The 142,148-nt window shown below is 46.7% G+C and overlaps 5 protein-coding genes and 2 long non-coding RNA genes across 14 annotated transcripts; 3 read left to right on the plus strand and 4 right to left on the minus strand.

Moving 5' to 3' along the window:
• Positions 1–330: 330 nt before the first annotated feature.
• LOC130533232 (zinc finger protein 236-like) lies at positions 331–22,101 on the plus strand. Its single transcript, XM_057046502.1, has 32 exons — positions 331–444; positions 2,380–2,504; positions 3,287–3,451; positions 3,542–3,720; positions 3,849–3,979; positions 4,547–4,719; positions 6,173–6,295; positions 6,549–6,722; positions 6,806–6,983; positions 7,071–7,343; positions 7,463–7,666; positions 7,747–7,873; positions 7,964–8,224; positions 8,302–8,531; positions 8,682–8,783; positions 10,265–10,407; positions 11,107–11,210; positions 11,571–11,722; positions 11,809–11,985; positions 12,077–12,383; positions 12,712–12,815; positions 12,928–13,362; positions 13,769–13,917; positions 14,459–14,687; positions 14,776–14,949; positions 15,624–15,782; positions 17,019–17,173; positions 17,246–17,371; positions 17,449–17,643; positions 18,582–18,711; positions 19,173–19,346; positions 21,128–22,101. The coding sequence occupies exons 1-32, from the start codon at positions 393–395 to the stop codon at positions 21,244–21,246; spliced, it is 5,529 nt and encodes a 1,842-aa protein (XP_056902482.1). The 5' UTR covers positions 331–392; the 3' UTR covers positions 21,247–22,101.
• A 1,005-nt stretch (positions 22,102–23,106) lies between these two features.
• LOC130533238 (myelin basic protein-like) lies at positions 23,107–31,923 on the minus strand. Of its 6 annotated transcripts, XM_057046509.1 has the most exons (7): positions 31,536–31,923; positions 27,243–27,347; positions 27,109–27,135; positions 26,810–26,839; positions 26,067–26,150; positions 25,952–25,970; positions 23,107–24,224 (listed from the first exon to the last, which is right to left on the minus strand). In XM_057046509.1, exons 1-6 carry the CDS (start codon positions 31,653–31,655, stop codon positions 25,968–25,970), a joined length of 369 nt encoding a protein of 122 aa, XP_056902489.1. In that variant the 5' UTR covers positions 31,656–31,923; the 3' UTR covers positions 23,107–24,224; positions 25,952–25,967. The 6 variants fall into 6 exon arrangements, with proteins under 6 accessions (XP_056902489.1, XP_056902493.1, XP_056902488.1 ...); XM_057046513.1 differs by lacking the exon at positions 26,810–26,839; XM_057046508.1 differs by lacking the exon at positions 25,952–25,970.
• On the minus strand, positions 31,674–53,436 carry LOC130533235 (myelin basic protein-like). 2 transcript variants are annotated; one of them, XM_057046506.1, is made up of 4 exons: positions 53,100–53,352; positions 46,624–46,670; positions 42,302–42,371; positions 31,674–32,074 (listed from the first exon to the last, which is right to left on the minus strand). In XM_057046506.1, the coding sequence occupies exons 2-4, from the start codon at positions 46,654–46,656 to the stop codon at positions 31,776–31,778; spliced, it is 402 nt and encodes a 133-aa protein (XP_056902486.1). In that variant the 5' UTR covers positions 46,657–46,670; positions 53,100–53,352; the 3' UTR covers positions 31,674–31,775. The 2 variants fall into 2 exon arrangements, with proteins under 2 accessions (XP_056902486.1, XP_056902487.1); XM_057046507.1 differs by lacking the exon at positions 42,302–42,371 and having other exon boundaries at positions 31,847–32,074; positions 53,100–53,436.
• LOC130533239 (uncharacterized) lies at positions 52,583–54,367 on the plus strand. Its single transcript, XR_008952510.1, has 2 exons — positions 52,583–53,034; positions 54,124–54,367. It is a non-coding gene; the product is annotated as an uncharacterized LOC130533239 (long non-coding RNA).
• Positions 54,368–59,188: 4,821 nt separating this feature from the next.
• Positions 59,189–67,102, plus strand: galr1a (galanin receptor 1a). Its single transcript, XM_057046505.1, has 3 exons — positions 59,189–60,183; positions 60,263–60,328; positions 64,600–67,102. The coding sequence occupies exons 1-3, from the start codon at positions 59,518–59,520 to the stop codon at positions 64,918–64,920; spliced, it is 1,053 nt and encodes a 350-aa protein (XP_056902485.1). The 5' UTR covers positions 59,189–59,517; the 3' UTR covers positions 64,921–67,102.
• Positions 67,103–69,601: 2,499 nt separating this feature from the next.
• Positions 69,602–74,934, minus strand: depdc1b (DEP domain containing 1B). Of its 2 annotated transcripts, none has more exons than XM_057046503.1 (11): positions 74,760–74,934; positions 73,474–73,739; positions 73,060–73,204; positions 72,452–72,579; positions 72,248–72,378; positions 72,131–72,178; positions 71,911–72,051; positions 71,653–71,819; positions 71,391–71,567; positions 70,966–71,148; positions 69,602–70,837 (listed from the first exon to the last, which is right to left on the minus strand). In XM_057046503.1, exons 1-11 carry the CDS (start codon positions 74,805–74,807, stop codon positions 70,673–70,675), a joined length of 1,599 nt encoding a protein of 532 aa, XP_056902483.1. In that variant the 5' UTR covers positions 74,808–74,934; the 3' UTR covers positions 69,602–70,672. The 2 variants fall into 2 exon arrangements, with proteins under 2 accessions (XP_056902483.1, XP_056902484.1); XM_057046504.1 differs by having other exon boundaries at positions 73,474–73,765; positions 74,760–74,908.
• A 59,468-nt stretch (positions 74,935–134,402) lies between these two features.
• LOC130533100 (uncharacterized) lies at positions 134,403–140,013 on the minus strand. The gene is made up of 2 exons (XR_008952480.1): positions 136,111–140,013; positions 134,403–135,213 (listed from the first exon to the last, which is right to left on the minus strand). It is a non-coding gene; the product is annotated as an uncharacterized LOC130533100 (long non-coding RNA).
• Between the last annotated feature and the right edge of the window lie 2,135 nt (positions 140,014–142,148).

Here is a 142,148-nt window from a genome sequence, read left to right on the forward strand (position 1 = left end):
TTATGTACTTTATCATGCTCACATTCAATCCTGCAAAAAAGTGATCTTTGATGTTTATTGCATTGATTCATATGGAATCTGTATCGAAAGATAATCAAATGCAGTGATGAGAAAGTGTCACGCTTTAATTTTTTTTTTTGCTTGTTCGGTTTCTGCAAAGTGCTACAATGTTGATTATATCAGACACTATATAAATAAAAGTGGTCTCATACATGAATAAAAGTGTGTTATCCGAGTGAATGGGTGCGATCCTCGTTCTGGCCGCCAGAGGTCGCCCCAGTCCAGGCGGCCGTGTGTGTGTTCGCGGGTACGACGCTGCCGTCTCCCGATGAGCGAGTCGCCATTTTGAAAAGCAAATCGTTCACAGCACACCCACTCCGAGTACTGGAACTATGCCGCGGGGCCGGCCTCGCAAACTGAGAGTTCAAAGCAACGACGAAACAGGTAACAAGCACCAAAATGCAAAGAATAAAAAATACAGATTGTCGGCTATCCAAATAACCCGGCGACCTTTTTGCAAACGCCTCAGGGTCTTTAATAATAACACTTCAATGTGATGTATATAGTCCCCGGATATAGTATTGCGACGGGCTTTGCTTTGTGCGGCGAAGGAGTGATCGAGGCGGAATGATATTAATAACATCTCGGTGCCTCTTCTTATTGGCTTCCAGTGTAATTTGGTGTCCGCGAGAGCGAGGAGCGCGGATCCGTGGGTCGTTAGTCCGTCGTAGTTTTCGCACTTTATCTCCGTCTAACCTCCTTTTCGCCGTTAGCTCCACCTCGCTAACTAGCGCGCCTCGCTACCATTAGCCCCGCTGCTAAGTGGCGGCCGTTGGCCATTGTTATTTAGCCCGGTGATGCGCCGCAGCGGGACCGTCCAGCCCGACGCGGGTCAGCCGTGCGCGGTTTGAATAAGTGCGGTAACGTTGTTGACGCTCCCGGGGTGACGGCGCTCTCACGACGCGCCTGGAAGTCGCGCTTATTTACTTCGTTGGCCTCTTGTGGGTTTATTTCACTTAGGTTCACTCGGTCCTGTGAAAAACTTAAACCTGCGCCCCAACTCTGGACTGATGTGGCTGATAACGTCTACCTGAGGATTATCCAGATGTTGACGAATGGATTTACTTGATCCACCCGAGTCTCACGCAGATCCCACAGCAGCTCACCGTGGATGCTAGCGCCATCAAAAGTGTCATCAATGAAATAAAAGTCAACATTCTAAACATATGTTTAATTAAAATACCTTTTTAAGCACGTATCAGCCCTCTTACTTTGTGAGAATACATTAAAATAGATCAATACACCTCAAAGTGACAAGATCAAAAAGATATTTTATTACTAATTGTGTGTCCATAATGTTAGTTTCATTGTAATGTGGGGTCATGGCATGTGTTGGAAATGGACTTTTATTGCTCCCCAATGGCGAGTTAAACCGGGTTAATCACCAGATGAATCAGATTCATTCTTTCATTTATATAAGAAAATTGGATGAGTTCAGCACGGGTAGCGACTGCAATCATTGCAAGCCGACATTGCAGTCAAAATGATAAAGATAGAATCAACTTCAATGAAAGACTGTTCTCAAATTCCTTCTGAGGTCCAAGTCTGTGTTTGTGCTTGGCTGCAGGATCATAAATATCTACAGGACAGACCGGGTGTTCAGATTCGAGCCTTCACACCTTGTAAATTTTCACCTGCATAACTTTGCTAGCAGCATATCTAAAATCACCTGGCATTCATCCTCCTGGCACCAAATTGCCCTTTTATGATAAATGTGCAGTCAGGAGGTTATTTCAACCAGGTGTCCACAAATGCAGCCATCATCATCTGTATTTTGACAGTTTCCTGATGACCTTGGCTGATGGAGCGTGTTATTTTCTTTTATAAATATAACACAGGCATTTCTATAGTGCATGACATTAGCCAATTCATTCCTATGTTTACATTCACTTGAGTGGTGTTTATGTAAATGCACTCTATCTGTGCGTTGCTCCTCCATCGTCCCTCAACAACAAGCAACGGATGAATGACCCTCGAAAAAGGACCACTAGCATTTATTACTGCTATTATTTGTGCCTAATTTGTTTTTACATGATTCTCTTAACTGGAATTGCAGTCTGGAGGGTGGAGGTTTACAACAGACAATCTGTTCTTGAAGTCTGTGTTCTCACCAAAATCTCCCACACATGACCTTTAGCTGGTTGATAGGCTATTAAACATGACATTTCATAAATTAGAAAGCAAGAATGAATCCATTTAGAATATGCTTAGAAGCTCTGTCGGGTTCAATTTAGCGATTCTCTTGAAGCTAAGTCACACCTGCCTGTAGCCTGTTGCCATCCGGAGGTGGCCTGTTGACCTCTCTCTGACTCCATGCAGATCCCACGGATGGCAAAGTGGACGGATACAGCGATGGGGAGAAGAAATGCTCAATATGTTCCCAGGTCTTTACCACTGACAGCCAGCGGCAGAAGCATCTCCGCGAGCACGAGAGCAACGATAAGGTAACTACAGCCGCTCGTGGCTGCAGCGGGACGGTAGCGGGAGTGTGTGAGACGCTCCATCTGTCCTCTGGGACCAGACCGCACGTTGTCCTGCAGCGGTCGGCACTGAAGCTGATTCATGTGTAGTAACCGAAGAGTCATTGGACAGTTAGCAGTTTAGCTTCAGCCAAGTTTTTTAAAGATCCTTTTAGGGGGCCAAAACTTCCATCTCCTGTTCTTTCATTGAGTTCAGCGAGTGGAGGAACACGTGGACTGTTGTCATGTCCTCCTACATGATTAGACCGTGCACTCGCCTCAATCTAAATTGGTTCTCCAATGGCACAAGTGTTTAGACTAGTGTTTACTCGGGACGTATTTGAAGCTGCAGCCTCCAGTCTCCTTTGATCTGATGCCACGGTGCTGTCGGTGAACAACCATTTAAGGTCCGTCCAGAGTTTTTAATTGGACTCAAATCAATAGTTGACTCTGGGCCTCTCACCGAGTTGTTCCTCAGCCACTCCTGCGTCCTCTTGGCTCTGATTTTGGAATCATTGGTTAGTTGGAATATGAACTTTTAGCCCAGTCTGAGGTCCTGAGTCTGATCTGACAGCCAGTTCAGGTTGTTTCAAACTCAGGGAGGCCTCCTGTGTTTGTGGAACCCTGCAGTGCTGCGGGGTTTAAGTTGTCTCCACGATCCTCTTTCTCTGAAACCTGCTTTGTCCTTGTGAGGTATCGAATGTGTTTATTTAGCATAATGACGCCACCTGAGAAAATGTTTGAAATGCCTCATCTCTGCTCGGCAGCCTCACAGATGTGACCACTGCCCGCAGACGTTTAACGTGGAGTTCAACCTCACGCTCCACAAGTCCACGCACACAACATCCGACTTCACCTGCCCGGTCTGCAACAAAAGGTTCTCCCGCATCGCCAGTCTCAAATCTCACATCATGCTGCACGAGAAGGAGGAGGTCGGTCACAAATCGGCGAATCGTAAAAACCCATGCTGCCGATCCTTCCGGAGACGTGACGTTCCCGTTTTCTCCTCTCTCCCCTTGCAGAATCTGATCTGTCCAGAGTGCGGCGATGAGTTTGTCCTGCAGAGCCAGCTCTCCCTTCACCTGGAGGAGCATCGCAAAGAGCTGTCGGGCGTCCGAGTCTACGCCTGCAAGACCTGCGAAAAAGAGTTCAAGACGGCGGCGCACCTCAAAGAGCACATGAAGAGTCACGCCAAGATGAGGTCGGTCAGGATGGAGGCTTTTAAAAGCTGCATCCGTCATTTGTGTCACACCTGATGCTCACCATCCCTAAATAAATGTATTTTACAGATTTACCGGCAGCTTAACGCGTTGCTTGCTCCCCCCACAGGCCCCTCACTTCTAGTTCCAGAAACTACAAGAAAAACATCGACCGCAGTGGCTTCACCAACAGCTGCCATCATTGCGGAAAGACCTTCAAAAAGCCCAGCCAGCTCGTTCGGCACATCCGGATACACACAGGTGAGTGGGAGGAGGTGCCCGGGAGCGCCTGGCGTGGCAGCTGAGGGGATGTGGGTGGCCGCTGCCGCCAGGTTTCCTGGACTGGTCTAACAGAGGCACCGTGAACACAGCAGCTGGCAGCTTTGCTTTGTTGGGAGGCTTCAAAACACCGTTAAATCGAATTCCTGGCTGAAGCACCAGCAGCTGCACGCCTCAGCCCAGTTCATCGCTGCTGTCATGCCAGGACGCGGCGTGGTTAGAATTATGAGCCGCACTTCTAATCCGAGTGTTGCTGTGTGGAGGCTGGGGTTGTTCAGGCTGGGAAGGGTTCAAGTGAGGCCCTCGCCTACATGTTTACTTATAATCTGCATCCTAATTAGTTTGGCTGGCCTCTGGGAGGTCTGGGAGTAGATGGAGTAGATTCCAGACGCCTCTTAAGATGACGCATTATTCTGGAAGGCAAAAGAGAGAGAAAGTGATGTTTTGCCTTCTCATGAGTGAGAAAATGAAGGAGGGAACAGCAGAAGGATGTAAAGATAGATGGTGATGTTAAAAAAGTTTTAATAAACTTGGCTTTTTTCCCTCTAGGGGAGAGGCCCTTTAAATGCAGCCACTGCGGGAAGGCTTTCAACCAGAAGGTGGTGCTGCAGACCCACATGGCGAGGCACACTGGAGAGAAGCCTCACCTGTGCATGTTCTGCCCCGCATCGTTCTCCCAGAGGGGGAACCTGCACTCCCACGTCAAGAGGGTTCATTCTGAGGTGAGAACGCAGCGCTGTGAGGACGTCGTTAGTAAAGGCTGAAATAGCCCAAACCATCTTGTGGAAATCAAAGTCTTCTTTTTCGTGCTCCTCTTTTGTTACACCTTCGTTCTAGCTTTTGTTTTTTTTCTCCTTTCTTTTTTTTTTTTTTTTTTTACCATTTTCCAACATACAATAGCTCCTGTTTGTATCCCCAGCCCTCCCTCCCTCCCACTGTTGCTGCAGCAGACACTTTTCACTCTTGTTTGTCTGCTGAAAATGGAGTTTGGTGAATTTGCAGTTGTCTTTTATGAGCAGCTCAGACTGACCAATCTTCAAGGGCTTCAGTGTGTCCCAGGTCGACCGGGTCAAGCTGGGCTCCAACCGTGCAAACTGGAGGCTAATATATTCTGTTACATGCCTGTGTGGCTTTAGTAGGGGTTCTGGGAAAAACCCATTAATTCCGACGATCTGTTCCAATAATGGCTCCGATCGGGACTGGGCGAGCATCCTGGCAGGCTGCTGGCAAAGCAACAAGGTGCAAAGTGCTCATTAAAAGATGCCATCCTGACAGTATGAAATATGCTTTGTTGGAAATTAGTTTGGTTTGGAAGTCACAGAACTTACCAAAGTACCAAAATTCTGGAGAATGTCAGACTAAAACCCGCCTTTTTCCTGAGAATGAACTGAGGCTAATATATCAGCGCTCTCGTGGATCTTGGTTTTGTTCCCTGGTCCTTTGTTTCCCTGCATTATCTCTCGTTTCTGTACATTGTTTGATAATCTCCATAAGACGTCCAGTTGGTTCCTATTCCTGCACTTTTTCCTACCAGAGACTTTAGAAAATGAGATTATTGATTTTTTTCCCTCTCCTACTCCTCATGAGTGTTTTGTATCCCATCCTCAAATTTTCGGGGGGGCTGCTTGATTGAATTACAGCTGGAAAACCAAAGAGCAGCACGACTTGAGTAATGCATCTAATCTTCACAAGTGTTCTCCAGCGTTCCTGTTCCACATTGTTTGCACTGGGCCAACTTTTCTGAATAGATAATCTCCTGGCAATGAGACGCATGGACGATGCATGAGGATGAGCCACATGAGCTAAAGCATCACGGGTACAGAGAAGGAAATGTGGGACGCGTGTCTTCTCAGGTCGTAACACTGTCTCATCAGGCGCTCAGGAGAATTTCTAAGGTTCTGTGAGCATCACAACTCCTCCATCCTCGCTGGAACCCTTCAGGGATGACTTCTAGTCCCCCTGTGGTTTCCTGCCTCTGTGAATTCAATCCTAGACACAGAGAAAATGCTGATAGAAATGCCAAATAAAGGTGAAATTCCCATGGATAGTCGGGCTTTTACCGGCTAAAGATACTCAAAACTTTTTTTTTTAGATGTTTGACCACCTGGAGCTGAGCATGGACAACAGAGACATACGCATAGAAAGCAGGACTAATAGCTTCTTGTCCTCCTTCAGAATAAAGGCGTGCCACTCTTCCAGTGCATGGACTGCAGCTGCTCTTTCAAGAAACTGGGCAGCCTCAACGCCCACATTAGCAAGATGCATATCTCTGTGATGGAGGTGCCCTCCAGCACCACGGTAAGAGAGGGAAACACTGCCTGAGTAGACAGACCTCATCTGTCTAATGACCTCTTTGCTATTTATTCATCCTTTTGACCTTTTTGAATAAAATGTCAGCAGGCTGGGGTTCTTGACATGAATGGGATTCGGATTCATAAATGAAGTCCGTGGCTGCGTTTTATGTAGTTCTGATACTTTAAATTAGCATCTGTCAGGAGCGTGTATGTCCTTCGTCACACTGCTCCTCATCACCGTTCTTCTGCTGTCCTAGGAGGCAGAGGCAGTGGGCCAGGCTCCCGGAGGCTCCGAGGGTGGGGAAGGGGTGACAGATGTCATCCAGCAACTTCTGGAGCTGTCTGAACAAGTCAGCGGAGACTCAGCTCAGCCACAGCCTCCAGGACCAGCCATCGCCATGGATGCGGCTATAAACCAGGACATCTTACAGGTGAGTGAGGATAGTAGAGTATCAAAGATAGTTTCCTCTAAAAGGAGGCAGAAAAAGCAACAGTTTTTTGTTTTCTTCGGTAGCAAGCTCTGGAGAACAGTGGGCTGAGTGTGGTCCAGCCACAGGGTGACACTGCATCCAGGGAGCCGCAGAACCAGACAAGTGATGGTTCTACGCTGGAAAGCAAGAAAGTGCAAGGACATGAGAAACCACTGAGGGAGAAGAAAAGAAGCATTTTCAAGAAACCTATACAAATGCCAGGTAGCGATTAGCTATTTGATCATTTAAAATGGGCGCTTAACAATTAAGAAGGATAAAGCGTCAGCTTTGATCTTCTGTCTCCTTCAGGCTTGATCCGGGAAGAGAACGGCATTCGCTGGCACGGCTGTCTGTACTGCTCCAAGGAGTTCAAGAAGCCCAGCGATCTTGTCCGGCACATCCGCATCCACACCCACGAAAAGCCTTTCAAGTGCAAACAGTGCTTCAGAGCTTTTGCTGTCAAGAGCACCCTCACAGCACACATGAAAACGCACACGGGTATCAAGGCCTTCGAGTGCCAGTGCTGCCTTAAGTGCTTCTCCACGTCAGGCAGCATGAAAGTGCACATGCGTCTCCACACAGGTGAGGGCTGGCTGTGTTCCACAGAAGGCTCTGTTTAACATCAAGCTTCAAGCACTTCTGTCATCAAGAGCGTGGGGCGAATTAAGCCGGTTGTGCTGGGTTTTGTTTTCATCCCCCAGGTGTCCGTCCGTTCCCCTGCCCCCACTGTGACAAGATCTTTCGCACATCGGGCCACAGGAAAACACACATTGCTTCTCACTTTAAAGGCCCGCAGCAGAAGAAACACAAGTTCGCCCGCAAGACCAACAAAGCCAAAGTGTCCAAGAGTAACCTACCTCTGCCCGACATCCCTCTGCAGGAGCCCATCCTCATCACCGACTACGGTAAAAACATCCTCAGGTCTTGTTTTTTTTAATTGTTTCTTCTTCTCTGCTTCTCACATTGAGGTCATATTGCCCCCCAGGCCTGATCCCGTCTCAGAACCCCCGCCTCGCTTTTCAGCAGTACCTGGAGGGCAACGATCGTCCGTACAAGTGCCAGTACTGCAGCAAAGCTTACAAGAAATCCAGCCATCTGAAACAGCACGTCAGGTGAGGGTGATGGGTGGCGTGATGGGAAGAGTTCGTAGCGGGAGTTAGGCTATATTTTTACTTTTATTTTTGGGGGTTTTCCCTCCCCAGGTCTCACACGGGAGAAAGGCCCTTCAAGTGTGTGCAGTGCAGCAGGGGCTTCGCCTCTTCAGGCGTCCTCAAGGCTCACATCAGGACCCACTCCGGCCTGAAGGCCTATAAGTGCCTGATGTGCGACACCACTTTCACCACTAGCGGCAGCCTGCGGCGCCACATGACCACCCACAGCGACCTGCGACCCTACATGTGCCCCTACTGCCAGAAGACCTTCAAGTCATCCCCAAACTGCAGGAAGCACATGAAGACACACAGGTTTGGGGGTCCCGTCTTGTGGTTTCTGCACATTTACAAGCCTGTTGAAGATGAGACTCAGCGTCTCTTGTTGTCAGGTATGAACTAGCGCAGCAGCTGCAGCCCCAGCCGGCAGAAGACCCCTTAGGTGCAGCCGCAGTGGCCCACGACATGCAGGTGGAAATAGAGGGAGATCCCCTTCCTCAACCACCCACGTCCTCGGCGGACCAGCAGAGCATGCTGGGACTGGGCCAGACGGAGGTGGTGAATGGAAGCCAGCAGGTGACGCTGGAGGCCCCTCTGACTGACAAGCAGCTCGTACAAGAAGGTGAACAACCGTCAGAGTCGTGTTTGTCCTCTGGTCCGTCGGAGGAAGCTCATTATTTTAAATGTGCTAATCTTAAATTGGCCTCAGCAGTTTATATAACAGAGATCAGCAAATATTCAGAGCTTTTTCTCTCTTTCTTCCTGGTAACAGACTCGTTTGTGAATACCCAGCATGCTTTGCCTCAGAACATCACCCAGTTTGAGACACCAGCACTTTCTCAGCCTCCGTTTGACCAGCAAACACTAACACAAGGTACAAAACTTTACCTGCTGTCAGTATGAGTCTAAACTTTAGCCTTCATTTTATTTAATAGAATTTGAAACATTCTCAACTGTCATAATTGCTGAAGTTGCTGAAGTTGTCACGTTGCAGCAGTTCATTTTGCTTTTTGTCATTTTATTCTTTATTCATGAACCGCTAACAAAGTTAAACCAAAGCAAATATAAAAAGTTTGAATAATGGATAACAGGAAATTGTTTTTTTGACAACAAACAGATCAATTGTTGAAAGCATTTAAACGTCAGAATCTGAAGCCGGTCTCGTTGCCAGTGTTTCGGCTCGGATCATCTTTATTGTTTAGCTTCTAACAGCCTCATGTTGCTATTTTCCTCCACCAAACTGGAGGGTTGCTGTGATGACTGAGCCTTGACAGGCTGCACGGTGGCGGTTTGGCATCTGCTGCTGGCAGAAGCTCACACTCATCTTGAATATCCGCCCCACAGATCAGGCTTTCACAGTCCCTCCAGAGGCAGAAGCTCCAAACTTTCTCTTGTGTTCGTAACGCAAGTGAAATGTAACCTTTTTGAAACTGGAAACTGTCGAAGGCTAAAGCAACTTGTCATTTGCTCGGCGTCAGATAGTGGGCGGGAGAAAGGCGGAAGGACCTCAGGGTGTCATGAGTCCCAGCGGAGGCCTGATGGTTCTCTCGTTCCATGGAGAGCTGAGGCTGTTCTTGATGTCCGGAAGTTCCTCCATAACCATTAAACCACTTAATAAGTGTTTCATTATTTTGCGAAATGTAAACGTGTCAAAGCATCATTCTTCGTACAGCCCTTTGTGACCTGGACCTTCACTTCAGTGTGTAACCAGTAACCATTGTGACAGTAATGACTGGGCTTTTGTCAAATTTTATCTTTGTCCTGTTATAATTCACTCTCACAATTCTTTGACCTAAGCTTAAAACCAAGTCTTTAACCTTTCAAACCACAGACAATACAATGGTCCTCAATATGCCACATGTGCAAGAACACACACACACACACGCCACTTTGTTGTTTTAGTTTTGCAACTTCAGCAATTTCACACAATAACCGTGCTCGTGCTCGTGCTGTGGGCCCAGCTTATTGTCAGCCATCTGCAGTTTCAGTAAACTGCAGATGGCTGTTTTTCCCTCAAAGTTCAGTAAAATCAATTACACCCCCATACCCCATGCCCCCACCCCCCCCTTATCGCTGAATTTGAGCCTGCTATTTTTGCTGTGTTGTGCAGCAGGCGAGCCAGATATTTTATATTCAATGGAGAAAATGTTGTTGGAGACGTTGTGAGTTTGAGGCTTATTGAACCGGCAGCGGAGTTCTTTCTGGTTATTAATCTAGGTGTTTTCCTGTGCTATCTCGTCTGCCAGCCTTTGTCATATGCAACAGAGGAGTTAATACAACAGAGATTTTGAGTGATAATTGCATTGAAGCGCAGGTGTTGCAGTGTGGTTATTCTGTTACCCCCCCCTCCTCCAGGCTTCAGTATGACTGAGTCCAGCTACAGTCAGCCCCAGTTCTCCAGCGTCCAGCAGCTGCAGGATTCCAGCACCCTGGAGTCGCAGGCCCTGTCGTCCAGCTACCACCAGCCCAATCTGCTGCACGTTTCCACTGCTGAGGTGGTGAGTGGATGAGCTGTCTGTGGGAAACACACTCTTAGTTTCCACATTATTGTTCAGGAAATCTCCCGAACCATTAGATCACCATACAGAGGTCAGGGTTATCCCCAGATGTGTATGTTTTCAGCATCTAGCAGTAATTTAACATCAAAAGACTGGTGCTGGAGGGATTCGAGGGTACAAAAGCCTCTCTTTTAATGGAAACAAGATCCACTTCGATAACAGCCTCTGCTAACCTTGTTATTCATGTTTTACCTTGCATTACCTTTTTCAATAGTAGTTTTATTATGGAGTAGTAGAATCAAGGATATTTAACAAGACACACATTTATCCAGTGGCTTCTAAATACAAATGAGTAGGTTATTAATTGGTTTTCAATGACAGGCTTAACTAAGCTTTTAATTCTGTAGTCAAAGGATGTTTAAACGTGGTTGAATTGCTTAAATTCTAGTAGCAAAACCTCCATTTCATCAAAATCAAGCGAAACTGAAAGCCAACAAAGCTGTTCAGCACAGGATCTTCTGGGGATGAACATTAAGAGTATCATAGTCTAGATTTACACAGAGCCACCAATAAATCTGCTCAATTATCCAAACCTTAAAAATCTGATGTTAGAAAAGCGTGATTGAGTCAAACCAGGAAGACGAACCTGATAACGCCACTGTGAAATCCCCATCTGTGTTTTTGTCCTTTGTTATTTAGACCAACGGGCTCCTCCAGCAGAACAGCCAGAGAGAACTTCAGTTAACCACAGAAACGCAAGACTATCAGGACGACAGCGAGGACAACAGCAAGAGAGCCCACAGGTTAGTTTTCATTCAGACTCTTTTCCCAAATGACCTCTGCCTATTCCCGGCACAATTTGGTCTCATCACTCTGCAGCTCTCAGGCGCTTTCCAACCGTCTGATAGGTTTTCCATCACCGATTTATGGTCAGATTTCACGTTAAGGACAAGCGCGTGTGAGGAAAAGAGATGAGTGTGTTGGAAGTGGAATAATCAGCAATAATCGTCACCTGAGGAGGAGAGCGAGACAAAGCTCCTGCTAACCTAAAATGTTTTGAACAACGGAGATTCAGCCTGTTTAATCCAACAAGTTTAGTCTAAAATCTGCTATTTTGCTTTAAATAATTCAGGTTTTTCTTCACAACTGTTCTCTGTTTTCAGGTGCAACTGGTGTAATAAAGGATTTAAAAAGTCGAGCCATCTGAAGCAGCACATGCGCTCCCACACTGGGGAAAAACCGTACACGTGTCAGCTGTGCGGACGAGCCTTTGTTTCAGCCGGCGTGCTGAAGTCCCACCTCAACACACATACAGGCCAGTTTTTATGATCTCTGGAAATGTCGAAATAATAAATGACCAAAAATGCTCTTCCACCTCACCTCCGACTGTGTCACCAACAGGAATGAAGCCATTTAAGTGTAACATTTGTCACGCCTCGTTCACCACCAACGGCAGCCTCAACCGTCACATGATCAGCCACATGAAGTCCTACAAATGCACCATATGTGACGAGAGCTTCAGGACCAACCTGCTGCGCAAAAAGCACATGAGGAAGGAGCACGACGTGGAGGAGCAAAGTAAGACAGCAGGAGTTTGTGTTTGACAAAACCCCCTCTTTAAGTTATTTGGGTTTAGCTTCAAGCAATATCCGCTGCAATTCTTTTGCAGTTATCGGCCTGGACAGTCAAGATGGTGGGGAAGAGGTAGAGGATGAGGAAGATGAAGCTGGGCAAAAGACCTCCAAGCGGAAGAGCCTGGAAATCATCACCTTCACGGAGGAGCAGACGGCCGAGCTCGCAAAGGATCCCGGAGAGGAGGCCTCGTTGTCGGAGCGAATCCTCTCCCAGTCAGCGGCAGAGAGGGATCGGATCAGCGAAATCAAGGACAAGGCCGTGGAGCTGGAAACAGAACCCAAGTTTGCCAACTGCTGCAGTTTCTGCCCAAAGAGCTTCAAGAAGCCCAGCGACCTCGTCAGGTGAAGATCTCAACTGTCTCAACTGGAAAAGATACAGCAGAGTTGGATCTTTAGTGATGGATTATGTGCATCCATAAATGAAAGGAAATGCTTTTTAATCCTGATGATCAGCCGCTGGGTACTGCTCCTGTTTCAGATTCAGGTTAATCCCAACCACAGACAGCAGCAACGAAAAAAGCAATAGATTTGCTGCTATGTAGATAAGATTTGTTTCCGTCAAATCCCTTTCAGGTGCAGGTTCCTCTGCACTACCCTCTCATCAAACCTCGATATCTGCTCTGTTTACTTTCCATTATGAGCTAAAACAGTCCTGTCTGTCCAATTCTAGACACATTCGGATCCATACGGGAGAGAGACCCTACAAATGTGATGAATGCGGGAAGACTTTTACAGTCAAATCTACCCTGGACTGCCACGTGAAGACTCACACAGGTCAGAGCTATGAAAGGGGTTAAAATTAGGTTGAATTTACGACTCCTAATGTACAAATACCAACAACTAAGCTAACATCCTTCTGAAAATGGGTAAATTGTCTTCCCCCCAGGTCAAAAACTGTTTAGTTGCCACATGTGCAACACCTCATTCTCAACAAAAGGCAGCTTGAAGGTCCACATGCGCCTTCACACCGGCTCCAAGCCCTTCAAATGCCCCTACTGTGACCTCCGGTTCAGAACCTCAGGCCACCGCAAAACCCACATCCAGTTCCACTTCCGAGCGAGCAGCGAAAGACACAAATCCAAGAGGTTCAGCTCGTCCGCCTGCCAGTCTAGTCAGGGTGAGCCGGGGCAGGCTGTGACAGGAGGACAGGGCCAGTCGCCAGCAGCTCCAGATGCCCTTCAGCCCATGGGTCTCCTCCAGACGTCCAGCTCGGACCCCAACATTTACCTCCCGACCAACCAGGTTCTGACAGGCCAGTTTGACCAGAATCTCCTCCAGCCGGGGCTGGTGGGACAGACCATCCTGCCCGCCTCCATGTCAGGTAGATCAATCATCATTGATCAGGTGCCGCACTCGGATCAGCTCCAGTTCTGAGACCACTTGCAGCAAGTTGTCAGCTGCTAAATTAAATCACATATTCACATGCTGTCACCTACAGGCTTGAGTGCATTTTACTTTTGTTCAATATCACTTTATCATTCTCCGAGTCCTCTCTCCAGATTGAAAACCTTTTTTGCGAGAGATTGCTTCAAAATTACAGAAATGAAATCTTACTTAAAAGAAAGCGCTAGAAAATCCATATTTACTCAATGGAGATACTTTAACATATTGATCAAGGAATAAAGGAAGAAGAGTGAATTGCATCTAAAAAACACCAACTGTGAGCTGGCTGCTCAACATCTTCTCTGGTCTCTGAAGAATCCGTTGCTCTCGTCCCTCTGCTGCAGGAGACCTGACCGTCTCTCTCCCAGATGGACTGACCACCCTGGACGGCATCCAGCTACAGCTGACGCCCACCAACCTGGTGTGTCCCAATGTCCAGATCTCTGGAATCGACCCCAGCAACATCGGCAACATCAACAACATCACGCTACAGGTAACGCCCCCGTTCGTACAGGGCGGGGGATGTGATGAGAATAACGCTGGGTTCTTAGAACAGGGCAGACCGAAGATGGGTCATTTTGCTTTACTTGGACAAGTGAAAGACAGCATGTCCTCGGCAGCAGCAGATTACAGCGGCGCCTGTGTTGTTCTACGGCCCTGGCGGGACGCTTCACTTGCCTGTTTTATCCATTATTCCCAGCAGCGTTCTGTCTGCCGTGAATGTCACATTTTTTCGTGTTGTTTAAACACAGGAAAAATTTGCATAACTCTGTTTAGAACCTCTATGATTTACTGCAGTGCAGCGTCTGTCTGAAGCCTTTGATTGGTTTTTTCCTTCTGTTGTGCAGATTTAGCATCATCAGACAGTATTTTTGCTTTATTTCAGTTCGGATTGAGTAATTAAAATGTCTTTTGATGCTGGTGGCTTTCATCTCTCTAGAGGACCCTAATCGCATGTAGCCTGGAGATGTTTCCTTATGCCATCTCTGTGTTCTCCTCTTCATCTCCAGCACTTGTACTTATCTCTCTTGCAGATCGACCCCGCCCTCCTCCAGCAGACTTTACAACAGGGGGGGCTCCTCTCTCAGCCCCTGAGCGTCGACACCGGCCTCGTCTCCCACCCTGGCGGCCAGCTCACCTCCACCGCTGACCCCTCCGTGTCTGCCAACGTGGTCATCCACCCTCTAACCAGCCTGGCTCTGCAGTCCTCCATCACACCTGCTCAGGTCACCATGGCAACCCTCTCTGAGCAGGATGCCACAGGTGGGAGGAATAGCCCAGAAAATCGCTACACGAGGACCTCTGGTTACGAGCTCTGTAACTGAGCAGTGCTTCCACGTGGTCTCTGCAGGTTCGCAAGATCTCAGCCACGTCATTGGCGGCTCCGGACTCCTATCTGGAAACACCGGCGGTCAGGAGATCACGCTGACCATCAACAATTCCAGCCTGACACAAGCACTTGCATCAGCTTCTTGCTCCGCTGCTGCAGCAGGAAACCCACAAGAAATCACCCTCACCCTATCAGGTATGAATCCCCTTATCAGATCAAGCTGCATCCAATGGAACAGCACAGGTCGACGGTGGCGACGCGCTGCATGTGTGTCCGTACAGCTACTTTCAATAACAGGAAAAATCACAACAGTCCCCAGGGATCATCACACATTTATCTGAAATATGAGGGAGAAGAAAAAAACCCTCCATCTAGCCAGATTAAGAGCTTCCCCTGTTAGCAGTCATGAGCGATGCACCTGCTTTACAAAGCATTTTACCTCCACACATCAGCAGTACATCAGCTGGGGAAACATGTTGCATCCACTTTGTGGAGCTGAGTTACAACGGTTGTCTGCCTGCAGTAAAGGAGCAGCAAGCCCGATACAACGAAGAGCGTTACAAATGAGCCCCTCAGACCGAGCTAATATCACTGTAAACGATTGTTTACGCTGCCGCGACAGTTGCTCTTCACAGTTTATTTACTGGAGATGAAAGTGGCTCCAGTCGGTTGCATTTCTGCAGAGGTGGGTATAAAAGGTGCATTATATGTTTTTACACTTTCATTTAAATTTAGGACATAAGAGTGTTTGCTTTTGATCGTATGTCCTGGTTCTATTAAGCTGCATGCTCTCTGTAGCTTAAAATAGTCCAATTATGCTTCTGCAGTTCCAGCCTTTAGATAAAAAGGTGTTTTCTACATGTTTGCAGGTCAGGATCTGCTCACCCAGCACAGCAGCGCTAATGGTGGCGAGATGAACGGCAGCATCCGCCTGGCATCGCCACTCGGCGGCCAGCCCCCCGGCGCCACTCTGACCATCAGCAATGAACACCTCCTACCTCAGAGCCCTGCTAACACTGCAATGGCAGGTCAGGCCCGGCGACACTCACTGCATTGGGTTTCTAGTGGAATACAGAGGACTGGAACCGGGAATCTAATGCACAACACATTCTTTCCAGGGATCATCTACATAAATGTCCAGTATTGACGAGTAAACAACGCTCTGCCGCCTCCAGCCCCGTTTAGTTCGTTCGGTCTTTTGGTTGACACCAATTTGTTATGAAACCTTGCAAAAGTCGTGTCTGACCTTCAGCGCGCGGTGGCCAGCGACCCCGCCACACTCAGCCAAGACTCCACTTAACTCGGCCTCTTTTTCCAGCCAGTCGCTGACAGTTAATTATGTCAGGCTTGCTTTTCCACAGATTTCTTCACATCAACCCACTCGAGCAGAACTGATTAAACCGCCACCCCATTTCACGGAGAAATCTTGACTATTTAATATCAGCCTTTGTCCCGCTCTCTCCCAGTATATGGGAATGAAGCACCTTTGAATTCTGTGGTGATTCGAGGGGGGTTGGAATTCACGGGGTCAGGTTTAGGCTGATCTTTAATGGGACGTGCAGGTTCATGTTTGCTGCAGGCAAATATGATTTAAGATGAGGCTCTTTTTTTTTTTAGCCTAATTAAATCCCCGATCACACCTTCATCTGTTCACTGCTCTCCCATTTTGGCTCAAGTGGAAATAACCCCCCCCCCCCCCCCCCCCCCCTTCCCTGAGTGGTGTTATTGTGTATGCAGAAGAATTCCCCACAATCCACCTGTCACTCTATTAAACCGGGCTGCAGGTCCTATTGAACCATCAAATATTAAGGTTCTTTAACACGAAATAGCCATTTTCAGTGTGAAGCAGTAAAAAAAAAAAATTTTCTGCCACATTGGAAGGTTGAACATTTTACTCTTTAGCGGTCCAGGAAGCAGCCGGACCCTAAAACTCTTCACTGCAGTTTAACTTGCTGTGAGTCAGGCATGCGCGGTGCGCTGGTTACCTCCGTTTCTCAGGAAGCCAACTATACCTGCAGGCTCACTTTATGGAGCGAGCAGCGGGGTTCGATCAGACGCGGCGGTAACCCTGCTGAGAAGCTGAAGCTGCGCTGCCGCCAGCTGTTGCTGCTCATGTATCGCCACGGGAGAGGACCAACATTCACAGAGGCTCATGTAGCTTGTCTGGGGCCCCCGCAGATGTAGAGCACAGCAGACAACGTCAACATTACAGAGGAGCAGGTCAAGCAGATGTGCTTTAAAACCCTCCACTGTCTGCCTTTCAGTCTCCAGCCTGCCCAGCACCACCCTGTCGCACACTGTAGCCTCCCAGAGCTTGGTGATGTCACCAGGGGGCGTGGCCAGCGACAACAGCGTGACGCTGACCCTGGCGGACACCCACGGCATGCTAGACGGTGTCACTCTCAACCTCAACACACAGGTAAACACCACCTGTCCGCCGTATGAATCAGCTTAAACAGACTTGGAAAGAAAACACGTTTTTTCCCCTCAGGGCCAAACTTTTCCCGCCTTGCTCACCGACTCCGGTCTGTCAGGGCAGACGAGCTCAGGCCAACAGGTCATACTGGTCAGTCACCACTCCCAGTCCACCACCAGAGCGTCTGATAACGGATACAACGTGAGTGTGTTCCCCTCATCTGTGTCGGAGGATGGCGAATGTTTGGCTCTCACCACGGCATCTTTGTGTGTGAGCAGATCGCTGACGACGGCCATAAGGGAGGGAAAGACGGCCAGCTGGAAGCTGCTAATCGTTACCAATGTTACGACTGCAATCAGGTGTGCCAGAACGCCAACGCGCTGCGGCGGCACTGCCGACAGGCCCACGGGAAGGACCGCTGCCACATCTGTCCTGTCTGTGACAAGGCCTTTAAGAGAGCCACTCACCTCAAGGTAGGAACCTGCAGAAAACAGCTGATGGTGAAACTACTGATGTCTGCTTGCCCTTAAAACCTTCCCTTATCTAATGTCCATGCAAGGAGCATTTATCAACTATGGGTTAAAGATGATAAAGAGCCCAGTTTTGTGTAGGAATGAATAAAATGTTGATATTAAAACCATAAATCCCAGGGTCTCCCAGCACAAATCTTATTTTTAGCACCTCCGTAGATGGGCTCTTTTGGGCCGTCGCCCTCGACAACAAAACTCTTAAGCCGAGGGGAGGTTTGCAGCAGACTTCTGATGAGATGTGCGTGTGCTTCTCCTCGCTCACCATCCTCTTCATGAGGTTCAGACACTCCAGCACGTAAAGGATCAGGATAATAAGAGGAGGAGGAGATTATGCATCTCTCGGTGTTACAGTCAGGAGTGAAGCCCATTGTGTTACAGGCCTTCTCTTTGTCTTCATAATACAGTCTCCATGGTCTCATTATTCCGCCCTGCTCCAACCCGGCTGTCGGTTTTGTAAGTTAAAGAGGTCGTGTTTTTATTGTTTGTCTGAATCTAACGTGCGAGAGGGTGTGTGCCCTTTGATTGTAAAGAATAAAAACAGGATTGAAAATAAAAAGGTTGAGTTAAAGATGGGCAAAATAGATGTTTTCCGATTGGTACCATCGCAAATACAATAATATTAATGAACTTTCTAAGCTGTTTGAAAAATCCTCCAAGAATATAAAATTTGTTTTTAGAAGATCAAAGCACAAGAGCAGAAATAAAGGGAACATACACACACACACACACTTATTGTCTGTCTTTTTGATGTCACCATGGAACTTTTCTTTTGCCTCTGGAAATTCAAACTCTGCTAGTCGGACGTTTTTCTGAAGACAAGACATCTGACGTCTATGAACTCGCAGATGCTATAAGCTAGAACTTTTTGGTTCTGCCCCCAGGAACACGAGAAACTGCACCAGCCAGGCCCGTCCCCCAGCTCCCAGAAGCCCCGAGTCTTCAACTGCTCCTCCTGCGTGAAAGCCTTCGCCAAACGCAGCCAGCTGGAGAGGCACAACCGCACACACACAGGTGCCAGGGAAATGGTTAAATGCCCATACTAATCAATTGTCTTGCATAAATAAGAAGAAAAAGTTTAATTACCTGTTCTTTCTTCCTGTTTTTTCCACATCGTTGATGCATTTCAGCAGTCGGGTTAATGACTTATTCAAACAAAAGGATCTACGTCACGTTTGTGCTTCACATCTTCCTGCTGTTGTGCATAGACTTCATTACCCACAATTCTATTGTACGATCCAGAAATTAGCCTGTAACATGGCTTCAATGCTGCAACCTGAATAAGTTAAGGCCTAAATTAATGGAGATAAAATGTAATTATGAATTTTACAGTTTTTCAAGTATTTTATGTAAATATAGACACTTACATTATGCAGCACAAATCTGAGAGGGTGATGATGCAAAGTGAAAATACTGATTGCGGCAACGTTTAATTAAAAACCCATCTGTCGTGTCTGTCATACGTGTTTGTGCAGGCGAGCGTCCCTTCAAGTGCACTCAGTGCGACAAGGCCTTCAATCAGAAGAGCGCTCTGCAGGTCCATATGGTCAAACACACGGGGAAGAAGCCCTTCAAGTGCGAGCTGTGCTGCATCCGTTTCACACAGAAGAGTAATATGAAGCACCACATGAAGAGGTCCCATGGCTACGGTGAGCTGGTGACTGGGGGAGGGGAGAGACTCGGAGACTCATTTATGGTTTTGGCTTATCTGAGTCTGGGGTGGGTGGATCCCTCTAGACCCTGGGGGCCACACCTTCAGCTTCCTCCCTCACACACACACTCATCCTTGTACTTCTATCTTTGTGAGGACTTCTATGGATATAATGCATCCCCCAGCTCCTCAACCTAACCCCAACTTCAACATCCAGTGGACCACACAGCTGCCGGTACAAGCCACGGCGATCTCCCGCGGCGACCATGACGGTGCCCTTCTAACGGGTGCGCCGATGTGAATGGTGAAGCCAGTTCAGATGGTCCAGAATGGTCCAACCAGAGCAGGCCCGTGTCACCCTACTGTCTACCTGTAGCTTCCCACATTAAGTTCAAGTCACTTATGCTGAACCTGCAGAGGACTGGCTGGATCTGCTCCCTCTTACTTCAGCAATCTTGCACGAGCCCATGCTGCACCTCGTCCACCGCACACATGCACATGCCCTGAGCTCTTTCATGGCAGGGGTGACCCTCTCTTCTTCTTGAACAAAAGCTCTTGAACACAGCTCTTCCCGAGAGCACCCGCTCTCCTAACATCACTTATCGTCTCCTATCTCCTCTGTCTCTACTCGCCTCCTCTCTCCTGTTTATGTCCCTCTCCACTTCCTCTCCATAGTTCTGCACTGTAGTTGCACTTGGACCTGGTACTTTAGGACTGTAAGGTAGTATTTTATTCACCTATAGTATCGCTTATTTGCATGATGGCACAAGATGTTAAAATGTGCACAACTAACAATGTGTAGCAAATACAACAACATAGGCATCCTCCTATTTCTCCCTTTGTGCTGACATCACACACACACTCACACACACACACACACACACACAGCATTAAAACCTTTGTCTTTTTCAGGAAGAAGCACTAAATTTACCACTAAGAGAGAAAAGACACGCTTGAACTGTCTTCAAACATCACTAACTCTGTCTAATTCTCACTCAGTCGTCAGTCTTATCAATTGATTTTACTTTGCTATGAAGGTAATTTGATTAACAAATACTGATGCCATGGCAACGCAACCGTCAGACTTTGCAGGGCGAAAGATCAGGACGGCAGCTTCCTGTCTTTAACTTCCTCCATACATACCAGCTCCACTAAAACGCTCCCAGTCAGGCCTCTGACGGCTGGACAAAGTCACTAAATATGCAGAAAATCCAACTCCACATCCCTCACATTCACCCACAAAAACACACACACACTCAGGCGCTTTCAAAGCATCCGTTTCCCTGGAAACGGAGCAGCCTTCTGGCTCCACAGGAAGCTTCTTGGGGTTCAAAGCATGAAAAATCAAAATGAATTCTTAATATTTGTTTGGAATGTCTGAGGGAATTGTCTGTCGTGGGGGCTTTTTCTCCCCCCGGGAAGAAGCCGTGACACGCACGCCTACGCTCACGGCTTAATGAGTGTATTTGTGAAGTGTCTCAAATGTGGAGGGGGATAATTAAACGACTCCAACTGTAAAACTCATTTCAGCGCTCGGCCCGCAGCCACAGATGTGTTTCAGCCTGTGAAATGGAAGACTTAATCTTCCTCTGTGCTGCAGGTACTTTGGCTTAAAAGTCCTCATTTCCAGGCCTGTTTTTGCGGTTAAAGATGGAGATCTTAAACGCTGGCGGCGAGGAGGGGCGTCATAATGGACCCATTGCTGTTCCAGCAAAGGCTGAGCTGCAGGTGCCGCTTCTCTCCCTCGTTCTTCACCTTCCGTCTCTTTTCTCTCTCCAGGTCAGATCCAAGAAGTTCCCCTGAGCCAAAAAGAGCCGTCCCCCCAGGTGGAGGTGACGCCAGAGCTGGACCTGGAGGTGGTCCCCGAGTCGTCCACCGACTGGCATGTCTTCCACTGACGGCAGCGAGAAGCCAGTGAATGCTGGGACGGTCCCGGAAGCACTTTATTCCTCCTCTTCTGATGAAGATGTTCTGCGACAGCAAGATTGAAGAGGGTGGAGATGTGCTCCGCCGTCCACGGAGGGCTTTTAGCCTCGCAGCAGCCTCCTGCCGTTGGTCCAAATTAGCTGTGCAGTAAAGGGAGCCTGGTTCTGTGCGCCTGGCTTTAATAGGCTTTGTCTGTTTGGTTCCCGTCTGATTGTCATCACAATGATGACCTCCGGAGAGCTCCGGCTTAATAAACACGGACAGGCTGATCTTCCCGTTCCCCTCCTGTCGATCCTGCTGGAAGTACGACCTTCTTATCGGAGCTGTCGCTAATCCAACACAACAGTTTTTTTCCTCTTTTCCCCCTTTTTATATATTTATACTGTACATATTTCATATCAGGATGTGTTTTTAGTCCCTTGTTGGGAAGTGGTGCCAAACTACACCAGAAACCCGCCAGCAGTGAGTGTCCTGTTGGTGTCTCATCTTCTCAGACACATCAGTCAGCTGATTCTGTAAATATTGTAGCTATATTGCAAATATTTTCTGATGAATTGTTGAACAATGATTGTTGGAACTGTAATTTGAGCCCATTATTGTGTTTGTTACGAACCAAAGCCGATGTACAGAAGGAAGGCTGTTTTTTTTTTCTATTGTTCATAATAAGTTAAGATTAAAATAATTTTTCTACTAATTTATACTTGTGGTTCTAACTATAAATCACTATATGATTTTTACATGGCTGATAAACTAAGATTTTTTTATTAAATGTATTTGTGGACGCCCTTGGAGCAGCGTTGGAGAAATAAAGATACATTTAAATAAAAGGAGTGAAAGTCAACCATACATCAGCACTAATGATCAGCAAATGTTTATTCATGGTTAATAAATAAGATGATCCGTTCAGAAAAACGGATCGATCCATTATTGCAACAAAAACACGAGAAATGTGACAAACACGCAGCTGTTAATAGCGCCGAAACATTTATTGACAGTTAAACAGTATTTATGTATAAACTGACTATATTGCACTAGACAAATACTAATTTCTCTGGTTACCTTTGGATTAATTATGAGTGTAACCCTTAAAATGGCCATTCCATAATGTAAACGTGACTGAGACAAATAATATGAATTAATCGGTTTAAGAAAAGATTACTCGACAGATTAGCATTTAAAGTTCTCTGCACTATTTGCTACAGTAAACAACCACATGCGTTCAGTAATTCGGTTCTATTCAGGTCGTCTATACGGCACCAAATTAAAACCCGGATTCCGGCGTCCAGGCCTGGGTTTGGGCATCGCGTCGACGATTGAACGCTAAAACCGCGATATTAATGGCGCACTAAAAAACGAAGAGCGGCTAACTCCTCTACTGTATATATATTTATTTCACGAGGAACATCTAGAGTCAGGTTTAGCTTAGCATGGCAGTTAAATGTTTAGCCTAGCAAAATATGCTTTTGTAACTTAAGAATATGTAATATGTGTTGTTTTCCACTCAGAAGAGAGTCACACTTGTTATTTTCCACCTGTTACAGACGCCGCAGCTCCAAATCTTAATGGCTGCAGAGCTTCAGTGGGAACAATTTCATCTTGTCTCAGCAGGAGGGGAAACGAGCGTCTCCCAAAACAGACTGGTTTCTTGTACAAGCAGCAATCAGGGATCTGGTTTTCTCTCCTCCTCCGCAGGGTTCCATCCTGAATCCGAATATCGCTGCTAGCAAATAGGCCACTGATTTGACAAATACATGTAGAAATATTTTAAATGATGTAACAACTGTGATGCACAACTACTGAGAACAAAAAAAACTCGCCATGGGAGGAAGGAATGAGGCTTTATTTTCACTTTTATTTCTTTGTTCTAAGTTAAGTGGCAGCTCGTGTTTTATGGCACAACATCGAAACATTCGGATCCATTCAGGGAAAACAACACCAGGCGAATCCCGGGAGGCCCCGAGGACACACAATCGGCCAAGCGGACAGGTGATGCAGATTTGTTTTGGCGGCTGAACCCTCGTCTGAGTTGGGCCGTGCCGCCCCTGGAAACAAACCTCCAGGGAGTTAATTAGAGCACCTTTATGAATCTGTGTCTGAATCTGTGTCACTCAGAAGAAAGGAACGGGGAAGGGGGGGCGGTTATATTTACAGTGCTTATAATTATGAGGCGAGACGGTACAGAAGCAAAGGTGGATGCTAATCCGCCTCAGAAAAACAACAGACTGTGGCGTCACAGATCTCGACATGGCCGAGAAGATTAGCACTCCACAATCCCAAAACTCCGAAGGTTAAAGCTGGCGACACGTACAGCTAGCGTCAACACAGAACGACGACACGACATTGACATTGAAGAGATGAGGGCTGAGATAAAGGCGCCACGGCCGTCCCGGGGCGCTTTTAGTGGACGAGGACAGTTTGACAGCACACAAAAAAAGACAACTCCTCTTCCCAAGGACGGGCGAGTCGGATGGACTCCAACCGTGTCTGGTCTCCTCCAGGTTGCCCTTTTTTTATCGTTAAACTAATAAATACTTTAGCAGAAGCACAGGAAGCGTGCAGACAGCGATTGTGTGTGTGGGTGTTTGTGTGTATGTGTGAGTGTGTGTGTTGGGGGGGGGGTGAGTTTGGCTTCAAACGTGAGCGGTTTCAGGTTTTACATCAACATTTCACACGGCAATTGGATCCGAGCTAAGCTAGCCTGACATACGCGCGGCAACAGATTGTGTCGCTTGCTACCAGCCAGTGAAGTGGGGGGGGGGGGGGAGGGATTTAGCGTAGATTAGAGTGTTATCAGAGGTGCAATGAAAGGTGAATGACAGGTCCTCCTCCTTGTCTTTCTTTTCTTCCCCCAGTGTTCATCCGTCCCCGGCTGTCTGTTGGGGTCAAGGGGCTGGTGGTGGTGGTGGTGGGGGGGGTCTCAGCGTCTGGAGGGAGACGCACTCCTGCTGCCCTGAAAAACACGTAAAGACACACGTTAGCGAGCCGCCAGGGGCCAAAAGATCATTAGCTCACGCTCAGCACATCTACATCTAGCCGGGTTGTTTGTGCGCAGCAACGCTGGGACTCGTTAATAAAGATGGACAAAGATGGATGCTGACTGGTACATTTTAGTGGATCGTCAGCAAATAATATAAAAACAAACTTGGCTGATCAGCACACATCCGGTGTTTCAAGGAAAAACTTTGGTCGTAACTTTAAAAAGGTAATTAGTCGCAGTTTTTAAGAGCCATTTACTGTAGAACTACAGAAGCTGGCAAAAGAAAAAAAGCTGAATGATGCAAATATAAAGAAATATTGACAAATATATGGCATTCTGAGCCAGAATACTTAAAAAATAACCTCAGTTCCAACACCTGCATTTGTGGGTGAGTCAGCTAGCCTAGCTTAGCATATGTAGATCTATGGGGAGGTTTGATGCCTTAAATATTAAAAATGAATTCCGGGTTAAATGATTCTTTTATGCGAGTCATCACCGAGTCCCAAAAACTGCCAGGAAACAGGCTTCGGAATGACGGATTCCAGCTCACATTATGCAAATGTGTTTTCCTCGGGGCATTCCATCATTTCAGAAGCAAAACATCTCAAATTCGTTTTGGTTTTTTTTTCGTCCCTGGGATTTCTTAGATAACATGTGTTTATCGCAAAGCTGCCTCCGAGACTATATAATTCCCATCATCCCACAGTGTCGCCTCAGCCTGGAAAATAATTGTGAAAGGCGGACAGATTATACGAATGAGACAAACCTTTATGGACTGCTCACACAGATAATCTACGGCGTGGGTAAAAGCTTTTGTTCTCATCTATTTTGGATGGAATTCATTATGAGCAAGAAAAAAGGATCCTCAACACCAGCAACAACACAAACGTGTGAGCGGCTAATTAAAAGCTAAGATGATTTAGTTCCCTCGCTGTGGAGACCACACGAGCGACGGCGTGATGAGCCAGTTGTGCAACCGGTCATGATGTCGCCGCTACAGATGATGCTGCTGCCCAGGGGAGGGTTTTCTTGATTCCCCTTGACTCTCAGTAAATCATAAGCAGAGCTTGAAGGCAGCTGAGTGGGTCTAAGCTAGTTCATCAGCACGGCAGCTTGCTAAAACTGTCAAACTCAAGCTAACAGATGGCGTTGAGGCTAAAATCTGCATTGTCTAAAACTGGCTAAATGTCAGAGTATTCCCATGCAAAGTTATGCTAATCTGCCTCAAAAATATCTCATTAGCTTTTAGCCAGATTAGCATCACTTTGTCACCATTTATTGAATATCTGCCGCTTGCCTCTCACTTGCATATGCTAAGTAGTTATTCAGCGCTGAAAAATGCAGCTAACATCTGCTGAGACACTGTGCAGAGGCCAGAGTCGGGAAAACTGCGATCAGATCTGATTTGCTTCGCTAATGCCACAAAAGAAGAGAAAAAGCAAATGAGAGAATCAAATCTCTAAGTTTCTCTGGATTCTTCAAAAACAGAAGCCTTTCCTTCCCTGTAAGGCCGGTATGAGTGTTAGCATTAGCCCTGCGTAACCATGGTTATAGCAGCACTGACATAAATCCTGTCCTTGAAAGCCTCTCAGATTGTTCCGCTGCAGCAGTAATGAGATTAGGTTCTTCTTCTGCGCATATCAAATAAAGGCGAAGCGACTGAAGCTCAAGTACCCATCCATTAAGTATCGGTTACTCACTCTGCTGCCGATATCATCACTGAGGCGGGGAAGGAGAAAAACAGCAGCCAGTATTAGCAATGGTCCGAATTTTGTAGTTTCCAAGAAAGTGAGAGAAGAAGCGGTGGAATGTTACCATTTTGAAGATCCTGGTCAGGGTCCCTTTGCTGTCTCCCGCTGCAGCCTTCTTGGCTTTGGCCGACTGGGACTTCTGGTCACCCTGGAAGATAATAATGAGCGTTTGAATATCTAAAAATGGTCCCAGTTCCATTGTGAGTGAGCTGTGGACGACTTAGACAAGCAGAGTGAAATGCTCCTTTCTGTTAATGGTGCAGCAGCAGACAAGCCGAGAAGATGCTGGTGAAAACTCCTGGACGAGAATCAGCACCAGGAAAACAGTAGTGGGAATCAATCTTCTATAACCGGGAGCAAAGCTCCTGTTGCTATGGGCGACGCTGTCAGAGGTGTTTAAGAACGCAAATCGCACCGCCGCCTTTTTATTTGGTAGCTTCAGTGGGTTTACCGAGAGCTGAGGAGGGCTGACGCCAGATCAAAGCCATCCGTCCGTCTGTCCTTTGATCCTCACGTCCTCCGGAACCTCCAGCTGAGTGCTAAGACCCCCCCCCCCCCCCTCCAATATACATAAACGGCCATGGCATGCACGAGTCCGGCTGCAGAAATGGGGATGAAAATGGAGCGAAGTCGGTAGGAAATGAGGCCGTTAGCGCTGATGCGCCGGCAGATTACAGCTGCTAAAGTGTTTGATGGAGACCAAATGGAAGCAGGTGTCGCTCCCCCAGGCCGGTTCAGATGGTGACCTCGCAGACCCGGGGGGGTTAATAAGGCATGAGACCAAAAAAATAACCCAACAACACCTACCAGGCTCATCTTGGCTGCTATCTCTCTCCACTGGACGAGCAGAGAAACAAAGAGGCAAGGACACAGAGGGAGAAGGGAGGACGGTCAGTGCAACGGCATGATGGGAAGGGATGGGGGGGGTCCAGCCGTGTGGTGGGGAGTCAGGGACATTTGTCAGCAACAGAACAGAGGAGAGTGTTGGAAATCATCAATATTCAAGAATTCTGGGATTTAGTTTTGTTACTGAGACAACAATTAGTTCCAGTGAGCGAGAAAAGGTGGAATATTTAACGTTTCTGAGCCAGACATGAGGGACTCACCCTGGACTTTGGAGGGGCGGGGGTCACCTGAGGAGGAGTTAATCACAGGACAGTGAGAAGCGTGAAACAGGAGCAGAGAACACGGTGGGAGCGCCGCGGCGAGGGGACGGCGAGTGGCTTTTTACGCTACTCACGATCGTGCGGAAGAAGTGGACCACGGCGTTCTCCGTCCCGCGCTTCCGAGGGGACGTGGCGGAGGCTTTCTGAGGGCCTGGGGAGAGGGCGCCTCGGAGCGATCCCTGAGGAAGACGAGGAGGAGGAGAGTCAGACGTGTGCTAAAGGCAGAGAAGACGTCATTTACAAAGTTTTGACAGCAGAGTTTGGTGAACGCTGTCAAAAATAAAGTCCCTCTGTCGTCAAGGAGACCTTGAACTGGGGGAGAAAAGGAACACCCCTGGGTTGAATTGATCCCCTAAAAACCCTACGTTTGAGTCTTGGCTCAACAGCTGGAGGTCTGAGAACAATCCGCCTCCAAACCTCAGGATCCTTCTCCTCGCTGATCTGTTGCAGGTAGCAGAGAGTCGGGTTTCACTCGAGTGAAGCAGCCAAACGTCGCCGACATCTTCTCCCTAATTAACCCCTTTCACAGCGCCACAAAACCCTTCAGCCGCGGGTCATTAAACCCAAAGTAAAACGGCCACAGACGCCTTTTTCCTGCCAATGGCTTCATCTCGACAGTAGGCAGCGTCAGGTGAGGTGGGGAAGGCTGCCTCATTACAAACTACCTCCCTCAGCTGTTCTTTTGCTACCTATTATAAAGGCACCTTATCTGGTTTTGGCTGCGCAGGAAGCTGATGAGTCACATCCAGTTTCCTCCAGTTGAACGCTTCACTGAGAGAAACTGTCAGAAGATTCTGAAGAGCCAGAAATGGCGCCGGATGATGGAGAGACAGAAGCAGAACGCCCTCGTGCGCACCTCCGATCAGGAAGAGCAGTAGCTGCGCTTGTGCTACATCCCATCGCCGCCGTGACCCCAGTGGCCCCATAATGAGGTCCGGCTGCATTCAGGTGCTCGTGTGTGTCGTGCTGCACTTCTGCCGTGACGCCCACGATGGAACATAGAAGAGACAACAGAGCCTGAGCCTTTTGTTTGGGCGGGACGGAAGAAGAGATTGGAAAGGAAATGGGAGATCAAATAACGTCGGAAGGATTCTGCAGGTCTCGCTTGTCTCTTTGAAGTCGCTCTCTCCTTCTTTGTTGCTGCTGCTCTGGGCCGCCGCCGCCGAGGTTCCATCAATCTTCAGCGTGTGAGGAGGCGCTGGTGTTGTCAGAACAAAGGTGCAGAGACCAGAAAAGCTCTTCCTACTGACGACAAATGGTTGGCCCATCATTGTCCTGACTCCTTTCCTGTTAATAGAGTTTGAATTTCTCCCCCTTTGGTCTCCCTGTTGGCAGAACCCCCCCACCCCCACCCCGGACAGGTGACCACCGTGCTCCTATTTCAGTGTAAGAAAACCTACACTTTCTCTCCATCCTGGGGTCAAACAAGGTTACTTAATATGCAGAATATTAAAACACCATGGTGGGAACAGACGTTTCCTCTGGAGCAGAACTCAGGAGATTCACAGCTAAAATTATTAGCTCCGTTACAGGATTAGTGCCTCTACAGTGAATAAGTAGCAACGCTGATAAGTCCATTACAATCGATTCTGAGCTTTTTGGTATCCTTCCGTCCTCCTCTGGTTTTCCGGGCCTGGAGTGCAGGAGCAGAACCAGCACCCACACTCGGCTGACAGGGCTCCTTGTTCTTCAACGGCTCTGAACAAACATGTTTTTGGATGCCGGTTTTACAGCCTTGCTAAAAGGCCGACGGCAGCTGCGTATTTAACGGTGCTCGATGTGGCAAAGTGCTTTGTGTGTCGCTGCTGGGTTATCGCCTCGAGCTTAATTAGCTCCGAGAGAGGAATTCATCCTCTGACTGAGAGAAAACAAGTGAAACGGTTCAGGCTCTAAACCCTAAACAAACCAGCCCCTTGGCTGGGGTGGCGCCTTCGTTCCACATGTGAAACCTCTGCTTCTAGCAGATGTGTCTCCTCTCGCAGAGCGTACGAGGATCCTGTGGGGTCAGCGTGCTAATTAGGCAATTATCTGTTCCAAAAATGGTGAAAATAAGCAGGAAAATGCAAAAGACTCTTGGAATTGGGTTTAAGTGGAGTTGCTTCATCTGCTGAATTATGGCCACCTAGAGCCCTCCTGGCCCGGTAAGGTCTCAGAACCACCTTCAGGTTTAAACGTGGCGACGCTTGAGAGCAGGGAGGAATGAATTCCGGCTCGCTTATGTCCCTGAGAAACGAGACAATTAGCCCGAGCCGATGGCGACGCCGTGCACGTTTGGCAGCGTGTGAACGGGAGGCTTGAAAAGGTGCTTCCGTCTCTCTTCCTGCCTCTTAATCTTGAGGCTCACACAAACAAGTCAACCCAGCCATCCATTACGGAAAACTCAGATAAACAGCGGCTCGACTTTCCATTAAAGCTTTCTGCGGCGCTCTTGTTTACGAGATTGCATTTATTCATCGAGCTGATCACTGCAAACTGCAGAGGAGCATCAAACTCCCAGGGGCTACGGGTTTTCGACATCGGGGGGACTTTCTTTGCCGCCCAAAGGGCTAAACAGTGCTAGCAGGCAAAAAGACAAATATAAAAGCAGGGGGTGTTGTTAAAGAGTTTTAATCAAGCAGTAATCCAAAAATAAAACAGCTTAGTACAGGATCAAGTTAGCAAGAGGTCAACAGTCATGGCACAGAGGTTTCCACCGCAGAGTTGAAGGCGTGATGCTCAGAGATCAGCTGCTGGTTAGACTCAAAGACGAGAACCTGAGGTGAGAGAAGTGATGGGAGGGGGCGTCAGAGGACCACCCCCCTTCATCCAAGACACTAGGGTTAGAGTACAGGGAGGGCAGTCTGGGTTGGATACAAACATCTGTGGTTAAGGTGGAGATTTAGACTGAAACGTGCTCTTAAACCTAATTCCAGGTATTTCTTTACTTGATTAAAGACGTTTTGGCATTCCGGAGCAGATTTTCTGCTGTCAATTCATATCCTGAGATTGGAGATTTGGGTCATCTCATACCTTAATACTCCTTAAAACGCCAATTATGCAAACAAGACTTTTTCAAAAATCCTGCAAAATGTTTAATACATTTAGTGAAATGGGCACATTAACTCAAGATGCAACAGAAAACAGGTCAACGCAGCGTTACCCTGCTAATACTGCAGCCGGGAGACAGCAGGTCATTTTCAAAATAGCCTGAATCTGCACATGCAAACCAGGAGATAAGAAACCAGGGGAGAGGAAGAAATTAGTCCAGCTTAATTCTTTTGTTCTTGAGATGACATGTTTGAAGGCCGACTGGAAATGATCGAATAGAATTCATACAAGGACAGAAAAAGCAGAAAATAGGCCACAATGTGGAAGGAAAGCTTTAAAAATTGTTCCTTTGACAATTTACCTGAACATTTTGACATTTGTCGAAACAAAAATCTCATCCTCAGAACAGGCCAACACCTTTTTTTGAAACATTTAGAGTCATTTTTAACCCGTCATGACACGGTTGAAGCAACAGAGCCGATCCTTGTTTCTAAGCTCTGCACGCGGAGCTTCGGGTTAACCAGAAAAACCAAGCAAATCAAAAGCCACGTAAAGAGCAGAAGTTTGAACTCCTCTTCCTGACAGAGTTTTGAGGCAACATTTTTGTGGATCGATCTAAAGTTATTCCAGCACAAGCCTACAGGGGGCACAGCTGAGCACAGAGAAGAGCTGATTCAGAATTGTGCACTTTTAAGCATTTACATGATAACTTATATGATTCTATGCAGAGGACACAAAGCTATTAACACTCTCCCAACATACTGTCTATATATTCTAAAGCGATTGTTTAAATATACTCTTTTATATAAACCGTTATACATTTTAGATCACCTTGTTCTGTAGTATAATCTGCGAGTCAGCGAGAGGTCCATCCAAATGGACCCAGAAGAGAAATAAAATCAAACAGATCTGCTACAAAAGAACCTAAATGTTTACATGTGAATGACACGGGCCCGGGTCGCCTCGTCATCCTCACGTAAACGTACCTGAACAGAAACAGGGCTGTTCTGGCTTCATCTGACAAACGTCCCAATAACCGAGAGCGATTCTGCCGACTCACATCTACAACCTGCTTTTCATTTGGGGAGAGGCTACTAAAGTCACCCAGAAAACAAAAAAAACACAACTGAGTATAAAAACACATCCAGTAATGATTTAAAATCAGCCTGTCGGCTGTAAAAAAAAAAAAAAACAGAAAAGAAGAAAGAAAACAGCCAGGATCCAGTGATTGGTTGAGTCTAAACTCAGAAGTGTTTGGAAACCAAAACATAGAGCGAATGTGTCTCAGATCAGCACAATGATGGGATGGAAGGTCTCCTACACTCTCTCTGCTTCCTCACCTTGCCCTTCCTCTTCTTGTCTCCTCCAAAGAACTTTCCAATCTGGTCCAGGAGGCCGGGGTTCTTCTTCCTGCGACCCAGCCCGAAGGCAGCCTGTCCAGAGCCGCTCGTAGACGCCATCTTTGTTCTGGAGGTTGGGTTGTGTTTGTCAAACGTGGGCAGTTGCTCTCTTAATTGAGAGGCAATATAACAGAGGGGGGAAGAGAGAAAAGAAAAGGAGGGAGTGGGGAAAAAAAAAGCCTAATCTAGTTCCTCGTCGGGATTCTCCGACCCGCAATCTGAACCCGCTCCGCTGTGCTCCTGGATGGTCTGCAGCTCGTCCGACTCGGAGGGTCGCTCTTTGAAGGTGTTGTCCTCTCGTCCCGGGGCATCTCGGGAGAAGAGGCGGGCCAGGTGGGGGCGTGGCGTGGCTTCGTCAGGGTCAGCTGTGCTGGCCGGGGTCCAAGGCTGGCGGGGGCCCTCAGCGCCCGTGGAGTCAGTCACCGCCGGCATCTGCGAGACGCTGCCATTGTTCTGGTTTGTGTCTGCCTCACCCAGGCCTGCGCAGAAACAACAAGGGTCACCACACACCCCAGCAGCACAATGGGCCCCTCTCACCAGGGCCCACCCACTCCTGCCACGCCGGAGGCCAGGAGATAAGATCTGACTCCTGAAGTGGAATCAACCACACCGAGATTCAATGTTTTCAAGAAAGTGATTAATTTGCTGGGCAAAAGAGAACTCTGGAATCTCGATTCTGTACTTGATCAGCACTAACTGAGATGAGGCTCGTTAGACAGCTGGACCTCAAACCTCTGCAGCTCCAGTTCTCACCAGATCACAGCAGATCTTTCCTCCGGCTTCGGGTCAGCAGGGAAGGGATTTCAAAGTTATGCTGCTGGGCTACAAATCACTGAAAGGTTTAGCTCCAGACTACAATAATGACAGTGATGTGATTTATAAGCCCAGCGGGGCTGCAGATCCGAGTCAGACCGGACTAAATATGGTGAAACAGAATTTTGCTGCACATAAATGGAACAGGCTGCCAACAGAAGGGTAAATCCAGGTTCTGGACCACAGCTTTTGTCTTTTTACTTGCAGTGTATCTTCTGGTAATACATTTAAATCAGCAATTTCATGCGATACGCTTTTGAAAGGAGCAGTTGATGCAATAGAATTCCCAAGGTTGGTTCCACTAAGGCTAAAATATCCCACTGAGCTTTATTACTGAATTGTAAAAACACTTTTACAGAAAAAAAATGTGAGCCAGCGTTAACGGCTCAGTCACAATGTGCATAAAACTGCCCCACGCAGAGCAGGAATTTTAGCCCCGCAGGCTAATAATGGGGAGCAGCGGCTTTAAAAAACAGACACTTTAACACAGTTAATGCTAATAATAAGATGGAATCACGGCGGCATCCACGCTGACAGTTATCAGTTAAATTAGGCTGCTCCCACAGCAGAGGACATCCAACCCATTCTCAACCCCCCCAACACTGTCCACAGTGTACTGGTTGTAATGGTGCAGCGCCCCATCAGAAAATGTGCACGCTAACACTGGCTGAGACAAAGGCCTTCTGTCAGAGCTGCGTAGTTATGACTCCAGTGATGACAAAGACTCCAGTGTCACTAAAATAACTCCTATAAGTATGGATTCACAAGCCGGAGCACCGCGACACTTATCTGATTTGGACTGAGATGCTCCACAGGGCAACTGTCTCCAGCAGCTAACTCCGGGATTGATGGGGACCGCAAACGACCCCTAAGTATTGGCATAATTGCCGGAACAATCTTGCTGTATTCTCAGCTCCTTCTGGCTGGTTCAAAAGCGACAAATTATGCCTAAATGTGCAAAGATTAGCGGGTTGGGGAGAAAAGACAGCTGCATTTTGTTGTAACCCCGGAGGAGAACCTTTGCCGCTCCCACCATGACGTGTCAAAATGGTGTTTACAGCCACAGGTGTTTATCCTGGGGGTGAGTAAATGCACCTGACAGCTACCATATGCACACCTGCAGATTTCCACAAAAGGAAACTAAGAGTTTAGCACGCGTGCCTGCATGCATGGCTGCGTTCCTGTTTATCTCATCAGTGGCTTCACACCAAAATCAGCTGCACACCTCAAACACACACACACACACACACACACGGGCCTTTAAGTATATTTAGTTGAAGACTCTCACTGACACGTTGCCCTGCCAGCCCCTTACTACATGTGTAGCCATCATAAAATCAAGAGCCATCAACACTTTAGCTAAACTTAAGGTGTGAGATCCAGCCAAAACGCCCTACCACCTGTAGTCGGGTCCTAACTATGTCTCATATACAGGAACACACACTCAGCTATTAAAAGGTGGCTGGCACTAATAAGGTCACAGGGTTGTTTCTGACCCACCGAGCACTGAGACAGGTGCCAACGTTCCCGTCTAATTCCCAGTTCCTCCACAAAGCACAAGGCTTCAAGGTGAATCAATAATCACCTTCGGCTCCTTTTCAGTCCCCTGCTGGCCAAGTCTGATGGATGTTCGGAGTGTTTCCCAAAAACTAAACACAAGTGTTGGCAGAGTTATTAATTTTCCAGGAGTTGCAATCTTGGCTCAGCCCACACAGATTACTCAAATTTGTATAGAAGAAGAATAAATTATTAACGTTGGCCATCAATCAGCATGTCTGGCAACGGAAATAGACAAAACACCAGAAAGTTAAAAAAAAAAAAAAGTCCACTGACTATAAAAGTGAAAAGAAGTTTGGACTAAAAAGAGCCAAAGTTGCTCAGGATATCTCAGCTACTGCCTCAGAGTGTTCACATTTAACGACACCTTTTCATGGGACAGCATCCTTGAGCCGGACAGAACTACAACTATCAAAGATGAGGAGACAGCTGGACAACAAGAGCCAGGAGGAAAACAGCGTCTGCTCCTGTGAGGCTCATGTCTCCAGGACGGACTATTAAATTCAGCTCTCTGGAAAATCAGCCTGACAGAATCTTTCAAACGCATCGTTTGGCGTGACCACAGCTGTGATAGGCGTGTAACAATGGATATTTCCTCATTCTCTTCTCCTTTTACAGCATATAAAAGTGATGGCAGCCCGAGTAAGTCGCCCTTTAACGACTGCACCTGAGCGTGACGTCCTCGGGTGTACCCAACACATTTCAACTTCCATTCTTTCGGGACAGGAGTCCAGAAGTTTTTCAAGGATAGCTAGTAGCCTCATCTTGTCTCTTTTCCTTGATGCCTGTCAATGCAACAGAAAGTCCGACCCTTCATTGATGGGTGAGGCCAATGATTTGGATGAATTTGACCTCTATCGAGCCGACTCAGCGATGCCCTTGAGGGTGAAGACAGGACAAAAAGACAGCGGTGCCTAAAGGCTCTTAAGACTGATAGGTACGAGCAAAAGAAAGCATTAACCAGTAGCGTAGGCCTTTTAAAATTCATTTAAAGTGACTGTCAGGGACCAGTTTCTGCAGGTTCAGAACACAGTAGTCGGACACAAGGGGGGCACAGACCAATGAGAGCATGTAGCAAACATAGTGTGAATAACAACGCATTAGACTGTTTGCTTTAGCGCGCCCGAGGGAACAACTACACAAGCAGAATGGCTTCATCTGTCTCTCCCACTGTCCTTCAACCTCGAGTGGCCCTTTTTTCGTGACCTTTCTCTCCGTTAGGGTGCCATGAAGCTCTGCAGGTACTCCTCTGTGCTGGTGACTCAGGAGGAGCTGCTGAAATGTGAATGTGTGCCGAGTTACTGCTACGGATAGAACCCCAGGCCCTTTGATGTGAGAAACACCAATGAGATTCATCGAAGGAAAAAGATCAAAGAACATACTGAAATAACCAAGAACTAATTCTTTGCACTTTCTTCGACTAAAAATTAGAGGAATAGTTTACTATTTCTGATAGCGTTATTCCGTTTGCATTAAACATAATGCACAATTATCTCTTTGATATCTGCTGATCAAAGCATACTCATATAGAAAGCTGCCCTGGGGTGAGTTTGTTTTACAGAAATTGCCCTGTTAGCACACAACAAACACACAATTGATACTGAATCCAAATGCACCGGATTACAACGGGAGTGGAAAAGACAGTCTACTATGGGATGGAGACAGGACAGGACTTTTCTGAAGTGATCTGTGGTAAATTACGCCACACAAAGGAAGCACGGCTTGTAAACATCCCTAAGGGTCAATTAGCTTGGAGTCTAATGGATAACACTGCAGAGACAGGTCTATTGCCCTGACTCTGTGGAACTCTTCCATAAAAGAACTTATTCATGTGCTGAAATCCTGAGATGATAGTTTCTCAGGCCTTTGATCTGCCGTAATCCTTAAGAACCTAGAAGACACAGCCATGAGGCCTAAAACTTCAAATTCTACTCATAAAGGAGCAGGGGACCCTACTGTCCCAGCCAGCAGAACAACCTACCAACGGTCTGGAGACAAAGCAACAAGATGGGCTGGTAAATAAAGGGGCTTTTTCTGGGGCTTTTTTTGTGTTGGGAACAATCGCCTGCAGCCCGTTTTCTCAGTTCAAACATTCAGAAAGTCAAAGATCTGCATCTGGAGGGCACCAAGTATGCAGCGAGTGGGTCTCAATCTCCTCATTTTTCCTCCTCTGCCTCGCCGTGAAGCGGATGTGTACAGCCGAGCTCCTGGAACATCCGGGGACGGTGGTGGGACAGAGGCACGGCAAGTATTCCTGCCCAGGCGTCCCACCCAGGGGAAAAACTATTCTGCTGCCGCATTCATCTACAGCACCCACAAGAAGGAAAAAAGGACCCTCTGTGCTTTCTAAAATCCAATCTGGCATTCAAAGATCCCCCAGAGATCAGACCAGATAGGAACCTCAGCAGAACCATACGGTCCACTCCCTTCTTACGGCCCAGACAACGTGATCATCTTTAACCTGCTGCCTGATTTCTGACCATAAATACGCAAACGTTGCACAAAGAGCTGGTCCACTGTCTTCAGTGGAGACGATGACCTTTGATTCCTCCTGCTGGCACACGAAGGTTCTCACCTGAAGAGCTCAAGGTTCCGAAGGAGAAACACTTGACTTCATCCAATTACCTGATCAAGAGGACCCAAGTATGATCAGAATAATGGAAGAGAATCAGAATAATGGAATAGAATCAGAATAAGGGAAGAGAATCAGAATAATGGAAGAGAATCAGAATAATGGAAGAGAATCAGAATAATGGAATAGAATGACAAGGAGTGTGGAGGAAGAATGTACTGAAATTAGGAACAGATTGAAGGATTGAAGTGAACCCAATACACAACACCTGATGGATAATAATCTTGTTCCACCTGTGGACAGTCTTCTCCTGGATTAATCATGATGTCTAAATAAAGGCCTTCGGGTGTCTTATTCAAATGAAACCTCTTGATTTTCCTCAGAAGAACACGGACTCCGGCTCATCCTGTCCAACATATGGGCTGCAGTAGCTAGCGTAGCACTCTTGTCCTACCCATAATCCCCCCTCACTGAACTCTTGTAGCCACGGCACCTATGGGCCGGGATGCAAGACCGCAGGACACGTTTGATATAAGTTCGTAAAGTCCGCACGCACGTGAGCAGAATTTCAGGTCAGAGGCAGAAACGTGAGGGCAGCGGTGACAGAGACAAGAGTGTGAACAATGGTGTCAGAGTGAAGAGCGCCGCTCCAGCGACGGATGGCGATAACAATCGCAGCTTTTGACTGAGACGGAGAGGAGGCAGTGCCAGGACCAGTGCCGGCCCGTGTCAGCCTCCGCTACAGAGACAAATAAGTGAGCTGCTGCGCTGCGAGGCGAGCACAAGTGAGGGCTGCGCAGCGCTGCTACGCTCAGATGTGTCTCCTGTTGTGCTGTTAGCACAGTTAGCAATACTGGGTACCAGTAAAGAGAACCGGTGCCTCACTGGAAATGCATCTATGTGTGTCTCCAAAGTTCAGACGTTTAAATCTGCCCATGCAAATGTGGTTTGGACACAAAGGTAGAGAAAAGGAAATAGGATATCGTTTCTGTACAGGTTTAGTAACAAGCCAGCAGCTCCGACCAGATCGATGCGCTCTGAGGGAGCCCATTTATAAAGTGTTGCCCGTACTGAAGCTCCATAAAGAAATTATAGGAAAAAGATGAGTGATAAATGTCACAGATTTTATTGAATTTGACTGATAGAAGCTCGACTGTGGCCGTGAAAAGGGATAAAACTCTAACCGGGTTGGCCAGCAGAGGGAAATCAGCAGGATATACTTAACATTTAGCTTCATCCCATCACTGATATTAAGTTAAGGAGCGTTTGTTGGCGGAAGATCAATTATTTTTACCGTTTCTTAGCATTAGCTCCATTTTCCAACACTGTCATTACGAATCAATAAAAGCTATATGATATATCTGCTGTCCGTCTCTGTGCGATGACACTGAAGCTAAACGAGGTCGATGCAGGACCCTGGCTGGACATTAGAGACAATAAAAAGTGCATGTGTGTCATGTGCTGGATGAGCAGTGGCGCTGACGGACGACTGAGATGTGAATGAGCTAAACGTCCTGTCACATTAGCAGTTGACGACACCGAGGGTCTAAAAAAGAAGCCGTGTTTCAAAGGGGCCGGCGTTACGGGGGCAACAATGGGGAGATTCTTTTTGTTTTCTGCAAGGTAGAAAATGTTTTAAGCAGCAGAGATTTCAAAAGCGTCTTTTATTGAAGAATAGAGACTATGATTACAGCATCTCATGAAAGGGAGAGGAGCAGACTAATTGAAGATGATTCAGCAGAGAACAGATGAGGAACTAATGTTGTTTTTTTCCTGAGGTGAAACTTAAACTACAAACTTAAAAACATCCGGAAATGATCCAGAGCCGCTGCTCCCCCTAACCAGAGCAGGCAGGGGGCCTCGGGCCCAGATTATCTGACGGGGGCCCCAAAAATTAAGCTTAATGAAAAATGTAGTGATAATTGTTAGTTAACTGTACTAAACTGTAGAACTTAATTATGAACAGGAGCACGATTGTGTTCAAACTGTCTCGCCCATCTTTCAATTCTAGCAAATCATTTGCAAAACTACATGTCAAACACATGTAATGTCCCAACAACAATATCAAGATCAACACAGCAATATCATTCAGTCAGTTTTTAGTGGTCCAAATCAGCGTTTGAAAGTGGGTAATGTGCTATATAACGATCACTTTAGTGTCTGGGTTGGGGGAGGGGGGCAGTTGGGGGGGGCAGAGGCACACAGTGACAACTGCTGTGGAATTTTCTAATTGCTATTGAAATACTTAATACATTTCCATTAAGTATTAATATGAATAGAAAAAGGTTGAGTGGAGGTTTTATGGGTTTGTTAGGGTGGTGGGGGCTTCCAAAAGCCTAGCAGTGGCCCTGTTCTGATCTGGTCCAACTGCCAGAATAAAGAATGTTCCAGCGCTGCAACACTTCCTGTGACGTGTGGAGCAGCTCAGCTAACTTAGCTAACAGCTGAGAGGCAGCCCGGACAAAGGCACCGTTCAGGGAGGACAGAGACCTCCAGAGGTAACAGGTCATCAATGTACAAGCTCACCACCTGATGGTCGACGCTGGAACTACACAAACATTCAGACCTGATGGGTGCATTTGTGTTGTTACATTAACCTCGTGATGTAAATAAAAAGAGCTGATTGTTTTTGTATGCGGGGTGCGTCGCAGTAACAAGAAGCTGCAGCCAGGAATCAAGGAGGCAGCGGATACGGTCAATAACAGCTGAGGCGACTAAAATTGATCCAGTCTTGATGAGTGCAGGTGGAGAAAGAGAATAAGGACACAAAAACAAACTAATAGGCAATACTCAGCAGAGAAAGAAGCCCCTCCAAACCCTCTTTTATGCCTCCATCCTCTCCTGCTTTTACCTGCCTCAAGGGTGTTACGAGCCGTGTTTATGAGGCTGAAACTGACACAGGATCTGATCTGTGTCTGTCAGAAAGCATTCGCTCCCTTCAGAGTGGGTTGTTTAATGGCCTGCTGAGAGCTAAAAGCTGAGTTTCTTTTGTCATACTAATGCTATCCAAGGAACCGTTTTAGTCCTCTGACCATTGTGGTTGTTTTTAACATCAATAATACCAAAAACTCCCCTCTGTAGAGCTCACGCTCACCTTGAGAAACATTCAGTATTGTTACCTCGGCTAATAAAGACCCGCTTGCTTCAACCCTATATTATCCATAATGGTTATTAGAAAATTGCTCATGCAACATCTGTTCTGCTCTTTAGAATAATTGAGCATTGAAAGTGACCCACATGGCCCTTTACCCCCCCAACCTTACATAACAGATGCCCAGACAAAGTGCATGCCTTTTATTTCTGTCTCTAGAGCTCAGGTCCTCCTCACCCCCCGTCAGGATGAAGGAACAGTGACCCAGACAGAGAGGAATATAGAGGGCGTCTGCTCTTCTGGGGGGGGGGATGCTGCTGCTGGCCGGGGCAGGTAATGGAGCTGTAATGGGCTTTTAACGGTTGCGTAGCTGACGGTTCGTGTTTGCCCTTCGGGTGGAAAATCAGTGCAAACAGGAAGTGCCGTACGGAGACGTCTCCAGACATCGGATGGGCCGAGATGAGTCTTGACGCCTGCTGATGACAACGGTGCCAAAACAATCTCAATAAAGCTCAGAAACCCCTCCCTGTCATAAACCGCTCGCTTTGGAGGAACTTCTTTGATCTGCGCCTGGAATCAAGCTAATGGGGCAAAATTAGTTCAACCTAGGTGCACCGCTCGGAGGACGGCACTAAATGTGTCCTAACAGCCGTCTCCCCACAGTAACAGATACAAACTGATAAGAAAATGGGATTTTTACACACGGGCCTGCTGACCGAGGGGTTAAACATTAAGCATCAAAGCAATCTATGCCACGGTGTTCCAGAGGAGCGTTGATAGAGCTCTAACACTTCCACTTCACAGATTTCCACTTATCGTTCCGGCAGAGCTTTAATGAAGAGCAAGTGCTCTTTAGGCTGTGTCCGTAACCCATCTGAGGAGTCTTTGATTGATCCACGCCCAAGCTAATTATTTCTTCTCAGCTAAATTCAGCTCACTATCGGCCTCGAAACGTAGCGAAGGAACCCGCAGATGAGGCAGCTCGGAGGCTGTGAAGTAACCCAGGTGGCAGCAGGTGAGGGGCCGGAAAAAAGTGGAACCCTGGGTAATAATTCAAGACCTGACAGGATATTGGTTTTCCCACAAGCCGCCGGGCAAACATCCCATTCGCCAGTTCACAATCACCTCTTGGAACTTAACGATGAAATATTAACGCACACATTCGTTAAGGCCCCACAGAAAACCGCATCAATCTAAATAATCTCTTCTCAGTTCTGATGAAGAGACAGAGATGAGATATTGATTGCACTCAGATTTAAATGACTCTGTCCGGGATGTGCCCTGTTCTTCCAGTTTCTGCTGATTATATAACAATGAGGATGTGATTGAAAGAGAACGCCAGATGAAAATGTTATTTGCTCCGCAATCTGACCCTGGCCGGCCGGCCGGCAGCGGGGAGCTGCCATATTTCAGAATTTCGTTTTCGCAAATCTGAGAACGCCAAATCCGAAACCTCAATCCAACAAATCAATCCAATCCAACAAAACCTCTGGGAGGTTTGAGCTTCCCGCAGAAGTGCCGACGGTCGCGCCAAAATTAGCATTTGCGTCCATATAACCGTTATGATTAACCGTTAGAATAAGCCACAATATTTCACAATGGCGACTGAGCAGAATGTCTTAGCAATAATTATTCCAAACAGTAACGATGCTGCGTGGGTTGTCCTTTTAGGATGAAGTTGTTACCATAGTAACCACTCTTCTTCCTCAGAGCTCATTCAAATTTAAAGGCTTGAAATCAGTCGAACGACAAAAAGATTGCGCGTCGCGCCTCAGAGGATTCTGCTGCTTGAAGCAGAAAGACTCTGGAAACCAGAAAACTGTCATTTTCAAATCAATAAAGAAAACGATGAAAGAAGCGACACATTCTGACGGCGGCTGACCGAGCCTGAAATTCAGAGTGAGCCATTATCTCTTCAGCCCTCCTGTCACCTCTGGCGCCCTCTGATAACAATGGAGGCTGACACGCAGGCAGGAAAACAGGCCACACTCAGTTTGAAGGTCTGACTTCTCCCCTGAAACTATTCCTCTCTTATTCTGTGCAACCAATTTGAAGGTGTGGTTGCACAGATAGGGCGTTTCATTCCATCCCATTTTCTATTCAAAAGAGAATTATTTCTCCACTCTACAGTGAAATCTGAACCATTAAAGGCAGAAATGGTTTAATTTCCGGTTTAAATATCAATACACCGGCTAGCTTGAGCTGTTGAAGGACTTTTCTCAGAAAAAAAACCCACGTAGCTACTGCCAATGCCATCATCTGCTCATCTGTGGTATTACAAAGACTCTTTAAAACATCACAAGAAACTTGGAACAGCAGACGTACGGCAATAAAATGACAGGAGCGTAGCGTAGTAAAAGAAGAATCTACATTTTGATCAATAATAGATTTGATCCACCAGAGGAAAATGGCCGTAGGTGATCTTGGGCAGGAAAAACTCAATGTTCCAGAAAGATATTTTACCTTCAGCACTTTTCATTGGTAGGTTTTTAACGTCTGAATGTCCATAAATGCAACGCTGCGTGAAGCTAATGCAAATCAAGTGTGACTTAAATGCACCACGGAGTGCCTGAGAGCAATGAACCTCCTTTCCTTTGCTCATATGAAGTGCCACAGACACTGGGAGCACGTGCACTAACATATAGCGCACGTCCACCGATGTAGCTTCCTTACCAAAGACTTCGTCGTGCGATTCCTGCTCGGTTACTGTCGTCTGCGGCGCCTTTGTCTGAGGTGAAGGAGCCTTGAAAGAGAAAACAAGAACAGATTGGTTGGATATGAGGAGCCGTGGCGCCATGGCAACAGAGCAAAAACAGACACCAATGGAGAGACTCGGAGAGGGGTCGTGATCGTTGGCTTCCTAATTGCAGCCAGATTACCGATTTTGCGTTTATCATTCAAAAGCCGACGCTGATAGAGGGAGAATACCGAGGTTAGCTCTGCTGCGTCGTCTTTGTTACCTCACAGGCTCCTGCTGCTTTGAGACGCTACGAAATATATTATTACAGCTTCCAGGGTACAGAAAATCACCTGTGCACGAGGAGCCACGTTTGAGCTCCCCTCCCTGCTTTTACCCTCCATCCATCAATACACCATGTGCGATGCGCGTGTGATGAGTGTGCACGATTCAGCCGAGCGATGGCCGACCTCGCTCCAGCTGAGCCAAACTACACGTACGAGCGCGTGTATGATCCGACCTGCACTTCCTGATTGCCTGTAGTGTGACTAACAAGCCCCCGGAGTCAGCTGGGAGAAGAGCTTTGGATCTGCCCTCGGACCGGCTAATTTGATTTGGATCCTGATGCATATTACGTGATTTAATCAAAGGGTTGGAGGCCGTCATCCGTCCGAGTTCTCGCTACGGTGCCACGTGCGCCAATGAATTGGCAGTTTTCATCCCTTTTTAATATTTATGAAACAAGACTTTCACTAAACGTTGCAACCAAGTAACGCCACCGCAGCTCCACCGCCCCCTGTTGGTCGACTCCAGCACAGCATCTAATAATCAGCTTCAGAACATTCAAGCCGCTGCAGAAAAGCTTCTCTCCCTGTTTGCTGCAAGCAAATAATTCACCATATTTCCAAAACTGGCTGGTACTAATTTTTCTAATTTAATTTACATGCTGGGAGAAAACAAACGAGCATAAACCCAACTCCGACTGTGACGCGTTCATCAAAACGGATGGGCAACAGGCTGAAAAACCAATTATATGTAGGAACTTGAGATATTGGACTGATTTACAGATTTAATAAGAGCTGATGGAGAAAAACATGTTTTCAATCTTTGAAGACCTTTATAATAATAATAATAATATAAAAAAATCCCCTGTGCACACACTCGCTGACATTAACCTTCGAGTGTGTGCTTGAAAATACAGACGCATGTTTTACGTTCCAAAGAGTTTGCTGATGAAGTTACAAAAAGGCAGGCTTATTTTCTTTGGAGCTAAAACAGAGGCAAGCGTGTGGAGAGTTCAGTCGTGTCCCCGCAGCAGCGAGTGTGACTTCACACTCGATCCTCATCAACACTTATTAAGCTCTCGTCTCGCTGCTCCTGGAGACACGTGATGCTGCATCAGCCTCTGGAACATGCAGAGGAGAGACGAGCAGCTCGCAGACAGGCTTTACCTCCACTCCACAAAAAAGCTGATGTGTTTCTGGACTGATGGAGAACACTGACGCACGACAAAAAGGAAAATTTTAAAAATTAAAAATCAAATAATAAAGGAAACACGGCGGCTCGGCCGACATGGAGGCTTTAGGTCTTTACAGGAACAAGGCTGGCTGCTTCTAATGGCTCAGCCTTTCAGGATTACAGCAACAAAGAGCACATTTCAGAGCTTAACAAGTTTTTTGCATCAATTTTTTAAAATCAAATCAAAGCTGAAATCCACTTTTTTTCCTTCCAGTTTGAACACTGTTCACTTCTTTTGCAAACAAGAGGCCAGATTTGCTTCTCCTCCATCTTAAAACAAGAACTATTTCACATTTATGTATCATAAACAAGACCCAGATTGTGTATTTCTCCACTTTTGAGGTCCTGCTGTCAGCAACAGCAGTGTTCCACCTGTTCCACCTGACAACAATAAAATGAGCTGGGGAGTCTCTGGGGAGCCCCATTCCAAAATGTCACCATCTCAAGGTAATATTGTTGATCAAATTTCAACAAGAGGATCAATGTTCAGAGAAGCCTCGGCTGGTTCATTTTATCTGCTGCAGGTTTATAAAAGAAAAACAACTTCAACACGGCGTCACTTCAAAAGTTTAAGACGAGGAATGACTGAATTCCCGGCTCAGAAAGATATTTGGGACATATTGTCAGCAACAGTTGTGCATTATTCAGAGATGAGCCTGCTGGGAAAGACAGAACTGAGACCCTCTAAGTGGCTGCGGAGAGACAGATGACAGTTGGAGGTCTGCTCAGACCCTCAAGCTCCCTCGGCTGCAGACTTCAGCTTTCATATCAGTTACGACATCCCGATGAGACGCGTGTCCGGAATTTCAAATCGGGACTGTGGAGTATAAACCGTGCATTATATGCAGCAGAATTCAGCTCCAATTAGCAGAGAAGACTGCTCCAAAGGCTCTGGAACAAGAGCTGGAGGAGCTGCTTCCGGATGCATGAGGTGGAGATGAGCCCCCTCATCAGATGGATTCAGGAAACGAGCGGCGTATTAGCATCGGAATGACTGAATGACTTCAGAGATGAGCTCGTTATCGTGTGTCATTCAGAGAGCTGAACAGCTGTGTAGCTGGTGAGCTTCATCGCTATAGATATTCAGGAACGGTTTGGGGGAGGGGGTACGTTTTGACCTCCGAGCATGGCGAGGGTCTCGGGAAGATGTCAGGACAACAACTTCTAAACACCGTCTACCTGCCTCTGTCATGCTCTGACTGTCACCATGACAACTGCTGGCTTCTGCCAGCCCTTCAAATTGCCTTTAATGCCATACTCATCGATGCAGAATGGGGGGGTGAAGTGGGCAGGGCGTACACGATGATTGCAGAGCACAAAAAGACTCCAGTGCACAGCGGTGAACCGACGCCGTAAATGAATCCCTTCTCCTGCTGCTGATCCCATCGCTCGTTCCGGAGAGACGGGATCAGCCTTCCAGGTCGAGCCATCAGCCCCCCCTCCGTGGCGCTGGGCCTCCATCTACGCCTGCCTCATTGCAGCATCCATTATAGACCAGAGAAGCTGCCCGTGAGCCAGAACCTGCTGCTGCTGCCGCCGCCCCCAGAGACTACTTTTATTCTCCAGGTTTATTCCCCAGCACACCAACATGGCAGGTTATTGAGTTTCTGCAGATATGCAGGCGCCACGTTTGGGTTGGAATTAATTGGGGAAAAGGACAATTCTTTTATGTATTGGCTCTGCTTAATGACACTCCTATTTCCTGAAATTTAACTGCTCCAACTCCCACTAATAAAACTCAATCACGGCACAAATCAGGTGTTTTTAGAAGCCAGCGCTGCTCATATGTGACGCTTTTGAGTGCAACAACCACAAAGAAAAACCTCAAATGGCTGCAAACGCCACCCAGATGAAAATATTCTAACCCCCGTCTCTGCTCGTGTGAAACAAGCTTCAACGTCCAGCGTGTGTTGCGTTCGGGTGCGCCCGGCAGGCAGAAAAACCCGCTCCAGAGTCAACAACCGGAGTCAGGCAGCTCCCGCTCTCCGATGTCCAGTTTGTATATCACTAAGGTGTCACGCTGGCGTGACGACGTCGGCGTCTGACATCGGTCCCGGGGCTACTGGAGGACGCAGAGGAGAACCTGGGGGGGTTCTGGGTCGGCCTGGCTGCACACAATCATCTGACTATTCCCTCTGTTTCAAACTCCTCCTGGAGCACTGCTGTGGGGAGGCTCTTGAGTTCCGGGGGTCGTTTCAGGGTGACGCACAGACTCGCTTCGGGTGTTGCCATGACAACAGGGCAGAGCGTCGTCGGCGTGCGAAACATTATCAGATGTTCCGACCTGACCCCATAGGTGACAAGAGCACGTTGGAGACTGTAATTAATTTGACTGTTTCTGTGGCAGACTCATCAACGGGGCATCGAAACCATCATCCTTCTGCACTGTTTGCAGCGAAACTCCGGTTGGCATGACGACGGCGCATGCGCAGCTTCACGGTGCATTGAACAGCCCAGCGTTGCCCGCGGTAGCGAGGTGGCCACACAAGCAACAACAACTAAGCTACACACTCCGGCACGTGAGCCTAAACACACGTGCACAGCTCAGGACTGTGCACAATCCTGCATAAACACGGCAACCTTTAGCCGGAGATTTAGACCAACTCCGCCGACGGCACGACTGCGCATGAGTGCCATAAATCTGAGTTTGGAGGAGGCTGACGGCCGCAGCGCTCGGTCCAAAGTCTGTCTGATAAAGCCGCCGCCGCGCCGATAAGGCCGGGTGGAAATTCTTCAGCACCTGCTTTGCTCTCAGGGTGAAAGAAGATAAAACAGCCAACAGGCAGTGACGCCGCCTCACCTTGCTGTCCGTCTTTGCTTGATTCTGGCCCATGCTGCCGACAGAGACTGGAGGAAGAAAACAGGAAAAGTCGTTAGCAGCATATTACATAAAGATCGCACGCTGATCTTATCCGAGCAACAACTCCTTCGCGAGTCGTGTGTGAAAACTACCGCTGCTCACACACACAAGCATGGATTCGATAGGACAGAACGCTTTTTATGCATCACACTCTACAAACTGCTAAGGAAATCTTATTTTTAAAGAGTGCATAGCAATGTCAATCTTAATTGTTTTAGCATTAGGCAAAGAGACTACTCAATAAGTCAGATAATTCCGGCATTTCTTGTTTTCTACCAGCTCTAATGTTTGGGGAAAAAAGGCTCTATTTTTCCTCCATCACACACCAGCGCTGTTTTTAAGTCCTGCATATTATAAATAAGATCTGTTTGGCCCTGCAGCACCAACACTCCTCCAGACATCATTAGCATTAACATGTTAGCGTGTGATAGAGATAGCAGCTGATGTAGCTTTTTAAAAACGGCTCATGGAGCGCTGCAGGGTGCAACGCATGAGCCTGAGCCTCGCTGTGATCCGCAGCGCCGCTGAACGTGCACCGGGATGGACGCGGCAGCAATATAAATGCTTCTTCCTCACATGAATGATGCTCAGTTGCTTTGAATTTAACAGGTCTGCGTCCTGGAGGAACATTTCAAACACACCAAACTCGAGCTGACGATTTCTCTTAAAACTTTAATAGTTGTAAAATTGCATAAATCAAAACCAGAAAGCCTCAAAGTAAGAGTCTGAAGAGCTGCAGTCCTCGCTCCTCTTCACATAATCACAGCGTGCATTTGTGGGCTTTTAGGCCAGTTTTCAAGCTATCAAAAGGAAGCTTTCATCATCTTGGCCGCCATTTCTTTTTTCTACCCTTTCTTCCTCTCAATGAATGCTGTACACTGCTGCCACAAGAATGTTTACAGGTTTAAAAGTTTACAAAGGACACCACAGCGGTACTTTACAAATCTGTAATAACAACAGTCCCTTCAGAGATATAGGAGGGACCAGGGAACCATGCAATAAATAACATTTTATTTATTTTCACAATGCAGAACTTCAGGTCGCCTGTCTGCGGCGGCTCGATGATGCCTGTAATGGTTTTATTATTCTGGATAACACAATAAACACAAAGAAGCGGACACAAAGAGTGATAAAGTAGCGAGAAAACGGCTGCAACAAGGGAAAAACAGATTACAAACTTACCTTTTAACATTCAGGAAATTGCAAAACACGTGGAAACTCTTATTAAAATTGATTTTCTTAAGCCCCTCTGGGGAGAGGAGCAGCCATTTCTGGAAAGGACTTTCTTATTGAAATTTAACAACCCAGAACCTCCTGTTGCTAGACTGTAATTACTAAACCCTCGTGGGGTTATTGCGTGAATTACTCGGGGTGGAAGCTTAACCGACAAGTCGAGCGGGTAGCTAACAGCAGCGAGCAAGCCGGGTTAGCTGGCTATGTTAACACCTGCGCTAATGAGAAAATGAGAAAAAAATAAATAAATCAAAGATGCTTTTCAAGATGCCAAAAAAAGCCACATAAACAATGGGTACGTAGATAAAGTTTATATAAAAATGTCTGAAAAGGGGCTTTTCTCCAGGGGCTACGTGAGCGTGCAAGTATGGCAACGTCGGGAGCAATCACTGAGACCTCGCAGCAAGTTTTACTATGGGATGTTACGTAATCAGAGCTGAAATCCTGTGAGGATGCGGGGAAAAAAATCATGGCACAACAGCCTGTGCGTGTGGGGACCAGCATGCAAGAAACAAGGACCTTTTAATACATAAGGACATTTTTGTTGGTCCTACAACTATGAGGGTTGAGGTAAAAGCAGGAAGTCTGCACCAAGATAGAACAACAAACGTGTGTGTGTGTGTGTTTGGGAGATCAGGGACTGCAATTAAACCTCCTGCGCTACTTCATATAAAAATAAACTTGTTTATTTTCCATGTACACAAACACACACCCTAATGTCAAAAAGCCCTCTTTTGCACTTCCTGACAGAGTTGCGTCATTAATTGGGAGAGATGTTTAAGTACGTCGTCATACATTTGCCTTTGGTCGTCAAGTAGGTCAGGCTCGTAATAATCTGTGTGTCTCAGGCGGCCATTACCAGAGACATTTCATTCCCAAACCAAGACATTTTTAGACGTTTATGGAGGAGAAGTAGGCCACTACCAACTTGAAACTGTGCAACTACCTCGTGTTGTTAGTTTAAATTGCTAAGTATTCAGACGCTAATTAAATGGATCATCTTTGGCTAAAGTCCACACATGCCTCTTCACATGGTGACACCCTCCCAAGAGGGTCAGGATGGAGTCAGACCCAGTTTTATGGAGAATTTGTGGTTTGGTATTTCACTCAAGGATACTTTCACATAAACGGCGGGGAGGGGGCGTCTGAACAACAGCGCGACACAGACTGGCAGCAGCCGCCTCACAAACAAACACCGCTCGTGAAATAGGCGGAGCGGGAGAGAGGAGGGAAAACTGTTTTGATCCCCTGCGAAGGCTGTTTATCAAAGTGTTCCGTCTGGTGAAGAGAATCCAGCCGTCCATCTTTAGGCATCCACCCATTTCCCAACTGCATTTTCTGAAGAAGAGTTTCACATCAACTTTCCCACAGCTGGAGATGGAAAACAACCTTCTGGGATTGAAACTGACTTTAGCTTCGTTTTGGGATTAAAAATGGGTCAGAGGTCAATAGGTCCACAGAGGCAGCTGTCAATCAAGAACCAGAGGAATAATAACCCATTCACAGATCCATCGTTATTCCATCTCATCTTGGAGGGAGGGGGGGGGGGGGGGGCACAGTCATGAGGTCGTTTTTCTGTGCACTTTTGGGAATTTTCATCCTTTCCGGGCCCTCTTTCTCATGGGGTCCTGCAGAGCTCTAATTTTGGACCTTTTCTCTCTGCACCTGCTGCCATTGGGGCAGAACGTGTACTTGGTCCACCTGGGCTATTTTCTGTCATTCAAGGATCAGCAAAGAATTCCAGCATCCAGCAACAGGAAGTTGAGAGACATGTACTGAAGATAATGTACAGTCGCCTCAGCATGTGTTGGACTGGATAAGCGGGCTGTACTGCCGCACAACGTGCTGACAAACACATTCTTCAGTCGACCACTTAGGCTCTAAACAGCTGGAGTGTGTTTGCGCAGCTCGGTCCCGTCGTCTCAGGGAGCTCGTCACAAGAGCTCCTTTACCGGCTGCTCCCTCCGTCTAACCCAGCGACATGGCTCTGCTCAGCAGGAACAGCAACTCAGGCCTGAGGGGGCAATCTGTTGCTGGCATGAGAGCCCAGGTCAAAGGCCAACATCTGTCCCGGAGCGAAGGCATCTGTCCAGTGATGAGGGTGAGCTGGTGCAACCAGCCTTCTCCACATTCTGATGCTGCTCCTCTCATCTCAACGAAGGTTTCTTTTCACAAAAATCAGAACTTTTTACGGGCCAGCGGACGAAAAGAAATATCTGTTCTGGGCACGGTCGCACGACTCAGCCCGCTGTGGTTGCTAGCCTTGCAGCTGCGCGCGGGCGGACGCTCACGGGAGTCACTGTTGTTTTATTCAAACAAAACGAAGAAATAAATGAAGCCATTTCAGTTTCTCTGGACGCCTTTCGTGTCTGCTCAGGGTTAACCTCACATCATCAGCAGAGCAAACGAGAGAGCCGCTCCCCCTCCCCCGTACAGTACGGTCGGCCTGTTGAGCAGCCGTGCCTGTGCAATCTGAAGTGCTGAACAAATCTTTTCTCATGCTCTAATAATTAATCAGCCGCACTCGGGGGTCATTGATTAACCCTCTAAGCTCAATACTGTAGGCGCGCATGGTTGCACGTGAAGCCTACAATTATTTTACTAAGAGCAGAAAGATCATTTCCATTTTGTCAACCTAAACAAGAGGTAAACACACAGGTAACCAATCACTTAGACCATTACCAGTGATCTTAAAACAGGGGTTTACCCAGATCACAGGTTCAAAACAAACAACGTGCAGCCACATTAAAAACAAACGACGACAACTGGGGTTTGTTCGACAGCAGCGATGCAGAGTTCAGCTGTTAACACCAGGCTGCAGCGTTTGGCGTCCCTCTGGGCCAGATGGGGGCCGCGCTGGGCGACACGTCACAAACTATCAGTCCGAGGATCAAAGCCGTGACTCAATCGTCGGAACTGTGCTCCGACGAGTGAGGCCGGACTCTTGGCAGCTCGGCGGCTCGGTCCCACGGGGAAGCATCTTTCGCCTGCGGGCACCAACTGCCCATCTGAATCATCGGGGTCGCCGCGTTCAGAGCTTCCTCCCGAAAAAAAGAAATGCAACCGCGTGAAACGTCAGAGCGTTTTTGCAGGCTCACAGTTGTTACCTGGCACAACTTTCTTTGAAATTCACTCCCAGGCTTCCCTCCTAAAAGTGCACATATGGCTCTCAGGGAAAAATAACACTCATGGAAGCAAGTATGCAAGCTTTTGCTGCTCTTGATGCACGCGCACGCCCTGCTCTCGCCCCAGGGGGGCCCTCGCAGCCCAGAGTGACAAAGCATAAACCCAATTAACCTTAATGAAGATGCACAAGCAATGCCCACCTGGAGATAGTAGTAATTGATGTTTAACTGTTCTCTCACCCTGGAGGCAACATAATTACAACTAGTGGAGAGAAACAGATTCATCGCGTTTGTTTGCACAGGAAACCTTCCAAAGTGACGACAAGCCCAGGCCCCCTGCAAATATTGGTATGAAAGTCCCACACCTTGATGACGGGTGGCACCACACCCACGGCGGCACTCTCACGCAGTCACCAGGTTTGTTAGCAGGTGGTTACTCATCACGCCTGGCAGGAACTGACAGAACTTACAGACCCGAGGGGAAGTGAGAAACGACAGGAAGTTTGTGAGCGCAACAGCAAGGAAGTGAGCTAACCTCAACTTTATCACCTGAGTGTTGCAGACGGAGGGGGCGGACGCAGCGTTGGCCAAGTGAGACGGAACATTTCCAAATCCTGGCACGAGGAAATTTTTAATTAGTGACGCATTTGGGGATGATTGACGCTTGAAAGTGAACTCGTGCGGTCCCAGAGAAACGCAGGGCTTTGCTAGTCCCTGCACAGGTAGTCCCAGGCAATTGGAATCTCCCAGAGAGGCGACGTAAAGGTTGAGCTGTTGGAATTCCAGCTATGGAATCTGGTATGAGCATAAATACAGGGAGCAGTTTGCTGGATGCTCACGCACAAACCCCCCATTCAATGACGTTATTCCATAATGTAGAGCCGACACAGAGGATGAAACTCATCTCATATCTGGTGAAGGGAAAGCCAGGGTTTGGTTGGGTCAGGTCCAGAGGCCAGAGGCCAGAGCCGTGTTAAAGTGACACGGTGACGGGATGTGCTCTCACGTCTCCGCACAAATGTAACATGTATGTAGGAAAGGGAGCACACACCTATGCTAAATACCTGGGCTGCACAGTCTATTCAACAAATGAGTTCCTATTTTAATCTTTATGAATCAAAACAGCGTGGCAGCAAAGAGCTGCGGCATTTGCATAAACTGTCACATTGCAACAGGTTGGAGCCTCCGTTTACGGGGCCTGTTGGGGACTGTGAGGATACCGGTCTAAAGAAAGTGCTTGGAACACACAAACCATTTGAGTAAATGTAAATCACCCATGAGCCAGCATTGCTAACACGATGCATTTTCATTTACAAGACCGTTCATGGCAACAGGCGAGTGGGCAAGACTCCAAATTAAAGCTGAGCTTGTGCCATGCCTCCCACAACTTGTGTTTAGGCTAGAAATGAGATTTTAATGCCTCCTAATGAGATCGGAAGCTTCATTACATTGATAATACCTCCGCAATCCTCGTGTTCCTGCTGATCCCTGGCCCCTTCTGCTATGCTTCGACGTGGCGGCCATGACTAATTGCTCGATTTCACAATAATATCCCCTCGTATGGCTGCCAGTGTGCACGCCGATTGAAGGGCGGGTGTGCAGTGAGTCAAACCGAACACGGTGTCTCCGTGGACCGGGTTGTGGGAGCGAGGAAAGCGTAAACGAACCCTGAAATGCTTGAAAAGTTAACCGAGTACGCGTCGGAGAGCTGGTTCTGGTTGTTGTGGTGGGGGAGGTGGAGGGGGAGGGGGCGCTGCTGTCACTACACATGACAAATCTGCTGACAGTCAGCTGGAAGCAGAGCTTATTTACCTACAGTAAAAACGAGGTTCTGGGTAGTTCGGCACAGTTCCGGGGGGGGATAAAGCGTATGTCTTTAGCACGCCGCTCGCGCGGGTTGCGAAACGTCGCGTTGGCACCGTAAACAAATCGCAGCGCTTCTTATTTCGGCTACTATCGCGACTGAAAATGGGACAGTCGAGCGATATGAAAGGTAAAAAACACACTGCCCCCCTCCCTCAAGGTGAGTGTTCTGTTTACGGGGGCTTGCGCACGTACCCTTCTCCGTCTCGTCCCCGTCAATCGCATCCACAGCCGAGCGTCGAGCTGGATGGACCCGAGCGTCGTCTTCGGTCGGCGAAGGTCGTCAACAGCATCGGCAATCGTCGCCCCCTGTGCTCCCCCCGTGCGTGTGCGCAGCGGGGTCTCCGCGCCCTCAGAACCCGAATATAAGGAGGAAAGGGAACGAAAACGACGCGTCTCGGCGCTTCCTGATTCGGGCTCAGCGGTGATGGTGATGATTGTGAGGGGTGGGGCGGAATGCGGCTCTCGCGTCGCCGAGAAATGCGGGCTAAAAGGGCAGGTTGGTGCTCGTCCGTGCATGTGCACGGCGAGTAAGTGGGAACATGCATGCAAACCGCATGGAGATGTTTTTTTCGTAAGAGATAATCCCTAAAGGTTTCAATTCTGCCTTGTGCATTTACTGCTAGAAGAGTTCGCCTTGACTTAATTTCCTGTCTTATTCTCCGGAGCTGCGGGGATTCGCCCCCACTGACAGCTGATGATTATGTTTTTCATCACCGCTCTTATTAGAAACCACAGGTCCGATCTCTGAAATATTGTTGACGATGGCGGACGCAGCGACCCCCCCCAACGCCCGTATTGAAACCCTAAATGAAGTTGTTGTTAGCAAACGGCGCCTCTGATGGTGCCACAGTGAGACATCTCAGCTGTTTCTACTTCCTGTTTAGAGTCCAGCACCAGACCATTCAGGCCACATAAACATTTTCTTCCATGTAAACATTTTCCACGTGGCCCTGATTTCGGAGCCTGTTTTGGTCGCACATTTCTCCCCATCTTATGTCTGACCCGTGCGCTGCTCGGTCCAGTGTTCCTCTGCCCTCCGCTGCTTCTGGTCCAAGCTCTGTCTGCTAAAGTATGTGCAAACACGCGTGAGCCTGGTTTAGCATATCAGGAAGTACAGACGTATGTAGATTACGTAATAGCCGTAGCTACTGACAGCACCGCACACTCCGTGGCCACAGGCCTGGTTCCAAACGATGCTTTTGGCTTCCTTCCACAGCGCTCCAGATGGGCTCCTGCGTCTACGCTGCTGCTTTTGCTTCTCCCTGTGAGTGGCACTCAGCGTGTCTTTTCGACCTGCTAACGATGTTCTGGCATCTGTTCCAACCAGCCAAGCAAGGATCTCTCATTTGCAACCGGCCGTGTGTTTCCTGTCACCGGGGGCCGACTGAACCGTAATCTCTCAGTTGCTGCACTGGAATAAAATCAAATAAATTTGTGAGCGATAACACCGACAAACATTGCACATGCTTGTTGTTTTTTCCTGTGTGATAAAGCCGCGAGCTTCTCATCTGAACATCAGAGAAAACAGCCTTCATAAGGCTTCATAAGGACGGAATCTGATTTTAAAACATTCCCGTTTTCAAGAAGGACCCTTGCCTTATATTAAACTCCAACACATCCCATAAGGGGTGAACCGGCTGCATCTGTGAGCTGTGTGGTCACATTAAATGAGGCTGTTTGCTGATGAAAAATTGCTCAAGAGCCTCGGAAACCTTCTGTTTTCATCCCAGAACAACAAAATACTTAACTGAAATCACCCTGACGCAGGTCCATGAATCAAAGGTTCCATCCACACCAAAACGTCCATCACAGCCTCTGCATAACCTCGATGGTAACAGGTGATTTATAAATAAAGTTCAATTGCTCATATAACTGTAACACACACACCCCCTCACCCGCAACGCCCGTGTTAGCATGCTAGCATTGTCAAATCTGCATTCGGTGAGCCAGCAAAGATTAAATGCCTGTAAAAACTATTATTGATGGACTGGTGACCGGTCGTGCTGACTCCTCCTGGGCTCTCACCAATCCTCCCCAATCATGACTCAACAGTCCTCGGTAACAACGATCACGTCTGATGATGTAACGTGATGATGTGGTTAGAAATCAAATCAGCGCTGATCATCCATCCTTAGGGCCCGGGTTCAATCCAGAGCCCCTGACGCTGTTGGTGGGGGTCACGGGGGAGCAGCGGCGGTGCCAATCATCCCAGAACAGAGCGCCACTATAAAAATGACTTTGGAATAATTTGTGATATGATACTAACCAATTATTTTTGAGCCTGGGCTGATTTTGGCAAACAGGTTGTCATGGAAATGGGTCTGAACTGAGGTAATGGGCCTAAAACACCAGAGACCAGTACGATGGGGGAGGGGGGAATTGCTCGCCTATGTTTGGGGTGTCAGAGGGTCATATTTCCCTCAAAACAAGAAGTTGCTCTCATCATCGCACATTAACTGGAAACAGACGCAGACGGGAGACAGATGGCAAATTATCCACCCGAAGCGGTCGCATCCTCGTAATTTCATGTTTTTATGTATTGCTTCCGTGCTTTGGTGGGGTGACTCCCTGGAAATAAATCCAGGTGTCTCGCTCTCATCCCTATTTGTCTGGAACATAATTAGCTTGATTGAAAGCACTCAAGCGGGATTGACTCGCCGAGGGGAGGCGGCTTCATTTAGATGCAGATTGAAGATCTTCCACTTCTGCGTCATCAAGACTTCTGGTCAACTCCTGCACGAACCCGCAAGGGGCAAATGGCATCTTGGATTTGCTCAGGTTCAATTTGAAAAGTCTGCGATTTGAAAAGTGCCTGTGAAGCTTATTTAGAGATATCCACCTTTCTTAGGTGCCGAGCGCTGTTGTTAAGCTGCAAAGCTTTCCAGATTCCTTTGTTTTTGTCTCCTTAACTGAATCTTTTTGGAGCCTGGCAGTTACCGGTATTTCTTTGTCTGATAAAGGTTCATTTATTCACATCGCTTCTGTTATTTTACATCTTCTATCAAGGTTTGATGTTTATAACTATCAGGAGAACGATGCTAAAGTCCAAAAAAGAAGAAAGATTAGAGGAGTATCACGCTCGGCATGAATCACTGGTGAGATTTGTGATGCGGTAGATGAAAAAGAATTACTAATCAATGCAGCTGTCAGAGAGGAAGCGTCCCGTTGAAGCATCTTTATTGATATTCCTACTTTTCATCTATTATCAGGCTGAATCTCAGAATTTTGCTCTGACAACCTTCAGCAAACAGTCTGCAAAGTCCCTGCACCAGACATCAGGCCGCGGAGCACTTCAGCCGGTAGTTACGGCCACGACCGTGAAATTAGCAGATGTTAATGACCCTGGGAGAAGGAGGGGGTAACCTCCTGGGTCCTCACAAGCAGAGTTCAGAAGCTAAACGTGGAGGCAGCTGGAAGTCATAATTCAGCTGTTTCATTTTTCATGATGCACAAATTCATCTTCACTGCGACGGCTAGCTTTTGTGTTGCTGCGACCGGCGCATTTGCAACATTTTGGATGCATTTTAACACAACTCCTAACGCTGCGTGTAGCCTACGCACGCACAATCAGTGCCGAAATGGAAGAGCTAAAAAGATGGATTTACATCACAAAATGTTACGTAAAGCCTCGGAGAAATAGCTGCTAGTACCACCAACAGTGGCCCCGCATGTGAGAGGTTCACATATAAGCGTCTGTATTCATGAGCTGCCTCAGATATTACAAACGCTGACGTTTAAATCCAAATGGAAGGTTCAGGGTTAAAGAAAAGACGGTTTGAAGTGTGACCCCTGTCCCTGAGGACGTTTTCAAAACAACTGTCCGTCTGCTGAAAAGATAGAATGTTTGCCTGGAATAAAGTGTCTCCAAACATGGGACCGATGATCCAGAAAGAGTGATGCATATTGAACATCACCTGCTTTCACCTCTAATCACAACTCAACAGAAGGATGAGTGAGACTCCCCTCACACGGAGGATAAGCCTCACCCCAAACGGCTTGTGTGTGAATGTAGGGATCCACTATTCCCAATTCTAATTATCCGATTTTAGACAAAATGGCCACCGTCGGTTAAAGGTCCAGCTGGAGTTTCTGCCGTTCCTCGTTGTCTTTTGCTGACAAATGGAAGCAATCAAAAGACTTTATTACACCGTGTTTCCATTTCAGCTACATGGTAAAGCATAATCGCTTTATATTGACCCGCTTTATCTCCGAAACAGAGGATTTGTGCCGATCCAACAACGGGATGTTCGTAAACTGACATTCCTGATTTATGTATTCTTTAATCTGGTTGAAAGAAATCCATACAAGCTGCTGCAGCAAAGTGAACTAGTAAATAAACTCCCGGTTCAGGCATGCTCCCCATCTGTTCATGCGTCCCAGAGCTTAACCTTTGTGGGCTTTGCTAAATCACATCAGCCAGCAGTGAGTTTTCATTATTTCCACCAAACATGCCGGTGGAATTAGCACCACAGTCAGCGGTGATTTAGCAGGGCTGTTGGCAACGAACTGATAATCAATAACAGCCCAGTCTAAAGAGAAGTCATGGAGAACTGGGGAGAACCTACGTGGATGTCGGGGATCCAAGCCCTAAATGGTACTTTCTTGGTTGTAGCTATTTTTTAGAAATTAGACAGTTAAATGTCGCTTTATAAAGCTTTGAAGCATTATGGCAGTTGATGTCTCCACTGTTAAATGTTCATCAACTGGACCTCAGACTCTTATTCCATAAACATCCGTTTCTAGGCTACTGTTCTCCGATCACTATCGCTGATTTATCCGATCGGACTTGCGTCAGTGTCACACTCATCTGGCTCCTGGTTAAAGTAGGTGGGTGGAGCCAAACCACCAAAACCCAATGTGGCCCCTTTTGTCACATGACCGATATCCAGTCCTGTTACTGGTTCTTGTAATCACCCCTCAATATCATGATATGCTGGAACATGTCAGGTCATTTTCCAAAATGTGACGAAATCACGACTGAAAATACAGTTTCAGAGTCAAAGCAGCATCTGTGTCCAGGTGAGAGATGCCCACAGGTCAAGAGGTCAGCAGCAGTACAGGAGATACCGTGCGTTGGTAATGGAAGCTCCACGCGCTGCTGTAATCACCAGCTCTGCTTCTCTTCCTCCGGTCTGGTATCGATCGCCGCTGTGTGTCTGACCTTTGAATAACATTTATATCAATCATGGCGCGGTTACATTTAATCCGATCAGGTCCAGATGGATAGATGTTTGCGGTGATGAACGTGCTCTCCACTCTTCTGTCTGGCCCTGTCATTCATCCCAGTCATCTCTGGATGGTGAATTGTTCCCTCCTGCATTCTCGTCCATACTTTTCACCACCTCTGCAGCTCCAAGAAGATAACGTTCATTTCTACCACAGCTGAAGCTAATGGGACACAAACTAAAGCAAAATATGAACACTGAAGGAGGCGGAGCTGCTAACATGAAGGAGATGACTTTTCTCCCAGAAGAGTAATTCCCCCAGAGATTAATGTGATGCAGACAACCCAAATGCCTCCGAATTCCAGAAAGTTTAAAACCACATGATCCAAAAACATTAAGAAAAACACTAAAGATATGGTGAATATAGTTTAAATCGCAGCAAATGTGACCATAAAGATCTTTTAAGATCTCCCAAGATGCAGAAATTCAGTCTTGTATCAATAATTCAGTAGTTTAAATGACAAAATAAAGACATAAACGGAGAAGTGTTCGGGTTCTTTACGAATATATAAAGATAATCGGAAAACAACGTCAAAAACAACCTGAGACTAGATATTTTCTCTGCAGCTTGGTTATCTGAGTCTTCATGCTTCGGGAGATATACCTGTCGGTGTAATCACTGGAAAGATCACCTCAGATGGCCTCTCATTAAGAGCTGGAAGACTTATTTCTCCTGGGTGAGAGGGTGACAGATCATGCGGGGACACATCTGTATTTTGTTAGATGTTAGAATTACTGTGTTTAAAACGTAATAAGAACCCTGGATCAACTCTAGGGTCTGACTTTTTTGCAGTTTCTGTTTCTTAAAGTGCTGAGAAAACAAGTAACTGTTGTTTGGTGACAGGAAATAAGCAAAATAAGCTATAACCCTTGGGGCATATTTCATTTTCATTGTAATCTCCTTCAATATATGTATTTTAAAGCTGTGACGGAGAAACCGACCACCAAGAGCTCACCTTGCGGTTACAGGCTCTGTTTCCCCCCATTTTAATGGGAGGTGGTATACTTGTGCTGACGTGACCGGCACAAGCCAGCCCCCCCTTTATAACGTGAGGGGAGAGATCCAGGCGCAGCGAGAAGCTGGGAAGTGGAGCGGCGCGTTCGGTGCGCAGATGTATCAGGTGCGCACAGGGAGACGCGGCAGGTGCGCAGCGAGTGCGGCACGGAGGCGCGCGCGGAGGATTCACCTCATCACTCTTGTGACGTTTATGAATAAAGTGTTGGATTCCCCAACTATAATCAGGCATGAAGACGCGTGAAAGGAATGTAGGGATCACAGGAGCGTCACAAAGCTGTGCCAGGAAGCTTGAGCCGCGGGGGACGGAGCTGCCATAGGTCGGTCTGTCAAAGTTTGAGGCTCATCTGACGCGGAAAATACAGCAGATATGAACTTGACAGAGAACGTGTGGCTCATGGAAGAGCCGTGGAACCTCAGCAGGGCGGAGGAAGAGGGGCAGAAACTTTTATTCGGGATCGGCACGGATAATTTCATCACGCTGCTGGTGTTCGGACTGATCTTTACGCTGGGAGTGCTGGGAAACTCCATGGTGATCACGGTGCTGGCCCGGAACAAGCCGGGCAAACCGCGGAGCACCACCAATATATTCATCCTCAACCTGAGCATCGCGGACCTCTCCTACCTGCTCTTCTGCATCCCTTTCCAGTCGACCATCTACATGATGCCGACCTGGGTTCTGGGCGCCTTCATCTGCAAATTTATCCACTATTTCTTCACGGTGTCTATGCTGGTGAGTATCTTCACCCTGTCTGCCATGTCCGTGGACCGGTACATCGCCATCGTGCATTCCAGAAAGTCCTCCTCCATCCGGGTGGCCAGGCACGCGTTGATCGGGGTGTTGGTGATCTGGGTGCTCTCTCTGGCCATGGCCTCTCCCATCATGTACTACCAGAACATTTTCCACACGCTGGATAACCACACCTTTTGCTGGGAAGTGTGGCCAGACCAGAACCAGAAGAAAGTCTATGTGGTGTGCACATTTGTGTTTGGATACGTGTTGCCCCTGCTGCTCATCACATTCTGTTATGCAAAGGTGAGGCATGACTTTATTAATTAATAATCCTGAAAAAAAAAACGTTTTTCATTCCGTTTTAATTGTATTTTTGTTACAGGTTTTAAACCACTTGCACAAAAAATTGCGAAATATGTCCAAAAAGTCAGAGGCTTCGAAGAAAAAGGTACGTAAACCTGCTTGATTGTGTGTGTGAGATGATGCCACATGTTTGCCAAATAGCCTGTTATTAGTAACACAAGCAGAATAAGCACCTGCTTCATTTTAGGTCTCTGATTAATGGAAAACATGCAGGAACAATAATCCAGCCAGGTTTATATGCCCTTACAATAAACAATATTAATGCATCAACGATCACCAGACCCTATCAGGCTGTTTCTGTCTTTTGGCTGCGCGACCTGGTCGTCCAGAAGAGCGTGCACATTACAGACATGTCATCATTTCTCCCGGTCCGCTGAACTCTGCTGAGGCAGCTGCGTGATATAGAGACACCCTCTAATACATAAATTACCCTGGCAGGGTATTTGTTGTTAAAGAATAACTAATGTCCACACAGGCTGTTTGTGCATGCTTATAAATCTCAGCAACAGCTACAAGTGATGAGAAATATCAGTCAGTTCAGCTCTCAGGCACACGGCACCGGAACGTGTCTCTGCTTTTGTTTTATTTTTTTCCCCCTCTTGGAACTTTACAGGAAGAGACTGAAAATGTGAACTAATCGGCTGATGACTCAATCAGTGGAATGAAGGAACTTGTGATTTTATAATGGCTCATTTCCTCGCCGGGTTTTTGAATGCTGACGTGTCTCTTTGAGAACCCTTTTATTTCTTAGCACAGATCTTTTAATCATCCCGTTTTGAACCTATTGATTTGTTAAACTTTGAGTTACTCAAAAAAGTCTTGGATGCTTCAATATAATAAAGGAAAAAATGACAATACGGTGGTAGATCCTGATGGAATCAGCGTCAGGACACCGGCATATGCAAAGTTCCTCACATCAGTGAAAAACTTCAGGATGGTGTAATCTGTATGCAGTAGAGGTGGCATTATCTTGGATACAGCATGTTTGGAGGCAGTGATGTGGGTGAGAGGGTCTGTATGCACCAAAGATTACTGTAGATGGAGCAGGAGACTGACAGAAAGGACACATTGTTGCTGCTGTCCAACCTGACACTTCAGAAGATGTGAGGGAAGTCGTCAGGATGGAGCTTACATCTATATTTAAGCCAGCGTGATGTGATTCATGAACTGCAGAGGAACAAGCACATAACCCTGAGGAACTCCTGGGAGCTGCAGTTCATTTTGATGACTGTTCTTCTGTAAAGCTGTGATCTCGGCCAGCAGGGGCAGAATTCCAAGTGGTAAAGGGAACTGGATGGCTTGGGTTGTCAGAGAGAGAGAGAGAGAGAGGACTTGGACTCTTGTTGGTGAGTTTGAGAACCTTTAAAGGAGCCGCAAGAAAGATTTCACTTGAGTTCCTGAATTCCCGCTGAATCAAGGAAGATGCTGGGGTTAATTTCAGGTCTTTACAGAACAGAGTAAACAGCTAAAATAAGGGCTGGAGATGCTAAATTATGGTGTGTGCGTCTTACCTGCTGCTTTGTGTTGGCAGTTGATTCTGCTGTCACATGAGCAACACTGAATGCTGCATGTTCTACTGATGCAATCAACCCGGTTATCAATACGCACGCTAACCAGGCCTCCTGTGTTGTTCACACAGTCACACACTGCAGCGACAAAGCAACCCACCATAAATCACCGTGAACACGCTTGTAAAGAGCTGTTCATGTGAGACGGATATTTCTTTCCATACGTTAGCTGCACTGACCATTGTGAAACTGGCCACGTGCCCACGTTGAGAACTGAAGGCCACTAGAGTGTGACAATCCAGCAAAGGAACTCGAGTGTGCTTGGTGGAAATCAGGTGGAAATTGGTTCAGATGAAGTATGAAATGGCCAAACTGTGTGTGTGTGTGTGTGTGTGTGTGTGTGTGTGTGTGTGTGTTCAGCCTGTGAAATATAACCCAAGTGTCAGCTGGGAAGAGCGAGTTGAGATCCGCTGTGTTGGGAAACTCACCCCCAACCACTCACCCTCACAGAAATCTTCTGACCTTGTGGGGTCCAGTGTGGGAAAGAGAAAAGGGAGAACTCAAAACAAAAAGAAAAACATTAACAGTAAATCTTCCTTAATGTAGCGGGGGGGGGGGGGGGGGGATATGTGGAAATCCAGTTCAATATTAATCTTTCCCTCCCTTATGGTGTGTTTGGATACAAGAAAAGATGAACAATTGTTGACTTTAGGAGTTTCGGAGCTGCTGCTTCACATTCAGAGGAATGTTGCAGATTAGAATTTATTTTAATTGGCAAATAATCACTTTTGCAATTGAACTTTAAAGTTGAACGAGGGGTTAAAAATGTCAAAATGCTGGTAAAGGGCACATTTTCGAACTCAAAACATACTCAATTACAAGTGTGTGCTCTCTCTCTCTCTCTCACACACACACACACACACACTCACACACACACACACACACGCACACAGATAACGGAAGCTACTTCACAGGCTGACACATGGTCATCAGGCCAAATAACCAATCACAGTCATTCATACTGCAGAGATGCAGCTGGAGGGGCAATTTGGGTTCATAGTATCAAGGGGAAGTTGAGCAAAGGGGTCTGAGATCAACCTAAAAACCTTTGTTTCGTACCTCCGTTGCGGCCACTCAGGTTAGTGGTATTTAGTGATCATATTTGGAACCAGCAGCTCCAGCTCTGGATCCCAGTAAAGGGACTGAAGTGGTGGTAAAAGCAAAATATGACGGGTAAAGTGATAAAATGGTGAAAACATACTTTGACTAAGTTTAACTGTTCGCTGTACCTTTAAGAATTAGTCACATATTTAGTCTTTTAACACATAGAACATCACCATCGGCCATCTTGTTTTACCCTTGTGCTTCCTCTGGGTGTCAGCTCTCATGTCTCATGTCAGCTGGACCCTCTTTTGAATCCGACTGCCTCTGGCTGCAATGCGTCCTGGTCAAATGGAGCTGCTCCGAACCTCGGCACAAACAAATTAGCAACAAATTGAAGGAGCTGGCGCCTTGTGAGATATGCACCAATCTAGCGAGGTCATCAAGCTCTAATGGAGGAGTAAGTAAAGTAAATGAACGGTCCACTGGTTACGTTCTCTGGTGTAGAGAAGGAGAGGTGGACGGTGAACCTTATTGGTTATTGGTTCTGTTTGAGGTGATGGCGGATTTATATTAGTTCAAATAGTGGGACTGTGGGAACCATGTCCGGACTTCTGTGTGTGTGTGTGTGCGTGCGTGTGTGTGTGTGTGTGTGTGTGTGGGGCTAATATTGACAGTTCAAATTCAATATGCTTCCTTCTCAGCTGTCTGTATATCAAAAGATGTAGGCCTGTCCAGCACTGCAGCCACTGGGGCCATTTTCACTTCAGTTTCAGAGTTTTAATGTATAAATTATGTGTTATTTTTTGTGTATGATTGATGTCAGTGGGGAACCTTCATATCGGATTTGATCAACTGTTTCATAACATCAAAGTCCTGGAAAGATGCCCTCTTATGATTCAATTATTGGAACAGTCAACCCGTGAACTCGTGCGTTTCCCCATTTCTTTCCTTCCTAGCTCAGCTTTATCTCGTCAGTCCTCGTTGGCTGGCTCGTAAATCCATCCGGAAAAATGCGAGCTTCTCTGTCCAAACCTCGTGTACGGGCTCAGCCGGCCGGGAAAGATTTCCCTGCTTAATATTTCACCATTTCACTGTGTTGGAACAAACACAACCAGCGTGGTGCTGTTAGTTTCATGCCCTCCAGGAGCAGCAGCCAGTGTTTGCTTGAAATTGGACAACAGGTTGCCATGACGATTTATCAAGCCTGTGTCTGAAAAGCTTTGCTGTAAACCATGTTTGTGAGTACATTTTGAATTGTGCTGCCTGTCTTACTACCGCTATCAGATCCATCCTCAGTTACTCACATGAGGAGGCGTGTGGGTGTATATGGGCACATGTATCACATTAATTCAACAGAGGGGCAGCAGAAGCACTCAGTTAAACATGGTGAAGTCAAAGTTGCCGTTTTTTTTCCCGACCTGCTACGTTCAGAAGCTGAACCGCCAGTTTTTGACATTAACGTGCTATGTAAACCTTTAAACCCCCCATGGGTGGACGAGTGGCTTCATTATCTCATCATCTCATCGTTTGGTGGATCTGCTGCGTAAAAGTCTTTCCTCTCTCTCTGCACTACCTCTCCTCCTCCTTATATATGGATGGTCCTACTAAAGGTTCCTTCCTGTTATAAGGCAGTTGTTTTCTGCCACTGTTGCCTTCCTGCTTCTGTAAGGAACAATCTTCACTGAAAGCGATGCTGCTTAAATTAAGCCAAGTTGAATGAACGCTGCCTCTTTGTGTCCCCCAGACGGCTCAGACGGTCCTGGTGGTGGTGGTGGTTTTCTGCCTCTCCTGGCTGCCTCACCACGTGGTCCACCTGTGGGTCGAGTTCGGGACCTTCCCGCTCAACCAGGCCTCCTTCGTGCTCCGGATCGCCGCCCACTGCTTGGCATACAGCAACTCGTCCGTCAACCCCGTCATCTACGCTTTCCTGTCGGAGAACTTCCGCAAGGCCTACAAGCAGGTGTTCCGCTGTCAGCTCAGCACCAGCAACTCGCTCCTCAAGGACATCAAGGAGATGCGCAGCAAGGCAGACACCCCGCCCTCCACCAACTGCACCAACGTTTGAGGCGTGGAGAAACTCACCCTGGTGGCTGTTGGTGGCATCACACCGAAGAATTCGGCAGTTTTGTTAAAGTTGAGGTCCCCGACGATGCTCTTTAAACCCAAAATAGAGGAGGTTTTGAGAAGAAAAAGAAAAGAAAACACAGGAACTGCCCTCGTAATGAGAGATTATTCAGACATTATTGACATTTTGTGGTGCTGGGCAGTCTGTTAGCTTTAATATGCAGGTTAGGATAGTAAAATAAATCTTGCAAAGGTCATGAATGAGCACATAAAGCCAGTCAAGATGGTTTTATTTAAATGATGCTAAAGTGGCTTCAGTTGGTTGGTCACCGTAGGGTTCAATGGTGTGTGAACACTGGTATAAATGATATATTTGCCATGAATTCTGGCTTCATTGGAGCTTTTTAAGGCTAAAATACCCCAAAGAAAAGGATGCAAAGAAAATGTAAGCTTGTTCCTCATGTAGCCATCTTTGTAACGGGGGAGTTAACAACCTTGCCTCAATATTTCCTGCATTTGTCCGCTATGAAATTAAAAAAAGACGCTTTACGTTGGAGAAAATATATCATTCTATACTCTGGTGAGACTTCCAACCTTTCATATGGAGGACAAAACAGTGATGGTTGATTGTGTCGCCGGCTCGGCCCTGAGGAGAACTCATCTGTGTGGTCAACAGACTCTTGACCTCCACATCAGGAGCATCTGCATTCACTCAGACACGTGCACGAGGGCCCTCTTTAATGCCCCACAGAGGGCCAAAGCCTATTTTCTGATTAGGATGGGAATCCAAAGGAACATGACAGGAGGAGATTACTGCATAGTTCTCCTCACCCGAGAATCTTTTGTCGGAGGAAAACGGTGATTTTCTGAAATAAGGAGCACATGAACAAAGTAATGCTTTTATTTCAGATGTCAGTGCTGATTGCAAATCATTGTAGACTCTGTCCACACGTAGCGATTTAAACAATTATTCATTCATCGTGGGTATAATCTGAACACACAGGACAGATTGGATCCAATCTCAGCTAGGCTGTCGCCCAGGGAAACGGCTAAATTGCTTTTATTCCATTTTTCTCAAAAAGGAGAAAAGGTTTTAAAACATTACGAAGGGTATTTGGCAACATTTCAGGGGAAAATAGGCTTATGTTTGAAGAACCTCTGCCAGTTTTAAGTCAATTATAAATTAAAAAAAAAAATATATATATACTTTTTGATGCAAGATATAATTGATGTTAGCATGCTATTGTGCACGTTCTGTTTCTCTTGGGAACCATGCAAATGTGAAACAACACACATATCAATGTACCTGTTTCCTTTAATATATATATATACTGTACATATGAAGTTTCTGAGACATCTTTCATTCAACAAAACCCATCAAGATTGTTATTATTCCAACAAACCCGCAAAAAAGCAAAATTACCAGAAAACTAGCAGAACGAACAGAAAATCAAATCCACTCCAAAAGGGAGATTTATGTGTGCAGATATACATTTGGAGCCATATTTGCGTTTCCTCTATAACGAACACTAATTATCTGCCTTTCCACCAAAAAATCAGAGCTGAATTTGGGTGCACGCATGGTGATACGATTATCTTAGAACCAAGTTAAAAAGGGCTCAGGCTCCAGGATCTTGTGTAGCACCTGAAGACAATCTTGACAGACACTTTTTTTTAATAAAATAGACTAAAAGTGTAAGGTCGAAATTAGATGTTTTGACCTTTAAATTTTCAGCAAACAGCTTACAAAGGCAAACATTTCAGTGTTAATGCGCGACACTCCTCCCCCTCCCTCAACATGGAGGATCCATAGTTGTAAATTTGGTCTTTTTCAGGAATTCACTTGTTTTCAGTCTCGTTTTTGAATATATTTCACAAGGTGAGAACATTTGTGCAGCGTTTCGGTGTTTTGTCATTCTGCTGCATCGCTTCTGAGCTTTTCTGTATATTCAGCTGTGCTTGAAAAAAAGTAGAACACAATAATCTGTTGGTGTGAACTTCTTTTGCTTTAGATGCGACGTGCATGTGCTTATTTCCAAATATATCCGATGATGTATTGATGTGGTGGATATCGCAGAAACACACTAAATGTTGTTTTCGTCATTTCCTTGTTGATCTTTGCATTTATTTTCAATCCCCCATGATTGAAAATATCTTAAATAAAGGTCATTTCTTCGATGAAAGGTTTTTAATTTACACTTCCCCACTGTTTTGGAATAGTTGGACTCTCATAGCTTGGACGGTTCTGCAGTGTCATTAATTATTAACAGCCATGCAGCTTCTGTTGCGGTAGAATTGTCCAAGTTTGTTCATGAGAACTGAATTTAATCACATGAGTTCCACCAAACAACGACAAGGGAGACTCAATTCCACTGTTTATTTCTCTCATACTTCCGGGGCCTCTGAGGCTCTTCAGGCTCCTGGGTTTAAAATCAGATATTCAAGGTTCGATGGGCCTTTAGCCAAGCTGCTGAGCAAAAGCCTTTAAATAATAGAATCTCATAAAATGGGGAGATGCTACAGTCGTCCTGGCCTCCAGAGAACAGGGATGTCAGAAAGGGCAAACAGACTTTCATGTCTTGCTTTTATTGATGTGATTTATTCCTCAGCTCTTAAAGCTAAAGCTAACCTAAGCCTGAACCCATTTATAGCTGTAACCTGAAAACCAAGGACCTAAAAGCAGACCATTAAAGTTGTGTAGACCAGACACAATGTCCTCATTCGGTGGATTGTTTATCTTGGTCCTCACTATGTCGCTTATATGAGAACACACACACACAAAGTGAATTTTTATTGGTCAGCGTTAACACGGAAAATGATGTTAAATAGATGCTTTCTACCCAAAAGAGACTGGTTCATCATCAACAAGTCAACAAGTTGTTGTGAGGTCGCCTGGTTGACATTCAACTCTGTAGCCTGGCACACTCTAAGGTCAGCCTTCATGAGCCCTAAAAAGGAGAAACCCTAGTTCCTACCCTTCATAGCTGTACAGGTGGAGGCGTGGAAATAAAAAATGAAAATGATTTTTTGTCCTCAAACACAGCAGAATGAGAAAAGAAGCATCAATGGGCTCTTTTTGACAGGTGGATTACATAAGCAGTGACCTGGTCTGTCGTGATGGTTGATTATACTGATACGGAACATATCTGAAACTAAAGTAGCCTAATATGTAATGCTAGTGGAGGAAAAAAGCGCATGGGAACGTGCACAAAGCTGCCTTAAAAGCCCCTACACTTTCAAGCCATTATGCCTGCTGCTGATCCTGAGAGGCGAGAGGAAAAACATGTTATGGGCATTTGGAAGATGTTTTTTGCTCATTATTTTGAGACCTCATCAGAATCCTGTTATTTAATAGGTCAGGATGCAGCCAGGCTGGAAAGGTCGGCCGCTGCCTGCCGAGTGTGTCCTAATGCTTTTACCCTTTGAGAATTTTTCAGTGTGATACACAAGAAACCTCATTTCAATCTGGCCTGTCCGAGTTTACAAAGGTTTTAACCAGGTTAAAGGGTTCAGATGAGGACGGCTGGTGACTAAGACGGGTTGAAACACACTTTTGCTGCAGGTGGATGTCGTGCTGGGGAGACGACCACGCTCCATTAATCACGAGGTGGCACGGCTTTTGGGAAGCACAGCAGGGAAAAGAAATCTGCATCAATAAAGGAAACATTCATCAGGCCACTTTTACACGCATTACTAGGCTTTGCTTTGTTCTCCAGGCTTTTAGATGAGGTATAAAACCCCTGTTGCACAAGGTGGACAGTTCCATTCCCAGAAGAGCATTAGGGAACCAGCATGGTGACACACTGACTCAAACACTGTGACACAAAAACCTGCGGTGGAAGGAAAAAAATGTGCACGGCTGGTTTGCAAGGAGTGTAGTGGTGGGTCGCAGTTCTGACGGAGTCAGTTTGACCAGGGGTGCAATTACATCGACAGGCAGACGTTAATGAAGGTTCTATAACCTCCAACAGAGGCAAATTAGCTTCTATTTATGCAGGTTGGGTTCTGCCCCCGCAGCTACAGGCTGAAGAGGCCCCCAATAATGGATTTAATTCCTCCTCCTTTGCCAGAGGACAGTGGATAATCTCTCTGAAGAGAACACCTACTGTACATCTGCAGGCAGGAATATGGATCACACCCAAAGCACGGTGTACCCGGTACTCCGGCAGATCAGTGGACAGTCGTCAAATTATCGTACAGTGTTCCACATTTTGTCACAAGGTCACTGACGGGCTGATCGTCGCTCATTTCCTGTCTTTGAAACGGAAGCTTATGAGGAGGGATGGTACAAGATGTTGGCTTTCATGTTGCGTTTCAGTGAGAACAAAGAACAAAGCGTTCAGGTGGAACCTTTCAAAAGGTTCCCGCGGGAGCTAGAAAAGGTTCTCATATGTAGAAAAGCCAACAGTTTGGTTCTACTCTGCCTAGCCGCTGACGTCTTAAACATCAGTGATGCTCAAAACATCCAGATTAAAAACATTCATCTGATCTGGGATCAGCATTTGGTCTCTGTGCTCACGAAGGAACAACACAAAGGTACACAGGGACAAAACACAACCACATTTTTGGCTGCATATCCTGATTGTGAGACTGTTAGCAGGCTAAACTTAGCACCCCCAAATGCATCTATACCAGTAAACACGAAGGGAAGAGCTCCAATCAAACCAAACAAGCCTCCAGGAAACAGTGATAAAAGGTTTTAATCTGAGAATCAGCACCTGTTCATTTTCCAGCATAGAGCAGCAATTCAAGTGTAACAGTTATTCCAGCATAATCTGCAGCAGTTCAGACGATTTCAGACGTATTAAAGTATCAGGAACGAATCATTAAGAAAAACAATAAAGACAGCAGGTCACAAAAAGGGACCGAGTGCACAAGAACATGTCAGAAAGGTTCTAATATACAGAATAACGTGAAATAACTCCCCCAACAGGCGGAAAAACTCCTGATATGTTCCACAGATCAAACTAGACTGCGTTGCCTAGCGTCAAAATTATACCGACCACAAGTTCTTTAAGTGCATGTTTGCATTTGTGAAAGTCAAATTCATGAAATTTAAATGGGCTTTTTTTGAAGAAATGTACCAGAGGATATCAGCATTAACATGCTGCTTGATTTGAATCTTTTGAAATATGACCAAAACCAAGATTTCTGAAATGTTTTTCATGGGTTTTAAGTACCAAAATGTCAGTATCTCACGAAGATTTACAGCCCTGGACATCGAATCGTTCAGAGGATCAGTGTAGTCGCACCATTATTAAAGAACAGTCTGATGTCTAAGCTGGTAGCAGAGATTTGCTCTGTCCTTTTCTATGTTACAGTGTTAAGACAAAAACATGATTGGAACATTCTGAAGTACCACGAAATCTGGCTAACGCTAATGTTAGCATCAGACCTATTACCTTAATCTCTGACCCTCAAATCAAACTCCGTTAAAATGTACACAATCACCAAATTACACAGTTATTACATTAGACATTCCTGAGACATCGTATTCTAAGGAAGAATAAACGAGAGGACGGACAACACACACATACAGGTTAGGATTGATAACAACATAGATGAGTTGTTTGTTCAGTGTGCTCGTACGACAAGTGTAAAAATATATCTTAGGGTTTTAAACTATTAGTTCAGCAACTTGTGTTGTTAATAACACTGAGAGTAAGAACGTGATTATTACAGCGGTGCTTTTGTTTTAACAGTGCAGCACTATCAGCGGCGCTGCTGCCGGATCCTCACAGAGCTCCGGCCAGCTACGCCCTGAAGCTCCAGCTCCTCTGGAAGGGCTGGAGGGGTTTCTTGAAGCTGAATAAGGAGAGAGGAGGCTTAAATCGTGGAGCTTTCTCTGGTATGACGGCAGCTTCGCTCTCCTCTGTGGGAAATCGTTTGCGGTACACGTCAGGGTAGGATCTCTGGAACTGAAGAGTCGGGTGTGGAACATGAAGGTGTGATAACAGACGTACAGCCATGATTTTAACACCCTGCCCCCCCTCCCCGCCCCAGTACCTCAGGAAATTACCTTTCTCTCCCAACAATACAGCCATACCTGTTTCATCCTCTTCCTCTTGTCTTTAGCAGGAAGCTCTTTATCTGCAATCAGACCTTCCAGCAGCTCATGCAGAGGCACCCGGGTCCCCACCACCTTCTGCTCTTCAGGCTCTGCTCTGCGGATCTGTTTACAGAAGGCTGGAGAGGCGCTGAAGTCGGTGTCTGATCCAGCATATTTGATCTGACAGAGGAGGGAAAACATCAATAAACTGAGTATTTGGAGCATCTCTGTGCATATGAGCTGCCCTCTTGAGGCACAACAGCTCCCACTTGTGGCGGGAGCTATAATGTCACTTGTGTGTTTATGTTTACTGAAGGAGGAGCTTCAATGGGATATTTATATAGCGAACCCCTGCTATCATAAATGGCTACAAAACAGACAAACAAACAAGTAAATGATTGATTCCTTCCTTCGGTGCTGACCTGAACTCTTTTTAGATGTGACAGGTGCTCTTCAACCTGGCGTCGCAGCTTAGCAGGAACCAGGAAGATGGTGCTCTGGTGCTCCATCATGAAGGTCACAAGTTTAGTGGCGAGGAGATCGTCGAGGTCCATCTCATCCCCAGAACCCAGAACGCAGTGAGAGAACATCTGCACCATCTAGACAGACAGGGAACAGGACCAAAGCCCGGTCTTTCAGGCGCAGGACGACATCAGGCACGCAACGGTTGGTGCGCCACCGTACCAGCGTGCGTGTGCTGATGAAGTCGTTCAGCGGAGGCAGCTGAGGGTTCTGGCAGACCCGGGCCATGAGGCGCAGTAAAAGCTGGAGGCGTCTTCTGTTGGGTGGTGGCAGCAGGAGACAGCTGACCTGCAGAGCCTCGGTGGCCACCTCCCGGTCCTGCAGCAGACCTGTGGGGGGGTCAAGATAGCAGCTAGATCGCTGGCAGCTGGTTGTGCGTCGCACAACCCTCAAGGTGCGTCCACGTCCTCCTGCACTCACCGAGGATGTTGACAAAGACTTCGTACAGGTGGAACGTCAGCAGAGGTTCTTTGAGTCTCTGGAAGTAGTCCCCCACTGTCCTGAGGACGTCCCGCTCAAAGCCGGGGTACAGCTGCTGCCTGCTGTCACTGCAGTTAGGCCCTGGGGGGGGGGGTCATGTGACTTCCAGAGTGTAACAATACCAGAAAGATAAAGATGAGCACAGAGGTGTCAGACTTACAACTGGCCAGACATTTCATGGCCGAGACCACCCAGTACGGCATGTCCTCTGCAGACAGAGGGGACGTTAGGGACAACACTCATCCGGGGACAGCACAACAGTGGAGTGAGCTCGCACCTGCTTTGTTTTCCAGAACCACGACGCCCGACTTGTTCACGCTGAACACGTTGTGGACGATGTGCTTGCCGCTGACGTGGGCCGGGTTGAGGACCCCGTCCAGCGAGACCAGCCCCAGGACTCTCTGCAAACTGGCACAACAGCAGAGGCGTGAGCAGCCCGGCGCAGCCAGCCGAGCGGTCCGTGCACGCGAGCCGTACGTACTGCGCAGCCGTCATGGACTTCCAGATGTGGTCCACCTGCTTCACAGATATCTCCTTCCTCCGGATCAGCTTGCATTCGTGCACGTCCCCTATAGCGACACTGTGCCTTTTATTCCACAGATCTGAAGTCTGAGCAAACAAGAGCGACATTCATGAGAACCACAGGCGGAAAAATCAGCTTCACACAACAAAACAAGAATCTGGCTCTGCTGCACACACACCCTGCTATTTCTATCTTTGCGAGGACTTCCATCGACAGAATACATTCCTCTTTACTGTAACCCTAATTTAACCTCACCCTGTAACCCGAATCTGAAGCAAACTCGAACCTCACCCTGAAAAACCCCGTCTTTACCCTCAAGCAGTAAACTGAGGTAGTGGGGACCGGGCACGGTGGCTCAATAGCCTCCCTTTGCTAGCAGAATGAGTATTTTGCTACTCAATATGCAGCAAATCCAAGGACACTCACACAAACACCCACACAGCACAGCCAGAACCCAGACGCAATGGTGCATCTTCTCTCTTCCTCCCTGGTTACGTCATTTGCTGCTGAACCGACACGCGGCCGGCTCCATCGGCCAGGCCCAGACGCGTTTGTCTCTCTCTCACCATCACTCGTGTTTTCTGGGGCGCAACATTTTCGCTCTGAGGCAGCTCTTCATAATCGTCCCATCGAATGAGCCTGGGCAGGTCGCCGCCGTCCTTGAGCAGAGGCCGTGCTGGGAAGGATTTCAGCGGAGACAGCGTGGGGAACCTGGGGAGGAGACGGTGGTATTTGAATAGCAAACAGAAAAACCCACTCATAATGCTACACAATTAACTTTTTGACACTGCTGCACATGGATCTTTATGGGTGAGGAGAGGGGACCAGCAGAAGTTATTCCAGGTCTAAGAAGGTTATCCAGGCAAAGGTTACTCATTAACTTTTGCTTTCTAAAGGTTAATATCTCTCCCAGGATGATGCAGCACAAGTATTTTAAGTAATAATCCGTTCGCTGATGCGTGAAAACTGTGAGAACATGCCTGTAGAGTTGTCCACTGTCTTCAAAGTTCTCTGTCCCGTGGCGACCCTTGATGTCCTCGATGACGTGGGCTTTGAGGAACTTCCTGAGCAGCTGCAGCGTTTGGTAACGGGTCACCTCCGGCCCAAAGTTGTTGTTGCGCCTCAGGAGCTCGTGCAGGTAGTCCACAGCCTCGGAGCCGGTGAAACTCCAGTCGTAGCATCGGAAATGTGCCCAGTGGCGCCTCAGCGGCATGCCCCCACGGAAGAGCTTGATGGTTTCGTTCCACTGTGTGAAAGGACACATATTTGGGTCTGAAGAGGCGCAACCATCGGTTATACTGTGTTTAAGGCCAGAAATGATCTATTATTTGTATAAATTGTAAGATTTTCTTCCTCAACAAATGGTTTATATATCTCTTCATTGTTGCGATCCTTCACAAGGATAAGATGAAGGTAAAACCTTGAACTGAACACGAGGTCTTCATTGCTATTAATGTACAATATATGGATTACAAGATATGGATAAAGGGAGGGATGAAAAATAAGATAAGGGTTGGGACTATATAAGATCATAATAACTCATGTGAATAAGAAAATCCCCCATCTGAATTATAAAGAAGGTGAACACGTCGTGAAGAGGATTAAAATAAGTTGAAATGAGAGGAAGCTGCCCTTGAACTCATCAGGAGGATTTTCCAGGTAACTTCGGCCTGTGTCAAGGAAACAGCAGGAAACTTAATTTAACAGATCGAAAGTTAAAATATAAGAGAGTCTGCTCAGGTTCACGGTGTCTGTTGTTTGGATCGAAGACCTTGGCGGATGGGGGGGTTCAGAAAGTTCCACATTGATCTGAAATTGGTAATAACTGTTAATAAAATCTAGCTTCAATCTTTGCGCTTTTGTAACAAAGTTAAATGTATTGACTGAACCACAGAAAAGGGTCGATTGTGGGTTTATTAGTGGTAAATATTAGAACTGGTTTTTACAGGTGCAAGTGAGCAGTCAAGAATGGCTGCACATCATGTTAGAACTGATAATACCGGTGTTATTAGAGTTCACAAAACGTTGTTTTCCATCTAAATGAGCAAACATGGAGCCGCATAAATGCAGCACCGATGTGAAAAACGCCCATAGACATTATTTCACGTTAGAAATGTAGACTGTGGCTTTATTAAAATGAAGTAGATCGGGATCACGTCCCGTCAAGTTATTATTACACTATTATTAGCATATCTGGCGACGCTTCTTCAGACATTTAACACCACGCAACGTCGACTGTAAAGTTTACAGCTTTCACCAGGCTCACCAGCTTAGTCGCCCTGTATGGTCCCGGTCCGATAACTTCCCCTTCCATTCTGGTGCCGAAACACCCAGTTTATCATCTGAAAAAGGGCGAAAAATCAACTTTGATGAACTCTTCAGAGGCTGCGGCTAAACAGAGACGTTGCTGCTAACTTTGAATCTCCTGCGTCACCGCGGTTCTGCGATCTGATTGGGCGGGCAGCCGACCACGTGACCAAGGCGTGGCCACATCCGTCACTCATTCTGGATTCAAAACACACGAAATCTCGCTATTTGTGTGTTCTTTCTTACATAAAAAAATAATTAAAGGCTGGAATAATGTTTCCTAAATGAAGAGAGTTCAGTTTATTATTAGCCGTTTGTCTGTGGACTGAACTTGGTGTGATATGTATGTTAAATGTTTAGAAAACTATCACGATATCCTGTTGATGGTTAGATTTCTCACGTTTTCAGGTTATTCTTAACCATAAGTATGTTCAAAGATGGAGAAAGAGCAAAAGGGTAAAAAACAACAACAAAAAACCCTGTAGTAGAGGACAGTTTAATGTCCACAGCTCGAACCCTAATGTCCGTCTCGCCTGTAGCTCGGATACAAAAGTATCTGTGAATGTAGGTTAATTTCATTTGTATGCCACTCCTGAAGGCAGGATGCAATGCTCCAAATTGTTCCTAAGTACCCATAATTATTCAGGCCATATAGTTTGGGACACTTTATCACCTTTATTACAGGAATAGAAGGCAATCTAGGTGTCTGCATCCCTTTCAAAGCCCATACTGAAATGTGAGTGTTTTGGTAGCTGCTCACTGGCTGTGAATAAATCAGCGCTGACACGACTCTGAGATCCAGAGTCTTGGTCTGGTAACTTCTGCTGTCTGTGAATTTTATTGCCCAAAATCCAAGTCGTGGCCTTCTGAAGGTGGCATGGCTCTAATGAACGGTCAATAAACCCAGAGACAGCCACGTTGTCCACATTCAAGCCCAGGTTGCGTTCGTTTAGAAAGATAGAGATGGATTTCAAGAGAGGGAGACAGAGGCTGCTGTCAAATCAGCAAAACAACTGCTTTAATGAGGGTAAAGGGATGGAGGCTGGTCAAAAGACTTATAAGTCCTACTTTGTGATTTATGTAAACCAAAAGTCTGTGGTTGTTCAGTTTGAACTGGCTTTAAACCCTCTACAGAGGGCTTTAAAAAAATACCACTGTTAATAATGTAATCCTGTGTTGAAATCCCTCATTGCTATTAATCCTTTATTTCACCAATTAACAATTTGTCAGAAATCCCAGTGTGGAGCCTTTCCTTCGTCAGCCCAAGACCACAAGAGAAATATCTTTTAATGTAGCAAACGTTCCAGTAGCCGCCTTTATCTTGAAATACAACCTTCACAGCTCGGATAAGAATCACAAACCAGAGCAAAGAAGTATCTCCGAAGCATGCCTCCCAGGGATTAAATCAAGAAGAAATGAAGGGCAGTGGGAAAGATGTTTAAAGGCTGTCTGTAGTGTTTAGGGGATTTATGAAAGAATCATCAACATTCAAAGAATGATTCTCTTAAGATCCAACATCAATCAGCATTCTTGGGATGCGGAGGAACCACCGGCTCCTGAGGTTCCTGGTACTTTAGAACACTCAACATGAGTCCACAGCAACAGGTATCGGTACTTCTTCTGCAGCTCTCAGGCAAAAACCAGCAAGATTTCCACCTAATTCGGACCAAAACCTCCCGCTACATGAACAGCTTCTTCCCCTCTGCCATCAGGCTGCTGAACACCAAGTGACTTATCACTTAAGCACCACGTACAGCAGCCAGTCGGACCCATGAACATCACATTACTCCTGCATTGACCTGCACTATTTCTTACCATTTATGTATATACTGTATATATGTCTTATTTTATTTTATTTATCTTATTCTAGTGTTGTGTTCTTATGTTGAATGTCGCAGCGTCACACCAAGACAAATTCCTAGTTTGTGTAATACTGTGTATTACATGAACAATGGCAATAAACCTGATTCAATTCAATTCAATTCAATTCTAATATCACCAACAGCCGCTTTATTATGCTCAAAGTTGCAGTTTCCACCAAGCTGACAGCCTGTCGTGAAGGCAGCGCTGCAGGACTGATCTCTGTTGACATTTAGAATATTATCTTTGCTCAGCCTTATCGATGTGCCTACAGCCACAGCACCAAAATGACAATCATGAGAGAAAATTCCACCAATAATGTGGGGCTGTTGTCTGGCATTAATGGATGCTGCATACAACAGTCAGTAAAGTGGCTGTAGAGTTAGGATCCAGCCAATAATCACATCCTGCTGCTGTTGATTGCGGGTGATTGAAGCTCAGCACAGAGGCAGATCGCCCTCGTCAATAGTGAGAAAATGCTGGGCTTGTCATATAGATAAGTGATGCCTGTGCAGCATCTGGCGGAAAAAGGCATTTAAAAAAATGAAACTTATGCAGAGAATCAGGGACTAATGGAAGGGTGTTGATGCTTTTAAGGTGATCCTGATGTCTGTTAATGAAACTGTGAATGAATCGTTGCACAATGCTCATGAACTCTGAAGGTCAAAGTCACTGCACTTTTGGGTAATTTGCAGGTGCAGAGCAGCTTTTCAAAGAGAAAATGTGTCCCTTTGTTAGAATGTTTCGTGCGCCCTGAATAATAAGCAGAACAGGAAATAGTAATTTACCAATTTGAATTTGAGATAATTACGCACTATTCAGTTTGATAGGTGCTGTTGAGAGTTCAGACACTGACCCCATAATCTCTACATGTGTCTGTTTGTTCATCTGGTCCCCATTACACCAGCAATGCTTCTGCCAAGCAGTGAACCAATGATCACTTATGTGATGAGGATTTTATTTAGATTAGATTAGATTATTTGGTGTGTTAATATACCCACCATCTCTATGAAAGAAGCATACAACGCACGGTACATATGGGTGTAGTACCATATTTCTGTCTATAGGAGACGCATCAAACCATCCGCTCATCTCACAAAAACCAACCCCCCCAAACAAGTTGCTTTATATATACAGTATATGTGTGTGTGTGTGTGTGTGTGTGTGTGTGTGTGTGTGTGGTGTGTGTGTATGTATGTATGTATGTAAATCAACAATTTCTCCATAAATACAGGTGCAAGTCAAAGTGATCTTGGACTTTAGCTGTGAAAAGCTAATTTGTCTAAGTTTTGATAGCCCCAGCTGCGAGTCTTGTCCCACCTGAACGCCTCATGAAGGATTGTTTTTAGGTGTCATGTTCACAGAGTGCTTGATTTAAACCATTAAGTAGAACAAGGTCAATCTTATTTAAAATCCCACCTTTTTTCTTGGGGGATGTGGGTCGTCATGGAAATGGAGCAGCTTTTACATCTGGGGTTGGAGTCCAATTAGATCTAATCAGGATGTCTGTCTCTGTCAGCCGGAGATGCACTTCACCGCCTGTCTGGAGCATAAAAGAAACAGCTTCTATTCATCATTATTCAGAATCAAACCTTAGCCACAGCCTTGCTGATGCTGCTGTGTCTGTTTTTATATTTGTTTTTGCATTATTTATGATGCAAATGTTAGCTGAATCCTGTGCTTTAGTACACACGGTGTGGGTTGGATTTAAGAAAGAATAAAACATATAGAGATGATGTATGAGCCAAGAGAGGATGAGATGAAGTTGTGCTTCTTCTTGAGATTCATTTAGATAACAATTCAATTAAATATACATCAGTATTGCATGTGCTGACAGCATGGCGTCAATGAGTATGCAAAAACCTCCGACTGCTGGGACTCTGCAGAGTTTAGGTAGTGTTTTAGCGACCTCTGCCGGTCAGACCCGTCCAACGCTTCACCTCTAATTTGGTGAAATGGGACAACAGGCCAGTAGATAACAGCCATGGTGCGTTCAAGTTGGAGACTCTTCAGCTCAAGACCTGTCTACGCTTCTCTTTGTTTAGATCTATCTATCTATCTATCTATCTATCTATCTATCTATCTATCTATCTATCTATCTATCTATCTATCTATCTATCTATCTATCTATCTGTCTGTCTGTCTGTCGTCTGTCTGTCTGTCTGTCTGTCTGTCTGTCTGTCTGTCTGTCTGTCGTCTGTCTGTCTGTATGAATGAATGAATGAATGAATGAATGAATGAATGTAGTTTCTATAATTGACCGCTTGATGGCAGCAACAGGCTGCGTACCTTAGTGAGGAATCGTCTCAAAAACACACACACATACTTTGTGGAATATGTCCCATTTCGTTGAGCAACATAAAAACAACCAAATCTGCTTGTTTATTGAGATAGGTTGTATATTTGGCTCCTTTTTAATCCAACTTTAGCTTACAATATGTTGTGGGTTTAGGTTCGCTTAAATGTATTTGATTGACACATATTTTGTTTTTTTTCCATCTCTTTTCCTGCTGTATAAATCTTCCACGGTTCAGCTCAGTCAGAAATGAATGCAAAAGTTGCAAAGAAAGTTCCTACACTGGTTTTCATTCTGGAGAAAGGCTCATTTAATTATTTCCTGTTGACTTGTTTGTGAAGAGTGGTTGAGATCAAAATTCAATGAAGAAGAAAAAAAAAACCCAACTAAAGTGAAATAAGAAAAACAAAAATAGCCCTGTGTCCCCAGCCTGGAGGTACAGAATGCCATTTGTGTTTCATTATTTATAAGCTATACACTTTGTTTTTTCCCCAAGTCTCGCCCTTTGCTGCTGCTGCTCAGAATTATGCACCGCCTGTAGTGGAGCTGCTCTGCCTCACTGCACACAAAATCAACAATTCCGCCAAAGCCGAGTATCCTTCTCCAGCCTGGGACAAGATGGCAAGGCCTCTTCTGATGACATCATCATTGCTGTCACACTCACTGTGGACGGACGCCCGTGGGTAGAGCGGCGTCACGGGCCGCTACACCCGCACGTCTGCTCCTTCCTTCCCTTTTATCCCATCACAAAAGTGTCTCCCATTAGAGAGCCCCGCGGCGTCGCTCTGTGGCGGCAGATTATTCGTGATGACTTCATTTTAATCACATTCTGTTTAATTTTCTTTTATCGCCACGGCGCCACGCTGCACTGGCTGGGGAGTGTTCCACAAGTGGGTGGAGGCGTGCGGGGCACCCAAATTGGGGTCTGTCTTTTTTTTGCACAACTGGAGGGAAAACATGATTTCTCCTCATGGTTAACACGACCAGAATCGCGTTATTGTGGGAATTTATGTCATTTTAATGAGCTCAATTTTCCTTCAAGTATGAAAATCACCGTGCAAATGCCTGTGTGTTTAACAGAAGGTGCTCGGTTCAAATCCCGCCAGGAGATTTTCTTTGTGGAGTTTCCATGCTGTCCCTATATCCGAGAGGGGTCGCTCCTCGTTCTCCGGCTTGCTCCCGCAGTCCAAAGACCTGCATTTAGGTGGTTTAGTGACTCCAAACTAACTACAGGCATGAACCAGGATCCTGGTGAATACCGGGGGCCTCTTCATGGTTGTGTCCCCACCGCGAGGTTGGACCCCTCTGACGACTTCATGACATTCAAAGTTTGGCCAAAGAGACATTTTAAACTTGTGACACTTATATCAACACAAAACAAGACAGGCAGTTGCCATGTTTCTGGTTTGTGGGTTTGTGTATGGTGTTTCGTGCTATCAATGGAGGAGAAGGGACGTTCTTGAGCTGATCTTGCTCCCTAACCTGGAACAGGGACTCCGTTAGGCCCTGTAAAAGTTTGGGGGAGGTTCCTGAGTTGGAGACATCACCACCAGCCCTGTAAAACTGCACCTTATGTTTGTCCAGTGAGGAGCTAGCCATCCCAACACCCTCAATACCACCTCTGGGACATGCTTCAGACCCCCCCACAAATCTGTTAAGGGATAAATGATGGATGGATGGATTTGAAAGTCCCAAGAACCTATTTCCAACTGGTCTCCCCCTCCCCCACTAGAACTACCTTTCATTTCCATCAGGTATTCCAGTTCTGGTTCCTACCCTGCAGTGTAACCAGGTACCTTTATAACAAATTAAAGACTAAAACGGAGAAGTCACTCAGTTCCTTTAGTTACCGTTTGGACCAGTAAAGTTAAATTATTGAGTTCTTGTATCAGTGAGTCATTTGCATGCTTGTGCAGAATCCCTTATTCTGCCTCCAAGGTTAATGAGGAATTGACCAGATCGCAGAAATAGGAAAAGAAACTTTAATGAACAGTGTGAGTGAGCAGCAGCTGTTTTGCCGCTGCAGAAGGCTCCTCGCTGGTGTTTGGAGTCTCAGATCAAGGTCAAAAGTGTATAGACACACTCAGAGAAACATGGTTCTCTCAGACATGGCAGTGGGCCAAAATAAATAACCCGCCCTTAGAGTGTCGGCGGAACCGCAAGAAACCCAAGACCCCGGTCCAGGCCCATCGGCGTTCGCTCAGGGGGCTATCAGCCAATGACTCGCTGAAATTTTAATTGTCTGAATGCATCGTGTGGTTTGGAAACCAAGTCAAATCAGGCAGGATCGTCCTCCCCCGCTGACACCTACCCAGGGAAAAGCTGCTTTTTGATCAGGATTTCATTTATTTATTTTAACTGGCTCTGATTTCACACTCAGGTGACACCAAAGTTGTGTGTGTGTGTGGGGGGGGCAGATGACTTTGTATGGGAAAGTAATTCAAGTGTCTGCATGCTTGGATCCTGAGAGATAAGAGGGGCGATAAGAGACAGGTGTCGTGTGGAAGAGATGACATCCAAAATGAAACTCAATCACCAATGCTCAGTCAAAATGCTGCCTGTGGAGGTGCTTCACCTGTGGAGGGGTTTCACCTGTGGAGGTGTTTCACCTGTGGAGGTGCTTCACCTGTGGAGGTGCTTCACCTGTGGAGGTGTTTCACCTGTGGAGGTGCTTCACCTGTGGAGGTGCTTCACCTGTGGAGGGGTTTCACCTGTGGAGGTGCTTCACCTGTGGAGGTGCTTCACCTGTGGAGGTGCTTCACCTGTGGAGGGGTTTGGATTTTGTGCTGCTTTCAATAGCTGTAGTACTACAGTGAGCAGGAGTAGTATCACTTTGATTACACACACACACACACACACACACACAACACACACACACACACACACACACACACACACACACACACACTTGCTTAGGTGATCTACAGAGGCAGGTTGTCCTCATGGAACCTGTTGGGCTGGTTTAAAACTTGGCTTTTATGAAACAATTTCTTCTGAGCAAATTGCAAGAAACTGATAATCAATTGAATAAATTCCACTAATGGATCCACTAATGGATCATTCTTACTATTATGTAATAATTTCAAAAAGTCACAAATTTCGAGGATTCATTGCAGGATTTTGTGTGTTTTTCAGTCATAGTCTCTGCGATTTAAATATTCACTAAATACCCTGTGACAAAACACAAACACTTTCTGTCCAGTTAAAACTGCCCGAGGAGTAACAATGATCTGGGAATAACTGAGCAGAACTCCTCTAAAGCAGGAGAAATAGGACCTACTTTTCACTCCAATTTTTCCTCTTTGTATTTTGGGCCCGTCGTTGCAGGTGTACTGCCCTCCTCCAGTAGATGTCAGCTTTGCTTTAGAAAAAGCCCGCAGCCACCTGCAACCTGCACGCACTCCAAACATGCGTGCATGTGTGCTGGTGGATGGCAAACTGATGTCACGCATGCAGTCCTTCCATTTTTAAAACGAATCTAAGAAAGACTCAAACTCTTCTGATAAGTTTATTCCTAAAGGTATCGGCTGTACGGAAGCCCGGAGGTCCATTTCTGTAGGGCTACGATTTTGTAAATGATTTCACACTCTCCTTTTATATGCAAATCTCTTCAGAAATGTCAGTAGTTTTATCTCATTTTGTGTCGGAGCGCCCAGTTTTATGATGCGTTTATTCTGAAATGATGCCTTCATCGCATAAACACGCGGAAAATCTTTTGACAGCCATGTTTTTTGGACAGGGAATGTTTATTTTGAGAGCACTCAGCTGTCAGTCGCACATGCCCGTTCACATTATTTTGAAAAGGCTTGGACTCAAGTGCCGGCGATGGTGATCGCACAGGGAGATAAAGACAACGCTGCTTTTTTAACTGAATCACGTGCCGATGTCCACACAAACGTTTCACAGTGCATGTTAAAAACGTTCCACGCTGGACAATCTCCGACTGGGTTCCTGGTGATGGAAAGACTGTAAATACTGAAAACACCAAGATTTTTCATGGTTTTAGCTCATTTGGGATGAGGTGTTCTTGTACCTAAGGCATTATTTAGTATTTTATGAGATCATTTCAAATATCTGCAGGAGTTCTTCATGTTGATCATCATTTTTAGTGCTGGGAGTCAGAATTCATGAATCCCAGGGAATGTTTGTATCAGTGTGTCTAAAAAATCCTTAGAACAGGAAGAGGAGACGCCTGCGTATCAACAAACTCTAACAGCATTTAAAATGACCTAAAATGATCATGCAATGAAGCTGGTTTGCAATCAAGTTTCTCATTGTTTACCCTTTTTTTGGAGGAAGGGGGGCGTTTTGGATGTAAAATGTGGCCAAATGTTGCAGAAAACAAGAAAACCAAAGCATCAGAACACAACTGCTTCTGCTCCGACTCCACTTCTCTTTCCGGGGCCCTTTTCTGTCACCGGGGAGGTTATCCTGTGGCTGCGTTACACACAGTCGTGGCCCCCCCCGAGCAGAGGAGCTGGCACATACATCACTGGACTGCGTGTCAGGGCGATTACTGGATAAAGATCACTATATGACACTTTTCCTTTTCTGTGCTGGCTCAGTGAACAGAGGGAAAGCTCCTGCTGCCCAGCGTGCCCCCGTCTACGTTATTGATCGCAAGTCTTGCACCTCTTCAGCCTCTTAGAGAAAAATCATTTTGTCAGAACATTACACAATGCACAGATTTTGTTCTTTTCTTGAGATGATCTATATCTGACTGTTGAGCAGGGATAGCACCATCATCACTTCTAAGCCTTTTGCCTCTATCAGGACATGCGTTAGACCCGTGGGAGGGTGTAAAAAACGAGTTAAAAACAATCAGCTTCACTGTATCGCAGAGTTTTAAGATGAACTTGTTTCTGCAGAGGCTCCTGGAAACAGGCATTTAGTGGGGGTTATTTTTGTTTTCTTTAATTTACTTGGTGAACACGTAGGAGGTTCTGTGTTTGCTTTGAGTGATGAAACGGAACTTTTTTAAAATGAATATTGCTTTCAAAAGCAACACCTCGCGCTCGTGTGCGGTATTAGCGCGTATTGCAGACTCTGCTGAGGTGTTCTATTTTTCTTCCCTCCCAATGTCCTCTTTCCTGGTAGTGCTAAAGGGTGAGTGGGGAATTATTACCCTTAATCTTTTCTGTTCCCTTCTCCGATGGCTAGGAACAAATCAATAGTGCAAACAAAAGCATTTTTATATATGCAGTTATTAGGTCAGGCGCTACAGTACGCTACACTTGATCGTAGCCACAGCTGAGGCTTCCAATGGGGCCGGCGCTCCCCCCACCTCCTCCCCGCCGGGGGACTTTGTGGGAATCATAAATAATACGTGCTAATGAGATATGAATTGATTACGTGGGGAAAAGCTTGGCGCTCTCAATCCATCACCCTAAATGATGTTTAACAATAGATTACCAGCCAATAATTCCTCCAATATGAGATTAAATAAAATAGCAGGGCCGTTTTCAGCGGGCTGCCCCTCCTCCTCCTGCAGCGGGCGGAAATAAATCTGATCAATTACTGTACCATCAATCCGTTTTTCACCGCTAAGGACATTATTATTTCATTTAGGGCGTGTTCATGCATCATAGATTATTTCATTTTACTCAGTCGATGTGGAGACGTGCAGTATTTCATGTTACCCACTGGGGTTTACGCTGAAGTGGGGTTTTAATGGAGTACATAGAGCTCCCGAATGCAGCCACGGATGTCACCTGGATGCAGTTGGACATACCTCACATGCATACGTCCACTGCAAACATATTCCTTTTTTCCCCCCTCCGAGGTGGATGTATACATTTTGTCTTTGCTGTCCTCGGGCAGCTGACAGACAATGAGAAAATGGTTCTTCTTCAAACCTGTGATCAATTGAAACCACATTAGCTGTGCCTATAAGATGATTTGGAACATCACTTCAATCCCAAAGAACAATGAAAATTGGATAACACACATGCTCACTGGGCTCTAACTTAGCTGCAAATCATGTTAAGGTTTTCAGTGCAGCTAAAGTTGAGATTGGTTATTTCTGCTTTAACCGCATCAGGTTGTACCTCTGAGGGTTTGCCTGTGATGATCTGTGTTAATGCGTGTTCTTATCGCTTTTATATGGCTCAGAGACACACAGACTGGAAAAACAAAGGTGGAGAGGAGCCAAAATTCTGGAAATAAAAGAGTGTGGTCAGTTGTCTTTTGAAAGGGGCTTGCACCACCTTCGCCTGGCATGTTTTTAAGGAATAGTCTGAGATTTGGTAGAACCACAGCATAAAGGATCCAGGAGGAAGGACCCAGGACACGAGTCTTCCTCTCCCTGCAGAGGACAGCTCTTAATAATTTAAGCCCAGTTTGGACCTTATTGCTTAGGCTGAGTAACAGTTTTGATTAGGGAAACAAACCTCTTGCCATAAATCTCGTAACTGTTGAGAATAAACGATTCCTCTGCTCTTCTTTGTGGGTCATTCATTCCATCATGTTGGAGACATCACAGGTGGAGAAAATCTCTATCAGACGCCATCATCAGGGTCAAGGATGAAGTAAAGGGGGACGCTTGGAAAGATCCATCTGTTTGGTTGGTTAATAATCCCACAATAAAGCTTTAAAAGTTTTAAAATCTTCCTTGGTTATCAGTTTACTGCACCTATGCCGTCGTTTCGTTTCAGTCTCGCCAACGTCTTCATACCTCAGCTCTGTAAAATCTCTCTCCGTCTGTTCCCATCCCGCCGCCCGCTCAATCCCGTTCTCCCTCCGTGTCTTTGCTCGCTCCCCGCAAGGCCTCCTGTGGGTGAGAGGAGTTGAGTGGTCTTGTCTGGGGGCTTGAAGTCGGGGTTAGATTGGGAAGAAGTGGCTGTCACAGTGTCTGATTAATGACCCTTCGATGGCACGTCCAGCCACATTAGGGCTCCATGTATCTACCAGTGTCCGAACGGGGCGAAGGGCTTTGTTCTGGGAGGAAATTGTGTCAGCTGCTCATACCCTTCTGCCAAAGGAGAAGAGAGAAAGAAAGAGAGAAGAAAGAAAGAAAAAAATAGTGTCATAAAAGGGTAGATTAAAGCGCACAATGGCGACATTGATTTTTTTTTTTTCTAAACCAAAAAATTCACATTTGGGAAAACTCATTCCTGGACAATAGAGAGAGATATGATCAGCTTATTTAGGAAGGATAATATGGAGTCTTCTCTGCGAATGAACTTTGAAAGAAGTAAATTGTAAATATTGATTTCTGAAATGAAGTGTCAATCTCGGTTGAGCCCAGATTATTCCCATCATCTGGCTCAACCCCCAGCAAAAGCGTGAATTCAAAACTGCTGACAAAGTGGAGTGTATAGGATTTCTGTTAGGAGCAGTCGGCGGCGCTTTACTGCCTGGCCGGCCCGAGCCCCCGCCGGTAATGGCTGTTCAATTTTATCAGATAACGGAGGAGATCTCATCAGAGGCGAAAAATGAAATGAACTGTGACTTCGAATCAGGATCCCTGCTCTTATCCCGGCAAAAATCATCTGCGCGGGGCCCAGGGCTTTCCATTATTTCAGGTCACTTCATTACGGCCCTGCACACAGGACCCAATTGCTACAAACAAAGCGGGCCCTTCCTGTCTCACCCAGGGGTCGAATGTGAGGGGCAGTTTGATAGGCTCTTGACGTGTCCAGGGTTATCCCATTACCACTTAAGAGGGTTGCTGAAAGGCAGCAAATCTCACCCACTTGTTTGTTATCCTTCCTCAACCTTTTGTATCATGAGAGCTTTTATCGCTCACCTTATTCCTTCTCCTGGAAAATCGTTCATTTTTTCTTTTTTTTTTAGCCGATTTTGCTGCGTTGGTGCACAGGTGAAGTGCTGGAGACGCTCCAACGTGCCGATAAACACCCTCTTCTTCCGTGTTTGATGAATTTATTGGAATATAGGTGCTGCCTTTTCTCGGGCATCAGCTTCGCGCCTCCGCGACTTCCACGTGCACAGCGGATGAAGTAAGCTGTTATCAGCCAGGAATTTGCAGCGTTCTGAGTAATTACAGTTTTTGTTGCAGCCTCCACAGGCCCGGCATTGATCTCCCGGAAGAAGGTGGTCGATACACGAGGGGGAGAGAGGCGGCGGAGGGAGAAAAATGACGTGGGCCGAGCGGGGAGATTAGTAATAGAACGATAAGACGAGCTGAGGGTATTGAAACAAGGACTGAAGGCGCTCTGAATTCCCTGATTTCTCCGATCACTTCCTCCGAAGGTGGATGCTCGCGTGACCGTTTGCGGGCTGGCGTTTTCCCTCAGACGACGCAGAGGAGGAGAAAAATCAATGAATAAAAAGAAAGAAGTGATTCACCTGTAATTTAAATGAATATTTCAGTGATTCGTGGGTCCAAATGAGTGATCAGCCACCACTGGATCCGGGTGCTGACCCGATACTCCGCTACAGTATCACAGTGCGGGGTTTATTTTAGCGTTATTACATGTGACTAACATGCGTCCAGCACGGGCCCAAACCGAAACAAACCGAGCCCGATGGACTGTTTGTGTCTGACCCCGTGACCTTTCGCTCAAAGCTGTTCGGTTATGAACTTTCCTGTCATTTTCCCTCCAGTTCATCCTGACATCAACCCATGACTGGGAATAGTCTTCCGGACTGTGAGAGTCTGTGAAAAGAATAGATTCCAATTTAAGATCCCGTCAGATCAGACCTGTGGACTGCAGGCTGTTGTATGTCCATGTGGTTCACAGCTGTTCCACCTAAAGAACACCGTGGAGGAGGATGCCTCTTCTTGAGAGACACGTGCCACGTCCGAGTCCCCGAAGAGGTCAGCCTTCACTTCCTACAATCGGCCTGTGTTGCTCCATCTCCGGAGGACACTTACAAGAAAAAAGAAATTGGCTTTATTCCCCCTGTTGTCTCGTCCTCTCAGAGAAAGACAAAGTTGACATTAATAGAGAGTGAAAAAAAGAAAGAAAGTGGTGAAACAAAGTTGAAGCCGTTGGTTACGTTCCAGAGCACAGGCCAATTTAAAAGCCCGAAATGCAGAATTAGGGAGGATTTGATGCGTTTCAAATTGAACGGAGGGGGACACCGTCAGCGGCGTCCACACCTTCAGGCATTATTTAAGTAATGTCTTGTGGCACGTTTGAGGCGTCGCTAGCAAGGGCGCAGAGATGAGGGATTTAGGCGGACGCCGCTGCAGTTTTATCTTTTCTTTGATGTGCAACTTCACCGCCCCAGGGAAGAGGGGGGGGGACAACAAGCAGATTCGGATCATAAAGAGAATGAGTATTTGAGCTATCTGGATATTCACCTTAAACATCTAAATCAGGCTACTCTCGGCGGACCTGGTGTGCTCCTTATCGAGACACCGGCCGTGCCAGATAAGTTGATTTGCTTAAGGAACAGAGGAGATATTAACAGCACTTGACTACGGCAGTGGCCCCCTTCTGTTGTTGGCATTAAACCCATCCAGCACTTCATTATACCTCCACTCTCTGGAGAGTCCCTGCATCCACTCTCTCTTTATCTCCTCCTCTCTCCCCTCTTTCCCTGTCCCGCTCTCCATCCCGTGATACCGGCGTCCCGGCGGCAGCAGCAGCAGACGGGAGGCATCATCAACATGCGCGCCGCGCCGGTGTCATGCAGATAGCCTCGGTGTTGGGAACGGCGGGGACAGAGATCGATACAGTGGCGGGGGCTTGTATGTTTACCCCGAATCCTGATGAGGAATGTTGCCATCATAATAGAGGGGATCATTTAATGCTGACACTCCACTCACACGTGTGATGAACGGCCCGTTGCACGGGGGGGAGGGGCTTCTGCATGCTCGCCAATATTCATTTCAAACTTCGCGAAGTCGGAATAAAGCAAGGAAAGGGAGAGAAGACCGTTGTGATGCTTGGAATGGGAAATTTTAGAAGCTAGTTTCATCATCCACCCACCCACCCATCCATCCATCCATCCATCCACCCCCCACCCACCCATCCATCCATCCATCCATCCATCCATCCATCATCCATCCATCCATCCATCCATCCATCCATCCATCCATCCATCCATCCATCCACCCACCCCCCACCCACCCACCCATCCATCCACCCCCACCACCCACCCACCACCCATCCATCCATCCATCCAGCCACCCACCTCCCTCCATCCATCCATCCATCCACCCACCCACCCACCCATCCATCCCTCCACCCACCCACCCATCCATCCATCCATCCATCCATCCTCTATCCACCCACCCACCCACCCATCCATCCACCCCACCATCCACCCACCCACCCACCCATCCATCATCCATCCACCCACCCATCCATCCTCCACCCACACCACCCATCCATCCATCCACCACCCACCCACCCATCCATCCATCCTCCATCCATCCCCCCACCCATCCATCCATCTCCATCCATCCATCATACAACCCTCATCACTGCATGCCTTTAATAACCCCCAACAGCAGCATTCTAGAGACACTTTTTGAACGTCCCCTGGGGGGGCAGTAAATCAGCAGACGGAGTGGGTGAGCCCGATAAGCATCTCGAGCTCATAAAGTACACTAGGGTGGTGCTAATAATGATTTAATATTCCTTCCGCTGGAGTATCCTGCCATTAAATAGCTTTTGGCAGAGATATTTCCTCTCATGACTCCCTAAAAATGCTCCTGAAACTCAACATTCACCATTCCTGTGAATGGCAGCTGATGATTTAAGGTATCCGTGGCGATAATGGATGCCTTATCATCTTCACTGGTGCCGTATGATCTGGGTTATACTGTTGCGCTGTGCAGGATGACAGCCCCCCCACTCAGGCCCCACATTCATCCATTTACAGTACCTTCACGTTCAGATGCTTTTGATACTCAAAACTGTTTGTGGCTCACACTGGGACGTTGTGTACAGCAACTTAAATTGATTTGATTCCTAACTCTCTTATCTATAAATGTTTAGGAACAGATTAGGTTCCGTTTTTATGATTTATTACTTTAACGCCATAAAGTCTCTTGTTGACACAAAAGCCAAGAACTCACTTCCTTCTTATCCAGCGGCGGGCTATCTCAGAGGCCACTGCGGCCCGGCCTTCCCTTTACGCCGCTCAAAAAAAGGCATTTTGATTCTGTTGACAGAGCTTGTGGAGGGAAATAATGGAAAAGATAAAAACTCCAATTATAATTCCCCCCCTCCCTTTTTTGCTGGCAAAGCTTTGCCTCTATGACAGATTGTATGATAAATGACACATTTCCAAGTCGGTTGTCGAAGATGGGAAGATTCCTTTAGCGGCAAATAAACCAGGCTGACCTTTTTTTTATTTTCCCTGTCCGAGATGCTTTGTTTACAGACGCAGCCTCCCTTTTTGATGTGGGGGCTGATATAAAGTGATGGCAGGAAGTGGCGCACCCCCAGATATTGCCTCTCTCTTAACATTCTAAATGTTACATTATCTCGCAGCCATCGAGCGGCGTTTGTCGGTACAGAATCGACGTTTTCCTGCCAACCGCTAACTCCTCTGCTTCAGATTTGTGTCCGTCCTTTCTGCTGTAACCGAAAGGCTAATGTAGCTAAGCTGGAATGGACTAATGCAGCCATCTGACCTTGGGTGGCTTATTTGCTCCAGTGAGACAGCCTAAATATTTACCTGTCATTGTTGATGATGCTCCAGGCTTCAATGCCCTTAATGGTTTTGATGGAGGAGCAGGGCTTTGCAGCACCGAGGTGATGGGATTGCAAAATTAAGAGCGGTGAATTGGGCTGTATATTTGGGGACACTGCAGGCTTAATTCTATGTCTTATAATACAACCGCCTTAATCTGTAAGAGACCGGAGCAAGATGGAGGAGCAGCGGGGAATTGCAATGGAAAACACGGCGTCAAGTGCTGGAGTTTAACCTTGACAAGGTCTGGAGTGGAATGTAGGCGCCCTCCTCCCAGCGGATCGCAGCACCCAAACAGCATGCTGAGCTCACCCCATCAAAGAATTAATATCAGTTGTCCTGTGGAGATCCAGACCTTCAATGTAAACGGATCTCATTACTGTTGACTTTATTTACGTGTTCGATCCTGGACGACAAGGGTTTGAGCTGAAAACATTTGGGATAACCATAAAATCCCAATGCTTAAATCAAATAACAGACATACTGCGGTGCCAGTGATGGTGTTAGGGTTCCCCATCGGTGATGCTGCAGACTCTCAGTGGCCCTCTGGTGGTGGGCTGCAGTAAAGGTCACAAGCTCCATCCCTCGTGTCTCCTGTGGGAGTTGAGCCAAACTTGGCCTGAATGACAACCCAGATATATCTTAGCAGGCGAGTATTTCCCAATTTACTAAGGAGAACTTTATAACACTCAACTCAAAGAAGTTTGGATGCCAAAACCAGATGAATTACAACCAGTTTTTTTTGTTTTTTTTACATTTGGACCAACAACGCTTCAAAAATGACAAACAGTAGCGTGTAATTAGTGGTTTTACTACATTTCATAAGCGGATGCTAAACATTAGCATGGAAGGAAGAATGTGGTATTTGTTGTCAGGACCCAGACTTGGACTGTCCAGACCCACCTGTTCCCAACGGTTTCCCTGAAACTCCCTTTTAACATCAAAAAACCTTGAGCAGGAGCGGGGCCGCGGAGGGGACCCCTCCTCGTTGGCACCAGAATCACAGGGAGCCGCCTTCCATACTGAGCTGAACAGTCGCTTTGCTGATCTGTAGCGGGGAGTCAGAGAGGAAACGTTCCTCAGCTCTTAACAAAACTCCTCCTCCTCCTCCTCCTGCTTTTGCTCGACCCTCAGCTGGCTCTGAAGCGAAGCCCGCCGCTTTTGAGTCTCATAGCCACGCACCAGAGGGATTGCTGATCCCCATTTCAGATAACAGCCCTTCAATCTCTTATCATTTACAGCTGTCCACTGGTAAACAACAAAACAAAACAAAAATGATAGAAACAGATGAAAGCGGACCGGCCAGTCAAAGTCCCTCAGAGGTCTCCCTGCCGCCACGCCACCGCTGACCCCCCGGCGGCGATAGCCATCGAAATCATAACCGCTCGCGCCGCCGTCACTCCCTTTTTCTTTGCATCTGAAGTTTTCAATTTCAACATTGATTTGTTTCAGGGGCCGTTTATCTTTGCAACAAAGAAGGCGGGTGAAAGCTGAGGCTCTTTTCATTAAACTTTTGATTGCTCCTCAAGCCAAAGCTGCTTCCTGGAGGAGGCAGAGAGATAGAAAAGTGAGGACAAAACTGCCCCCGAACAGCCGTCGCTGCACCACCGCACCAGGTAGAACCGGCCACCGTGGCCCTCATCCAGATGCGTGGCACAACATGGGCCATTCAGTGTACCATCTGGCTAATATAATAAGGCAAAGTAATGCATTTTCAACCCTCCCTAATTGGCCAAGTCATTTCATTATTATAAATATTAGGTATCTGTAATGGGGAACACTAATTCCTTTGACTAGACTAAAGATTCCCGCTTTCAAATAAGCATGCTAATCTAATTAGAAAGCTAGCGGAGCTGAACGACTACATTTTCTCATACTTAGCATTGGAGGGCCGGGGCTTTGTGGAGCAGATGTGCTGTGAAATTAATTTCCTCTGGTGTAACCGGAGACGCGCTTCTCCCTGCCTCTGTTATGAAATTTCCATTTCACAGATGATAACCTATTATCACTTTATTCAAGGGAAACATGTTAATGGCCGGGAGGAAGACTGAATTATTCATATTTGCTCATTTCTATTCTGCGGCGCGGCCCTGCTCTTTTCATGCACTGAGAGAGGGCTAATGTAAACATGACCAGAATCCTTGTAAATTGGCTTGTAAAGGAGGCTGTTAGCATAGTGCCTGGGGACTGATGCTAGACAAGGATAACAGCTGATATCTGTAAAGTACAGGCTGGGCATGCGTAGGTGAGAAGACAAGAAGCAGTGTGTGTGTGTGTGTGTGTGTGTGTGTGTGTGTGTGGGGGGGGTGGGGGGGGGGGGGTGGCACAGACATTGGGTGAATGAAAGAGTTTGTGTGCATCTGTTGAAATGTGCGTCAACTGTGTAAACATGGATGCTAGCAGCCAGTAATGGGAGCTAATTGAACCAGGAATCAGTTACCTCCGCTGCAATGTTGCATACATGAGGAATTTCAGGTAATGTGAGTGTTAAAAAACAAATGTTCCACGTTTACACCTTTTATTGTCCAATAAAATCAAATCTCAGAATCGTTCTTAAAAGAAGCACGTTCCCGTACCACAGTACAATGGCAGCGTATGTATTTTCCTCCATCTGTGCTGCACGACTCAAAGCGTTTCATCACGGCAGCACAGGAAGCGGCTCATTCACAACTCATTAGCCGTCCCGTCCCAGTGACGTAGCCACCGTTCATTCACCAAAAAGCAGACACCCCCACAGGATTTGGGAGTTTCTCTGTGTGGTTGAACATAAAGCGCGCCGATAAGCCTAATGTGTGTTTATCTGTCTGTGTATTTCCGTTTCCTTGAATGTAAAAGTAGAACCACATGGTCGCTGGACCTTTAAAGTTTAGGTTAATTGAAACATTTCACCCGTGCACGTGAGGCTGTGCAGCAGCTCCACCAGAATGTTTTTTGCTGGCGTCAATCGCACGTTTCCCCAACGATTTGTGACTTACACCTGTAGCATGGTAGATATACAGGCAGTAATAACACAGCGTTACATAACATGGAAGGTCGCTTTATGATCAAACCCCTTTGGCTTTGATCTTTCAGCCCCTCCAGGGGGAACATCACCAAAATCAACATTTCCTTGAAATTCAAAATCCGTTCACAACTTTGTGAGTTATTCTGATAACATGCACTCAAACGGCAGCGGCCACATGACCTCGGAGGCAATTATAGAAAACTCTGACAGAACTTTTGCAGAATCCACTTTCCCTGATGGGAGCGGGCATTACGTCTTCTGCCTTTCACTCCAGACCATTTTATGAGAGAAATTAAGGGCAGAATAAAGCTGGACGTCTCCAGAACTTTAAATTAAGGTCCGTTCTTACTTTTACAGCCAATAATAGGATTAATTTGAGCTCAACTGTCTGCGGCCCTGATAGGGATCATTGAGGATGTCGTTCGGATCCATCTTTGCTCTGTTTTACATAATTCCCCCTGTGGCGTCACCAGTATTGATGAACTTTGCTCCTCACGATGGTCTTGAAAACAAACAAAACAGTGCAGCATTGAAAACTACAGCCTAAGAATAATTTAGTTCACGATCTCGGTGATTAGATTCCAGATGCAAAGTAGAAATAAATCAGTTTTCATAGCAGCTTAATATGCATGAGAACAAATGAAACGTATTGACAGCGTGGCCACTAGGGGGCAGTAGAGTATATTCTAATTGCTGATATGCAGATTGCAGCGTCACACACCGAAGCAGCGCGAGGCCGTTTGAATAACGTGATAATATACTTTAATAACAATCTGAACATTTCAAGAATGGCTGATAAAAATTCTTCTTCAGATATGTTGAATAACAATATGGGGGGATTCAAACTTATTTTGAAAAGACACATCACCTGTCCAAGATTCATGCTCTAAAATAATACAATAACCTCGACAACACGGGATAAAAGTGAAAAAAAAAACAACCTAATAAAGTGGTTCTCTGACCGCAATCTTTCTTTGAGCACCTCTCTATTATGCCGCTGCTTAACGCAATCCATAGCAATCCAAATCCTTATCAATATCAATTTACTCATATCAATAAAGATCAGGCTCCCTCTGGATCGGCTCTCGCTGGCATCTGTCTGACATTGCAACCCCCCCTCATCACCCAGACATACCCCCCCCCCCCCCGCCCTCCCCCTCACACACAGCACTTGACTTTGGCGTCAATAAGGCTGACCGTCTTTGTGAAAGTATCGACAGTTATCAAAAAATGCCCTTGATGTAATTTCATGCCTGTCGACGCTCGCGCGCCATATGCTAAGGATTATGGGAAAGGTGGCCTGATTCGCGCAGGCTGTGGGTCTCTGGTCACTTTATGGGAACCTTTAATGGCCCTCGCCGCCTGTGCTGGGCTCAGAATTGTCCACTGGGGCGGGGGAAGAAGCCCCAGCCAGGGGATCCCGCCCCTCCCACGTGCGACGTGAACTTGTGCCGCAGCACATGTCGCGTCTCTGTGTTTTTACTGTCAAGACGCGGGTTTACAGCTTCAGAGGGCGGCGGGCGGTGGGAGGGGGTGGTTGCGGGCGGGGTCGGGGGGGCGTTTTCTGCCGTTTGTCTTTCCTTCACAGCGTCACTGAGGCTGGAGATTATTCGGACAAACGGGATCAGTAATTGTCCCCCCGCGTCAGGACTTCCTGTCTCCGTCGTCGTCACTGCATCCTCCATAATATGATGTGGAATTTAGCTCAGAGCGTCTCCACAAACCCAGTCATGCCCCTCTGTGTGTTGATCAACGTGCTTCTTGCATGTTTGCATCCTTTTGTTGCTTTCACTTTAATCAACCCCCCCCCCTTTCCGACATCGCCTTGTTTTTCTGCTGCCGACGGTGACGCCGAGGCGCCTCGCCAGTTTTGTAAGCATGTGCACATCCTGATCTCTCATAATATTAGTTAAAATCAATGTGCTGCTTTTTTAATTATTGCTCATGGTACAAAGCAGGCAAGGCTCATTTAAGGGGGGATCGATATGGGAGAGCGATTGGTGGACGGTGGAGCTGTACATCAGGCGGCTTGATGTGAAAATCATTGAGGCCTGTGCAGGCTGCGGCTCGTGCTGATCATCCTGGTTAGCCCCCCAGCTGGCTGCAGGGCCTGGGTAATGGGTGAACCCTCCGTGAACCAGCATCCTTACCCTCCCCAGGACCCCTCAGAGCAGCGCAGTCTCACGCCGGCCCAGCAGCTATGAAGCCCTGCAATAACGCTCAAAAAAAGCCCATTTCTACGTATGGGTCTGGATTTTTCTTGGATTTTTTTTTTGCCGCGTTCCCTCTCTTTCTGTCCTGTTTCTCATCTCCAGATTCAGCCGAGCATTGTTCCTGCACGTGCACTTCCATTATCTGTGCGATCGGTCCCCCCTGACCGCGACCAGGCCTGACTGCAGGCTCGTGCTACGCTGCTCCGTGGACTTTAAAGAGGTTAATAACTTGGGCCTGCGGACATTATTTAAGGGTGGCCGGAGGAAATGTAACGCTCCTCTGTTTCTGTTGCTTCAGATCCACCTCTGACACCCCTCTGGAATCGTCTCCTTCTCCCTCCCTCTCCCTCGCCACTCGGCTACCTCCTCGGTTTTAGGGAGAGGCCGATCCGGATCTCCTCCATCATGCAGTTTGTCCCTTCCGGCCCCAAACGGATACAAATGACGTTAATCTAGGGAAGTGTGAACGGCAGCGTTTCACGGCCGGCTGCTGTTATTTGTCACCATTTCTGTCTCTAAAATGGCTCCTTTCTGCACAAAGATACAAAAAAAAAAGTTAAAAGCCCAACTAATTGAAATTGGCGTTAGTTACAGGTAGCTAGCGGATGATTTATACAGGCACTAAGATACCAGTATCGGGGTATCAATCCCTATAAACACACCCAATATTCAATGAGTACATTCAGCTTTCCCAAATGGCCGAAACACAAAAACTAGGCCCTCCTGTTCATTTCCTTACTCTTTGTATTTGGAATAACGACACTAAAGGGCAGTTTGTACATTAAAAGTTCTGACGTATGACAAAGTCCAAATGTATTTTCCTACGAAATGCGCATAAGTGAGGCTTAAAATGCATCTTGTCATTAGTTAAACTCCCCAATTAATCAACGGCTTGCTTTTTGACAAGCTCCCAGCAAATATTATGTCCAATTAGAATGTAATACTGGTCGGACCCGGTGACCCGGTGGCCTCCTGAAACGCTAATGTAATGGTTGTTTCACATTCGGCCGCTCGTTTCAGACGGCGGCTGTATATCATCTGCGTCGTTCGCGTGCTTGCATGCGCGCGACGCTCACGCTGGAGGCAGATGGCTGCGCGGGGGTGGGGGGGCATCAGTCATTCACCCATAGGAGCAGTTCATTTACTAATTAAAATCTTTAAAAAGAGAGCAACATCGACTGGGCACTAAATTCTTAATCGCGGGTTTTGACCAGCGACTGACAATAAAATCTACGTGGAGATATCAATCAGGGCCACGCAAATAGCTTTTATGAAGCGGCCTCTTTCGCCTGATCACCAAGGTCATTTATTTTGCTTTTAATTCCCCTCCTCTTAGCACAACGTACTCAATCATTCAGATTGGGCGGCGGATGCCTCCCTTCATCTCTCCCTCCCACGATGACAAGGTACATCAGATAAAAAAGTGGATATATCAATAAATTACATGCGTACTTAATCCTGCACCCATGTCAGCATTGACGCCTGTCAATTTCAAAGCGTCCGTGCACTTTATGCTAATGAAAGGAGGCGGGGTGGGGGTGTGTGAGTGTGTGAGTAGGGGGGTGTTTGTCGGTTCCTTGGGCCAGATTTAGCATGAAATGATGCCTTTGGTTGTGCAGCGGGATTAATGTGAAGGACAACAGAGTTCATCTAAATATAGAGGCCTTCAGAGATCCTGGGTTTGTGTCACAGAGTGAGCTCACACACGTGGGCGAAAATCAACGCCCAAAGCAACCTGATGGAAGCCAACACAGACTTAAGGGTTTACAAGCATATTTACGTACGCTCTTCCGTTACGGCCTAAACTTTACGCCTTTTTGGAGTGATTATTAATTACTGCCACACACTTTACAAGACCTCTGAGACATGCAGTTACTGCACATATGTTTGTATCCAAATGTGGAGGGGGAAACAGATTTCTATAAAAAGTTTACTTTAACGCTTCTTCATCCGCTTCCTCATCAGCACCCCGAGCCAGTTGAGCGTGGCGTAATGAGTTGTGTCAGTTGAGTTTGAGCATATATTTATAATTATGATATTATATAGATTGGAGATATTGGAAGTTCTTATCGTGCACCATGTGGAAAAGACAAGCCTAAATAATAACTTCCTTTCAGGATGAGGATTACCAGCCAAAGTGGTGCGTGTCCTCACACCTATATGGAAAATTGATACTTTTTTATTCACGCGGGCTCCGCAGCGGCGACATTTTCCCCAAACAAACACCTCCCGCTTCAGCAGTCTGCCACCGTCCGTCCTCCCCTGCTGCAGATGCGAGGCGTGAAAACGCTGCTTTCATCCAGATTGAGTCAGGTTTCCCTTTGACGGGGGGAATGTAAATGTGTCATTTACACCTGTCTTGTCTTTTATCATGATAAAGCAGTTCATACCCGGGGAAAGGGGGGGAAAGAGAACCGCGTGCAGTGGCTCCATTCATCGCCTGTCCTGTTTCATTCACACGCTTGTGATTCTCTATCATGCTCCTCTCAGCAGCCGTCAAGAGGCCGGCTGGCATTGAAACAAATCTCTCATATTCTGCTTTTTGATTTCGTTCCTTCTCCCTGTCGTCTCTCCTATTAGCTTATTCATTCTTCACATGTGACTGCCAGCCTGTTAAGGTCATATTAAAGCAAAGCAATCCACTTTAAATGGTTATCTACGACGCGCATTAAAAAGCTCTTTGCTGCCCTTTAAATATTGTGATTGGGTTATAGGGGGGGTCGCTGTTTCAGAGCGCTGATCGCTCTCCCAGGAGTCCGCTTCGGAATATAAATTGAGTAATATTATAAAGGCGGGCACTCCAGAAGGACTGGGTAATGAATAGGATTCATGATCTGAGGAGGAACAGGAGGTCATGCAATGAAGTGAAATACTCTAATAACTCCAATCCAAACCCACTCAGATGATGATACATTAACTGAGCCCCTCGTATTGCTGGGTTTTTCTTTTTTTTCCTCTCTTCTTGCCGGACTGTATGAGAATTACATCAATTTCAAGCCGCTCGCTGTGACAAAAAAGAGAGGAGGGGGGGGCGGAAGAGCTGATCCGGGTGGTAATAGTTATTTAAAGTTCCTGTTTAGGCTCTAATGTCAAGGCCACCTCCAACAGTGCTGCGGGGTCGGATCAAATCTCCGCAAATCTTGTAATCTTCTGGAGAGACGTGAATAAAAAAAAGCAGATTTGTATTGTATTACTCCTGCAATTTCATGATCTTCTGCAAACGTCTCAAGAAAATGTGCCGGGCAGATCAGAAAACTGATTAATTTACTCCCACCGAGGACCCGAACACAAGATATTAAGATTTGAGACCTAATCCCCCCGCGATTATGATTTTTTTCTTATTTGAGAGGAATTAAATTCATCATCTGACACAGTAAGCTGTGTGTATCTGAGGTGGGCCGCGGACAGTTTTGCATGTTATCCCTGGAGATCGGAGCAGAGTCCGTCTTATACCTGTGCTCGAGTGATTATTCGTTATTTAACTGGGATTAACGTTCCAGCTTTGCTTCGTCAGGACTCGCACTGGTACCAGAGACTACTTCCAGGGTGCCACCTGCTCTTTGGGAGAAACAGGCTAACGTTCCAATACGCTCATTTATCGTAAATTAACCTCCTGTAAAGGCCTTGCACTGCTCCTACTTTGTTGGATTTAGTTAATAAAGCAGAGATGGGTCTTTTTTGAGTGAAAGTTGTGAGGTGGGCAGAACTGAGGGGCTTTTAATAGGAAGCCGTCAGCTCTCTCCCTCTCACTGGATGGTGATGGAGAATGTGGGATCGCAGGAATGAGAGCAGCTTCTCGCAATCAAGCCCAGAGAAAACAGTTAATTCCACATGTGATGACACCGGCCTGGCAAGCACAACAGTTTAGGAGTGCTGACACTGACAAGTAATGACAGGCTGAATGGACAAAGGATAGGGAATGTGTGTGTGTGTGTGTCTCCTTGTATTTTATTGAGTATCAAAATACTCATTCTAGTAAGGACTTTGGATTGGATTAGGATTTTTGTAAAGTGGGAACCTTTTTGAGGGTCTCCACAAATTCAAAGAACTGTTTGAGGCTTACGAGGTGGTTTTAAGGTTGAGGAGTGAATTGTGTTACCAATAGGGGTGAGGTTAAAGGGTTAGATTTAGGGTTAGGGTTAGGGTAGGGAGCTGGGCAATGTATTACATCTATGAACACTTATGTCCCACAAAGACAGAAAAACGAGAATGTGTGTGTGGTTTGGTGATGGTCAGAGGAGGACGGGGAAAGAACAGAGTCCAGAGACGAGAAACTCAAGTATGAGTGAGAGAGTGGACACAAGAAAGACGCACCTGCTTCGCTGCTATGGCTTCTCTGCATCTGGGCCAAAATACCATTATTGTAAGTGTCAGAGGTGCGAGTGGAATCAGCCACAGTGCGACGGCTTTGAGTGGCTTGTGAAGGAAACGCGCAAGTTCCTTCAGGAACAGGCTTGTCCGAGTTGGCCGCCCATTCTTCCGGTCTCCTTTGTGGCTCTGCCTCTCTGTCCATCCTCCCTGCTTTTATTTTGCTTTTAAATTGCACACGATCTCTAACGTCGCCGGGCCTCTCCTTCGTCGCAGGTCGCCGACCTCCGTGCCGCTCAGATAATAGATACATCCTCCGTTTGTCTTGTGGCAAAATGCTGGTCCGCCACAGTCCAGTAACCCGCCATTGTCACACTGGCTGAGGCAATTAAGGAAAATGGCGGATAAAGCCCGGCCGCATCCTCTCAATATTTATTACATCCTCGTTGTGAAAAGAGCTATTTAGTGGCCGTATTGAAAATGATCGCTAACGCAATTACAAGTGCATTTAGAACACAGAGCGAAAGAAAATGGAGATGACCCTCGTGAGAGGGGATAACGGATGGAAGTTCCAGTGTCTGACGATGAAAGAGACTTCCCTCCATCTGCCATTAAAGAGAAAACTGCAAGTTCCCGTCAGCATTTCTTTTCAAATCCAATGTTCATTTGATTACATAATCCATCCAAAGTCCAGCGTTTTAAGATGCACACACACACACATAAAAAAAATACAAACACTTCAATTATATTGCGGGTCGGTGTCCAGGAAGTTTGGCTTGTGTTGATGACATAGCCAAGAGTTGCATATATTCAGCCCTAACCCTCATGAAAGGGGGCCCCAAAATAGGAGCGGTGATTCAAACAGGAGAACGGTTCTGTTGACATCGGGCCCTCAGCACATGCAGCTAAGTATAGAGTCACAAAGGCGCCATTAGAAGACAGGAAGATGTGTGCTGTGTTTGTGGAGAGAAAATCGCAGTTTTGCCAGGTAAATCTAGTGATGCATTATTGGTTATCTTGAACCAGTAGCAGGGGGTCGACACCAGGTGCTAGCAGCCTTAGCAGGAAGTGCGAGTGCATCGGGAGGAAACAGCACAAATGTAACAGTTGCATCGCTCCGGTTTGTTGACACTTCTAAAGACTCCTTTTCCTCACTCGGGCTTTTCATTCTCAGATCTAGTGCCACGGCAACGGTGCTGCTTCTCCTTCAGAATCCTCTCCCACAGCTTTGTTCGGGGTGACCTCTGACCCTAAAAGTTGGGACAAACATATATGTAAAATTAAAAATCTCTGGTTTAGCCACAGGAGGACATCAGATACGCCACCAGCTTGGTGAGAGATCGGTTTTATAGGCTGGTTTAGTTCAGGACAGACAGGTACAGACATCCGTCTCCTGGAGACGGTGACTTTGAGCGAGTCTGCAGACTGCAAGGTTACGTAGCCATGCAGGATATTCCATCACCCCGCGCTGGAGCACTGACTCCTGCATGTCTGCAGGCTGGACTCAGTCTCTGCAAACCACTTTCCTCTGTGAGGACCAGCCTGCTGACATCTTGGAGCCAGTCCCTCTGTCCCCCCTCTCTCTCTCCCTCTCTTGCCATCTCTCTTAATTGACTCCCCAGTTTGATAACACGTGCCTGTCTGATCGGAGCCGGGCTGTCTCGCTGATGCTCAGAGGAACGTGCCTCTTCAATAGCAGATCAATTAGTCTATTAAGATAACCGGGGACACGGATCCTCTCCTTCGGCTCCTATCTGAAATATATCTCGTTAACGACATCTTAAATATTCTTAAACTTTCTCCAAGATAAACTCTGCGATTGTGGTATCGGGACTTAGCGTCACGCCGTCCTAATTGTTATGTATATGGTCGATCATGCATAAACGCTCTAAGATGGAGACAGATGGCAAGTCTTATTATTTTTATATGCCTGTGTTTAATCTTGAGCCATGACAGGTGGCTTGAATATTCATTTCATTTTGATAATTCCACAGATTACTCCAGGCGGTCTTAAGGCTTCACCCGGCAAGACAAGAATCGCAAAGTGGGTTTAGGCAGTTTAGGTCCCTGAAGATTGCCCCAGGTTCAACGTCGTCCTCTGCAGCTGTTTGATATTTAAGTTTTCGTGAAATTTCTTTAATTCCTAAAGTGGTGGGAAATTGACAGAACTGTTGCTAAGACCTGCTGGGTTGCCGGGCAGAGGGCAACTCTGTGGAGCAATAACCAGGTTGACCTGCGGGTCAGCTGACTGCACATCATCACCCCAGCGGCACAAATTGGGCTCCTCCACTTTGCCGGGGTCGCGCGTGGCGCTCGTGTCCTTCCCAAAGCAACTTTTATAGCGGCTGGTGGAAAAAGCCTCCAAGCCCAGAGGTCAGAGGCCAACACGCTGATGGATTATGGGGGTTTTGGCCGTACCCTTTGCTGCTGACAGGCTTTATTGGTCGGGAGGATGAGCTTGTAAGCCTTTATATATAATTATTGTATTAAGGCCATTGTGGCCTGGCCTCTCTGGCACTTGTCCCTGGATCAATGTGGAGATAATTTCAGAAATGAATAGTTAGCATCGATCCGCCTGCCTTTTGTGATGGCTTATCAGCTCCTCGGACAGGTCACTGTAGATTATTGTGCCGTTGTCATATATGGTTTCTGTCACTTCTGCCTTCTTTTTTAAGCTGACCTGGTTCAAACAAAGACAATTCAATTTGCAGTTGATTTTCTTCCTTTTTTTCCCTCCTCCACCGCTACACAATGAGCAATAAATCAAGGCGGTTTGTGCGTTTTATCTCCTTGGCTTATGCTGCTGGTGGGACACCCGGGCGTTGGGCTGGTCTCCGAGGACTACGGGGGGGAGCGGAGGAAGGGCCGGAGTCAGCATTTGAACTCTGGCTGAAGGATTGAGCGAGCCTTGGTTCAGACAAACTGGCGACCTTAAGGCCCAGGATCGAGGTGGAGGGAGCGGCGCATCGTCTTGGCCATCCCATCGTTAGCTTCCTCAGTCCATCGAGCGGCTTTTGCTTGAACTACACCATCATGCAAACTCTCTGCAGCTTTCTTTGCAGTTTCTTTGTTTAAGCAGAGAGACAGGACTCCCCCCCCCCCACCTCGGTTGGGTGTCATGTTTGTACTTTCCCCTCTTGCCTTTTAAACTGTGAATGACAAGATGTATCCATCAGAGGGGCTGGAGCTCGATTTCAATAGCTGCTCTGGGGGAATCATTCAGAGAAATGTAATTTACTCACTATTGGTCAGTTTGACCCATGACCTCATTCACTTGACAGGGTTGCCATAGAAACCCTTGAAAGAGAGCAGGAAGTTGGTCAGATAAGCATCATTTCAGACGCTCATCCGATACAAATAAAAGCCCAGGCGGCAGAAGAGGGGGAGGAAGAAACCGAGTGGAACAAACTGCATTTACACCGCGTTCAGGACACGAGGCTCCGCTCGACTTGATCATTACATAATTATATCAACACTGCTATTTGTCATAACTGTCAGACAGTCACTTTGCCTCAGCGCTGCAGATTAATTACAGCCAATTATATCAGAAGTGGTCTCAAACTAATTAATCATACAGTTACACGGCTCTAATAGCCGAGGGATCAAAGAAAACAAATGACTATCATACATCATTTCAATTAACCAGTGTGATGGATTAATTAGCGCTCTGTCATTTTAAACCAGTGGGTGGTGGGATATGATGAGGGATGACGGGAGAAGGATATATCCGGGAATCCAAGCGCAGCAGCCTTTTTCATCAGCGAGAGTTCCCTGTGAAATCAAATAACCAACGCCGGGAGTGAAGACGCTAAACTTATGTCACGTTTCAGCTGTTTACATGGTAGCGGTAACAGGGTACACATTTGTAGCCCCCTGAATGTGGTACGGGTTTTTACCGAAGGTCCCAGTCTCTGTATGAACAGGAAAAGTGCACCTCCACCTAGTGGCCCGGCATGGAAACAACAACGTTCTCTACATTTCGGAAGTTTTCGTTTCAAAAATTTTAGATAAATGGAACAGCAGGTCACGTAAATTGGTCGTTACATAACTAATTACTTGACTCAGAATTTCTTGATAAAGAGGTTGTAAGATTTATCAGAAGTGAACATGCACTGACTGAAAGCTAAATTTAGCCTAATGCTACCGTCACAGGCACATTTTTGACCTGCTGCCTCGTTCATTTTTTAAAAACCAAAGCAGAAGAAGTGGAGTGGGTCCGCTGGTGACAGATTAGAGCAGGTCAGCGCTGACCCAGACTGTGAGGAGGACGCTCCATCAGTGTCTGCTGCGCCACATCCCTCATCTGAAGACAGGAGCTCTTCAGACGCCAGCTTGGGTTTTTCTGAGCTCTTTTTGCAGAATGCGGCACATTTTTGACAGATAAATTCCCCCCAAACTTAACGGCCCATAGAGGATTGATAGGGCCCGTATGGTATTAGATCTTTTGTGCTTGTCTTGTTGACTCATAGCGATTGGGCAATATATGTACGTCGTTGACCTCACTAATGAAACATGGACATTGATTTCTAAACAGGCCATCATTTTGTTTTCCCATGGATCCTGAAGTGGGAGCTCTCATCCAGCATTTGAGGCTGGAGGCAACAGTTTTCCAGTGGCCAAATCCAACTCAATATGGCCGACACGCTCCTCATTTAAACAAACAAAAGCAGCACATAATGATCAGTGCTGCCATTATGGCCAATTGATTTGATCTGGTCCAATGTGCTGTTGATTTTTATCTTTTATGCCCATACAGATGTGTGTCACAGCCTCGATCTGTGTCACAACTCTGAGTGTGTGTGGCTGAGTCAGTGTGTGTGTCCCTATTCAAACAAATGGGGGCTTGGCACAAAGAGCCTGAAGCACTGCTCGTCCTTTAATTGGCATTTACATAGGGAGAATCATTAATTTCTACTTCCCTTATTATCTGTCTGTTATCTGTGTCAATGTCAGCAGGCGTCAGTTCACAACTCTCCAGTTGATGCTTCTACCTTCCTCTTTACTGCTTTAAAGTTTATTACAAAAATTCTGGAGTCTCTAGCTTTTTAACTAGACTGATTACTTTGAAGTCAAAACAGAGCTGTTCTGAACGTGTACATGCTGGTATATTAGCTTTAGCATTAGCATATTAGATTTCCATGGAAATTCAAAGGAGCAACTAAGAATGCATTTAGATGCTGAAATTAAACATCTACAAATGCAGCATTCTGCTAGGGTATTAATAGCACAGCATTAATAGCATACATATGCACATTCCTTTAAAATTGGGCTTAAGTTATTGGTCTGTGTATCAAAGAGGCCACAAATAAAAAACAAACCCTCAGGAAACTGCAGAAGAGTGTCACTATATATATTTTAGTGCAAATGTTTTGAAGTTTGATTTAAACGGCTGTTTGCATCATTTAATCTGATGCACATCAGATTTCAAAAGCTGATGACTTGATGGTTTTAAGTATTTCCCTATAGTTGCAACAAAACACCAGAACTGCTGCCGTAAAGAGCCTCTGCAATCAAAGCACAGATCAGTGAAGCGGGAATGCGCTCATATGTTTAGGAAGAACCTATAACAGCGCCATCTGCCCGGGCTCAAATTTCATGTTCAGCAGTTAATAAGGCATCGTGGCAATCAGGAGAAAACGCAGCAACATCAAAATGCCTTTTTGTTTATGATTAGGTTGGGGCCACTGAGATGAATTCCACCACTTAGCCTCCATTCAAAAGGGATTATTGAGCTTTATGATGCAGCCTGTGAAATATCAATAGAGTTGGATGGTACTGTCGGGGTTTTGGCGCACTGCGCTTTTGTTTGCTTGTAAATGAGCTGCATCAAATTCAATGACCACAGAAGCCATTTACAATGGAGGTCTTGGACGATATCCACGATGCAAAAATGCACGAATCGAGCACAAGTGCTGGGACGTAGCGCTGGGGTGAAAGCAGTTATCAGTACGCAGGAATGCATCTTTCCTCAGAATCTGAGAAAACACAGAGTTCCATCAGTTCCTCATGCTCAAAACGGAATCTCTGCAGGTTGTGCGTCTTCCTCCTATAGACAGCGAGCATGCCTGCAGACCTGCCGGCATCAGAGGACCGGTCCTTGCAATTACTCTCTGATCATCGCCACAAGCCAGATAATAATTAGAGGCTGACAAAATTCAGAGGCTTGTTGGAGCTATCGATTTCCACACGCTTTCACTTTGACAAGATCCAGAAAATAAGACATGAAATGTACTGTCTTCATGAAAGTTTTAGTAAATCAGGCCATTTGGAGGGGCTATCGACGGCTTTGTCATTACCATACATATGTGCCCCTTTGATTATTTGCAATAACGGAGTGGCCTTCTCCTGCGTGCCTTTCATGCACCGATAGCTAATGGCTCTATTGGAATATTTGCAGGTAATTTCAATCACCCCAGTCGCACATATAACCTCGGCGAGGTCATAACGAGATTACTTTCCAATTTGGCGTTGACGAAGACTGCCTGGAGCTCTCAGCTGAGAAATGTACACGTGAAGGGTGAGAAACGAGAAAAAAAAACCGCACGCAACCTGGGCCTCTTTCAAGTTTCAAAAGATGGCGGCGAGTTCTCAAAGAAAATTATCTCCAGGTAAAGAAAGGCGTCAAACGGGAGAATTGGAATTGACGGAGCGGCCGGGGCGGAGCGCTCCGTACGCACGCAGGCAAAGTCAAAAGCAGTTACCTTTGAGTTGCCGTGCGTGTGAGAGATGTGCAGGTCCGGGGGGGGGGGGGGTCATTTCCCTTCCTCGATGGACAGACTATTAACTTTTTGATTGGCAGCGGGGCTGACGCCGCCTGTTCATCATTGAGCCCTGTCGATTCCCCAGCATCCACAAACAGCACATAAATTCTGAGGCCCGGGTATGAACAGTGCATCTCAGCATCCTCTGAAAGGGCTGCATCGCAGCGCCATAAAGAAAAACAGCAGTCCTTCACTGACACTGATTTCCTCGCTGGCAAAAAGTCACAGAAGTAAATGACTTGGAACGCTGCGCCGTGGAGGAGATGCTGAGTGCTGACAGCCATCCTTAAACATCTTTTTTTGGTTTATTTTGTTCCTGTTCTGCTGCTGACGGACACAAACTTGACTGGATGCGATGATTTCAGTCATTTCTTTCGGCGGCGGCTAGCCCTCAGAGGTACAGCTAACCGATAGAACTTTCCGAACTTCAACCCTCTTTAATTACCTGGGGCTTTTACGGGAGAATAAAATATGGCTGTCAGGGTTTATGGGGGCAGGAAAAAGGGCTGACCTGTTTTATCTGCCCTTGCACATGCATCAGTGTAATGATGACAAAACGGGATGTTAACTAATGATTAGTAGAAATGGTTGCAGTTAATTAGTTGGTCCTTCGTTTATCGTTCCATTTGCACATTTTGGGGCACAATCATTATTAATTAGGGCCATCACGCCGAAAGGGTTGAGGTGGAACCCTACAGCCAAGTTAATCAGGCTGCAATGAAAGCTCCATTATCCCGCTTCGTCCCGTTGGCCTGTGATCTATTAGCATTATCTAAAAGCTGCGACGCGGTCAACGACAATGCTGGAAAAAAAAAAATCAAAGGGGTATAAACAGGATGGCTTTGATCGGCCCCTTTCTTGGACCACTGGTTTATATGGGGGCCTGTCCTGTGATATTGTGTGGCCCTGTGTGTCATTGTGTAAATCTAAGTGATCGGTATTGAGTGTACTGGAAGTGGTGTTTCAGTGTTTGTGAGCGGGTTCGTCCGTGGGGGAAGTTTGCAAAGTTTGTCTATGTCATCGGAACCGTGTCTGTCAGAACCATGTGCAAAGAGTTGCCGAAAACAGGCGAAGACAAGGTAAAGACAAAGGATGTCAGAAGGTTTTTAAACATTTAGGGCGTGTTTTAGCTCCACTCCGCCCTCCTCTGGCTCCTGCCTGTCAAAAGTGCAATTTTTCAGATTGAAACTTCTGTTTCAACATTACTTTCCCTTTTTTTTTTAATCGAGAGAGTGATCTTAATAGTTTGCAGCAAAATACTGTCGTTATTGCATAAATGTGGATTTATGTTAGCGTCTACAGGCGTAGAATACAAGCACATCATGCCGTTTTCGTTAAATTTATCACATTTTTCCGCTCCGCTGGCTTCCTGTAAGGCTCAGCAATCCAAATTCAAAGCAATTGCCATGAAAGAAACATCTATTTCTATACTGTGCAGCGTTGCAGCAATATGAGTAAATATGCTGAAAGTCCTGCACCACAGTGAGCTGATTATGCTTGAAACTGGCCACCTTGAAATATTGAGTGCATTCATCACAAATAACCAGGGAATGGGCACCAAAGTGTAAAGGAGGAAATCAATGCATTCTCCCAGCTTATTTCATGCAAATAAGCTCTGAAGGAATCTGATATGGTCCAGGCAAGGTTAGAGAAAACACACAAAAAGGGGAGGGGGAGGGGCACTGTCCGGGACCAATCAATAGAATAAACTTGAGAAATGATTTAGATGGGGAAGATATGAACAATGAAATAAACAAATAACCTTAAAGGAAATCAATCATATAATTTAAAGAGTAAACGGCCTGAGCTGGGGTGATCTCCCTCATGGGTTAGACAAATGGAGGATTTTTAATTTCATCATTGATATTATGCCAGACTTGGAGATTTTGCAGATGGCTGCAGCCAGGAGGAGGGGTGAAAAATCAATCGAGTCGAGTACTGTGGTCTTAAGAGATGTTAGATATTTACAGCATGCAGGTATGGGGCCTTGTATAAATTTACATTTTAAGAGATAAAAGACCTGTGTATTTTATCTTGTTATTGATAATAGAAACTGTCGACTTTTATCCTGTCCCGTCTCGGCCGAGCCGCGTTTGTGTGTGCGACCGGGGGCGAGACGGACAGAAAACGGCAGACAGAGCGGCGCTCTGAGGCAATTTCAAGCCTTTATTTTCTTGATATACAAAAGGCAGGCTTTGTGTGTGCCCCCACCCCGCCGCCGCTCCCACGTCAAGGCAATCGAGGTGGCATAATTGCATCAGAGGTGCAGAAATACAGGGGTTGCAATTTAAGAGAAGGATGAGAAGAAGAGGGAGAAGGAGCAGAAAGCTGGTGCGAGAATGAAGAGGGCGGGAAAGGAACCCCAGACAGGTTCATTTACGCCGGCAACTGGGACACAGAGGTTAAGACATTGTGACAAGAGACAAAGTAAATGTATATGTAAATGCAAGAGGTTGTTATCACTCCTAAAACACTGTGCAGGCTTTTCCCCCGTTTTGGAGACCTAAATTATATTTGGCCCACATGAAATTCAATTGTCCAACTGTGACCCGCTGCTATGTAAATAGTCCAAGTAATTCTTTAAAACAACTCACTGGTGGCCAAACTCCGAGAGCAAATCACGGCAAAGTGTTTACATCATTTGAATGATTTGGGACTACTTGCAGCGATCACTCTAATAGACTCCAGCGAGCCAGCTCCCCTCACTCTTTAGGATGGCCAGTTTTGGGTCGCAGATCACAAGTCAGATGGGATAAATGTGCACACGCTTTGCTGAGAGTTTGAGACAATATGGTCAATTTTAGATTTACTGTGGGCGCTTTAACTGAATTGTGACTTTGAGACAGTCACACACATAATTGCTATTTACCAAATGAGCTTTTTTAAGAAGTGGAACGAGAGGAACGCCATCCATGGCGACAAACATTAGCAAATCATCATCTCTAACGAGCATTTGAGTGTCTCTGAATAATTTGGTTTTCTTCTCTGTAGGGTTTTGTTTCAGTGACAAACCATTGAAATACAGGCGATGGCGCGTTGCCGTTCCCTGTTGTACCGAAGAATCCTTCAGATGTGAATTAAAAACGGAATATTCAGTAGAATGAAAAATAACTACTAAATAACAGAATTTTTCTTCTGGAAAAAATAATGTGAGGGAAAAAGCTTTAGCTGAAATATGTGGGGAAATGCAGCTCAGGGCCTTTTTTGCAGCTCACCAAGAGGTGGCGATCAAGGCCTCATAAAACCAGCAGGTTAATCTCAGAAAGCATGAAAACACGTCCATGATGGTGGTGGCTCAAATGTAAAAATAAGCAAAAGTCCTAAAAACTATTTGAACATAAGTCGAGTTCACAGCTGGTGACCCTAACCCTAACCCTTTACTGCCCCCGGTGGGCAGTGAACACAGGTTTGCAGAGGTGCATTATCTTTAGTCATTTCCTCTTTCTGGACTCCTGTAGTCTTGAGTTGTGGCCCATTCATGCACTCATAACTTTATCAGGTTGGAGCAAATGTACAATCTTCATTTTGGTTGCCACCAGCAACCCCCACCCCCCCACCCTCCATGTTGGGCAGTTGTCTGCTGTTAAAAGAGGTGTATCCAGCCAGCGCTTGTCCACTTTAAATTTTAATTAACATTTTCCTGTCACCTTTGTTATAGTGACGACACGCATGCATTAAGTGCTATAGTGGAGGCAGACGAGATAGACAGACGGGGGCGGGGGGTGGGGGTAAGGCAAGGAGGGGCGTTTTAGCCAAACGGTACGGCTGGATTCACAGCTTTAATTATGCAGGCAGACATGCTCTGGGGTGAACTCTGGTACCAACATGCTGCCGCTGACATGGGATCAGGGCCCCAGGGCTGCTACAGAGGGGCGGCGGGGGGGCGCAGGAGCCCTCAGAGAGCCATCTGAGGATTAAGAAGTACACGAGAGTGAGCAATGAAGGAAGGGGGGGCAGAGAAATGATAAATTAAAGTGCAGCCAGACAGGAAGTGATAGATCAGCCACACACTGAAACTACCGATGATTAATTCTGGATCTTATATTACCACCTTCATCTGAGAGTAGCTTGTATTCACCTGTTCGCAGTTGAGGAACAGCTATTTCATTTTCTCTTCAAACTTTTGTCGCTCTCCCATCTATTTTTACAAAGCGCTGCAGCCCTGGTTATATTGCTAATTAACCTAAGTTAACGGTTTTCCTTGCATCTCTTAGTTGGCCAAATTAAATGCATTTGCGTGCTTCAGTTTTTAATCTAATATTTCTTAGATCCTTGGTATAATTGCTCGTCAGATTGTCAGCGGAACCGCCCTCCGGGGCCGTGGCGTTTAACACAGCAACTCGGAGAAGTTACAAGCAAGTAAATTCCTTCTAATCGCTTTATGGAGAGGAAGGAAACGAGAAATTTACCCTTCCGATGGAAAAGTGGAGGCTCTTAACCAGGCTGCAATTATATTTACACACAGTGTCTGGTTCTGCTGGACTGGAGTGGGCTGAAAATTAAAAGAGAGGGACGGAGAGATGAATGAGGAAAAAAAAGGGGCGCAAAACAGCTTATACCATTAACAAGATTACATCCCAAACCGTACGGGGATGTTGGAAAAGCTCATCCACACGTCATGACAGGATAATACCTGCAGGGATGACGGCGGTTTAACCTTTACTGGACTGACCCAAAGAGCTCCTCTGAAATTACAGCTGCTGTTGTTCAAATTCGGCCCGTTCCACGTCACCGTGGAAGCTTATCAATTAGCTACCAATGTGGAGGCTCTTGCCGAGGCGCTGCTACCTGTCCCCCCAGCCCTGCGGCGCCTGTAATAACTCCCCCTCGGCCTGTCGCACGGGAACCTATTTGTATGCGTCTGTGTGTCCTGCGCGACGGCACGGTCGGATGCTCTATTAATCTTTCTCTATGAACATTTACTGGCGCTGATGAAATTGGGCCCAATGAGGCGAGCCTCCAGTAGCCGGGATAGGCCCCATTCGTCTTGATTTGACTCGCGTGCTGACACCGGAGCGCTCCGATGACAGAGGTTAAGTCGGTGAGCGGCTGCCGCCTCCTTGTTTGCTCTTTTAACTCCCCACCTTTCACCGTCCGCCCGAACCAGAGGAGCAGGAGGTGTCTCATGTCGATGTTATGGGGGCACAAACTGGAACATCCGATAACTCCCGCGTGGCCGATTTCCACCCTCCTGTCACCAGGCAGCACATCTCAAACAAATATATAGAGAGGCGCCGCTTCTCCTTGATAGTGTGTGACTTTGGGAGACGGGGGAATGGAATCAGGTGGCTGACAAGCGGCACCTTCTCTCATCCAACAATTTCACAGCATCATTTTGGGATTATTTGATTACTCACCGGGACCCATGACCGAAGCTCGTTCTGGCCCTCGGTGCTTGGAGAAAAGTGTGACAAGCAGTGAAGAAGAAGTGAGAGCAGACGGTAAAGCTCACTCTGTCAGGCCCTTGGATAAATTAAAACTCTGCTCTTTTTGGTGTGTTTATGTTCTTCCTCTTCTTTATTTGGAAACCCTGATACTAAGTCAGGTGATTAGCCTTGCAGCTGCAGCCAGCTGCTGATGACAGACTGTCTGCGTCCATGCTTCATCTGCGGTTCAGTCTGATGTCAGCGAAGGTGCAGCACCTCCAGTGCCTCCTTGAGACTCCTCTCGGGTTACAGAGGGATTCCAGGCAGAAGACTTATAGGAAGTATCGCCACATCAGCTCCATTAGCTTAATTAGGAATGTTTAAATTATAAAACGGAGCATGAGACGGAGACATGACTCACAACTGGCCATTTTGCTCTTGTCGCCATAAAAAAGGAGGGAAATGTGCTAATGGTTTGGCAAGCGCGTGGGCAACACGATACCATGGTCATTTTCAGTGCCTGCTAAATATCGGCACTTTATGAAAACTAGCTGAGCCCTGCGAGGAGCCTGACGGATGAGGTGGCCCTTTGAAACTGGAGCCTCCGCAGAGAGTCTACACACATTCAGACGTGCACAATACAAAGAGCGGCACATCGCCCGTGCAATATTGCTCCTTGTCCTTCATTCCAGCATAATCACCTGAAAAATTTGCGTCTCGTGTATAAAGAGGCTTTGTTTAGCGCGGCATTTGTTCTCGGTCACGATGCTCCCCCCGTTTTCAAAGGCAGAGATTCAGAGCGGTGAGAGATTACCGCACTGTTACCTTGTCAAATCCGTGCGGACAGTCAGATCTGGGGCAATATTTGTGCACGCCCACCGCTGGTATTGTTACCTCCCAGTCAGGTTGCACTGTAAACCGCTTAGACGGGAGGAGATTTGTTGCTTTTGAAGCATCGCTCCTCTGGGTCAGCAAGGGAGACTGATGCCCCCCCAAACACACAGCAGAAAATTCCCAGCACATCATTGAAAAAAACGATATTCCCAGTGCAGTCCATATCTCTGTGTTTACCATCTTTTTGTTATTTATAACTCTCCCTAGCCTCACAAGGGCACACAGTCGACGGCCCACACCCATCCGAACATTCCCGCAAGAGTCCATTACGCACTCTGGAAATGATCCGACAAAACTCAGCATGTAAGATCATAAAACTCCCGCACCACTTCAAACTGCTCGCCGGAGAATGATGGAACTACCGTTAGCATGATCAGAGAACCATACGCAGACAACCCGTCATTTTCTCGTTCCAGTCAAGTGATGCGAGTCACGTGGGGACCACTGAGCTGCAGTAGGGGAAGTGGTTAGCATCGTAATGACAGCAAGTAGCATATTTTTTCATTTTCAACTTGCAGACTAAACCCGAAGACCTCCTTAGAACTGTATTTTTAAAATTTTGCACACTGACATTGGCAAATTTGGTGCTTTACAAAAACCCAGAGCTTGACCACCAAACACGTAACACTGTCTGGAAAAGCGTCCCTTTAACAGGAAGAAACCTGCAGCAGGACTGGGCTGATCACAGGAGATCCTCCCGCTGATGGCTGGTCTGGTAAAGGAGGAGAACGGCAGCCTAATTTACTTCAGTTGTATGTGAAAATGGAAGGAAAGTTTCCCACACTCCATCCACACGTTACATTGATTTTAAACCCTAAACATACAGAAAATGAATGTTTGCTGCCGAGCGTGACAACAGGGGAACCATCTAAAGCGATCTCCTGCTTGGTTAAAGCTGATGTAGCTACATTAGCCAAATTTGTTTAATTAGGCCGCGTTAACTCAAGCGGCAGACACCATTTTTAATTCAACACGCGCGGAGGTGCTTGATATCCGGTGCATAAATCTGATCCGGAGGAGCGTAACGAGCCTCCGCGACGATAATCAGCATTCAGATGGTTTTATGTGCGAGCAGTAAGGGATCGTCTGTGGAACAATTACTCCACTGTTGCTGTGTATTTGTCGTGAAGTGACATCGGGGCTGGACAGGCTGTTGTAACGAAGTGTGTATTTGGAGAAACCTGGCCCTCGGAGGTTTGCCCACTCTGACTGCACTGGGCCTGATGGGGATAATGGAATGTCATTCTGTCAGCTCCTCGGCTGATTAGGGGGTGTTTGTTATTTATTGATTGTCTTTCATGGCGAATTATCTATGCACAGGTCAGTGGCAGCGTTTTAGTCCTGCGGCTCTGATGTCGGGCCGTTCCCATCCACACGCAAAAAATCAATGCGTACAAATAAAATGGAATTTTTTTAAAATGTCGGGGAAATTAGCAAACACCTCAGCGCAGCCGCTGTCATGCATATGTTAGCCTGCGGCGGCGGGCGAGCTGACACGAGCCGAGCATTTGCACCGGGACAGAGCATTCCCACCAAGTATTCAATTTTAACAGCAGTCATGTCTCATCTTCTTCCGTCTGTACCTTTTCAACTCCCAGTCAGCGAGCAGGTGCCTGCTATCTGCGTCCTGGCGTGATCATATTTATCATTAGCGCAGCGCTATCAGCAGCCGGACTGACCTCCTGGCGTGTTTGTCTTTGCTGGTGCATCTCATTTCATTTTCTCAAAGGCATCATGTTGACGGCCTGACCCAATTTTGCTCATGCAGACCATTTTTTCCCCAAGCTCCGTGATGTGGAGCAGATGCTGCAGTACCCTCTGAAATCAACGGGGGCAGTATTAGATGCTGGAGGTAAATATCATATGTGCACAAAACAACTAACTTAATCGGAGTATCTGCTTCAGGTTACCGGTCGCTTGGCCGAACCACTTTCCGACTCCACGGGCCCCATTTTGAACGGTGAGGACTTCAAGAATGACCTTGTGTTATTGCACCGCGTCTGCAATCCACCACCCTAGTCCTCATTTATTTAGTTCATTTCTCATTGACAGACAACAGCTACTATTTGCGCTGCCAGAGAGTCAACAGCCTGTCAGGGCGCCTCGCCTCGCACGCACCCATTCTCTTCCTCCTTCTGACTTTCTCTGTTGTCCTGATGTTTGTGCGCTCAAGATGGATGCAGCTCTCTTTATTAGATAGCATCGGTCTTTTGTCTGATGACTAGAATTGCACAGTGGTGGCTGTCTGCGCCACCGAGCCGGATTCGGCTCCAGCCCTGCGAAGCCGATTGCTCCGGGGCTTTTTGTTTAACCTGGCGGCCATGTGATGGGGCCCACTTGGCCTCGTCATCCAGAGCATAAAAGGCGTCTGTATCGGGCCTTCTTCTCAGACCGCAGGGCTGTCCGAGCCGCATTGACTTTCTGTCAGCGCCTGCCCGCTTATTGTTTGTGAGTTTGATTAAAAAAAGAGGGGGAAAAAAAGAGGAAGGAGGAAGACGAAAAATGCAATTACTCAAGTCGGAGGAAACGGAACGCAGGCCTCATAGAGATAATCACAGACTAATGTGACATTCTTCCATCACCACAGCAACCAAAGTAAAGCCTGTGAGCAGCAGAAAAGTAGTTTGAAGGAAGGAAAAAAAAACCCAGCTGGGCTGCAATAGCGTACGTCCTTCGCTGTTGCAGGGGTGTAATGGCGTGTTGTGCACAAAAGGATTTTTATGAAGCGTCGCAGCTGCATCTGTTTCGCTCTGCAGCCATTAAACTAGCCGAAGCGTTAGCAGCCCGCGCGGACAGACCGCGAAAACCGGAGACGCGGCAGAACGAGCAGAGTTGGAGAGACAAACAACAACAAAAACTGCAGGAAAAAAAGAAACGGGAAGAAAAAAAAACATGTGTTGCTTAGACAGACGAGCGAGCGCGCGGCTGCGGGTGGTATATCTGTGCGCGGTGCGTCTCTTAATTTCTGCCAACTAAACAGCTTCCAGATGCACGAGTTTCCTGCGTGGCCCCACCCAGACCAGATGCCAGGTCTGCCAGCAGAGCCGCCTCAAATTGGGCACGTTGGAGCAAATCGTGGAGTTCCCATCTTCCTGAAGGGGAACTTTTATTCATAAAGTCTTTTCATCTTTGGATCTCTGCTTCTGAGCTGGGGAAGGGGTGATGGTGGTGGTTGGGGGGGGGTGGTTGGGGGGTATAATGGCTAAGTCATGGGAGGGGAGCTTGTGTCTGTGTGTGCTATTTTAGCATGTGTACAGTGGAAGGAAGTTGGTGATAGGAAAAGAGAGGACATCCTCCTCAGTAAGTGGTTCCAGGTTACTCAGGCATGTTGCCCTCAGCCACAAACTCCAGAAACTCCTACGTCAATTCAGGCGCCCCCCCACCTCTTATCTCAACCTGGAGGGGCTCCGATATATTTTTGGTGGTTTTGTTGACAAGCCTGAAATAAAGATGTCACAGGCTTCCAGTCTCACACGTGCGTGCTCCAGAACTCAGTAGAATTTGAGAATACTGCAGGAATAAAGCTGATATTGCACTTTTTAAAAAAACTAAACAAAAAAAACCAACACTTCATTCTTACACCCATTTTAAAAAAGATATATCAAAACCAACAGTTGAATTGGAACCAACTTGTTCCTTAGAAACCCCCGAGCTGAAGGTGGAGATGCAGCGAGCTGCAACAAAACCCTGCAGTCGTGAAAATAAAGTCTGGGAAGTGGTGAAACAGTGAAACTCCAGCAGTTCAGACAAGAACAGAGAACTTTGATGCTTGATGATGAACTTTAGAAGGCAAAACAAAGCAGGTACGCTGAAAACAACAGCAACAAGATCCTGACAAATGGCAGGAGAGCACACAAAGTGACCTGAACAGAAGAGGGAGGGGTTTAAATACAGCAGGAAGTGGCCAATTAGCCACAGGTGAGACACATTTTGGTGATGAGGAGATTTAAATTAGATTTTAAATCATTTTGAACATTATTAATCTACAGGCTGTTTCCTGTCCAACAGGAACCTCGTCCATGTTCTCTCTCCTGCTTTTCTCCCCAGAGCTGACAGGTAAACAAAGACAGAAATAGGATAATGGATTTTTTTTTCCTTTTTTTTCCACCCAGCTTGCTGATGTCGGATGACAGCGAGTCGCGCCTCAGCCTGACTGCGGGTCAGCGGCGGGGACCGCCTCGTGGTCACCTGATTCCCATTCCTGTCCTCCTCCTCCGCCTGCAACAGCCTTCACTTTCCATTTGGACCTGCTGTGAAAAGCTGACATGCTCAAAGACATATAGGATTCCATTATTTTCACTCATATGAGGGTGCCACACTTGATTCAAGCAGAGATATCCAACCCCCCCCCACACACACATCTGCACACACAAACACACAAACACTCCCTTGTCATCAGCCGGCTCCTTTATAAAAGGCCACTTATGATGAGAAATACAAGCTAATTTTGATGGGATTGACTGAAATTTTTTATATTTCCCCCTGAAAATGAAGCAGAGAGCAACTGAGGTCATAATAACAGCTGTAAATCAGATTCCAAAGGGTCAGCCATCAATAATTAAAAGGGTGTGTTTATGACTGACAAAGATCATAATTAATCTGCTCCGGTGGGGGCAGATTTTACAGATTATATCCATCATGCTGTGTTTGGGTCCTTACAGGCCACCGCATGGCACCGGGGGGACATTGATTAAGACGTGCTTAGTGGATTATAAACCACGGTTCCGCGGGCCAGTCGTAAATAATAAAAGCAATCTTTTACCTTTCTACTAAAGCCCATACAGTTGTAACAGGCTATGATTCATAAGCCGGTTCATAAGCAGGCCGCCGGGCCGGGATGTAGGAGATTAGTTTATGATGCCTGGTGCACCCGACAGGGATCAGATGAGATGATACGGTTCTGTCTCCCCTGTTCAGATTACATAAATCTCCTGTTCTACACGGGTCGGTGACACGTTCGGCCTGTTTTCTCCGATCAGGACCTCCGTGCGGCTGTTTTTGTGTGCAACCCTGCTAGGACGCCAACCTGGCGACCTTGCAGGAGTCTGCAACGGGATTCTTGGGAGCACACTTGTGCGTGGAAAAGACAATCAGCTGCGTTCTTGAATAAAGAAAAATAAGACACTCCAAAGGCAGAGATACGCCCTTGGAAACCCGGCGCACATATTTAAAATGTTTTCCCTTCGACTAGCGTCTCTTTAGTCATTGAAACCTTAATCAAGTGGATCTGCTGCGTCGTCCTCCGGCTGAGCGCCGGATAAACTCGCCGATCTCCAGATTACACATCGGAGCGGCTTCGTGGTGAACTGACGAGGGGAAAAGCACATCAGCGGCTACCAGTCAGACAGAAAATGGAGAGTGTCAAGGCAGGCCGCCAAATCAAGACAGATCCTGCAGCGAAATGTGTTTAGGCCGTGTACCGATTTCACTTTTCCCGTCTCGCTTCTTTTCCTGCTGCTCCGGCCGGCTGGGGGTGGGGGGTAGGGGTGGGGGTGGGGGAATTAGCCTTTATGACGGCTCCCGGGCCTGACGGGCAGGGAAGTCTGGCCCGTTCTTTCGTCACCTGTCTCCGCTTCTGGGATTTAACATGGCCGGGGTGTCCCGCGCCTGACGAGGCGAGGCGGGGAGGGGTGGGGACACAGGTGGGGAGCAAAAACAAACAAATGCAGGGAGAAACACAACATGCTCGCGAACAAAAGAATTAGACGTGCGGGGCAGGGAGAGATTGCTTTCCCAGCCGGGGTCACTTGATTTGACAAGCTGCATTTTGCCCGGCGTGGATGGTGGAGACATACGTGCAGGCTGCAGCGGGCTAATGTATGCAGGGGGGGACGGAGGTACCGGATTGATTTCCCCCCCTTCTCCACGCTATGAAAAGGTCACTTTGATCAATGCTGCATAATTGGGCCTGTATCAGGATCATATCGGCTCATTTTACTGTTAAATGGTGAAATATTAAATATTGGGCTGGTACGATTGCACTCATTAGCTGGGCTTTTTCATTTATAGCCCTTTAATTAATTTGAACCCGACCCCTTTGACTTAAAAGCACTCTGAGGAAACCACAAGATCTCAGCCAATCGGATCCGCTTACCAGCGCGTAGTTAATGGATACCAGAGATACAAAAGCATCAGCACGGGGGTTAATAACGCCTTCGCGTTTAAATTCAAACCTGTAGGAAAAAGGCCGCAAACCAAGTGGACTCGCTGTACTCAGGCAGCTTTAATCAAACCACGCACGACCGATGCAGTTCAACAAATCATAAAATGGCCCCAGTTCTGCTGAAAAGGGATCCTTCATCACTGTCAAACGCGACTCCACGTCCCCCCCCCCCCCCTGCAGGGTTTGATTCATCCACTTCCTGCCTTCCAACGCTCTTCATTAGGAATCCTGATTGGACATAAAGACGAGACGCGAGGAGCCGTGCCGCCACGCAGACGAGCGCTCTGTCTGTAGACGACCAGCAGCTAAAAGGAAGAGGGCATTGGGGCAGAGGGAGGACGGGGGGGGGGCACTAAAAGCACTTTAATGACACGGCCGGACTCGTGTTTCCTAATAATGCAGGCCAGATTAATTATGCTCTGCGTATGGGTCATAATTATACGAGCAGTGATCCTCGCTGCTCAGCCACTCTCTGTCCCTGCCTTGAGTTTCAGGATAATCCATCAACACTTTCGCATTTTCCTCTCAGAATGTGTTATTTATTAATGCCCCATATTTATGTCTTTATAATTGACGCCCGGGAAGCCAGAGAGGGGGACATTACGCGCTGCCGAGTGATCGAATGACACTGCTCGCTGTGTCGTTATGACTTAAATGAGATTAAATATCAGTAAAATGCCATATAAAGAAATGTGAAGCTGAGTAGCATCTCCTGTCGCGTGTGTGTATTTCTGGGGAAAATGCCACCACCTCTTATCATTCATTCCTGCTTGGATCTTTTGACATATTTAGGTAATTAGACATTAGTTTTACCCCCAATAAAAGAAGATGAATTAAGCAGCTTTAAGCTAACTGTACTGAGTGTCCAGTCTTTAACTGAAAATTTCCTGCATTTTTCCAATGTTTTCGTTGCTCTTCTCTCATAGAAGTGCTAGTTTTGTGCACAGAAATGCACCAGCAGAGCGGCAGGTTGCTAATCTTGAGGAACTGGAAAGTGATGTGCGCACACGTGACTCGAGAGGCCGGACGGAGAAGCAGGAGGCAATTTTCTTTGAGGTAAACAGTCTGTACTTGATTTAATAAATCTCTATGAGACGCTCCCATCTACACGGCGATACCCGCCAGCGCGGGTGGAGGTGTGTGTGTGCGCGCATGTGTGTGTGTGTGTGTGGGGGGGGTGACGGCATAGTGAGGATGTCTTAATTCCTTGACATAAACATACACACAGATTAATGAAGCCCTGGGAGCTTGTGAAGAACGGCAGAGATTGCTTATCGATCCATATCAAAATTTTCATGCTAATCCAAGTCCAGAGCCGGAGTGTCTGGTATCAGAGTTAATAATCTGATTTCTAGGCTGTCCGGGACAATTCCAGCCAACGTGAGGGCCTAATCACAGCGCCGTCTTCCCATCTGTGAGCAGCTGCCTCGGCCCTACGACGCACGTCAGCCCCCCCCCTTCCCCATTTCATTGCCTCCCTCACACCCCGCCCCGCTCCCGGGGCCCCTGGATCCTGGACCCTGGCACCGACTCGGACAGTGATGGAGCGTATGACCGAAGCCTGTTGACAAATTAATTTTTAAAAAATTTCTGGGCAGATTTGCAGCCAACAGGTTTGGCTGGAAATCGGGTGTGTGGAAAGTCACTAAAAGCGGCGTCGTCCTTTCATGTGCAAGCACGCCCTTGGGGATTCGTGTGCACGTGTGACAACTCCACATCTGCAGGCTGCAACTTTTAAAAGACAATGATCCATTTAGCACATTTAGCTAATCCAAGCAGGCGTATTGCTTTACATAGATGCATGCTGTTTACATGCTAATCTAGCTTTATTAGCTCACGTCCCCTTGGTCATTCTGTCCCTCCCGCTGTGAGGGTTATTATAATGGGATGCGTATCAGTTGATGCGTCTTAGTTAAGCTAATATCCTCCTCTCACATTTTTATCTATTAAATCTTAATCACCGACTTGTCTAGTGTCACTTGACATTTGCATGTTGCCAGGCTGAGCCGCCAACCACGTAGTGCTCAGAGGTCCGACGGCTCCCTCCCAATGAGGGCTTTGTTCGGTCATCAGCGCTCACATTTGCAGGGGTCAGGGGAGCATCGCTGATGAGAGCAGACCTCAGAGAGGACGATGTGCAATATTCTTAAAGCTTCCAAACAAGAGTTTGAGGTTATATTAGCTTCGGCTCTCATGCTAGCCGGGACTGATGACGAGACGCGGACGAACAACAGGGAGGAATAAAAAAGACACGTGAAAAGAAGCAGTCGACTCTGCCTTAACTTCTCTCGATAATCGATCTCCTCGTCTTGATGTTTACAAAAAAGAGTCAATAAGTGGAGAGGGAGCTCTGTGATTGGCTTTGATTTCTCCTTCCAGTCCAAATCAAGCATTATCGTCCCTGCCTCTCTCTCAATATGACATTGATGACAGCAGGCGGGATGAAGGCCATCTGCATCGATGAAGCGCGCTAATGCGATCCTTTACCTGTGTCACACACTATTCAAGCTGTCACTTTTCACATATCCCGTCAACCCTGACTGAGTGTTCCACCAGATTCTTTTGTATCTTCTTCGTTTCCTGTATATATTCATCCTCACCCTTGGTAAACCCGGTTATGGCACTTTTTGATCAGGTTTTTAGTATTTTGAACAGTGTGTTAAGGTGCAGAACAATAGTCAAAGGCTAAATAAGTTAGCCACCAATAGTAAACTGTTGGTGTGATGTGAGATGATGCTCCAGTTTTTGGGTTGCTCTTCTGATGAAACTCCCCTTTTTTCATTCTCTTATTCTTTCACTCTTCAATTTCCAAAACGTCAGTTTCAAACAAGGTCGCACTTTAGCAAGTCGAACGCAATTGTTCTTTCTTGTTTCAACAGCTTTGACTCTGAGAAAAAAGCTAAACGTTTCCGAAGAAAAACCTGAATTTGCTGCCCTAAAAACTGACAGAGCCGTCCTGCGTGAACGCGTACGTGCACGGCTGTTTCTGTGCAATAATGCGACAGTGATGTTGCCAATGAACAAACAAAACGCTGCCTCTCTTGTAATCTGTGTCTCTTTGCAGCATAATGATGTGTTGCCATGGCCCTGCTCTGCCATTGTGATGCAGACTTGCCATGGCGGCTCAGGGGAAGTCTCATCCATATGAGAGGCTTAAGGAAGCCTGTTCAGATCCGCCAGGATTAGGCCCGGGCTAATACACTGGGTCAACAGCATGGTTCTGCTAATGAGACAGGTGTACAGTACTTACCACTGTCTCCCCGTGTAGCACGGGCTCAAACAAAAGCTGATATCATCCCTCCCGGCTTAGCCCGACTCGTGCAGTTGGATCTGCACCAACCTGAACGCAGACACACAACCGGCGAGCTCAGGGGGATCCAAACTGCGGAGGTTTGGGATTCCAATCCAGTTTTTTCCCCCGTTTTTAATCTTTTCACAGGCAGATCCAGAATATCCAACAATTCCAGCATTAGCACAGATGCACTGCTGCAACCGCCTGCTGGACTCTGTGGCGCTAACGTGGCCTCCAGGGGTACAGGAGAGCGAAAACCTTGTAGCATAAACGTGTATGATGCTAGCAGAACGTTGCCTCTCTACCGCCTGTCACCGTTAGCATGTCCCACTCTGGTATCTGTCCACCATCGTCCATAAAGCCGTTTTCATAAAATTTCAGAATTGGACAGTTCTCACTAAATGGACACACATCTGCATTGTGGCTCCCCTGTAATTAGCCCACAGTGCTTCGTTTTGTGTAGGGTTGCTTGGATACCACAAAGCCCCCCCCCCCCAATCCTCTGTCATGCTGTGAGTTGTGCAGCAGAGATGAGACACACGTCCGTTCCTCAGAGCCGCCGTCGCAGCGTCCAACAGCAGCAGGTATTTGATCCTGAGCCGCTCCGCTTCTCCTCAGTGTTGATCAAAAGAAAAGACAGAAGGTGTGTGTGTGTGTGTGTGTGTGTGTGTGTGGTGGTGGGGGGGGTCTGTCCTCTGCCGCCTCCTTAAAACCTACGGACGCCCCCTTCCTGTCAAAACATTTGAGAAATCCCATTTTCCTTTAATAAAGTATAGTTCTGTCCTGCAGATGTATGCTGGGATAACATGTCATACTCTGTCGCCGTGGAGATCGGCGCCCCGCTGATGCTCTCAGGCAGTGAGAAAATTGCCTTATTGAAACACGTTGCTCGGAGTGACTATAATGCCTCGCCGAGGGCCGGCATTATGCACACGCCATATTCAGGAGCTCGGAGTGGAAAAACTATGAATATAAAGTATCACTGAAGGCTCCTGCATGTTCCTCGCTGCTTTTCCCTCAAAACCTTTGTCAAATATGATGATTTGCTGATTTTAGACAAAAGCGCTGCTGCTTCCGGGACAAATGATTCCACCAGTGTCTGCAGAGGCCTCTCTACCGCTCTCTCTCTCTCTCTCTCTCTCTCTCTCTCTGTCACGCCTCCACTTTAACACAACAGCCAAGAGGACAACAAAAATCACAAACATTATGAGATCCGCTGCTCGTACGTCAGGACATTCCTAATTATTAGAACGGCACACTTTGGAAGAAATTGATCCTGTGATGTTTGCGGGCCTGAAAACAACGCCGCTGCATTGGAAGCACTTTGAGTTTAATGGGCCAGGCTGTGCGCGTGTGTGTGTGCGCGTGTGTGTGCATGTGTGTGTGTGTGGAGCTGTGTAAACAGAAATGCGAAGCTACCCCAAGAGTGCATTTTCTCTGCCGCGTTAAGAGCTTCGTACACATGTTTATTACAATTTCAAACAAAACGCAAACGCCATTAAACAAATGGGGCCGAGGCAAATTAGCCAGGAATTTAATATTCGCCGGGTCTATGATATAGAACGCCCTGTTACGAGACACTGGGCTGAAGTATCTGTCGTGAGCGCAGCCTTTCATCCAGCCGGCTCTCTGGAGGATATTTGTAATTAGCAACATTTGCCTAATACTTCAGGTTAATTAGAATATTTAATTGAATAGCTCTAATCTTCGGAGATGACTATATTATAATCAAATTAGCACCACCGCTAGGCCGGCTATTGAACATGGCAGACTGCCTGGCTCCGGCTCTCTTATCTGCTCCATCTCGGCGGAGCGTTCTCACATACTTAATGGTCCATTTGAAGTATGCCATCAACGTTTGATTATTCCGCAACAACAAAAAGCAGCGACACAACCAGTAGGCATAAAAGGAGGAAGAGATGATAAAGAAAAGCGCTATGGCTCCCATATGGCAGGTTTGGGGAGAGCGGGAGCCCAGCCAGCGGGCAGGCGGCGGCGGCGGCGGCGGGAGCGTTGGCGGCGGCGGGGGCCGTTGGGGAGCGAGGAGCTGTCGAAGCCCCCTTTAGCCTCCTCCACCCAAATCCTCCTCCATCCGGCCAAGTGTTTGCCAAGATAAGCAGATGAAGAGACATATGCTGGAGAGGCTTCTGGAGAACCATTGAGAAGGTTTCAGTGGAGGAACCAGATGAGCAGGAGATCCGTGATCCCCTACCCCCCCCCCCCCCCCCCCCCCCCCCCCCCCCCCCTCCTTCCCCATCCCGATACTGTTAAAGTAAGATCGGGCTTTAACTCCACGATCAAATTTAACTCGCCGAGAGAAAAACAAACTAATGAAAAGCTAAATATTACAGTGCGCTCATTTGCAGCAAACAGATGGCAGCTAAATTAAAAGAAATTACGTATACATTATCGGCGCTTTATGGCCGCGCTCTAATTGCCGCGATTATAACTCCTACCTTTCCGCTCTATAATGAAGTGAATTAATTCATTTAGGCCGGAACGTGTGGAAATTGTACTCGCCGGTGTTTGGCGTTTAGCATCTCCAGTGATCATTTTTGACAGTGCCATATGTTTCGCAGGCAGTATTTCTTCTCCGTTGAGTTTTATCACATGATTTTATTCGTCCCCGCCGCCGATTCCTTCCTATATCCGCAAACAAACTCTTGTTTTGCAGATAGCTAGCCATATGCCATGAGCGTGCACGACTGAGGTGTTTTTTTTTAAGCAAAGCATACCTTAGGCTGCGTGCTAATTTGTTTTGCCGCTCCCTCTCTGCTTGTGTCGCATCCCGGCTGTATTAAAATGATAATGAATAAATGTAGCCTTAATACGACCCCGCCGTCAGTGTCGCTGAACGCTGCCACTCAGAGGAAGGGAAACGTAATTGTGTCTCTCAGCCATCTTTTACGAGGGAAGAATCTCAAACTTCAGTCGCTCTTTTTAAGCTAACAGGCCACATTTTGCGTCTCTTTGTTTTGTGGTTGATTCTGATTCTAATAATTATTCCTATGGTTGCAATAACGGCGAGGGGCTTGTATCTTCTTCCCATCTGCCTCTGCTTCACACAATGGCGCCGGGTATTGAGCCCCCGCCTGACGACTGTCACCGCGTATTGTTGAATATGGGATAAGGACTAATTACACGTGTCTGTAAGTGTTGTGATGAGGGGGCGGGCGGTCGATGTTCGCACGTCACCTCCCGCTGCGGGAGAAGACACTGATGCCCGTCTGAGAGCGGAGGAGCTCTGGTGCTGCTCCGCTCACGGGGCCCCGACCTTTCTCGCCGATGTCCGAGGTGGATACCCCCCTCCGGGCCTTTAATTGCCACATAACGTGCTCGGCGCTGGCCGACGGGGTAAAGGCTTTACTTTTGCATTTCCATCCATATCTGAAACAATGACGCTGTCATTCACATCGCTCTCCTCAAGGGTGCAGATCTCATTACCATGTGCCAGGCGGGACATAATGGGGTTGTTATAGGTACCAGATAATGGGCGTCCTTGTGCTCCACCTGCACCGTTGATGACCCTCACGCATATAAGTAAGTGATTAAATCGACACTTTTTTTTGCAATTACTTTGGTCCAATTTAGGTGATATTGTAAATAATCGTCTTACTGTGCTTGAGCCAATGGAGGCTAGCATTAGCTCCACTGTACGTCCATGCGTTCCTCTGGTAACAAGGTTCATTAGGGGGAAGCAGTTCCTTCTTTATCACATGCTGGAGTCCATTTGCCCCCTCTCACTGGTCTGTTCTCGGTACCGTTGAAGGTTTTATCGTTTCTTTGAGGGTGTGTGTCTCAGAGCCACGGACGCCACGTGGCTCAGAGTGTGAAACGGGGCCAGAAAGATGATCACGGCCCGTTTCCACTCCACCGCTTTCACGTCCCCCAGATGTTGTGCCAGGGAACGCCGACAGGACTGCGTCACCCCCTCTCCAACATGGCGGCGCTTTAATCCAGGTGACCGGAATCATTTAACAGAAAACAGATTTTAAAGGTGGGAGTTCTGCTAATGTCACGTGTGGAAGAAACCCGCTTTGATCTTCGTTCGTACCGTTTGAAAGAAAAAGCTGCATCAGCCCCGTCTGCAATGTCCGAAGCAGTCAGACCCCGGCGTACGTTCAGAGGCGGTTTGATGCCCGGTTTGATGGAGTATGTCAGTCCAATCAGCCCGGCTTCCAGAGTGTGATTGGGTCTGCCAGCCCGAGAGGCAGCCCTGATATTAGCTCCACAGCCAGCTGACAGCCAGCATAGCGAACAGCTCATACGACAGGGAGCAGCCGAGGCCGCGCAAGATAGATGTAGAGACCAGAACCGGCGCTTTGAGAGCCCGATGCAGCCGGAGCGTCCAGCGGGGAACCCTTTATTCTCTGCAGGTCGCCTCCCCGGAGGACCTATTTTCTTTGTTGTATTCCCGGGTTTGCTTTTTATCAACACAGCAAGCAGAGCCGTCGATACACTTATTTAGCTTTATTCCAGCGCTAAAGCCTCCGATTTCTCATTTTTAAACTGATAAAGGTTTTATTTCTGCTTTCATGACGGCTTACAGCCCATCAGAGGCTGGAGTTAACAGAGCAGAGCCAGCAGGGGGCAGGAGTGATCAAAGCCGTGGGAGGGCAAGATGCCTTGCTTTGCTTTGATGTCTGGGTCAAGAACGTGAAAAATAGAATTTACAGAGAAAGGGAAAGTTCACAGGGATGAAAGAGCAGCGAACAGCTTGGACCTATAAAGCAGTTAAAGACACGTTTGACATAAGTGTGATAAAGATTCATGAGCATCCGGCGCCCCCTGCTGGAAGGCTGCAGTAAAGGGACATTTGTTCATTAACAGCAGCGTCCAACTATTCAACCTTCTTCAAAACCTGGAATCTGTGACCGAAGTGAAGATTCTTCCTTCTCTTTAGGCTGATAAAGAGGATCTGAGGTCAAATCTTTCCATTTTCTTTAAACTTTATGAGCCATACGAGATGAGAGGATGACCCGCCGTATCTATCGAATTCCTCCCCTTCGTATTAACTCAACAGCGACAACGGCTACGTGTTTAATGGAGGAGCTCCGAGGAGGGACGTTTTTCCTAAAAGATCGTTTTTTTTATTTAGTTTTGAGGAGAGCACATTGTTCAATTGCCGTCTGTAGCATCATCATCCTCATTATCATCATCCTCATCCTCATCATCGTCGTCACGGTGCTCCTACACATGAAGAGCCAAACAAATCTTGTTATTCTCGGGCGCTTCCTATAAATATGAGACCTGACGAGCGCCGAGAGAGACGTGAGACAAATTACCTCAATCAAACAGTTAATCTGGGAACGGAATGATGAGGCATGGAAGACAATACGAGGCCGAGCGGCACAGGACTCGGGGGCAGCCGAGCCGTCTGTTCCGTCTGATTAAAACTCATGACAGAAATTGTTATGATGTACAGATTAACCCTCTCTCTCCTGACAGGACTGAACACACACACACACACACACACACACACACACACACACACACACACACACACACACACACCTGTAACTTGTCAAGCTAGTTTAGCACTTAAATAGATGCAGTTCTTCTGCTTGTCTTGTGAATTAAAGTGGAAGAAATCCATTTTCAGCATGTGATCGGATCCAATTTTGACGTTTAAATGAGGAAGTTTGCCCTTTGACAGAGGGAAGACCACCCTGGCAGAACGCCACTGAATCACTGTCATCCATAAGAGGTCTAATGGAGGCACAAGAGCGGCAAACCCAAGACCTTTAAGGCAATAAAAACAAACATGTGGTTCTGTTAGGACGCTTCTTGTGTCTTCACCTAAAGCCAGAGATGAACACGTACATGTGATTGTTCCAGAATGAGGGAAAAAAAACAAACCTGATGAATTATAGGGAAGTTTTTCTTCCTTAATCCCTCTGAATATCCGTCCACATCAGCTCGCGGGCAAACGCTGTTTGTCCGCACTTCATCTTTGCTGCGGGAGGATATGTCAGAGTGTTTGTCCCTGGTTATCGGGGGATGATAGATAGTCTCGCCTGCAGAGAAACATATGTTGCGCTTTAATCTGGGATGCATAGGCCGGTATTCATGACCGGCAGCTGGAGAAAATCACAGGAGACGAAGAGTCCACCGTGGAGAAAGGAGACATACGGCCTGCCTGCTTGGCAGATGCTGGTTCTTGTTATCAGCCCTTTCTGCACCTTATTTATGTGGTGAGTTACAACCCGACACCCTCTTTTTTTCTCTCCCGCTCGCACGCCGCTCCTGCACCCACGCAGACACATTTCCATGTGGATGATTGTTTGGTTGCTCCACACAGACACCGGTTTGAACGCTCGCAGGCAGGTCGGAGCTACTTTTAGGTTAAAGGTTCCAAATCAACCTGATGTACGTCAGGAAGATTGGACGGATGCATTGTTGGGCCGTTTCCCTTTGTCGTACAAGTCTCCGAGGCACACACACTCTTTAAACAACCGTAATCCAATTTCACGAGTTTTTAACGTTTTTGATTTGAGTTTTTGGGATTTCAATGTGGCCGATTAGCCGGCAACGGTGGGTTCAGGTCAGATACCGTATTTTTGTGTCCTTAAGGCACCGTCTTAAAAGGCTCAGTCTCAGTTACGGGTGCTATTTCTGTATTCAACACATACATAAGGCACACCGGATTATAGGACGTAGGCATGGTAACACCTACTGGTACGCTAGCTTAAAACATGCATGCTCGCGTGTATTTAGCAATGTACTCACGTACATCATCTTCTGTATCCGAAATGAAGAAAATGAATCCAAAATGGCTTTGGCAAAAGCCGAAAAGCATTTACAGATTTTGGAACTCAGCGCACACGTGAGGCGCACCGTGTTATAAGGCGCCCCGTCCATTTTGGAGAAAATTTAAGACTTTTAAGTGCGCCTTAAATACTGCGGAGGAGAGCGATGTGAATCTGCTGCGTTCATAAAGAATCAGTGGAAAGTGCTGACTTGCATTCATCTGTCCCAGCGGATGCTAGAGGACGCAATTTAGAGGCGTCAAAGACAAAAGTAGCGTGTTAGCGCGCTCGTATTTGTCGATTAGCCTTAAACGCGAAGCTTATCTTACGATGATGGGAATATTATTAGTCTGGCAGGTGCCATTTGGTCCACTTACCATCTGCTAGTGCAAGTGCAGCTTTGGAGGAACGAGCGGGACGAAGCGAGCAGCTCCTGCGCTCTCACAAGCAGCATAAAATCCTCTTTGCAGGCCTCCCCTTTCCTCACTGTCTCATATACATTTATTACTTTCACTTTCACGAGCCCGTCTCACGCGGCTACTCCTTTATTGACAGGCCCCTACTGCGATATTTATGTCACATATTTAATATGGACATGGGAATGATTATCAAATCCATAGTTGCCAAGAGTGTCCGATTGGTCTTAAATAATGGATGAGCGAGGATGCGACTCAATTTGCGAGGCCGCGCAGAAAGAAAGGCATCGACCCCTCCGCCCACCCCCCTCACCGGCGCGTCATTATTCCGGTCGATCTTTTCTCCCCTCGCTTGACATCATTCAATGTAATCATCCTTCAATAAAAAAACCTGCTTGTAATAAAAGGAACAACCCGGGTCAATACAGGGAATATAGAGAAGGATGACCCTGTGTGGGGAGACGCCGTATAAATGGGCCTGTTTATCAAAGCAGATGGCCGCCTGGTGCCTTAACAGGAATTCGACCGAGGATGGAGTTATCATTACTGTTGCCTTTTGTATCATCCACGTTGGCGCTCCGCGGATATGAGGAAGAGCGATCGCCACATTAATGAATCAATGGGCTAATGAAGCGGCCATTGTGTTGGTTTATTGAAATACACTGTGGAAAATTGAAGACTCTCGCACCGTCTCTGTGCTGAATGTGCCGCCGTCATATCGCTGCGTTGCCCCGCAAGTTCTCCGCATTCAAGCCGCAACTTAAGAAGAAAGAAAAGAGTAAAAAAGGAAGCGAAGGTCACCCCCTTTGCATCAAGCTGTTCTCCTGCGTGGACTGAGGATGGTTCGGGGGTCAAATTAGCTGATGGGGTAATTTTGTCAGGACGACACGCAGAGCCGTTGATTATCCCTGAGCTAGCATCATTTTTGTTTATCAAAAAATGCTAATTGCCTGTTTTTACGAGTGGGAAAAGATTAAAAGTTAATAGGAGAGACTAAATAAACACAATGCAATTGCATGAGGCTGTAGAAGATGGTAATTAATTTGTGGCCACCCCTGAGATAATTAGCTAATATAAAGCGGGAAAAAAGAAGTTAATGAGCCTTAATGTAACTGATACACTGAAAAGTTCAGACTAATGATATTATGAACGTGTGAGGAAACTTTAGGCTCGCTCCAGCTCGACGTTCTGAGGGACCTCCTGGTGATGACAAAAAAAACTTTTCCACCTTCGCTGTGCATCGCAAGAGTGTGGCGCCGTCTGAAATTCCTCAGTGTTTGCCTCCGAATCAGAAGTGCCTCCTCCATGCCGGGCGAGAGATGACGGACAATGGGAGGCCGCGTGCCTGGTGGTGGGCTGACTTTGTTTTTGCTGATCCTCGGGGTGAAGCCGCTCTGAGGAAACGGGGACTCACACAGTGGGAGGTGTGGCGAGGTCATTTGGCCCCGAGTAGAAGGAGGAATGTAAAATAATCGAGATGTGGCGAAGATGGTAGCTGCGACATGCTAATCCCAGCATTAGCCCACCACAAACCTGCACCTCCTGACTGATCAGTGTGTCATTATTCTGCACGTTTGTTCCTCAGGTATCTGTCAGCTCATCATTATTACCGCGATGACCGCAGAAGACATTACTTACACTCAGTGGGGTCACAATGGCACTTACTGTTGACACGCCGGACTAAGGTTCATGGGTAATTTGAATGAAATTACAGGGCAGCGGTGAATCCTGCCAGTGAGCAGCAAGGTAATCAGATAATTGCAGCTTTCATAAACGCAATTTATCACCAAGGCAAAGGCGAGCAGCCGAAAACTGACTAGCTAGCACGCGCGCCACCTCTTCACGTGGACCTGTGGAGGGTTCTGTTGACGTACGCCATCAGGAAGCATAATGGGCTCAACGACGGGAATATCGGCATCAGCGCTGCCCTGTCATATTGCATAAATCAGCACTCTTGTCGGTGGTTTATGGGTCAGGTAATTTGTCACTTCAGTTCAGACGAAGCTGCGCAGATGCTGTCATTCAAGTAGCTAAGCGCGTGTCATCGAGGGAAATAGAAGCGGAATCTGATAAATGTGTGTGCACACAGTCCAAAAGAGGATGATAAAAGGGATTAAATCTTCAGTAAGAGTGACGATTGAATATGATGAACACAGATTAATAAACCTGGCGTGCTGATTCCTGTAGATTAGTTCAATGAGATGATTAATTATCATCTAATGATCTATAGGAGTATTCATTTCTAATTACATGTGCGCACCTCTTGTGATTCATGTCCTCACCCCTAGATGTCGCCAAATCCCACAGACTGGGCTTATATATATAATATTACACATTTTATTGCACACTATATTGTGTTAATATGATTCAAAGCCTCATCAGGAGCAGGAGGGGGAAGACAGGTAGATTATTTTATTTTTTCCACTTGACAACTTTCTAATCCATAAGCAAGACTGGAGGATGATTTCTGGAAAAAGAAAACCCATTTGGGATTCAGCTGGAGTCCTCGTGCAGTGCTGCTGGACGGGCACGTGTCGGTGTCAGCGTAGCCCGGCTCAGGTCTATATGAAGCGCTGCATTTCAGCCTGGTGAGAGACATGTCAAAAGCTCCTCTGCAGCAATTTAGCCTTAATTTGAACTTGGTTTGAGGCAGTCAGACAGACAAACAGACGACATGAAAAAGAAGACAGATGGAGATAAGGAAAGACGGCGAGAAAAAAAGAAAAGATACGGATGCAGACGCGTAGGATTAATGACCCCCGCTTCATCCCCTGGAATAGCCTCTTCGTGGAGGGGCCGCAGAAATGACAAGGGCTTCATTTCTGGGTCGAACTGCTGCGAAGAAACTGAGACCCAGGAGGTCAAACACGGGTCTAAGTGCCTCTTCCAGTTTTCCTATTTTCCCGTCCTCCGCACATCCGTCTGGTGTCCGTGCTCTCTCGCCTCTCTCGTAATGGAAACCTATTGGAGGAGCGTCTCTCCGTCAGCCGGGGTCAGGAGGTCATCACTGATGTCACTCTCAAAGTAACCAGTGGCAAATAGGTCCTGACACGTGCTCTCCAGTGAGAGAATGAGAGTGGACAGCTCCTCCGGCTTCCTGGCTGATAAGCCATAGAAAAGAATACGCGGAGCTGGGCGGCAGATCCCAGTCCCAGCTGCTGCCCCGGCGCCCCCCAAATAAGACGAGCGTGATCCAGAGGACAGTTATTACTTTTATTTTCCCTCATTCAGCATCACCTGACGGGAACGGAAGGTCATATTCTTGACTTTAGCGTCAGCGTTGAATCCTACCGCCTCGCCCCCTCCGCCCCAGATGCCCCCTGTCCTCCCCCAGACACGTGTCACGCAGCGTTGCATTTGCCACAGACGTCCCGCTGGCGTCCAGATTTCTACGCCTGTTTGTTCTGCGCAGCGCCGCGCACCGTGACCGCTCCATCTGATCTCCTGTCAGCGCAGGAGTGACATCACAATACATGAGCATGCCTGATATCATAACAAGCGCCCTTTTTTCTCCTCCTCGTCGTCTCTCCTCCCTCCGTCTGACTCCGGCTGCCCTCCGCGCAGACAGACGATGACTGAATGAGCAGGAGACTGGCATTTTCTGATAGAGTTACACTCCACAAATGGAGTCAATCAAGGCCTTGTGGGGGGGGCGAAATCATTTTCTGTCAGAAGTGTCAGCGAGACTGTCAGGCCAACAAATCCGCACGGCTAAAATAAAATAAAGCCCAAGTGTGGGAGGAGGAAACTAGGCGAGGACTTAAGGAGAGCCCTGACTGAGTGTAAAAGAGGAATCCCAGGAGTTTCGCTCCCGATCAATCAGAGCTCTCACCTTTCAGCTGCCCAGAACGCTGTTTCATAGCAATTATTGCCCCCACTGAGCAGGTGACGGACTCTGTAAACTCCCGGTAATCCCGAAATGAGGGATCGGGAGGGAAGCCTTGCGGTGAAATGTGACAGAGTAAGTGAACGCCGACTCCTGTAGTTGGAACCATGAGAGCTCTCCACGCCGGTGGTGGGTTTGATAGGGGATCCATATTTGTTGTTTTGTTAGCTGCGTATGAAGGGAAGCTTCAGCAGCTTATTTTCAGATATATTTCCATTTCTGGCGCACTAAACTTCCCCAGCGGGCATGCCCATAAAGATGCTCGCTTTCTTTGACTGTTCGCCATAAAGAAACCCTCCTAACCGTCCCCCGCTCCCCCGACACATTGTGTCCTAAAACTTCCCGCCTGTTATATTTCCTCCACATCAATATGTCACCGCCAAAGCAGGATGTCAACCTAATGCAACGCCGGGGTTAAGAAAACAACGGCTCTGCCCGCTGACTGATGGCCCCTCGCACAACGAAAAAAGGGGGTTTGGAAATGTGATCCGCGTGTCATCTCACCTGAGATTATGAATCTCTTCCTCTGGCATTGAGATGCAGTCTAGCCTGGCGTTGCTCCGCATTTGTTACATGGATGAGAGAGCGAGGTTCAAACGACTCCCCCGACCGAGCGGGAGAGAAACAATCCAGCTCATCTCAATGTAAACAAGCACTGAGCCCACCAAAATAGCCAGAGGAGCCCCCCCCCACACACACACACTCTTTAAACAACCGTAATCCAATTTCACGTTTGTTAAATGATGTCATCCGTGCACTCGTGCGAAAAAAATTAAACAGATTCTACGCCATTTCTTTGCTTTTATTCTTGTTTTGTTTTTTTAAACAACCAAAAAAGCCAACGAAAACACAAGAAAAAGGATGTTTCTTCCCTCTAACCTTTCAGTGAACTACCTGTGACCTTATGAGTGAACTGCTGTAGCTTTGGGGTGGCGTATGTGTGCGCGAGTGTGCGTGTGTGTGTGTTTGCGTGCGCGCTGTCGTGAGGGGGATTTTTCACGCTCTTCATTACAGCTGTTTAGGTTAGAGGGGTAGGCGCTAACTCAATGAGGCTAAGTAAGTTTGAACTGTGAATCGCATCAGCAGTGTTGCGTTCACTTATGCACGGTTGCAAATGCGCGGCCCAGAGGCGACCGCATTAGCTTGTAAATGAGCGAGGCGCGGCGTGCGTCACATATTAGGAGCTCCTAAATTCATCACACCGGTTTTAACCTTTTTATTCAGGATTGTTTAACACTGAGAGCCTTTTATTTATCCTCCCTTGCTGGAATGGGGACCTGCACCGATAACCTTTTGACCTCCGGGTCATTAGTCTAACCTGCTTTCTGAAGAAAAGTCTTTGTTTTTCGGCTTTCAAATATCTTTCCCCCTGACCCAGCCTCTGTTTTTTCCCCTCCCAGTTAGAGCCTGGGACTGATTTATGATAGATCCTCTCTGTTTTGATTGCTTTGCTGAGAAGCAGGATGGGAAGATGGGACTTCCAGCTGCTCTGGATGCTTGGGAGTCCTGGGAGTCCTGGCCCGGCTGCCCTCCCGGCTGTCCCGGACAAGTGGGCATGCGCCATCGTGGCCCGCGGCGGGGGGTTGATGGGGCTGCAGAGAGGCCACAGATGCCTTAAATGACTTGGCATGATGGGATAGCAAAGGGGCAGGAACACGACTCGGAAGTAAATCAAAACATTTTTTTTGTTGAGACGCATGCTGGGAATATTGTCAGAGGCAAACAGACACAAACAAGCTCTCATACACTTATTTCTTTGAATCGCCCATTTATCGCACATCATTTAATCCTCACACCTCAAACCCGGAGGATTCAACGTCTCAAACAGACGTCTTTCTCTCTCCACTTAAGTTACCCCCCCCCCCCCCCCCCCCCCCCAGATCCCCAGAAGGGCCCCCATTAGTGATTTGCAGATGCTGCAAGACCCCCATATTATCATCATCCAGCTGCAGACGTGCCAACAGTCGGTGGAGTCAATCTTGGATGCGGGAAGTTGGATTTCAAGCATGTTTTTAATGTTAAACATAGCTGCTGCTGACAGGGCAACGCCACGTGATTAATGCAAAGCACATTATTTTTTACAGCCTAATCATGTCCTTTTTTTGATGTGCAACACTGGTCCATCAAGTTTTTTGGGAATCATGTTAAACCACAATCAACCCCACTTACCCCCATTTGCGTGGCCCTCACAGCAGCTCGCACATGTGGTATTAATACTGCCCCCACCCCACCACCACCCCTCCCCCGCCAAAATCTGTGGCCATGTAGAGAAATCATAGAAGCATCTTTTTTTTTTATGTCAAACATGGTTCTTCTTTTTTTTCCTGCTCCGCCTGCTTACAGACTCTTGAGGCGGCGCTGAAGCACCCCCCCCCTCCCCCGCTCAGGTGGGAGCGGGGGGGGGGGGGGGGGGGGGGGGTGTCAGAGAAGAGCAAAACTAGTCCCTTCAACTTTTTAAAGACTTTTCAGCATTTGTTCTGCACACTTACCTACGCAAACTCCAAGGGGCCACTGTGACTGGGGTCCCATTTCAGGCCCAGCGTGGAGCCGGAGAGCTCCTCAGCTGTAAAATGAGAGCGTCGGAGCGCAGTGTGAAAATGGATTAGCCTCGCTGAGATAAGGGGAGCCCTCAGCGAGCCATGCACAGCCCTGAATGGGGGAAAAGAACTGCTGTACAAATTGTTTTTGGTACATTAAGTACCTGTTACTTCATTTCACAGATGGAAAACAATAACAGAGACTCTGGGGTTGGAACCGCAGAGCGCCGGAGGTTCGGCTCAGCTAGCGCCCTCGGAGTTCGCCCCCTTTTTCTTAATATGCAAAGTGATTTTGGTAAGAGGTTTTGACGTGCGGGACTCGGGTGGATTGACAAATACAGATGATGATAAATGACAAAGCGCAGGCTTGGCAGTCAACAGGCTACTGAGGGAAATCATACGGAATATCAATGTTTTTGTTAATGCAAAAAAAAAAAAAAATCGATGGCACAAAAGGCTGGATGCAGGACAAACAGGGCGGGGATTTCTCATTAATAGCCCCACTGCTGCAGTAGCAACACCCCCCCCCCGCAAATTAAATGAGTGTGTCAGATTCTGGATGATTTATACATTTGGACTGATCTAACAGCTCCGCGGAACAACTATGACACCCTGACACGCCGACAATGGATATGAAAAATGAGCCAATACAGCAGCACTAAATCTGAGACTTTCAAAGCCAAACGCGGTTGTGGAATCCAAACCTCCAACATACTCACGGGTATAATGAAAATAAAGTGAGGGGGAAAGGGGAAAAAAAAAATTCCCCATAAGATTCTGGCTGCAATTTTAGCTAAATCATTCAGTGTTTATATGAATGGAGTGATGGAGACAAATTGCTGCGGGCTGAGAGTGGCAGTACTTTGCTTTTCTGGTGTCTCTGCGTGGAGAACCCATCACTGTATGGCTAAATTAGATATCAGGCCTAATGTTGGGCTTTGACTCAATAGCCAGACGTCAAGTCAAGTTAGCGATACAATGCCCCTCAGTTCTCCTTTTGTTACTAGAGGCATTAAACGCATCTTCCTCCGATTTTCCTTTCGGTCACATAATTCAGCGAGAATGTTCTTTGGCCAAACGCTGCGAAAAAAGAAATGTTGATAATTATGTTTTGTGGAAGGCCGGTGGCTGCTCCGGCCGGGCAGATGAAGTGATAAAAACCAACATGATGGACCGAAGCATTTCTGCTTTTCTTGGTATTGTCCTTTTACCCTTTCATTCTCCGTCGGATGAAAAACTGCGCTCGGTGTTCCTCAGAGCTCAGCAGATTTAGAGGAAACAATTACCGGTGATCTCTGCTTCTCCAGTCGTGCCGATAAACACCCAGTGCCCTGAGCTATGTTGTCTGAAAATGATACAGTTTTAAATGGGTTAAATTTCATTGCCCCTCCACCCCCACCCCATCTTCTCTCCCTCTGAGCTTTCTATTTCACAAAAGTGTGAACACGTTTTTTTTTGTCGATGGGGCAAAAAAAAAAAAAGAAAACCCGAGAGAGGGGAACGATAAAGAATATGAAAGGCCCATCTTCACAGAACATTAGACATCGCAAAACAACCCAAAGCCACCATCGGATATATCAAAACTGACAAGGAAAAGTTGATTGCTGAGTGGGTATTGATCGAGCTGCCTTTGACCGGGAGACTGCAGCCTCGTGGTCGCCTCGGCAGCGCGTGGCCCCCTGCAGGGTCGCGGCGTAACGCGATGCTCGTTGTGTTGTTACGGGCATTCAAATGACCGAATAAAGAAGCAGCGTCCAGAAAGGAAGCTGCCGCGCTGCCTAAAGCTAATGGTGCTAATGTAAAGATGTTCTGGTTTAAGGGGGTAATGGAAAGTGTTTATTGCAGCAGGCACCAGCGACTGGAGCTAATCTGCAGCATCTGAGCCAGTGTTGGTCGAATCCCACAGGTGTTTTTGTTGCTCCACTCTGCTCCATTTGCTCTTGAGATCCTTCTTTTTTATTGACAGAAACTTCCCATGCAGAAAATATAAAAGAGGAAGCTTGTGCTGATGATTTACTCATCATCTAAGCACAACAATGCAGGGAAAATGGACCTGACCTCAATAAAAATCTGAAAAACATGGTTAGAACGTAATGATAAAGGGAAGAGAAACTCTTTAGAATCAAATAAAGAACAGATTTTAAAATTAACCTGTGCTGATTCACAGGAAGATAAAAGCGGCGCCGGGCCCTCGGGAGCCTGAAAGAGTAGAAAGATGAATGTTTTGTTCATTTTATTCAGCGTTGGGCCGTGAGGGGAGCCCTCAGATCATCTGTAATATGGCTTTTTATCACCCTGCCAGTTGGAGGAAAAAAGGCAGGAGGAAGAAGAAGAAGTGCAGCGAGATACCACAGAGATGCTGACAGTAGGTGAAACACTGGAAGTCTAAGTATAGCCTGTGCAGCACAGCCCAGCAGTGATTGAATGATCCCATTCTGGGCTCTCTGTTAGATACCAGGCAGCCGCGTATGAAGATTGATACACAGGCGCTCGACTCCGTTTGCTGGATCATCAAACGGATTGATATTATACTCTGGTGGAGGATGAAGACAAAGTAAGTGTTATCATTCTCAATACCGCAGCCTGTCAGAGGCGGGAAATCATCCAGTGTCACCGGTTATGGGAGCGTTTCACGGACTGTCGCCACAATTTATCGGAGGGAGGCGGCGCTCCGTGGCTGTCTGCGGAGGCCCCGGCTCAGCCGTAAAGATCTTAGCTAAAGATTGAATTACAACGCCATGCTCGCGACTGCATTTATTTCACTATTATCATGTTTGTCCCCGCAGACACTGTAAATCCCGTCCCTCCTTATCCAGTTCCCATTTACTGTCGCTCAAGTCGCATTATTCATAGCAATGTCATCATTTACCGGAGATAACGGCGCATTACAACATGTGATTTGTTTATCTGCTGTTCTACGAGGGTTCCCAGACTCCTGGGCCTTCTCGTCATTATCCCCCAGTGAAAAGTGAAGGGGACGGCAGACATTTGCCTGCTTTCCATAGATTTGTGTATCGGGTGGGAGCAGCAGAAGTCCGGGAGATATCAGTGCCATTTAGTCAATCTTCTTCTGGGCTTCTTGTAATTAGAGAAATGTGCTGAAAGTCAGAATCAGCTTTAACTGTGTTCCCTTTTCCAATAAAGAGAAATCAGTGAGCAGAAAAGGAGGTGGTTTCAGAGGAAGAGACAAGACTACTGATAGGGCAAAGAGGCCTCGCTGCTTTCATCGCACATCCGTTATGCTGATATGATGATGATTCATTTAAGCACTAAAAACAAAATTGATTTTTGCTGATTTCTAACTTTCTCTTTATGTTTACTTTTAGACAAAGCGGTTCTGAAGAGGCAGCTTGTGGAGTCCCACAAGGCTCAACTCTAGGCCCCTATTTTTTTTTAGCAAATGAGACCTGATCGTAATGGTACAAGGTCAAATCAACAACAATGCTCATCAGCAGAAGCTTCCTGATGCTGTTTCTCTCAGTATGGAGTAGAGGTTGTAATATGAATCCATATGTCCCCGTGTGGAGCATTTTATCAGCGTGCAGTAAAGCCGTCATTCATGTCTGCGGTGTCGCCACGCTATGTTAAACCCACGTATGGCAAACTGCAGGCTGCAGCACTTATGTGTATGCTCTTTGCATTCATCATTTTTACACGTCCACAGAGGAAGCGCAGGCTGTCATAAGGAATTACTGCTTTTCATCTTCATATTGAGATACCAGTGGCGCATCAGGGCCTTAAATCATCTCTATTGTCATATAAACTCACACTTCAGTTATTCAGTTATGCTGCCCGAGCACAAGGGCAGACACACGTGCACATAACTCTCTCACACACACACACACACGCACACACACACACACACACGCACAGAGTCTCATCCCAACAGAAGTAATTCTCCTCAGGGTAAAAAATATGTGTGTGTGTGTGTGTGTGTGTGTGTGTGTGTGTGTGTGTGTGTGTGTGTGCGTGTGTGTTGAGGGCTCCATAAAGGAACAAACTTCTCCAGCCCAGCAACAGCACATGATCCATCTCCCTTTTCAGTGTGTCAGGGCTGTTTTAGGTGATGATGATTTGAGGGGCACCGGGTCCCTCTCACCGTCTCTAGGACTGAGCTATGAGGGTCCAAGCTCGGACCACTGAGCTGCAGGCCTCCGGCCTTCTGACGGCAGCAATGTCCCTCCGACGTCCAAACCCACTGACAAATGTCCCTTCCACTGAATTTACACATTCTGCTGTCCTCTCCCAACTTCTGAAATCACTGTGGTTGGGTCCAAATTCAATGTTATTAATATATAAAATATATTGACTGCTTGTACTATAAAAGAAAATAAAAATGTATATACTTTTGATTACAATAACCTACTCACAGGATGAAAGTGCGCTGTATCACTGCCGCATAAAAACTTAAATCGCCTAACTTTATCAAGCTATCAAAGGAAAAAAGATCTTAGATTTAACTGCACATCAGTTCAAAATGTTTATATCTTACTTTTTTCTTTACACCCTTAGATCAATGCAGGACACTCTTCAGTATCCTTCTCTGACACTCGCAGCCTCTGCGATCCACTTTCCATAAATCGGGTGCTCGGTCTAACCATTTCCTTTTGTGTTCAAAACAAGAACTGTATTAAATAAGATAACTTGATATAAAGATAATAATCTATGACCGTTGGTCAACACCAACTGCATTCAGCTTCCAAACATTGGCGTTATGACGACAAATGTTATAAATCTACCCGTATCGTCCTCTAACGGGCGGCCCCTAAACAGTCTGTTGTGTTTGCGATTGGCTGTGTAATAGCGTAATAACTCCGTCCGACCCCCCTCCCCCCCATCCCAGCAAGCACTGAGCCAACCAGGCTGCGTTTAAATCAGACGGTTCTGCTACATTAGCTTCATAACGCCATAATCCTTTCTCCATAAACCATTACATGCGCTGCAACATTTCTGATTTATGGGGGTTGGAGAATCAATGGGAGAAAAATGGACGCTTGCAAAACATCCCTGGGACAATACTGAGCAGATTTTAATTGTGATTCCATTCAAGTGGCGGTTAGCCAGATGATGAATGGGTGCTAACCTTCCACTCTGCCTAGCACTGGAGAGAGTCTTTAATATGACAATTAAGTGTCTGTCCCTTGGATTTTATTGTATCTGTCTCTCTCTATCTTCTGAGCCTCCCTCCTCCTCTTCTGTTTTGTACTTTCAGCTCACTTGCCCTCTCCTCTTCCCATCCTTCCCATCCTTCCCTCTTCCCAACACTTCATCTGTACAGTGCAGCTTTTGTGCAGATTAAATTGAGACTCCAGTTTTCTCCATCTCAGAGCACTTACTTATGTTTTATGACACGCTCTAAGTCAATTTTATGTTGTTATTGATTTTTACCCCCTCCGCTTATTACCCTTTTGCTTAAATCGACACAAACCATTTTGTCCCGCTGATTCTTCCGGCTTTCCAACTGATCTGTGACGAAGTCGGGGGGGCGGTGGGAGGGGGCAGGGGGCAAGAGAGAGTAGATTTTAGTTTTAAAAAATCAGGATGAACTTGGAAGAATTATTTAAGAGTGTTCTTCAGCCAAAACAGCAAAATAATGCTAAAAAACCCCCAGAAAGGTCAGTGGAGGCGCATGACATCACCTACAGAGCTCAATTTGTGACCCCCCACAGGGAAAACAAATCTTTCCCTTCAATCAAAGACACAGTGTATGCTTCCAATTCCTTCATGGGAAATGATTGTCTTCACAAGTTGTTTTCATTAGCTTGTTAAAAAGAAAAGAAGCTGTGGTTTGGAGGGATTTTTAATTTCACCTTCATCATTAGTGAAGATGCCTCTGGCACAATGAGCGCAGTCTCTTGTGACTGTTTTTATTTATGAGTGTCTCTGTGAACTGATCCAAAAGGACCGAAGGCCAACGTTTTAAATGAATTTCTGAAGCATTGCGAGATGTAACAGAATAGAAATGAGTTCAGGAAATTGATTACAAAGTG

The sequence above is a fragment of the Takifugu flavidus genome, chromosome 10 (genome assembly GCF_003711565.1).
Source record: "Takifugu flavidus isolate HTHZ2018 chromosome 10, ASM371156v2, whole genome shotgun sequence".
NCBI lineage: Eukaryota > Metazoa > Chordata > Actinopteri > Tetraodontiformes > Tetraodontidae > Takifugu > Takifugu flavidus.

Excerpts from the sequence above, each read along its gene's own strand:
- LOC130533238 (XM_057046508.1), bottom strand. The coding sequence starts at position 31,655 with ATGGCGTCTACGAGCGGCTCTGGACAGGCTGCCTTCGGGCTGGGTCGC. Across the intron at positions 27,136-27,242 it reads TCCACTTCTTCCGCACGATC|GTGACCCCCGCCCCTCCAAA; the intron begins GTGAGTAGCGTA and ends ACTCCTCCTCAG. Across the intron at positions 24,225-26,066 it reads TGACCAGGATCTTCAAAATG|GGCAGCAGGAGTGCGTCTCC; the intron begins GTAACATTCCAC and ends CGTGTTTTTCAG.
- depdc1b (XM_057046503.1), bottom strand. The coding sequence starts at position 74,807 with ATGGAAGGGGAAGTTATCGGACCGGGACCATACAGGGCGACTAAGCTG. Across the intron at positions 72,052-72,130 it reads CATGAAATGTCTGGCCAGTT|GGCCTAACTGCAGTGACAGC; the intron begins GTAAGTCTGACA and ends CCCCCCCCCCAG. Across the intron at positions 71,568-71,652 it reads TCATCAGCACACGCACGCTG|ATGGTGCAGATGTTCTCTCA; the intron begins GTACGGTGGCGC and ends CTGTCTGTCTAG.
- LOC130533232 (XM_057046502.1), top strand. The coding sequence starts at position 393 with ATGCCGCGGGGCCGGCCTCGCAAACTGAGAGTTCAAAGCAACGACGAA. Across the intron at positions 4,720-6,172 it reads TCAAGAGGGTTCATTCTGAG|AATAAAGGCGTGCCACTCTT; the intron begins GTGAGAACGCAG and ends GTCCTCCTTCAG. Across the intron at positions 12,816-12,927 it reads CCACGTGAAGACTCACACAG|GTCAAAAACTGTTTAGTTGC; the intron begins GTCAGAGCTATG and ends TCTTCCCCCCAG.
- galr1a (XM_057046505.1), top strand. The coding sequence starts at position 59,518 with ATGAACTTGACAGAGAACGTGTGGCTCATGGAAGAGCCGTGGAACCTC. Across the intron at positions 60,184-60,262 it reads TCACATTCTGTTATGCAAAG|GTTTTAAACCACTTGCACAA; the intron begins GTGAGGCATGAC and ends TTTTTGTTACAG. Across the intron at positions 60,329-64,599 it reads CAGAGGCTTCGAAGAAAAAG|ACGGCTCAGACGGTCCTGGT; the intron begins GTACGTAAACCT and ends TGTGTCCCCCAG.
- LOC130533235 (XM_057046506.1), bottom strand. The coding sequence starts at position 46,656 with ATGGGCCAGAATCAAGCAAAGACGGACAGCAAG. Across the intron at positions 42,372-46,623 it reads AAGCAAAGACGGACAGCAAG|GCTCCTTCACCTCAGACAAA; the intron begins GTGAGGCGGCGT and ends TTCTCTTTCAAG. Across the intron at positions 32,075-42,301 it reads ATCGCACGACGAAGTCTTTG|GCCTGGGTGAGGCAGACACA; the intron begins GTAAGGAAGCTA and ends GTTTCTGCGCAG.